At 51.7% G+C, this 136,921-nt stretch overlaps 9 protein-coding genes across 22 annotated transcripts in view; 5 read left to right on the top strand and 4 right to left on the bottom strand.

Moving 5' to 3' along the window:
* The first annotated feature begins 17,498 nt into the window (after positions 1-17,498).
* On the top strand, positions 17,499-79,006 carry DOT1L (DOT1 like histone lysine methyltransferase). Of its 8 annotated transcripts, none has more exons than XM_037137810.2 (29): positions 17,499-17,814; positions 31,802-31,845; positions 36,582-36,656; positions 40,290-40,353; positions 40,867-41,095; positions 42,855-42,949; positions 43,503-43,565; positions 50,453-50,508; positions 53,303-53,382; positions 55,515-55,583; positions 56,255-56,361; positions 56,849-56,890; positions 57,858-57,968; positions 58,211-58,445; positions 58,862-58,975; positions 59,837-59,928; positions 60,319-60,420; positions 60,786-60,923; positions 61,646-61,771; positions 63,769-64,253; positions 64,422-64,557; positions 65,100-65,246; positions 66,417-66,546; positions 69,107-69,690; positions 69,984-70,189; positions 71,787-71,851; positions 72,292-73,224; positions 73,986-74,606; positions 76,286-79,006. In XM_037137810.2, exons 1-28 carry the CDS (start codon positions 17,734-17,736, stop codon positions 74,570-74,572), a joined length of 5,196 nt encoding a protein of 1,731 aa, XP_036993705.2. In that variant the 5' UTR covers positions 17,499-17,733; the 3' UTR covers positions 74,573-74,606; positions 76,286-79,006. The 8 variants fall into 8 exon arrangements, with proteins under 8 accessions (XP_036993705.2, XP_036993714.2, XP_053514652.1 ...); XM_037137819.2 differs by having other exon boundaries at positions 69,110-69,690; XM_053658677.1 differs by having other exon boundaries at positions 58,211-58,364.
* Positions 79,007-79,569: 563 nt separating this feature from the next.
* PLEKHJ1 (pleckstrin homology domain containing J1) lies at positions 79,570-81,845 on the bottom strand. 2 transcript variants are annotated; one of them, XM_037137881.2, is made up of 6 exons: positions 81,613-81,845; positions 81,447-81,514; positions 81,292-81,358; positions 80,378-80,468; positions 80,205-80,268; positions 79,570-80,134 (listed from the first exon to the last, which is right to left on the bottom strand). In XM_037137881.2, exons 1-6 carry the CDS (start codon positions 81,704-81,706, stop codon positions 80,069-80,071), a joined length of 450 nt encoding a protein of 149 aa, XP_036993776.1. In that variant the 5' UTR covers positions 81,707-81,845; the 3' UTR covers positions 79,570-80,068. The 2 variants fall into 2 exon arrangements, with proteins under 2 accessions (XP_036993776.1, XP_036993781.1); XM_037137886.2 differs by lacking the exon at positions 80,205-80,268.
* Positions 81,846-81,854: 9 nt separating this feature from the next.
* On the top strand, positions 81,855-93,698 carry SF3A2 (splicing factor 3a subunit 2). 2 transcript variants are annotated; one of them, XM_037137862.2, is made up of 10 exons: positions 81,855-81,888; positions 82,133-82,321; positions 88,364-88,530; positions 89,853-89,924; positions 90,632-90,678; positions 91,203-91,312; positions 92,238-92,287; positions 92,367-92,507; positions 92,692-92,760; positions 92,866-93,698. In XM_037137862.2, the coding sequence occupies exons 3-10, from the start codon at positions 88,405-88,407 to the stop codon at positions 93,580-93,582; spliced, it is 1,332 nt and encodes a 443-aa protein (XP_036993757.1). In that variant the 5' UTR covers positions 81,855-81,888; positions 82,133-82,321; positions 88,364-88,404; the 3' UTR covers positions 93,583-93,698. The 2 variants fall into 2 exon arrangements, with proteins under 2 accessions (XP_036993757.1, XP_036993765.1); XM_037137870.2 differs by lacking the exon at positions 81,855-81,888 and having other exon boundaries at positions 82,228-82,321; positions 88,367-88,530.
* Positions 93,699-93,777: 79 nt separating this feature from the next.
* On the top strand, positions 93,778-97,216 carry AMH (anti-Mullerian hormone). The gene is made up of 5 exons (XM_037137900.2): positions 93,778-94,810; positions 95,503-95,642; positions 95,853-95,961; positions 96,043-96,202; positions 96,284-97,216. Exons 1-5 carry the CDS (start codon positions 94,282-94,284, stop codon positions 97,146-97,148), a joined length of 1,803 nt encoding a protein of 600 aa, XP_036993795.2. The 5' UTR covers positions 93,778-94,281; the 3' UTR covers positions 97,149-97,216.
* Positions 97,217-97,450: 234 nt separating this feature from the next.
* JSRP1 (junctional sarcoplasmic reticulum protein 1) lies at positions 97,451-104,837 on the bottom strand. Of its 2 annotated transcripts, none has more exons than XM_053658598.1 (7): positions 104,745-104,837; positions 100,176-100,265; positions 99,684-99,721; positions 99,421-99,550; positions 98,869-99,039; positions 98,093-98,184; positions 97,451-97,983 (listed from the first exon to the last, which is right to left on the bottom strand). In XM_053658598.1, the coding sequence occupies exons 1-7, from the start codon at positions 104,812-104,814 to the stop codon at positions 97,516-97,518; spliced, it is 1,059 nt and encodes a 352-aa protein (XP_053514573.1). In that variant the 5' UTR covers positions 104,815-104,837; the 3' UTR covers positions 97,451-97,515. The 2 variants fall into 2 exon arrangements, with proteins under 2 accessions (XP_053514573.1, XP_053514574.1); XM_053658599.1 differs by lacking the exon at positions 104,745-104,837 and adding an exon at positions 101,253-101,301.
* A 4,144-nt stretch (positions 104,838-108,981) lies between these two features.
* OAZ1 (ornithine decarboxylase antizyme 1) lies at positions 108,982-112,724 on the top strand. The gene is given in 6 exon segments (XM_037137780.2): positions 108,982-109,210; positions 110,718-110,775; positions 110,777-110,863; positions 111,308-111,480; positions 111,837-111,922; positions 112,164-112,724. Coding segments are annotated over 6 exon segments (684 nt in total). The 5' UTR covers positions 108,982-109,064; the 3' UTR covers positions 112,298-112,724.
* Positions 112,725-114,802: 2,078 nt separating this feature from the next.
* PEAK3 (PEAK family member 3) lies at positions 114,803-118,278 on the bottom strand. Its single transcript, XM_053658462.1, is given in 5 exon segments — positions 114,803-114,945; positions 114,948-115,028; positions 115,031-115,198; positions 117,456-117,933; positions 118,273-118,278. Coding segments are annotated over 5 exon segments (876 nt in total).
* A 125-nt stretch (positions 118,279-118,403) lies between these two features.
* Positions 118,404-120,468, top strand: LOC119043546 (anaphase-promoting complex subunit 13-like). The gene is made up of 3 exons (XM_053658463.1): positions 118,404-118,423; positions 120,076-120,234; positions 120,381-120,468. Exons 1-3 carry the CDS (start codon positions 118,404-118,406, stop codon positions 120,466-120,468), a joined length of 267 nt encoding a protein of 88 aa, XP_053514438.1.
* A 4,608-nt stretch (positions 120,469-125,076) lies between these two features.
* Positions 125,077-136,921, bottom strand: part of LINGO3 (leucine rich repeat and Ig domain containing 3) — an 11,882-nt gene continuing 37 nt past the window's right edge. Inside the window, exons 1-3 of one of the 4 annotated variants that reach the window (XM_037137757.2) lie at positions 136,751-136,921; positions 127,965-128,355; positions 125,077-127,499 (exon numbers count right to left, since the gene is read on the bottom strand). The exon at positions 136,751-136,921 is cut by the window's right edge and continues 37 nt beyond it. In XM_037137757.2, the coding sequence (XP_036993652.2) occupies positions 125,269-127,047 (1,779 nt within the window). In that variant the 5' untranslated portion in view covers positions 127,048-127,499; positions 127,965-128,355; positions 136,751-136,921 and the 3' untranslated portion in view covers positions 125,077-125,268. Of the gene's footprint in view, positions 127,500-127,964; positions 129,147-136,750 lie in introns of those variants that run through there. The other 3 variants (XM_053658729.1, XM_037137767.2, XM_037137747.2) reach the window with 3 other exon arrangements.

Here is a 136,921-nt window from a genome sequence, read left to right on the forward strand (position 1 = left end):
CTGGGGTCACAGGCAAGCCATTATGGGAGCCTCAGTGTTCTCATCTGTACTGGGGTCAAAATTAAACAAAAGTCTCCATTCATGGAGCAGCACTAGGATTCTTCCAGGATTTCTCAACTGTAGGTGATCTTGCTCCCAGGAGATACTGGGCTGTGTCTGGGGACATCTGTGGTTGCCACAACTGAGGGTGCTTCTGACACCTAGTGGATGGGCTATTGCTTAACCCCCCTCAGTGGCCAGGGTGTCCCCCCTCATAGGGAGTGCACGACCCAATGTTAGCAATGCTGTAGAAGGAGACTCTGCTCTAGAAAATGCAAACTATAGTGACAGAAAGCAGATCAGTGATTGCCTGGGGCAAAGGTTGGGAAAAGTCACAGCCTGGTACAAGGGAATTTTGAGGGTAATGGAGACCTTCCCTATCTTGATTATGCTGATAGTTTTAGAGGATATGTATATGTCCAACCTTAAATTCTATAATTTAAATGTGTACACTTTTATCATGTCAATTATACCTGAATAAAGATTTTTTAAAAGTGAGGCCCCCATAATACTCTGTTCCTTTCCCTGCTGAATATTTCTCTGTAAAATGTATCACCTTCTAGCAAGCCATATTTTTTACCTTGTCATTTTATTAACAGTCTCCACCACTTCCTTCACCCCAAACACAAATCATCTGATCTAGGGATCTCTGTCATTTTGTTTGCTATAGATGCTTAATAAATGTTAGGTTAAGGAAAACTAAAGTTTTGACAGGAGTGGATTTTTACAGTACTGAGAGCTACTGGGCTGCCTGCAACTTCCAGGACTGCCAGCAGAGGACAGTGCTTGCCAGGCTCAAAGAGGAGCTGATCTTTGAAAGGATCTTAGACTGGAGCCCTGAGGCTCCAACTTCTGTGATCAGTTCCAGCTCCACCCTGAATCTACACATGACCCATCCACCCATCCACTCATCCACCCATCCACTCATCCACCCATCCACTCATCCACCCATCCACTCATCCACCCATCCACTCATCCACCCATCCATCCACCCATATGTGTCCATCCATTCGTTCAATAACAAACTGAGTGTCCACTGTGTGCCAGCTTTGGCAATAAGCAGAGATGGAGGACCAAAATTTAGTTAAGAGAAGATTTGAGGGGAGTCATCCCAGCAGACATCAGGTGAAAGGCTAGAATAAACAGCATGGTGGAAGAACAGAGAGGAGGCTGGTGCGGTTGGAGTACTGTGGTACTGTGAGCAAGGAGGGGAGTGAACAGAGGCGAGACTGGTGAGTTCCACAGGGGGCAGATCAGGCATCACCATACAGGAGCATTCACTGAATGCTCATGATGTAGTCCACATGTAATATATTTTGACACTTGGGACAGTGGACAAGGATCATCTTTTTTTGCTCTTGACACTAGAGGCTCAGTGAAGTAAGGTCAATTTACCAAAACCCCACAGCTGGTAAGTTGCCATGGTGACACTCAGTTCTCAAGTTTTTCTCCTATTCAGGTACCTTTGGATACAACTCAGACACCATTAACAGGTTCTCTCACCTGCACTTGGGTTCACTTCTTTGAAGCTCTCTCAGTCCAATGAGGGGGCACCTAGTATTTTAGCCAGCAAGTGTTGTGGTAACGCTGTGTAACAAAGTATACCAAAGCTAGGGGCTTACACTATCATTATTTATTCTCAGCTGCAGGTCAGCTGGGCATCTGAAGATCTAACCTTGGCTCAGCTGCTATTGGTTCCAAGCTTTGGGCTGGCCCATGTGTGTTCCATGCAGTGTGCACTGGAAAATGGGAGGGGGACATTCATTTGTTATCTTGCCAATATGGTGTAAATATTCCCACTGTGGCTGATTTAAGCTACCACTGTGATATCACTGAATGCAGGGTTGGGAAGAGATGTGCAGTAGTGGATCATTATACACTGTTGCAGTGTGTTCAGGCTGCTATAACAAAAATACTAGTGATTCGGTGGCTTATAAACACAGGCATTGATTTCTCACCGTTCTAGAAGCTGGAGGTCCAAGTTCAAGGTGCTAGTAGGTTCAGTGTCTGGTGAGAGCCACTTCCTAGTTCATAGGAGGCACCTGCTCCCTGTGTCTTTACATGGTATAAAGGGAGGAGCTCTCTGGGGTCTCCTTTATAAGGGCACTAATACCATTCACGAGGGCTCTGCCATTATGACCTAATTAGGCTTCAAGATATGATTTTGGGGGGACATGTTCGGTCCATAGCATATACTATTTCCATCATATTGACAATACATATAAATAACATCAGAAGAATGGTACAATGGTAAAACAAATGGGAATAGTGAGTTTGAGTATTGATTATTTTTGCTTTAATTAAATTTATTTAATTGTATATTTGCATAATTTGATTTTTAATTCTGTGTTTAGAAACCAGGTCACAAAGTTCTTAAACATTTAATGATGAGTCAGTGTGAGCAGCTTCAGCACACCACTGGTCTCCAGTGTCTGTCTGTGCTCACTTTCCTGGGCCAGCCTGGTATCAGGTGCAACTTTTGAGCACCTGCCATCAATTGGTCAGAGCAAGTCAGGGCCACACACACACACACACATACACGCGTGCGCGCGCCCATGAGTCAGGAACAGACTCTTCCTAAGGCTGTAAGAATTCAACCTCACCTGAATGAAGTGTGCTGACACAGGGAGGGATAAAAAATCTGAAGGAATAAAACAAGGAATGGCATGTGCCATTGTGGCCTTCCCTTAAAAAAAAAAAAGCTACTGAGCTAGGAAAACTCACTTCTCCTCCATGTGTGTTTCCTTTACTCACACTACTGCCATGCTCACAATTCTTCTAAACCCAGATATGCGGTTTTTTCCCCCTACACAAAAGCAATTTTCTGTGACATCACCTGGGAGTCCTACAATTCAACTCACTTCTGACATCATCCATCTGGAGGTGGCACCGAACCCCAGGGCAATTTTTTGCCTCTTTTTAAAATGGGTTTTAAGGCCCTGGCTGGTGTAGCTCAGTGGATTGAGCATGGGCCTGCAAACCAGAGTATTGCGGTTCAATTCCCAGTCAGGGCACATGCCTGGGTTGCAGGCCAGTTTCCAGCAGGGGATGCACGAGAGGCAACCATACATTGATATTCTCTCCCCCTCTCCTTCCCTTCCCCTCTAAAGATAAATAAATAAATAAATCTTTTTTAAAATTTCAAATTAAAAAATTGAAAGAATTCTTTTCTCTTCCACTCCAAAATAAATAAATAAATAAATAATGAGTTTTATTATTAAGTTCTAAGAGTTCTTTACATATTCTTGACACATGAGTCTTATTGGATATCTGATATGTAAATATTTTCTCTGATTCTGTATGTTGTCTTCTCATTTTCTCAGTGGTGTTCTTTGAAGCACAAAAGGCTTTCATCTGATGATGTGTGATTTATTTACATTATGCATGTTCTTCTGAATATTTTTTGGTGAACAAGTGCTCTCATTTCTTGTGGTTAGGTATCCAGGACTGGAACCTCTGGGTTATGGATACGAGTATGTTGGTTTTAACAGTTGACACCAAACAGTCTTCCAAAGTGTTATAAGAATTCACAATCCCAGCAGCAGTGGGTGAGTATTCTGGTGTTATTTGTTTCTCAACACTTGGTTTTGTCAAAAATGTTTGTTGAGTGAATATATGCACATAAGGGGATCGTTAAGATGTCCAGCTGGCAGATTAATAATCTGGGTCTTAGAAAGTAAGGTGCTTTGCCCTGGTCACTGAGAAGGTCAGAGACAAGAGCAATTTGGCTCAAAGTCAGAAAACATTTTCTGCTTCTGCCTTTGAAGGGCAGAGTCCTTACGGCTGTGTGCAGTGATTGGGTAAGTGACTGCACCTCCTGCCCCAGAGACACCAATTAGGCTGTTGTAGGCCCCTGGTGGCTGGGGAAGGGGTCCCAGCAATTAACTTATCAGCTTGCATCACCTATAGTCCTCATAATCATAGACATTAGGTCTTCAGGGAGGACATGGATAGGACAGCAACTTTTGTCAAGACAGCAGTGCAAGTCAGGCCACCAGGGAGGTGACTAAGGGGCCTGGAGGGGTAAGGTCCAGGCCAGCACGCCACCAGGACCTTAACCTGACAGCACGTCCCGGGCAATGCTTTCCTCACCTGTCAAGTGGAGTTATGATATTCCTGTTGGCCTAATCTCATGGAAAAGGAAGGGCAAAGGTGCTCTCATTTCTTGTGGTTAGGTATCCAGGACTGGAACCTCTGGGTCATGGATACGAGTATGTTGGTTTTAACAGTTGACACCAAACAGTCTTCCAAAGTGTTATAAGAATTCACAATCCCAGCAGCAGTGGGTGAGTATTCTGGTGTTATTTGTTTCTCAACACTTGGTTTTGTCAAAAATGTTTGTTGAGTGAATATATGCACATAAGGGGATCGTTAACATTGTTATTAACATAATTATTAATAATGTTAACATAATTATGTTAACATTGATAATAATTAGCATATTTATCCATCATTTAAAGTAAGCTTTGTCGTCCTGGCTGGTGTGGTTCAGTGGATTGAGCGGTGGCCTGCAAGTTGAGAGGGCACTAGTTAGATTCCCAGTCAGGGCACATGTCTGGGCTGGGGCCAGGTCCCCAGCTGGGGCATATGAGAGGCAGCAGATTGATGTATCTCTTCCATGTCTCTCTCTTTCTCACTCCCTTCCCCTCTACCTAAAAGTAACTAAAATTTTAAAAATAAATGAAATGAAATAAAATAAGCTTTGTCTATGGTGCCTCACTTAATGCCCATATGCGGTTCACATAAAAATCTCAGGCTTAGGATATTTGTCTAAAACATAATCACCAAAAAGGCAGAGTGAGAATTTGAATCCACCTGTATTTCTACCTGGGAGTCTCACTTTTGATATTCACCCCCACCCTAGGTTCCCTCAGCAGGAGGCTCTAACTGGGCCTCAGCTGGCTAGAGCTGTGGGCCCCTGGTAGGTTGTTCCCCAACCTATGGCTGGCTGCTATGGGCGGGCAACCAAACCCTGTCAAGGAACTGTATGCACATGAAAGCATTACATTATAACAAATATGGCTACCCAGGCTCCAGGAAGTGCCTGGGGCCAATTTTCCAAAAGGCTGCTATGGGCTTGGGTAGGAATGTCACCTAAAATACAGTACTGCTCAGTTAAGTTTCAATTTCAGATAAATGATGAATTTTGTTTCCTATAAGCATGTTCCTTTTAGGACCTACTTACAATAAAAAAAAAATTGCCCTGGCTGGTGTGGCTCAATGAATTGAGCACTGGCCTGTGAAACCACCAGGTTACTGGTTCCATTTCCCATTAGGGCACATGCCTGGGTTGTGAGCCATGTCCCCAGTAGGGGGCCCTCAAGAGGCAACCACACATTGATGTTTCTCTCCCTCTCCCTTCTTTGCCCCCTCTAAAAATAAAATTTTTAAAAATTGTTCATTGTTTACCTGAAATTCAACTCTAACAGAATCTAACAGAATGTGTATTCACTTGCACTCTCCACTGCAGACACAAGGAGAAAGGGAAAAAAGAATAGAAGGAAGAAGTTAATGAGGAAATTTTTCCCTGCGTGGAAAATAAATCTGTTTTTGATCCTGGCCCCACCTGCTTCACTCATATCACTGCCCCAGCCTCTCCCAAGACCTTCTCTTCTTTCCTCCTATGAAGAGGACAGTTGAAACATGCCTTATTTCTCTCTCTTCTGATGCTCACAGCATCCACTGGGACATCATCAGAACAAATTTACTGACCCTGTTATACTAATGCAAGAGCTCTGGCTTGTCCAACATTACATAGAAAAGCTGAGTCTGAAGACCTGGGATTAACAGCAGGTAATTCCAGCTTCATTCTATGTGTTTCAGAAACAGTCCTTTTCCCACCACCGTCCCCCTTCACTGATGAAGTACATCTGACAAAGACCTACGGGGAGGCCCCACAATTATGATCCCAGAGAGTTAGATTTATGAACTTTCTGAAGCAAGAGAGACCACCTGTAGAAGTATAGGGTGCCTCATCAAAGAGAGAGAGAGAGATAGGATTTGGGGGGGGAGAATAGAATTTAGATAATATTTACCTGAAACATAGTTTGATAGGCTCAAAGCTAAGCAGAGCTTTGTGTAGAGGTTGGCACTAAGCTTAGGCTAAGAAGCCAATGCAGGGTCCTGTTTCCTTGGAAACTAATAAGTGGAGTGTTGTGTCTAAGACATCCTTTATTTTTGTTTTGTACCTGGGCTGGAAATTCAAGCTGCTTCTCTGGACCAAAGTGACCTATTGCGTTCAGACCCTCCAGGCAAGAGTAAGAAGTTGTCTGCTTATCATAGGGACTGAAAACAGCAAAAATTCTGACAATCTATGGCTTTGGAGAACAATGTATCTTTAATATGTTAATATCCTTAATGTGATTAACAAAAACCAATTGTAAAAACTCAAGTGACATATCCCTGACCCATCACATTGAAAGCTAAAAAGGCCACAACATCCAGAACCCGACCTTGGTTTCTAACCATTCTCTCCAGTAAGAGGAACCAGAGCTCCATGGAGAAAGGGCTGATTCTAGCCTGGGGCAGCTTCTAGTACCAAAAAGTAAGTGTTAAAAAGTCCACCACAATGATGGGGGTACGTCAAAGGGACATAGGGATCAATTAAAAGAGCTCCCAATACCCAAAGCTGAAACTGGTTTTTTGTGACAAGATAAAACAGTTGGATTATAACCCAAAATATAACATAATTGTCCATGACTCCATATTGATATAAACAAGTGGTTAATAAATGGGAGAACAGACATCTTCCAGGCAGGAGGATTCATAATCAATTACATGAATACTTAGCTTTCTAAGAAAAGTATAACTTCCACCCCACAAATGTGGGCTGTGCATAGTGACTATCTTCCAAAGAGTCCACGATGGAAAGGGGCGTGTAAATTTATAGTGGAGAACTGACAGACACACCTCAGCCAGGGAATCGAGGTCAACATTAATGGTGATGAGTCATGGTGACCCATGACCCTTAATGTGATGGGATGAGAAGAGCCCTCTGCCTCTGAGGCCTTCCTCTGAGAACCCATCACCCCAGTCTAACCATGAGAAAAACACCTGACAAACCCCAACTGAGGGACACTTTCTGCCCTTGAATTAGTGCTTAGACCATTTACATTTAATAAGTATCAATATGGCTGGGTTTAAATCTACCATATTGCTATTTTCCATTTGTCTTTCCTGTTCTTTATAATATTTTCCTTCTTCATTTGCCTCATTTTATTTTAGGGAGGGAGAGAGGGTGAGAAACATTAATGTGTGAGAGATACATTGATTGGTTGCCTCTTACATGCCCCCAACAGGAGACCAGGCTTGCAACCCAGGCATGTGCCCGGATTGGGGATCAAACCAGACACCTTTCAGTTTTCAGGTCAGCACTCAATCTACTGAGCCACATCAGCCGGGGCAATAAATCAATCTTTCAAAAAAAAAAGCCCTAAAATAGCCCTACCTATTTAATGAGAGAGCAGGTCCCCAGTTTTCTAACCCCTATAGTTAGCCTTCTATAGCCTTCTTCCTGTCCACAGAGACTCTTAGGGCTCTACCTGTTACAGCACTGGCTAACAGCTTGAGCTCTGGGGCTAGACCAACACAGCTCAACCACTGACAACCACTTGTGACTCAGGCAAGTCACTGAACCTCTCTGTGTTTTTCATCTGCCAAATGGGATATTTATAAATTATGGTTGGGAGACAAATGCCCCCCATTCCAAAGATGTCCACATCCTAATCCCTGGAACCTGTGAATTTGTTAGGCAATGTGGGAGAAGGGAAGTAAAGTTACAGATGGAATTAAAGTTGTGAATTAGCTGACCTTAAATTGAGTTTATCCTGAACTATCTGGGTAGATCCAAGGTAACCACAGGCTCCTTAAAAGTGGAAGGAGGTCAGAGAGATGGCATCCTGAGAAAGAGTTGGCCTGATGCTGCTGGCCTTAAAAATGAAGAAAGGAGCCACAATCCAAGGAGTGTAGGCAGACTCTAGTGGCTGGAACAGGCAAGGGAATGGATCCTACCTTAGGCCCTCCAGGAAAGAATACAGCCCTGCAGACACCTTGATTTTAGCAGTTAGGGTTCTCCAGGGAAACAATATTGCGATAGTACATTCGTGTTATATTAAGCCACTAAATTTGCAGTTCTTTTGTTACAGCAGCCATAGGAAATGGGTACAAAAACAACGTCCTTCAGGGGGTCCTTGTAGGATCAAGTGAGATTATATGCAAAGTGCATGGCCCAGCCCAGGCATACAATGACTGCTTAATAATTGGAAATTAGTTCATTGCCAAAGTCCCCCAATGCGGGGAACTTGGAAGCCCTGGACTTTGGAGAGATCAGTGGGCTGGGTCTCGGAGCAGGAGCAACTGGCAGCAATTCTTCTGTTCTGTGCAGTCACAATGTCACTTCTGAGACTTTACCATGGGCTGTGAAGAGCTATCAGCTCTGCCATTTCCCTTCTGAGGGAAATTTGGTGAAATCACTGAGACTTCCAAGAGGAGCTAGTGACAATATTGCATCCTCTGGAGGCCTGTCTTTCCTGCGAAAAAGCTTCGTGCTTGTGGTCCTGGGGGTTTTGGGATATCATAAAGGCCACAAGCATAGTAGAAATGGTCATAAGCTAAATTTCCACTGGAAGAAAATACTGAATGGTAGGGAGTTAAAGTGTCTGGGATTTTTGCTTGTGCTTTGAGCCCCACCAGTCAAGGACTCAACAAACCACAACACCCGGGTCAAGTCTAGCAGGAGAATGTTGGTGAGGTGTTCATGCTACATTTGGAGATATGCAAGAGGCGAGTGTTCTGCTGCCTTACACCAGGGGCTGGCACATTCTCTGCAAAGGATCTTGGAGTAAACACCTTTGGCTTTGCAGCCCAGGTGATCTCTGTCACAACAGTCAACTGTGCAGCTGTAGGGAAAAAAGGGCCAAGGATGATGTGTAAAGGAATGCGTATGGTTGTGTTCCAATAAAACTTTATGTAGGAAAACAAGGGGTAGGCTGGATTAGATCCTGTCTGAAACGAATCCTCCTTAGGGGAGAAGAAATAGGCTCTTAAAGCCTCCCAAAGGAGCCTCAAGATCTGGAAGCTTCCATCCTTATCCCCTTACAGCCATCAGAGCATCACGATATACAAAAGCCTGGCTCTCCTACTGTGGGATGAGACCAAAAACAGCAGGCATGAGCCCTCTGGGTCAGTTGGCCTGTAACTGACCCACTAAATGACGCCCACACACGGGAGTGGCAAGACCAGCAGAACTGCCTGGCTGGGCCCAGTCCAAACTGACAACATATAGAAGAATGAACTGAACCAGGGTTATTTTAATCCTAGTTAGGGCTCAGGGGTCAGGGACATATGCTCTGACACATCTCCCGGGAAGCCCCACAAACACACACAGCAAAGGGCATGGATGCACACAGTCCCCCTGCAGGGAGACTCACCCGGTCGGGAGCAGCAACTTCCTTCTCCCTTCCAGCGCTGACCGCTGCCATGTGTTTCTTACAAGAAGAGCCTGCTTACATGCAAGCACATTTTAAGTATGTGTACACATACATTTAAATACAAATATCAGCTCATTCAACACCGCGCTTTTTCACCTAACATATCATTATGTCATGTATGCCTTCCTCCACGTGGATATCTTTTGGACATCGTTGCAAAGTTACGTCTGCTCGATGAGCTTAAACTCGGCATACAGATTTACAATACTTCTTCCCTGCTGACACAGAGGCATCTGTGCCTCCAGTCCTGCCAAGAATGATCTCACTGACCCCAGGACAAAGCAAATGAGGCAGCGGGAATGCAGCACGGGGACTCCCACAGGGTTCTTCTAGATTTCTGTGGCACAAGCCTACCCTTGTCTGCAAAGTTGTTCAGGTCAGTGTGATTCTTTGTGCTACCTCTGTTGTTGTTTTCTTAAATGAAATTAGATAGGTTTCAGGTAGGGGTGCAATTCTGTAATATATCATCTGTATATTGTATTGTGTGTTTACCACCCCAAGTGTTTCTTTTTAAAATTGCAACAAAATGCAAGTAAAATTCACCATCTTAACCATTTTTCAGTGCACAGCTCAGGGGCATTCAGCACATTCACACTGTTGTGCAGCCATCCCCACCATCCATCTCCAGAACTTTCTCATCTTCCCAAGCTGACACTCTGTCCCTATTAAACACTGACTCCCTCCCAAGCCCCTGGCTCAGGCTATCCACTGTCTGTCTACAGATTTGACTCCTCCATGGACCTCTTGTGAGTAGAATCACACCGCATTTGTCCTTTGTGTCTGGCTATATCACTGAGCTTAACATCCTCAAGGTTCATTTCCTTCTTCCTTTTTATGGCTGAATAATATTCTAATGTGTGGATGGACCACATTTTGTTTATCCACTCATCTGTTGATGGAAATTTTGGGTGCTCCTGCCTTTTGAGTATTGTGAGTGATGCTGCCATGAAGATGCTTCCATGAACATTGGTTACAGTGTTTGAATCCCTGTCTTCAACTGTTGTGGATGTACGCCTCGGCACAGCATCAGTGGGCCACGCAGTTTAACTGTGTTGAACTGTCCCAGGTACTGCAGACTGTTTGCCACAGCAGCAGCACCATTTTACACTCCTGCCTACATAGACCTAGTTTTATGTTATTAGTTTTTTAAAAAATTATTTGAGCCCAGGCTGGTGTAGCTCAGTGGATTGAGCGTGGGCCTGCGAACCAGACAATCACGGTTCGAGTCCCAGTCAGGGCACATGCCTGGGTTGCAGGCCGGTTCCCTGAAGGCCGGTTCCCTGCAAGCCAGTTCCCAGCAGGGGATGCACGAAAGGCAACCATACATTAAGATTTCATAAAATCTTATGAAAAATATTTTTAAAAATTTATTTGAGGGGGGGACATACAAACAATACAAATGCACTGATGTTAAGTGAATACTTAATAAATTTTACCTCTTTTTCTCCAAGTAACCACCACACAGACCACAGTGTGGAACATATCCATCCCCAAGAAGTCCCAGGCCCCTTCCCAGCCAACACCCCTCAGCAATGACAACCTGTCTGACTTAACACCACCGATCATTTTTTCCTGTTTTTGAACCTCATATAAATGGAGTTATAAAGCAAGTCTTGTCTTTTTGTGTTTCACTACCTCTGCCCAACCACTGTGGTTGAGTTCCATCCAGTCTGGTGCATTTGTCAGTAGTTCTCTCCTTTTTAAATGCTGTGTGGTGTCCCTTTGTATGAAGATACAACTTACTCACCCATTCTGATCTGAAAGGACATGTAAATGGTTTCTGACTGCCGACTATTGTGAATAAAGCCATGGGAGAACATTCTCATGCACCTCTTTCAGTGGTAACTCAGACGCGCATCTCTGTTAGAGGTACCACCCCTGCCCTGAGGGGAACTGCTTAGACACAGAGTACATGTAATTAGCTCTGTGGGTCCAGCCAAAGAGTTGTCTAACATGGCTGCTCCATCTGCACTCCTGCCAGCAAAGTATGGGGGTTCTAGTGACTTTCCATCCTGACCAACACTAAACGCTGCTGACCTCTTTAATTTTGGCTCTTTGAGGGAGACGAATGTCCCCCACACTTTCGAAAGTAATAGTGGCGCCCTGGTTGGTGTGGTTCAGTGGATTGAGCGATTGCTGGTTCAATTTCCCAGTTGGGGGCATGGAAGAGGCAACCAATTGATATTTCTCTGGCATACTGATGTTTCTTTCTCTCTCCTTCTTCTCTCTCCCCTTCCCTCTCTCTAAAAATAAATGAAATCTTAACAAATATATAATGGTGGCCAGGGATCAGGGTTAACAGCAGCAGCCATAAGCCCTGTTGATGGTACACGCCCTTCATGAGGTCTGGTGAGAAGAGCATTTTGTCTGTTTGGGTCTTCCTTCTCGTGTCCCAGAACCCTAGTCTAACCATAAGAAAGATGCCAGAAAAAAAAAAAAACCACAAATAAATTGAGCGACAAAATACCTGACCAGTACTCCTCAAAACTCTCAAGGTATTAAAACCCAGGGAAGTCAGAGAAATTGTCATAGATCAGAGGAGATTGAGACAGAAAAGGATGTTAAGGGAAAACTAAGAAAATTCAAATAAAGTCTGGAATTCAGTTGATAATAATGTATTAAGATCGGTCCTCTAGTTTCCACAAATGTATCACACTGATGTGATATGTTACAAATGAGGGGAACTGGGTACAGGGGCTGTAGGCACAAGAACACCCTGTCCCATCTTTACTAATTTTTTAGTAAAGCATATTTAACAAAGATGATACTGTATTTCCTTGATTTGAACATGCCTGAGCTTCTTTTCATCTTTATATTTTTGATATCTGGATGTATCCATCTTACAAGCAATAGCAAAGGAATGTTCCTAGCCCCCAGGCAGGTGTGAGTTGTGAGCAGGGGGGTTGCTCTGGAGCTGGAGAACAAGATCATGGGGGAAGTGTGACGCCTCTGGAGGTATTTAGAGCCACAGGACACAATGAGCCAGGTCACTTAGGGACTGATTCTGACATGGCTGGTGCTCTGGCCCTTTCTGTTGAACGTGACTATTTTGAGAGTCCAACAGCCAGCATCTGTATGTTTTACCTGGGGACATGCCCAGGACTGTGCAGGCCAGAAGGGTCTGGGAATTCATACCTCCATTCAATTTCCCCCCTCCAAAATAGACAGGTTTGGGTGTAGAAGTACCCTAGTTCTCTTGCCTCTTGGGTGGGCTGCTTCCAAGGTATGTGTACCCAGTCTCTCTGATGATGAAGATCCAATTGCCCCCTGTGGCAGCTGGCATGAAAGAACCACTCTTTTTTGGTGCCTTCTCTTCCTTTGTGTCACCGCCTGCCGCACCGTGTTGTTGTCTGCATCTCTCAGATCAACAACCTGCACTCAAGCCCTCATTCTGAGTCGTGGGGAACTCAACCTGCGTGATGGGACAGTGACATGATGAAAGGAAATACTTGGGAAAAAGATGTCTAGGGGGCCACAGACACCATCACAGCTGGGGTCTAGTCCCACTACCCCAGCTCTCAGTGGTAGGTGGGATCTGCATGGTGTTTGTCATTTCATCCACTTGTCTGAACTCTGCCTGGCTGCCCCATTCCAGGTCACCTCAGGATGCAGAAGTGAATGGGATAGAGTCCCTGCCCTCACAGATTCTGCAGGAACCAACAGGTGAGAGTAATATTAGAGCAGGGTCTCCCTTGGCACTGCTGACACTGGGGCTGGGTCCTTCTCTGTGGGGGTGTCCTGGGCACTGTAGGGTGTTGAGCAGCATCCCTGAACCCCGATCACTAGATGCCAGGAGCACCCTCAGTCACGACAACTACAGGTGTTTCCAGTCATCGTATAGTGTCCTCCAGGGGGCAGAGTCACCCTGGTGAGAACAGCTGTGATGATGCTACCAGCATGGCCCTGGGCAATCCAGGCTCTTTAGGGTCAGTGCCTGCACTGAAAACTGTCCCTCCCTCCACTCCTTCCCCTGCTCTAACGCTCCCTGTAACATCTTCTCTGTATAATAAATTACATCTTGGCAGTTCACTGTTCACTGCCCTCTCTTAGAACAGGAACTCTTGTGAGGACAGGGATCCTTTCAACTGCTCTCTTGGCCATTACGCCCCCAGCACCAGGATGAGATTGTCTGCTATGTTGCAGGTGCTTAATAAACACCAGCTGAATAAAGAGTTAAACAAAAGTGTGAAAGGATTGCCCTGGCTGGTGTAGCTCAGTGGATTGAGTGTGGGCCTGTGAACCAGAGGATTGTGGTTCAATTCCCAGTCAGGGCACATGCCTGGGTTGCAGGCTAGTTCCCAGCAGGGGACACACAAGATGTAACCATACATTGATAATTTCTCTCCTTCCCTCCCCCTTTAAAGATAAATAAAATCTTTTTTTAAAAAAGCATGAGAGGATGAATGAATATGGAGTGATTGAGTGACTGACCATCCAGCTTGCCCAGGACCAAGGGGTTCCCTGGATTATAAGGATAGTTGTCACCCTACCTAATAGCAATAAGAACTGCAACAGCAAGAGTGACAGTAAATAACTTCTATTGACTAGGCACTGTTGTAGCACTTTCCATGTTAACTCACTCAACCATCTAAACATCCTGACATTGGGACTGTTAGCAGTGGCTGTTTGTTGGAGCTTAAGTGATTTGCCCAAGGACCCAGGCAAGGAAGGGTGAGCCAGGACTGGTATTCTGGTGGCACAGGGGAGTACAAGGCATATTCTGGAGGCTGGCCTTGTTGGGAGGAGGTACAGAAAGGTTCTAGAGAAAATTAGGGATGAGTGAGAGTGATATCAGAGGGAGGAATCTAAGGAAGAATGTTCTGTGCAGGGGACCAGTATATGTAGATGGCCCTAGGCCCAAGGTCCCATCAGGCCAAGGCTTGCTTTGATATCCCACAAATATGGGTGGGAGTGGACACAGGGAGGATTTGGACAGGAGCAGCTGCTATGAGCCACTCTCTGGTTGGCTGCCTGAACCAGGGTCTGAGAGGACCCTAGGGGTCTCTCTGCAGAAAGTGGAGGAAAGGAGACATAGAAGGGGAGGGAGGGATGGGGGAGAGATGAAGGAGGGAAGGGGAGAAAGAGATATGGATGGGGACAGACAGCTCCAGGAAAAGGGAGGAAGAAACTGGGGAGGGAGAGAGAAGGAGAGGGGGGAGAGGTAAAGGAAGAGGAGAGGGAGTTTCCTAAGCTGCTGGCTTCAGCTGCTACTGTGTCTTATGGGATGAGAGCTTAAAATAGCTCCTAGTGCAGGGAGCCTGGGAGTCCAGAAGCCCAAATGACTGATTCTCCTTCCTGGTAGGAGGAGGGGTGGCTCTGAGTTTTGGGTGTCTGAGACTGGAAAGGGGGTACTGAGAAGGGACAGAGCAGGAGACCCTCTCTCTAGGACCTCCCAGCCTGTCCTTGACCACTCCTGGCTGTGAACATCCCTGGGTACCCCCCCCCCCTTGGTAACCACCATCCAGACTTCTAACCTCTCAGTCAGCAGGCCTTGTTGTGGCTTCACAGAAATGGAAGAGACCACATGTCCTCTTTCAGCTCTGGTCCCTTTCCCTCAGTACTGCTTGTGAGAATCACCCACAGGAGTGTGTGTGCTACTGTCAGAACTCCACAGGGCTCCACAGCCACTGCACCTTAAGCTTGTGTGAACTTGGGTGTTTTGCTGAACACTTCTGGCCCTCAGGCACCCTCCCCTGGGAAGAACAGCATTACCTGCCCTCCTGGGCAATTGTGACGCTTAAGTGAGGTACTGAAAGGACAAGCAGTTGGCTCCCTGGCTGCACAGAGCCGACATACATATATAATATATATACAATACATTCACACACACGTACATGTATACATTGTATATATACACAGATATATAAACATACAGCTGGCACAGAGCTGCACTCAACTGTCAGTCAGGTGGCTGTGTTAGTGAAGATGTCCAAATAAAATTCATGGAATGTGTGTGTACACAAAAATGTACATATATATAATACACATATACACATATAAGAATGGGTATGTAATATATAGCCTGTATACACATATATAATAAACACACAATATATACACATACATATATACTATACACCTATATATTTATAAAAGTGTTTATGCATATATATATGGTATATATGCTTTATATATATTATAGTATATATACAGTACACATAAATAATGCTGTGGATGTGTATATATATTTACATGTATAACACACATCCCTATACATTATATATGCACACATATATAAACACATGTATAGGTGTGTATATACAGTATTTTTATTGGTTGGCCAAAAAGTCTGTTATATTTTTCCCATACAATGGCTCTAATATTGCTTAGTTGTCCATAACTTTATTCAAAATAATTTTGGTATATTGCATTGTGACAGCTATCATATCAGTGTGCATTAAAGAAAACTTATCAAGCCCTGGCTGATGTGGCTCCGTGGATTGAGTACCAGCCTGCAAACCAAAGGATCGCTGGTTAGATTCCCAATTGGAGCACATGCCTCGGTTGCAGGTCAGGTTCCCCAGTAGGGGGCGCTCCAGAGGCAACCACACATTGATGTTTCCCTATCTCCCTCCCTTCCACTCTCTAAAAATAAATAAATAAAAATAAAATAAACTTATCAAGATTGGTAAGTTTTTTGCAGCCATTTTAATAATGAAGATGGAAGAAAATATGCAACATTTTCAGAGTTTTATGCTTTATTATTTCAACAAAGGTAAAAATTCAACTGAAACACAAAAAAGTTTTGTGCAATGTATGGAGAAGGTGCTGTGACTGATCAACCAGGTGAAAAGTGGTTCGTGAAGTTTCTTGGTATATTGACATTTTGGCCAAATAATTCTTTGCTGTGGGGCTGTCATATACATTGGACATTGTTTAGCAGCATCTCTGGCCCCTACTTACTATAAACCAATAGCTGGAGATAGCTGCCATCCTCAAAATATCCAAATTAATAAAATTATTAGTGAAAATGAAAAATGTGTCTTTCATGGAAAAAACATAATGGACTTTTGGGCCAACCCAATAATATATAACATACATACATACTGTACACACACGTTTGCATATACACTATATATGCACACACATAGTTTTGTGTGCATATTCGCTATGTATACACGTGTATACTATTAAACGCATACATTTATAGAGTTTTACGTCAAGGGTTTGGCTCACCTGGCGGTGTTGCCATCAGGTCAGAAATCTCCTGCGCTGGGCGCAGCCGGAAACTCAGGGAAGAGCTGATGTTGCAGCTGGAGTCCTCAAGCCCTTAGAGGCAGAGTTCCCTCTTTTTACGAAACTTAATTTTCCTAACTTCCACCCACATTATAGTGGCACAATCTCCTTCACACAAAGTCGGCTGATTTCAGCATTAATCTCATCTGAAAAATACCTAGGGGTCACATCTGGGAAAAAGTTTTGAGAACTTGAAGCCTAGCCCAGCGAACATGAAGATTAACTATCCCTTGGCATTTGTGACATTTATTTTTCCTCATGACTAGTGTCAGTTAAACCGGCGGCCCTGGGCTAGGTGACTTCTTTGCCAGCATTGAGTGCCTGGGATCTGGGCCTAGCAGATGCTCAATAAGCGGGATTCCGGTTGAGCGAGTTCTGTACTTCGAGCTATAGAAAAGGCCTGGACTCCGGCCATCATGTGTAATAAGGGATTATGGCTTAATTTTTCGGGTGGACGGTCCCCTTCTTTCAAAAGCGGGGCTCGAACCCCCCCCACCTCAGACCCCACAGGGTCTCACCCGGTCCCCACTTCAGCTGGCTGGGGACGTTGAGGGCAGCCGAGGACGCGCGTGCGTGCGCTCGTGCAGGAGAGTCCATGGGGCGGGACGGTAGGGGAGGCGCGTGCGGCGCAGCGGGCGGGGCAACGGGCGCGCGCTACCGCATCGCCCCGGCCCCCCCCCGCACGCGTTTGTAGAGTGGTTCGGCCCGGTCCGGGGCTCATTGTGCTCGCCTCACGCCGGCCCAAGATGGCGGCGGCACTGGAGGCCCCGGTCCTGTGACTACAAAGAGGGAGCCGGGGCCCGGACGGGAGCGCTGCGGCAGCGGCGGCGGCGGCTGCGGCCGAGGCCCAGGCCAGGCCCCCTCCCCTCAGCCTCCCGCCCTCCTTCACTCCTGCCCCGCCCCCGCCGGCGGCGCCCCGCCCCTCCCCCAACCGCCCGACTAGCATGGTGCGACTGCCGCGCGCGCCGACATGGGGGAGAAGCTTGAGCTGAGGCTCAAGTCGCCCGTGGGGGCCGAGCCCGCCGTCTACCCGTGGCCGCTGCCGGTCTACGTGAGTACCGCCCTCTCCTCCCCTCCCTCCGCCCCTTTCCCTGGACCCCCGCCTTGCGCGGTGCGCATTAGGGGCCCACCGAGCAACGGAAAGACTCAGTTCCAGAAACACTCTTGGGAACCCCCCTTTCCTGCCTGGCGGAGGTCTCCGCCGCCGTTTCTAGCCCCAGCACATAGAATAGGCAGCGGGGACTCTGCGACTCTGAGGGGCACCCGAGCCATGCTGCCGTTGCCTGTGCGGAGCTGGGATCCTGGTTCCCCATCGCCCCCGACCCGGGTCAGGGCGGTCGGCGAACTTGCCTTCCCGTGTTTCACGTTCTGACCTTCAGGGTTTCTTTCTTTCTTTTGGTAGTTTATTCTTTGAGCTGTCAGTGAGCTTTATTTTTTATTTTTGAGGGCATCTTTTCTTTCTCTTCTTAGTTTTTTTTTTTTTTTTTTCTTCTAAGGCAGTTTGTCCCTAATCTTAAGGGGCAGGACTGGCCGTACCAAAATGAGGCATTCTATCCAGTAATCTTAAATGGGTGGCCTGACCCTTGCAAATGAGGCCTTCTGCCCCCCATTCCCCAGTGACCCTTGGAAAATGACAGGCCGAGCGGAAATTTACAAAGCCGGCCCCTGGGTGATTTTGGAAATGCAGGGCGCAGGATGCGCGCCTCGGTCTCTCACATTGGGTGCCGTGTGGTGTGTGTCAGTGTCCCTGCGTCCGTGCTCGGGCCGGGCAGTGTGCCGTTGGGACGGAAAGCACAGCAGGCGCCTTGGGCAGGCGTCTGTGGGGCGTCCTTTCGCGCGCTGGTCTTGCGGGCGGGGGCGGAGTCTCCAAGGGACCCGGTGGGGAAGCCCGCGAACCCTCTGAATGTGTCAGTTTTTGGAAACGACGCGCCCGGGGCGGGGTCGGGACGCAGGGACTGCCCAGGAGCTGGTGTCGTGGGAGGATTTCGTGGTTTCCAGCCTGCCTCGCTCTGGTGCTCTGGAGTGTTGCTCATCCCGCACTCAGAGGCGAGGTCGAGTCCGGCTCTGGCTTTTCCGGTTGGGCAGCTCTGGTCTCTCGTGTGAATCTCACAGGCGGCTTGAGCAGTGGGCAGGGCAGGGGGGGACAGCAAAGGCAACAGGAAACAAAGTGAGGAGAACTTTCAAAACTCAACCCTTCCCACCAGCCTCTGTGGCTGCCCAGTGAATTGTTTAAATTTTAATTTTTTTTTTTAATCTTTAGTGGCACAGATCACTTTTTTAAGGGTATATTCCTAGGGGTTTGACAGATCCATAGCAACTAGGCTGCAGAACAATCACCTCATTCCTCAGTGTCCCTTCTGCTGCCCTTTGCCACCAGCTGCCCTCTCACCTCTTGGCAGTCACTGACCTCCTCTCTATCCCTACAGTTTTGCCTTTTCCAGAAAGTTAGATTAGTGGACTCAATATTGATCAAAGCACGCAGTGTTTTGATTCTGGCTGCTTCCACTCAGTAAAACATACCCAGAGTCATCCATGTTGTAGCAGATAGAAAAAGCAACTCCTTTTTCTTGTCCTATCCCAATTTTCCATTGATCCATTAGGCTGCCAGTGGCAGGACACTTGGGATATTTCCAGTCTCAGGAGGATTACAAATAAAACCACTCTAACTATCTGTGCTTAGGTTTTTATGTGAACTTGAGTTTCACCTCTCTTGGGAAACACTCAGGAGCAGGACTGGTGGGGTATACTGTGCCAGGTGTATGTTAACCAAGATTTGTGCACCTTACAGATTGTTTTGTGTTTTGTTTTTTTTTGAGCATGGGAAAAGTTAGACCCACCATCCAGGAATTTCATACTAAGATGAAAATTTATCCAGAGACACTCATGTCATTACATCACCTGCTTTTATTCAGGGTGGAGCAAAGCCATGGGGATTTGTAACCCTTGTATATAAGGCCTCCTGGGTTGGGGCCTAGCTTTCTAGTGGCAGGGGATTCTGAACTATAGAGCATCTTTCCCTTCTGGCCCCAGCCTCACGTGGCTGGGGGCAGGGGTGTGCTGCCTTGGCCAGGTGTGCTGCCACCTGATGTCAATAGGCCCCTTCCTGCAGTGGCTGTCCCTCTGCCAGGGCATCCCAGTGAAATTCTCAGCCAGCTGCCAGGGCTCGAAACAACCCTTTTCAGTGATGTCTGTCAACCTTCCGTTTCCCCACTGAGGAATTTTGCTTTTCACAGGAAATGAGGGGGCAGTACTTATAGAGTACATGTTTTGTGATGACTTGATGATGAATACATGAAGAAAAAGGACTGCTTTAGAAGCTTCACTTTTTGAAAGGTCAGATTACTCATGTGACCACACATTTGAAATGACTGAGCTTACTTGTTCACTGATTCATTCCTTCTTAGCACCTCCTGAAAATTCGCAGCATTCCTGGGGGACACAGAGGACAGTAGACATTGTTCTTATTCTCAAGAAACCTATAGATAAAGCGTTAGCAGAGTTATAATGGTCAGCTGAGGTTCCAGAGTAAGGAGCTGCCAGTTTTGCCCTGGGGGTGACTTTTTCTGGGAGGGGCATCTGTAGGTGGAAGTGCAAATAGCTACAACGGGCCACACTTAGAAGTGTCCAACCTTGGAAACTGACTTTTGTCAGCAACTGACAAACATGAGTGGGAGGCCCAGTGCATTCTGTTCCTTCAGTGACTGAATTTCTGATTCACACTTGCAGTTCACAGAGGTGTTATTTCTAATGCAGGATGGCCCTTCTTGGGTGGGAAACCAGGTCCCAACTCAGAAGGGAGTAAATGGCATCTTGGGTTGCCAGGTGGCAGGGCAAGAATCTTCGAGAGTAAGGCATGCGAGAGTCCTTTCCCGGCGTGACTTAGTAAGGCTGTGGGCCAGGGGAGCAACCTAAGCATGACTGTTTCCACCCTTGGCTTCCTACTGGGAGCCCACAGTTCTCTGATGAGTGCCCTCTGAGCTGGCAGTGAGTACTAGCTGAGTGGGCAGGCCAAGTGAGCCAGCCATCCTGTGACTCAGAAGATATTTTCTGATCTGACCTCTGCCTGTGTGAGTCCGTCTAAACCGAGTTCAGGTTAAAGGCAGATTAACCCTCCCATGGTTTTGTGTGGGTGAAGTAGCTGGTTTCAAAGGGGAAGGGATGATCCAAAAGTTTGGTGTTCCACATGTGACTGTTAGTTTTTGTACTCTGGTCCTTAAGATACAAATACTTACTGTGCACTCTGGTCCTGATGGGTAAGTGCTAGAGGGAGGCAGAGGGGGCCCAGGAAATGTGAACATTCCCTAGGGAGGAGAAAATGGAGCTACAAGAGACCCTCCATGCCCCAGTCTCCCTTTGGGAGTTCCATCCTTTTTTTATTAAACTTTTTATTTGAGATAATCATAGATTATCATGCAGCCATAAGAAATAATAGATACCCCATGTTCTCTTTACCCAGTTTCCCCCAATGGTGACATCTCACAAAACTAGAGAAACCATTCATCCTGACCAGTAAGAGGGGGTAAGAGGGGTGGAGTCAGCAGCTGGCACAGTGGGGTCATGCAGGAAAAAGCGGCTGAAACAACCCAGGCACACAGATGGCAGTTGGCAGATCCCAGGTGCGAGGTGGCAACGGGCAGACCCAGTGAGGGCACAAGGCGGCAGGCTGACCACGGTCACACATTGACACTCAGATAAACCAGGTGAAGGAGTGAGCAGTGAGACGGACCACACAGGCTAGGGCCCCAGCGACGGGAATTAAAGCCTAAAAGCACTGATTGGAAAAACTTTCGGGCTCAAGGTGCCAGGAGAAGCTCCCAGGCTCATAGAGAGTTTGTTGGAGAGACCCACAGGGTCCTGGAGGGTGCACAGGCCCACACACCCGGGAGCCGGCCCCAGGGGGGCCAGATTTGCTTGTGGGAAGCAGCAGAGGGGACTGAAGTCCAAGAGAGAGTGTAACAAACGCCATTGCTCCTCTCTGGCCCCACCCCCATATACAGCATCACAACCCAGTGACTGGGTCCCCCAACCCTGGTGAACACCTAAGGCTCCGCCCCTCATACATAACAGGCAGGAACAGACCAAAACATTATGGCTCAAACAGAACAGCTTACAGCCCTAGAGCCAATACTTCTAAGTGACCAAAAGATAGCCAGCCTATCAGACGCACAGTTCAAAACATTGGTGATCAGGATGCTCATAGAACTGGTTGATTCTAGTCACAAATTAGAGGAACAAATGAAGGCTAAACTAATTGAAATGAAGGGAAATGCACAGGAAACCAATAGTGATGGAAAGAAAACTGGGACTCAAATCAATGGAGTGGACCAGAAGGAAGGAAAAAACAATCAAACAGAAAATGAAGAAACAGGAATTCAAAAAAATGAGGAGAGGGTTAGGAACCTCCAGGACATCTTTAAATGTTCCAACATCTGAATTATAGGGGTACCAGAAGGGGAAGAGGAACAGCCACGAGTGGAAAACTTATTTGAACAAATAATAAAGAAGAATTTCCCCAATCTGGCAAAGGAAATAGACTTCCAGGAAGCTCAGAGAGTCCCAAAGAAGTTGTACTCAAGAAGGAACACACCAAGGCACATCATCATTACATTAGCCAAGATTAAAATGAGAGAATACTAGCAGCAGCAAGAGAGAAGGGGACAGTCACCTACAGAGGAGTTCCCATCAGACTGTCAGCTGATTTCTCAAAAGAGACCTTACAGGCAAGAAGGGGCTGGAAAGAAGTATTCCAAGTCATGAAAGGAAAGGACCTACATTCAAGATTGCTCTATCCAGCAAAGCTTTCATTTAGAATGGAAGGGCAGATAAAGTGCTTCTCAGATAATGTAAAGTTCAAGGAGTTCATCATCACCAGGCCCTTATTATATGAAATGTTATAGGGACTTATCTAAGAAAAAGAAGATAAAAAATATAAACAGTGACCTGGCTGGTATAGCTCAGTGGATTGAGCGCGGGCTGTGAACCAAAGCGTCGCCAGTTCAATTCCCAGTCAAGGCACATGCTTGGGGTTGCAGGCCAGGTCTTCAGTGGGGGCTGCGTGAGAGGCAACCACACATTGATGTTTCTCTCCCTCTCTTTCTCCCTCCCTTGCCCTCTCTCTAAAAATAAATAAATAAAATCTTTAAAAAATATATGAACAGTGAAATGACAGCAAACTCACAGTTACTAACAACCACACCTAAAACAAAAGCAACTAAGCGGACAGCTAGATCAGGAGCGGAACCATAGAAATGGAGATCACATGGAGGGTTAGCAACAGGGGAGTAGAAGGAGGAGAAGGTGGGAGAAGGTACAGAGAATAAGTAGCAGAGATGGTAGGTAGAAAATAGACAGGGGGGAGAGCAAGATTAGTATAGTAAATATAGGATCTAAAGAACTTGTAACGCATGGACATAAACTAAAGGGGGGGAATGGTGGGGGAGGGGACGTGCAGGGTAGAGGGGAATGAAGGGGGGAAATGGGATAACTGTAATGGCATAATCAATAAAATATATTAAAAAGGAAAAAAGTGAAAAGAAGCATGTGAGAAAAGTTTTTAATAATTTTATTTAACTGAGTATGGCCAAAATCCTGTCATTTCATTATGTGATTAAAACATTGTGAACAGAGACTTCTGGCCAAGATGGAGGCATAGGTAGACACACTGCCTTCTTGCACAACCAAAATAAGAACAACAACAATTTAGAAACAAAATAACAACCAGAACTGACAGAAAATTGAACTGTATGGAAGTCGAACAACCAAGGAGATAAAATAGACAAATTCATCCAGATTGGTAAGTGGGGCGGAGTTAGGTGGCTGAGATGGGTCAAGGCACAAAAAGCGGTGGCACCAGGAGCAAACAGCACCTCCAGTGGTTTTCGCAGGTGCAGGCAGCGGCTGACAGCCCCTGGGCACAAGGTGGCAACTGGCAGACCCAGCCAGTGGCGATTGTGAAGTAAAGCACTGCACGCAAGGTGGCTGACCAGGCGGTGCCACATTCGTGCACAGATAAATGAGGTGATATTGGGTACCAAGACAGACCATGCAACCCAGGGTCCCAGGGCCAGGAAATAAAGCCTGAAAACACCAGTGGGGGTTGAGGCTTAGGGACAGACTCCCAGCCTCATAGGAGAGTTCGTTGGAGAGACCTACAGGGTCCTAGAATGTACACAAGCCCAGCCACATGGGAATCAGCACCAGAAGGGCCCAGTTTGCTTGGGGAAAGCGGCAGAGGGGACTGATACCCGATAGAGAGTGGAGCAAGTGCCATTATTCCCTCTCAGACCCCGCTCCCACATACAGAGTCACAACCCAGTAGTGACTGGGTTGCCCTGCCCTGGTGAACACCTAAGGCTCTGTCCCTAATACATAACAGGCGAGAGGAGACAAAAAAAAAAAAAAAGGCCCAAATGAAAGAACAGATCACAGTTCTAGAGCTAATACAAACTAAGTGACCAAGAGGTAGCCAACCTATCAGGTGCACAGTTCAAAGTCCTGGTGATCAGGATGCTCACAGAATTGGTTGATTTTGGTTGCAAATTAGATGAGAAGATGAAGGCTACACTAAGTGAAATGAAGGAAAATGCACAGGGAACCAATAGTGATGGGAAGAACACTGGGACTCAAATAAAAGGAGTGGACCAGAAGGAAGAAAGAAACAACCAAACAGAAAAGAATGAAGAAACGAGAATTCAGAAAAATGAGGAGAGGCTTAGGAACCTCCAGAACATCTTTAAATGTTCCAACATCCGAATTATAGGGATACCAGAAGGGGAAGAGGAAGAGCAATAAGTGGCAAAGTTATTTGAACAAATAATGAACTTCCCCAATCTGGCAAAGGAAATGGACTTCCAGGAAGTCCAGGAAGCTCAGAGAGTCCCAAAGAAGTTGGACCCAAGAAGGAATATACCAAGGCACATCATCATTACATTAGCCAAGATTAAAATGAAGGAGAGAATCCTAGAAGCAGCAAGAGATAAGGAGACAGTTACCTACAAAGGAGTTCCCATCAGACTGTCAGCTGATTTCTCAAAAGAGACCTTACAGGCAAGAAGGGGCTGGAAAGAAGTATTCCAAGTCATGAAATCCAAAGACCTACATCCAAGATTGCTCTATCCAGCAAAGCTTTCATTTAGAATGGAAAGGCAGATAAAGTGCTTCTCAGATAAGGTCTAGTTCAGGGAGTTCATCATCACCAAGCCCTTATTTTATGAAATGTCATAGGGACTTATCTAAGAAAAAGAATTAAAAAAAACATGTACAGTAAAATGATAGCAAACTCACAATTATTAACAACCACACCTAAAACAAAAACAGAAACAAACTAAGCAAACAACTAGAACAGGAACGGAACCACAGAAATGAAGATCACATGGAGGGTTAACAACAGGGGAGTGGGAGGAGGAGAGAGGGGGAGAAGGTACAGAGAATAAGTAGCATAGATGGTAGGTAGAAAATAGACAGGGGGAAAGGCAAGGATAATATGGGAAATGTAGAAGCTAAAGAACTTGTGACACATGGACATGAACTAAAGGGGGGAATGTGGGAGGGAGGGGGTATGCAGGGTAGAGGGGAATGAAAGGGGGAAATGGAACAACTGTAATAGCATAATCAATAAAATATATTAAAAATTTTTTGAACAACTTTTTTTGGTGTGTATTCTAAATCTTGAGATTACTGCATTTTGCACTTAGAGCACAGCTTGGTCCAGGCCACCTTATATCAGGTGCCTCATTGGTGGCCTGTGCTTGCCATGGAGATAGCATGCTTCTGGATCCTTCTTCCACATGGAGGCTTCTTCCTCCTGACCATAGAGCTTAGCACACAGGGCTGTGGGACTGTGTTTGCACAGTGGGTGTCACTGTCTGAGTGAGGTTCAGGGGCCAAGCTGCTTGCTTGCTCAGTAGGGAGTGGGGTAGTGAAAACTAGTGGTGCTGGGATGGCATTTGGTGAGGCTCCCTTGTCCCGTGGAGTTGGGGGTTGTGGGGCTGTTGATGTGGTGGGCAGGGTGTGTGTACATGCAGCTCTGTCCTCTGCACAGACCCTGACTTGTTTGTCACCTGGCTTGTATAGGCCAGAGCTGGCATGGAGCATCAATGACTGGGGAAGTGTGGCCCTGCAAGGAGACATGCCACAGGGGTGGCTGTAGGATATGAGCCCTCTGTCCCAGTGAGTCACTACTGGCTGTTGATTCAGTTCTGTCTTCTGTCTGAGCAGAAGACATTCCCTGACAGCAGGAGTAAGCATAGGTCAGGGCTGGATTAATGTGTGACAGCACCGACTCAGTATCCTCCTCCCCACAGAGCAGCATCAGCCTCCCCTTTTGTAATGTGACATTACTTAGGGTCCATATAAACATAGTTCTTAAAACTGTTGAGCTCAAAAGCAATTAGTGGGTAAACTTGACTTTTTCTGCAGCTCTGGGAAAATGTTCACTGCAATTGATTGAGACGTCTTAACTTGCTATTCCTTTTCTCCTTGTGTTGCCCCAGAGCAGCAGGCCAAGAGTCCTAGTATTCATTGCTCCATAGACATGGGTGCTGTGAACCTGGGAGATCATCTTCACAGGGTAGATCTCTCCCTGGGTAGGTACATGAAAGCAGAGGTCTGGCAGCAGGACCAGAACAAACAGGAGGCCTTTCCAGCATAGACATGTCCTCACAGGGTCTAGTGTACAGATGAGAGAGCTATGTGCAGAGGCTATGTGACCGGCTCAAGATGCCATTTCTAGGAGCAGCACTGTTGGATTCAAACTCTAGCCTGTCCTGCCTACAAACCTCCCTGCAGAAGGGCCTGACTTGGTTGATGCTCTGTGGTTTCCACTTGAACTTGCTAAACATTTTTGAATGAGGCACCCACATTTTCTTCTTGTCTTGCATCCCACACATCTGGTCACCCTTGGCCCATCTGACCCTCTATCTTTGCCCTGGTGCCACAGCAGCCAGGTTTCTCATCCCACAGATCTGATCTCTAACTACCCACCCTATGTCCCATTAGTACCTGCTCTCTGCCCACCCCTCCTCTGCCCTGGTGATTTGCCAGTTTTTTGCTCTTAATTTGGACATGTGGTCTCTCTTTTGGGGGTACTGCTTATTTTGAACTAGTTAAGGTGCTATCATAATCAATACTCAAATCAACCATATGAAGAATAAACCATAAGTCCTGGCTGGTGTGGCTCAGTGAATTTGAGTGTCAGCCTGCAAACCACAGGGTCACTGGTTCAATTCCCAGTCAGGGCATATGCTTGGGTTGTGGGCCAGGTCCCCAGTAGGGGGTGCACGGGAGGCAGCCACATATTGATGTTTATTTCCTTCTTTCTCCCTCTTTCCCCTCTAAGAATAAAATAAAGGAAATCTTTTAAAGAAAATAATAAACCATAAACTAATTACTGTTGCTCCCACCTCAATAGCAAAGGGCCTCCGGCCCAACTAAGGTGCTTAGCCTAATCCGTGAGCCTGCTACCCTGCTTGGGGTGGTACCCGAACACTCGGAAGCATGGAGTAGAGTAGTGAAGACAAAAGCCAGTATGAGACAGACACCTGCAGGTCCTGACTATTCCCCTCCTCTGCCTTGGGCACGCCCTCTGGTTTTCCTCTGAGACTGACTGAGAATTTTCAGGACGCCTGTTGACAGGGTGTGAATACACCACATCCCACCTCATTCCTCCTCTTCCAGCTGGATGTCTGCTCATCACAACCCTGCCATTAAAACATCTCTTCCCTTCATCCTTCATGTTTTAAAACTCTGTTCATACATCATATTTCCTGTGCACTGTGACCCCTGTGTCCATCCACAGCATCCATTTGCCCCTGTGTCCCCCCACCTGGTCCTTCTGTGTCCATGTAGTACCCATGGGGGGACCTCTTTCACAGCAGCTGCTCGTGGGCCAGCCAGCCATAGCCTGTCCTGAGTCCATATGGCCTGCACCAGAAACCATTTTGTTTGTCTTGCTTTGGCTTCAGGGACTGTTTGTGATGCAAGCAGCCTGGCACTGCTACCGTGGGGCTCCGGAGTTGTGTGGAGCCACCGGAAGAGAAGGCAGTATTCTGAGAGATCAGGAAGCAGGTGCCCTTGCTGCAGGACACTCCCTTCTGCCTGCAAGAGTAGTCTGCCCAGTTGTCTTGGCAGTATTTCCAATCAGTTGTTCTTCCCCAAGGAGAGAAGGGAGAGCACTTCCTACCCACCAGTGTAAGCCCTTGTTCCATCAGGGGGGTCCCTGGGAACTTGTTAGGAATGTAGGTTCTGGGCCCGCAGACCTACTGAATATGACAGTTGGCACTGTGGGTCACAGGCATCTCTCTCACGAGCCCTACACAGGTTTTTGATTCTGGTTACTATGTGAGAGCCCTGCTTCAGAGCACCATGGGGTGCTGCCCTCCCCTGTAAGTGATCTGTGGGGCTGAAGGTACTCCCCACATATCATTTTCATGTTGCTAATGGGAATGAGGAGAGTGGAGGTGGTGATGGATCCAGTGCAGCAGTGCATCTGTTGTGCCCACCGTGAGCCCCTAGTATACACCCTCCTTTGTTGATCTCTTGTCTCTGCCTCTTGCCTTGTATATTCTGGGCACACAGACTCTAGAAGTTGTGTAGACTTGGAACGAACAAGAGGTAAGTGCTTAGAATGATAGACTTGTGCCCTTGCAGGGGTATCTGAGAGACCCTTCTGGCCCACCTCCTCAGAGGGATATGGGGTAACAGCTGGTGACAGAGCTGGAGCCATGTCCCCACCTGCAGCTGGACCTTGAGTTCTTACTGTGGGTGCTGTTCTCAAATTTATCCTGGTGAAGGAAGAAGCTGGGCACCTGCCGAATGTGAGAGCTGGGTTCCCTACACTCACCTTCCATCCTTCTGTGTGCACCCCCTCCATACAGTCCCTGAGCACACAAGGGTTAGGGTCTGGGAGAATAAGCCACAGGCCTCACACGTGAGTTGGGGAGGTGAGTAGTACCATAAGGGACAGTTTGATGTCATGTCAGGGTGTGATGACTGCCTTTTCATGTAGTACACAGTTTAAGATGGGACAGTTGTACTTACTGTGAACCTTTCCACATGTTCCCCAAAGTGGGGACTTGGTGAACCCTGGGTACCCACCACTCAGCTTTCCCAGCTGTCAGTGCTCTGCCAGCCAGATTTTTATGGGCAGAACCTCTCTCAGCTTCTTTTCTTGGGTGCTCTGGTACAAGAATTGAGAAGAGCGTGGGTTGGTCAAATGGAACTTTCTGCCCTGGGCCATGCTGGGCTGGGGATGTGGGAGTGAAGGAGGCAGTTTGGGGGTGTCCCTGCATAATAAGGGTAGGGCTGGGGGGTCAAATCAGCGTTTGGGGCTTCTGAAATGCAGGGGGCAGTATGAGGAGGTGTCCTTGCATAATGGGACGATGGCTGAGACCAGCCAGGGTCCAGGGCTCCTGTGCTTCGGGAGAGAGTCTGGGGGAGGGGGGTGTCCCTGCATACCAAGATGAGAGCCGAGCTGTCCGTCCAAGGAGGTCCAGGGATTCCTTGGGGCTGTTGTCATTCTGACCTTTACTGGTGGGCATCTGATGTCTTTCCCCTCCCAAGGCCTATGGAGAAGTAAGAAGAGGCTGTGGCCAAGAGGTCATGAGAGTTTCTGAATCATTGATAGTGACCAGGGCTTCTAAAGTTACACCTCTCAGTACTGTGGGTGGAAACTGGCCTGGCCTTAAAAGGATCACTCTGAGACCTCAGAGGGTGCAGTTGTCAACTTTTCTCTCCCTTTGTTTTGTGGTTTTAAAGCTGAGAAGGCACCAGTTCATTCTATCACCGAGACCAAATTCCAGACCCTTGTGCCTTTGCAGGCTGGCATGTGTGTTTGGATCAAGATAGTTAATTCAGCGAGGGCTATGGCCTGGTGACGGCCGCCAGTTGTATTGCACTGTTGACAGTTGTGAAACATGCTTCTGTGTTGCACATGTGTGTGTTTCTCTATAGATATAGGTGGTATGTCCAGAAGGTATCTAGCCATGTAATATGAAAAACAGACATTTATTGAAGAAGATACAGGAAACATTGTATATAGGACAATGTTGCCTCAGTCCCCTTTAAAGTAGGCACCCTGACAGTTCTACCAGTTGCCATCAGCTGCCCTGTTGCATTTTCCTGAATCTCATTTACAATCTGAAATCTCTTCCTTTTCAAAGGTGATTTTAGTTTTGGGAAGAGGTAGAAGTCTCAGGACGCCAAATCTGGGCTGTAGAGGGACTAAGTCGCCTCAGCGATTTGATGTTTTGTCAGAAAACTCTGCACGAGACATGATGCATGAGTGGGCACATTGTTGCGATGCAGGAGCCAATCACCACTTGCCCATAGCTGCATCTTTATGAATTATCCAAATAGTTTCTGCAGAGGCATGTTCAAACTTAATGCAAAATTTGGTGCATATTTGTTGCTCTATTTGCTCAGTCATTTTGAATGTGACACCACACAGGGCACATGCTCACTCAACAGTATCTTTTGCCTCCACTGACTAGTGCCATTAAGTACGCATTCACACATGCATATCCCAGACCACTCTTCTTGGCTGCCAGGTTGCGTTGATGTTGTGCAAACCATTCTCATATTAACAATGGCTGGACTTTTTTCAGACCGATCTCATATTCTTATCTTGCCCCCACCTTCTCTAAATGATAGTGGTTAAGTAGTATTTGTTGCCTGATTCTTAGTAAGTGGGAGGACATTATTTTGAACACTAGAAGGTTGGTTTTTCCTTGACCTTTAAAAACAAGACATTGCACAAAAGGCCACATAGTATATGGTCCCATTTATGTGAAATGGAAAAGGCAAATCCATGGAGATGGGAAGTGGGTTAGTGGTTGTCAGGGGTTGAGAGGGGGCTGGAGAATGAATTATGATGGGGGTGGAGCTCCCTTTCAGGTTAATGGAATATTCTGGAATTAGTGCAGTGGTTGCACAACACTGAATGTACCAAGAGCCACTGAACTGTGTGCTTAAACAGGTCAGCTCTATTCTATCTAAATTATATCTCAGTGGAGCTATTATTTAAAAAATAATGCTTAGGACTCCCTGGTGTGTAAAAAGCTGTTTTGATTCTATTATCGAATGCTGAAACATGTGATGTACTCTATCTGTGGTCACTTTCCTCCTATTGTAAAGTGGTGAAGATGGTGGTCTGGGCTAAGAGACATCATGACTGTCAGCATATTGGCAGGCCTCTTTCTCCAAACCCCTTTTCTTGAGCCCATCCTCTTTGCTGACTCACTTGCACTCACCACTCTACTAACCCTCACCGTGATGTAGAAGGCATAGTGCTTATGTGAGAGAAGGACAGAGATGGGGCAGAGGAGGTGCGTCACTTGGTGCTTCCTGATCCTGGTTTCAGCGAGGTTTGGGGTTAACTTGCTGTCCACACCCAAGTGAAAGGCCTGGAGTGACCCCTGAGCTTCCTTTTGAGGAAGAAGCCATGAGGAACCCCCCACACAGTGGGCACAGTCCTGGCTGGCAGGGGAAGTACTGGGAGGTGTCTTCATCCAGGCGCAAGGATGGCCACGTGTGTGCTCTCATGCTGGCTGTTACTAGCATTCCCCATTTTACAGATGGGGAAATGGAGGCCTGGGAGGTTCATTAACTCGAAAACAGATCTGTGGCATCCAAGTCATAGGAGCACCCAGGAGAAGTGCCAGAGTGCACTGCTAGGTGGCAGAGTCTAGGTCCCTCCAGACTCTGTCTCCTCTCTCCTGTCTGCTGGGGAAAGAGCACTGTAGGAAAAGAGCACTGTAGAAAAGAGCCTGCTGGGGAAAGAGTCCCTCCCCTATGCCATTTATGCCTCAAGTGTGCAGGGGTCCCAGGACAGCACCTCAGTGCCATGGGAGGACTTTCTGGGCGGTCCTGTCTTCTTGGAGGGCTTGGGAGCTCTGGGGGTTTGGAAATGCAGAGGCAGGAAAGCTCAAGGGCTGCAGTGTCCCCCTTCTGTGGTCCCTGGGCCCTGAGATTACCAACCCACCATCTGTGGAGAGTAGAAGGACTTCTCAGTCAGCTCTTAACCCTGTCATTTTATCTTTCAGGACAAACACCATGATGCTGCTCATGAAATCATTGAGACCATCCGGTGAGTGTGGCACATGCAGGGGTGGGTCTGGCCTGGGTCCTGGGCCCATCCCTATTTTTCAAGTGTCCTCTCCCTTCCGCCAGCATAGTCTCTCTTGTGGTCCATGGCACATCTTGAGAAGTGGGTGTTAGAGCTTGGTCAAAAGAGTCCAGGTCATCTGGGTGTGGCTTGGGCAGGTCCTGGTGCCTCTGTGAGCTTCATCTTCCTGTGGAAGGTGATGGACAAGGAAAGTCCCCATCCCTCTTCCCCTTGTTTTACTCTCTCTTCTGTCTATCTCTGTCTGTTCCCTGTTGGATTTGGTGCTGATTCAGCCATGGCCCCTTGATAGGCTGATTTTCCCTCAGTATCCTTGGAAGCCCTCTATGAGCCCCATCCCTGAGAGTGCAGGGAAGAGCACAGGGTATGTCCCTGACAACCTGGACAGAACCAGGAGGATGGTGCCCTCCACTCTGTTTCTGATGGGCCTTTTCCCTGTGCTGCATTGAGGGTCTGGCACAAACTTGAGGGATGATGCTTCCTGCTTTGTATAAGTCGTGCTTTAGAAACCCCTGTTCTTCGTCAGTTCCCCTCAGTAAACTCACATCCACATGTGTGTTTCCTGGCACCTTGTTGTGTTGTTCCTTAACATCCTTAGCCATGTAGCCATCAGCTTGGCCACACGCCATGATGTCCACATGAGCCTACAGCAGTTCATGGTAGGGCCAGTGTGTGGTGTGTGTGGAAGAGTCAGTATGGGCGTCCTCATGCTGCTGCCCAGGAGCTGGTGACCTAATAGGCCCTGCAGCTTCCCCAGCTGATTTGATTTGCTCTTGGGGCTGAGTAGAGCCACCTTGCCAGGTCGTTTTGAGAACTGAGTGAAATGATTTATGTGAATCTAGTGCGGTGGGCCTGACCAGGTGCCATTGTTGAGATTTGGGATCTACTTTTTTCCTGGTATAATCCATGAACCACTCAGTTGATGTTACTGGTTGCTTAATTTTATTTATTTATTTTTAAAGAGGCTGCTGGTTAGGAGGTAGGAGTGTTATGGTTGAGAGAGGGAGGCTCTGAGCATGCAGCCTGCTTCTCATCCACTCCCTGAGGGCCTCTCCATTGGGCTTTTCTCTGCTAAGTAGGGTGCCTCCTCATCCTGCAGTGTGAAGTGTCAGGCCAGTTGGAAGCTATCGAGCCAGCCTTTTGTTTGGAATCTCCAGTTGGCCTGGTCCTCTCCCAGGCTGGCAGTGGCTACTGACCTCCAGTCCTGAGCCTCATGTCCTGGGTCTCAGAACAGCTTCTTCCCTCTTCGTCCCCACAGATGAGTTCTGTTCATTCACTGTGCTTGCCTCAATTTATTCTGTCTCTCTTTGCTTTTTACAGTGGAGAATTTCCAACATACACACTAGTCAAGGCTACTCTTTCCCATATCACTACTTTTAGAAATGTAGCTGAGACACAGCTGAGGTACAGAGACTATGCACACGTGAAGTGTGCGGTCTACATGGCGTGGCTGTACACATGTCCGTGCAGAACAGTCACAGCAGCAGACATCTCTGTCCTGCACATTTCATCGTGTCCCCTGCAACCCATCTCCTGCTTCACACCTGTCCCTGGCAACCCTGATCCACTTCTTGGCACTGTGGGTTACTTTTCATTTTCTAAAATTTTACCTACATGGAATCATACAGCGTAGACTGAGCACACAGTTTTGAGGTTCTCCATTGCATGTATAGTAGGTTTTCCTTTTTATTACTAAGGAGTGTGCCATTGTAGGAGGGACCACAGTTCCTTCATCTTATTCACCCATCCATTATCTGATGGATGCATTTGGGTTGTTTTCAACTTTGGCCACCCTCCAGGGGCTCTTCCAGTTTGTCCCATGCCCCTCCAACTTGCCCCAGTACATTCTGAGTGCAGCCTCACTTTCTGGAACCACAGGATCCTCCAGAGTCGTTCTGAGTTTCCCACATTGCACCCTTAGAATCAGCCACTTCTTCAGGGAGCTCTTCTCTCTTCCCTTGTAGAACAGGTTTTGTTGTTTCTTAAGAGTGAGCTGTTTGTCTCCCCCTGACTTAAGTTGTAAGAATTCTTGACATATTCTGGCAGTGAGTGCCTGGTTGCTGCATGGTGTGTAGTGCAGTTGACTGCGGTTTTAATGGCACCTCGTTGAGTGGGAGCTTTTAACTAAGTTCATTCTTTGATGGTTAGTTGTCTGGGTCGCATCCAGGAAATCTTTGCCTCCTGAGTCGCAAAGATACTGCCTTTCATTTTCTTCAAGAAGCTCTGTGGTTTTAGCTTTTACGTTCAGGCTTAAAATCAGTTGTGAATTAATTTTGGTTTATGTCAAATGGGGTTTATGATTACGGGGGTGAAGATTCATCCTTTTTTTCATCTGGTACTCAGTGGTTCCAGCCTCATTTGTTGAAAAAATTCTCTTTTCCCCATCAAGTTGCCTTGGTGCCTTTGTCAAAATCGTGTTATGCGTTTGTCTCTCTGGATCCTGCTTTTAGCGTCAGTGCTGTTTGTTTATCTCCAGCCGGTCCCACGCACTCCTGGTTACGGCACATTTGTAGTGAGTCCCAGAAGAAGGTGGTGTGAGTCTCACTGTAGCGAGTGCTGTTATTTTTAAAGATTATTTTGGCTGTTCCAGATTCTCTGCCTTTGTATGTCAATTTTAGAATCAGACATTAAACTTAATCACTTATAGCTTTCTCCAAAAAAGCCTGCTGGTCTTTTATAGGTATTACTTTGAGGTGGAGTTTAGTTTGAGGAGGTGGGTTAACAATTTTGAGCCTTGGATCCCATCCATGGACATTGTTTGTTTATGTTGTCTTTAACTTTCCTCAGCAGTGTTTATAGTTTTCAATAGTGTTCCTGCAAATCTTTCGATAAAATCCGTATTTATGTTTTAATGCTATTTTAAGTACATTTAAAGGTCTTTTAAAATTCTTTGACACTGCTATATATAAATATGGCTCATTTTTGCGTGTTGACCTTATGTCCAGCACCCTAGCTGAATTCATGTTTAGAATTCTAGAAGCTTCTTTGTAAGTTCCATAGGCTAGACTACATACTGAATCATGTGTCTGTGAATAAAGACACTTTTGTGTCTTTGTTTCCAGTAAAGACTGTCCGTTTGTTTCCCTTGCCATGTGGCACTTGCCCGGACCTCTGTCTGTCTAGTACAGCGTTGCAGGGAAGTGGGGCTCACAGGCATCCTCACCTGTCCCCACTCTCTGGGAGTCTGAGTGTTGCACTTAGTTTGGTGGTCACTGCAGGGCTCATGGTTTCCTACCCCAAAACCACGTGTGCTGCTGACCAAAGGATTCTTCAACAGGAGGTGCTTACTGGGAGAAAAGGGACTTGCTCTGTGTGCAAGGGAGGAGAGTGCGCTAGTGCAGCCCAGAGACAGTGACTTAGGGACCCTCAGGTATGGGGTCACTTGGGAGGTGACACGTGAACAGCCCAGCTGGCCCTGGTGACTGTGAGCTTGTAATGGGTCTCAAAGAGAGGGTACCCAGACCTCTGAGGTGAGAGTGTGGCCTGTGTGTGTGTTTTGGGGGACTGGAGTAGGGGTCATGATGAAGAAATCTAGTAGCTGGGTTCAGCAGCTGGTGGAAGTAATGCTTCATGCTGGGTGAGGAAGTCTTACTAGATGACAGAGGGACCCAGGGACAGAGAGCTGTTCCTTCTTTCTTCTCTGCTCTCCTTGTGCCCCTACTCTACTCCCGTCCCTAGCAGAGCCCAGAATGAAGCCAGCAGGCAAGGTGGCACCGAGGGTGGGCTTCTTGCCCAGAGACACCAGCCTCACACTTTACCCCATGCCCTTTATTGGGTTGAAGACGGCTTTCCCCATTTCTAGTTTCCTGAGACTTTCATCACGAGTAGGGATTCAGTTTTGTCATGTGCTCTTTCTGCATCTGTTGGGATGGCTGTACTATTTTTTCTCCTTTATTCTATTAATGAGATGAATTGCAGTGATTGATTTTAGTGTTTCTTTGCTCCTGGGATAAACCCTACTTCATCAAGGCGTGTTACTGAATTCACTTGACTAATATTTTTGAAGGATTATTGTGTTTGTTCACAGTTTTGGTAATTTGTCTTTCAAGGAATTTGTTCATCTAAATTGTTGAATTTATTGGTGTGCCATTTTTTGTCATGTACCTGATTTTCCTTTTATTCTCTGTGTAGGCTGTACTGATGACTCTGCTTTTATAATGTTTTTAAAGATTTGTGTTAGGATTCAATAAGGGTTATTATTTATGCCTTGGGATTGGCTGATATATTTTTCTCTCTTAATCTGTAGGTTTCCCCCTCACCCCCTTTTTTCTGGCAGTGTGTCTGTAGAGAAGCCCCGTCGTCATGGGATAGTTAATTCTTCAGTAATAGTTCTCTTTCATTTCTAGTTAATGCATTGCTTTTCAAGCTGTCTGGTTTGAGCTGATTGGTTTCCTCCATTCTGTAACATGTAACATGTAAATCCACATAGCACCCCACCATGTAACATGTAAATTCTCATAGCACCCCAGCAAACATTGCTTGAACTTGAAGCTACATAAAATTTGCATAATTTACAACCTCACTGTAAACTTGACAGCATTTATTTTGAAGCAGTGCCTCCCTTTTCTTTCACACTGTTGAGTTGAGTAATGAGGATGTTTTCTTTTTATAGTTGGGAGTAAACAGTATTAAGAAAGTCGAGAATGAAATGTCAAGCCTTAATAATCATCTTCATTGTTGTTTCGGCTTTTGGATTTCAGATGGGTCTGTGAGGAAATCCCAGACCTCAAGCTTGCTATGGAGAATTATGTCCTAATTGACTATGACACCAAAAGGTAAGCGGACTTCTGTGGGAGCTGCTTCTCTGCTGGCTGAGCACGTGGTGGGGACACAGCCTATAATTAGTTCTTCTTCGATGGTGCAAGCTGATCTGAAATTTCCTTTCAGAGCTGGCTGTAGTCTCTGTGGAGCTATTTTGGTAGGAAATTTTATCATATTGGCAGAGGCTCTCACATTGAGGACAGAATTGAGAGTGCCATATTATGGCAACAGGACTTGGGCTATGTGAAGTCAACCCTCAGTTAGGAGTCACTGTTTGTATAGCAGGTGACTCCAGCAGCCAGCCTTCCTACCGAGGGCCCCTGCTGAACTGGCCTGTGGGGCTCTGGGCCCTGAGTAGCCCCCATCCAACTCAGTAACTGTGTGCCCGACTTTTTGGCCTCATCTAGCAGTTTCCTGCAGGCACATCCTGATCTCAGAGGAGAGTCCTGTGGGTGGAGAAGGGTGAGGCCAGCTCTGGAATGCCCGCTTGGAATTTTTTTGTTTTCCTTTGAGAAAGAAAGATGACATTCCAGGCTCGTGGCTGTTTCAGATCTTGGCAGGCTCGAAATTGGCACCACCAAAGGGCAGTGCTCTCTCTGGGCTTAGGTATCTCACTCTTGATGAAGAACATGGCCCAGGAGGAACAAATGGGAAGGACACAGGGACGAGAACTAAGAGGGGTGGAAATGGGAGGGAGGTGGGGAGCACAGGGCGTGGGAGGCTGGGATGGGAGAAATAGACAAAAAACTGTACTTGAAAAATAACTAAATAAAATTTTAAAAAATATTAAAAAAAAAAAAACACAAAACGTGGCCCGGAGGAGACTGGGAGCCTCCATAGAAGACTCAGCACCCAGGCATTCCTGACTTAGTCTCACTTTTGTGTTTGGAGGCATTCTTGGTCCACGGGTCAGCATTTCCCACCTCTGTCAGTCCCGGATTCTGTTTTCTCACCTCTTACCCTCCTCCCAATCTCATAATTATTACCTAGTATTATAAAAAGAAGGGTATTGCACTCTCCTCACTCAGGGCACCAAGCTGAGGACCCTGTGACAAAGTCCTCTTTGACCCTGGGGTGAGGGTTTGTAGGGGCTCTGGCCCTTGCATGTCAATCGCATAGTCGGTAAAGAACACCTTTACAGAGAGGTTGACTGCTGTGTGCGGGGCCTATGGCAGCAAAGGTTTTAGAGATGCTTTTGCTACAAGACACTTGTGGTGTGTATTTGATGTTCTTCTCTTCATGTCCAGTCTGCTTAGAGAGCACTGGAAGGATGTTGGAGTCTGGTAGAAGGCAGTTGGGCCAGTCTGAAGGTGTCCCTCGAGGGACCAGTGTGACCTTGGGGTCAGGAGAACAGCATGACTTTTTTTCTAAGCAAGGAATGGCAGGGCCATCCCATGGGACTGAGCTCTGTCTGGCAGGGTGGGTTCCTGTCTGGGGCCAGGGTGCAGAGATAACCCAGGGGCTCTGAGCTCTTGCATCCGCTCATTCCTTTTTTTTAAAATTTTATTTATTTAATTTTAGAGAGAGAGGAAGGGAGGTAGGAGAGAAACATCAATGTGTGAGAGAGAAATATAAATCAGTTGCCTCTCACATGCCCCCAGCTGGGGACCTGGCCTGTAACCCAGGCACATGCCCTGACTGGAAATGGAACTGGCAGCTTTTTGGTTTGCAGGCCAGTGCTCAATCCACTGAGCCACACAATCAGGGCTGTCGGCACATTCCTGCAGGAGAATGTCTCCCCGGGGTGGTCGGAGGCTATATGAGTGGTCACTGCAGTTGGACTGAAGGGGTGATATGAAAGTTGGAGCACAGGAACTGAAGTGCAGAGTAGTTAATAACGGCGTGTCTTCTCTCTGTGGCCTCAAAGTGGGAGCCAGAGCCCTGGACCTGCTGCTGAGTCATCCTCCCGTCTGCAAGGAAGTCTTGGGGCCAGAGGGCTTGGAGGGCCTCTGTCCTGTATGAGCCTACTGCCCCCTTCATACTCCTCGTCATCTCCCCCGCCCTGTGTGTGCAGCTAGTCCTCTGCAATGTGCTGGAGCTCATCTCTCCTGGGTTACTGACTCATCAGATCAGCCCTTTCTGATGTTTCTAGTCATTGTCACTGCTCTTTATGAGAACTCTCCAGGTTTTTGTGGTTGCTGCTCTGTCCTGCCCTTGACTTCTCTGGCTTTTTCAATGGCAGCTGCCATCCAAGGAAGTTGGACACCTGTTCTGTGGGCTCTAGTCTTTGTTGAATCTATTACCTATTGGGAGGGAAAATGCCCCTTAAACTCAGTACCATACTTTGCTGTGTATAATGTGCACTTTTCTGCCCAAAATTTTTAAGGAAAAGTAAGAATGCACATTATATGTAGGTAGTACTAATTCCATATCTTTATAAGTGTTTTCAGTTATTTTATTTGTGCTTATTGTTAAGAAAGTATAACTCTAGAAAGCAATAACGATATCCATATGCAAAATAATACCCTAGAACACGATAATCAGTTTTGTTTCTAAATACAAATAAATAAATAATTGAATTAAAAATTAAAACAGAAAAAAAAACCACAAAAGAAAAAATTTAAATGAAAGATTTTTTTTCAGGAAGCTTGGGCCAAAAACGTGGGTGCACATTATACACGGGAGAGCATTATACATGGTAGAATCCAGTAAATCTAGGGCTGAGGATGAGGGATGGGTGGGTATCAAAGATGCGTGTAGGAAGCGGTGGCACTGTGTCCTTCCTGCGGAGGGGCTCATTACTCGGCTGATGTCACCAAGCATCCCAGACATAGAGAGAGCCTCCCTTCTGTATAGCACTGTGGACATCAGGGCTGGGTCACTCTGTGGGGCCATCCTGGGCACTGTGGGGTGCTGAGCAGCATTCTTGGCTTCCACCTACTCAATGCCAGGAGCACCCCCCAGACCTGTTACAACCACAGATGTCCCCAGACATTGCCCATTGTTTCCTGGGGGCATGACTACCCCAGGTGAGAACCTCTGGGTTAGGGGATTCCATTGCAAATTAACACCCGAAGTAAAATTGACTGTTTGGGAGAATTTATTTTCATTTAAAAACTCCCCAAACTCTCATTAGGTATCTAACACATGCTGCTTATATCTTTGAAAGTGTCGGAAACTTTTAAAAAGTTTTAGTAAATGGAAGTGCTGCTAGTGTAAAGGGGGGAGGTGCTGCCATTTTTTTTCAGAGAGAGGGGTGTTGGGCGTGGTTCAGCAGATCCAGTGGATGCTCTCAGGGCCCATCTGAGTCAGGGCTGAGGGTGGGAAACCCGTGAAGCCCAGCCAGGGAAGGAAAGACCCTGGGAGCCTGCCTGACTGGGTGAGGATTAAGGGTCTGGTCTGGGTTTCCCTCCCTGTGGGGCTATAGGAATGGCTTTGGCTTTGTGAACCCCTTTTCTGACCTAAGGCCTGGTGAGCACACTTGATGTCCAGTTTCACCTGTGAGCACAGGATACAGCCTCTTAACCTTGACTGCCTCAGCCTGAAACACTCGGCCCAGCCTGGTTGCCCATGGTGGGGTACTCCTGTGAGCTCTGTGTAGGAGCCAGGCTCTGCCTGACCCTGCATCACCTGTCCACATGCCATCCCCCCCTGGTAGCCTGTTCTGAGCTTGGCAGTGACCAGCACCTTCCTTTTGCCTTTTTCAGCTTTGAAAGCATGCAGAGGCTCTGTGACAAGTACAACCGGGCCATCGACAGCATCCACCAGTTGGTAGGTAGCCTTGTGCTCCCCTCAGGCCTTTCTCCTCATCTAGGCCCCAACTGTGGTTCTTGACCCCATTGCCCTTCACGTTACCTGATCCTAGGTTGGGGAGGCCAAGGCTGAGACCAAGGGGTGCCAGTTCTCTGCAGTTTGGGGCCCATTTCTTTTCCCAGGTGGATTTTTAGAAAGATGGACATTCTGAGGCCAGGGTTCCGAAGTTGACAGGCTGACAGCCCTGTCGTCTGATGAGGTGGCACAGCAGTACCAGGGCTCGGGCAGTGAGCATTTTGCACACTGTGGGCCTTGCTGCTCGCCAGTATTCAGCTACTGGCATGTACATACACACGTGCACACCTGTACACATACTCTTGTATATGCACAGGCTCATACACAAACACGTTCATGTGTACACACATTCGCATACACTTTTTTCAATAAAGAGCAGTAACCTGGTGAAGTGCAAAAGTTGTAGGGTGGATTGTCCCGTGTAATGTGTTCTGACACTTTCTTTGATGTCCGTAGTGGAAGGGAACCACACAGCCTATGAAGCTGAACACTCGGCCATCCAACGGGCTCCTGCGGCACATCCTGCAGCAGGTGTACAACCACTCAGTAACGGACCCTGAGAAGCTCAACAACTACGAGCCCTTCTCCCCAGAGGTGTATGGGGAGACCTCCTTCGACCTGGTCGCGCAGATGATTGACGAAATCAAGATGACAGAGGATGACCTGTTTGTGGACCTGGGAAGTGGTGAGTGTGGGGCAGGCGGCCCCAGGGCCATGCTCTCCAAGTTCCTGTACTTCATGAAAAGTCCAGAGTATGGGGTTGCTGAAGGGGACAGGTGTTCCCTCAGACCCACTGCCCCAGCTGACCTTCCTGTAGGGCCTCTGGCTGCCTCAGAGATGGAGGAAATGGCTCCAACAGGCTCCAGTCAAGCCCCTTTTCTCCTGCCTCTCAAGGCCTGGGGTGGTTCCAGCACTCTTCAGTCCCAACAGCCCCCTACATGTTTTTAGAAAGAGGGAAAGAGAGGGAGAGAAACATTGATGTGCAAGGGAAACATCAGTCAGTTGCCTCTCAGAAGCCCCGTACTGGGGACATGACCCACAACCCAGGCTTGTGCCCCAACTGGGAATTGAACTGGCAACCTCTTGGTCTGCAGGACAACACCCAACCCATTGAAAAACACCAGTCAGGGCCAGCCTCTTACTTCTTTGTTATGGAACATCCTTAGTACCAGTGGAGGCTCCTGGGAAAAGGGCCTATCTTAGCATGGGGGCCTGGTGGGTATGCACAGATGAGTTTTATAGAATGAATAAATATTAGGCTGTTGATTCATGGGTAGGTTGTCCTGATCAGGGTCACGGCTGATTTATGACTGTGTCAAACATCAGGCTGCTCTACTAGGAACCCCATGTACAGCCTTCCTCTGACATGTCTTTGCTGTGCCAATGTGACCTTGTTTCTACACAAGTTGCACTCAGAGACTTGAAAGTCCTGTCTCAAATAGGCACACATGTCCTTGGCAGTCTGGGACAAGGTAACTTATGTGGTAGTGTCATCCTTAGTTTAAGCCCTTTTCAAGCATACAATTCACGTTTTAATTTGCATGCATGTGTCTCAAAGACCAGTTATCTAGAAGGCTGTTTAAGTCATCTCATATGGAAAAGCTGATGATTTTTGGAAACCACCTGCCTTCTTGTGTATGGCTCTTACCACCTCCACTGAACTAGGGTCCCTCATGACCTCTACCTGTGGGCTTTCATTTACCCCTGTTTCAAAACAGTATGCCTATTTTTATTATTTGAATACATTCTATTCAAAATGGAAAATTGAGGGGCTCCTAACACATTATTTGAAATGCAAAGCTGGCCTCTTGTGGGAGGACAGGTTGCTGGCTAAGGCTCATGGTGCTGTTTACTGGTAGGCCCTGCCCCTGCCTATACTTGGGCAGCCAGTGTATCAGCTGCTTGACTTGCTTGTCAGGCTGCACAGCAATGCCACCAGTGACAGTGGTTTGGAGACCCCATTTGCATTCTGTGGGGGCTCTCCTGCTCCTCCAGTCTCTCTTTAAACCCAGTTGATGACAAACATCGATGGTGTTGACAAGGTGATGTCAGGTCTGGTGAGCCCTGCTGCACTGTGGTGGCAATGTGGTCTGGATGCAAGGTGGATGTGCCTCACTGAGGCATTGGTCTTACGGGGCTCTTGTCTCTGTTGGGAGAGTTCATGCCACATCTGTCTATAGACCAAGAACGATTCCATTGCAGGAACCAAAGTGCAACAGCCGTTCCCTACTGGGAGCTCAGCTCAGTCTGGGTCATTGAGTCTCCTTAGCACCGCAGGCAGAGCTTGTGCCTCCTTAGCACCGCAGGCAGAGCTTGTGCCTCCATAGGGAGTCTGGGGGCCCTGCTTATTACCCTTGTGGCTACCGCCCATCTGGCCTCTCACACCCTGCCCCCTCCCCATCATGGTGCTGCATCTGTGACGGCACCCTCTCCCCTCTCTGAAGGAGTGGGCCAGGTTGTGCTGCAGGTCGCAGCAGCCACCAACTGCAAACATCACTACGGAGTCGAGAAAGCTGACATCCCAGCCAAGTACGCGGAGGTGAGCTGTTCTGGGGACTCATGTTCGTGTCTCTTTTCCTCCACCCATGGGTGGGGGAGGTGTGTGCTGAGACATGGGAAGGGAGGGGCATCCGGGCAGGGACCCTGGGGGCCCTCTTGGTCTCCAACGTGAGTTTGGGCCCTATCAGTGTGTTTCAGTTCCTCTGGATGCTACAGTCTCCGTGTCCCATAGTGTGGGGTCAGCTGGTGACACTGTCCGGGCAGTGGATGGGTCCAAACATCATCTTGTCTCCCAGAAGCATTTGTGGTTTGGACTCTGGTGACCTCAGGTTCCCTGGAGGCCAGGACCTGCCACAGACCCCTCAGTCTACTATCCATGGGACTCCTAGACTCCTCCTGGGGCTGCTGCTCATGGGTTATCTGGGTGGAGAAGGTGCAGACTGGCAGTCTCAGCTTGATGTGTCAGAGGAGGAGGGGGACCAAGGGTGGACAGGCCTCTTGCAGAGCTACAGGTTGCCTGCCTGAGTGTGTGGAGGGGGCCTCCTGCCTCGCTGACTATCCTGGTTTTCCGATGGACTCTGATTTTCTTGCAGACCATGGACCGAGAGTTCAGGAAGTGGATGAAATGGTATGGAAAAAAGCATGCAGAATACACAGTGAGTGCCATCGCTCCATGCCCCTGTGGCTAATGAGTCCCGTGTGTTTCCTTCTCCTGCTGGACCCGCCGTTTGTCTCTTCCCATGGGATCCAGCTTATCCCCACTGGGGCTGCCCCTACTCATCCATTCTTGCACAGGCCTGGCCTGAGCCAGGCATGTAGTATCACTGGAAGAAGGCCCGCTTAGCTCCCTCGGAGCTAGGGAGCCCTTCAGATGGGGCAGCTGGCATTACCCAGAAGTTCTCCCTGTGTTCTCTTATCTCTTTCCCACCATTTCTTGGCTGTGCTTGCCGTCCTTCCTCAGGGTCCATTTTGGGGGAGCATTTCTAGCTCTCACTTCATGCTCTCAGAGAAGAAGTGGCACATTGCAGTATCTGTCTTTCTCAGCCCTCGACTGCACAGAGGTAATTGCCTGTCCTCTGCATGTCCCTAGGCACCTGAGGAGCTCTCAAGGAGCACGTGGCGCTCCTTCTGAGGGAGCGCCTCCTGTGTCATGCTGTGTGTGTGTGTGTGTGTGTGTGTGTGTGTGGTGGAGCTGTGCGAGATGGGCAATAGGGTGTGGCAGAAATGTCCTCTACCCCCATCCACTGGCCGACTGAGTGGTGTCTTTCTCTTGCTGCCTTCCTGGCAGCATGTGACCCAGCCTCCAAGCCCCTTTTCTTGGCAAGGCTGGGTTTATGGGCAGCACTCTCCATGGCTCTTTGGGCTGCACCTCAGTCTGCATCACTGAGCCCTGCCTTTCAACATCAAGGTTTCTTGGGCTCTGGCCTGGATCCTCTGGTCTCACTGCTCCTGCCCAGGGTGTCTGTGTTCACAGCTTGACATGAGTTTCCTCGTTCAAGCCTCCCTGTTCACCTTACTACTAGGGTGTCTTCTGCTGGAGCCTCCATTTATTTGGCGTAGGTCCAAAACCAGATCTTTAATAAGTCCTTCTCTTTCCATCTTAGTTCATTATCTCTCACATACCCAGTTGCTGATGCCAAAACCACTTAGGTTCCACTGATTGGTCCTGTGGCTGTTCTCTCCCTAAGAGCTCTCAGGACTCTTTAGTCTCATCCATCCCCATTGTCACCAGCCTAGAGCAGGATGGCCCATGGGCTATTGACTCTTGAACTGGATTTGATGTTCCCAATCACGTTAGGGAAATAGAATAAATCACATAGTTGTGTGGGGATCGTTGGGGATGCACGAGAGGGGGAAAGAGGAAGTTTCCTGTTTCTTAGAAACAATATAACAGTTTCTTTCACGGATCATGCTTTTGGTGTATGTAAGAGTCCTCGCCAAACCTAAGTCACTCAGGTTTACTCTCACAACATCTTATGTGAGTTTCATAGTGTTTTACATATAAGTCTATGATCTATTTATGTTAATTTTTGTGAAGGATGTAAGTAAGGTCTGTGTCTTGATTAATTTCTTTGTATGTGGAGGCCAAGTTGTTCCAGCACCATTCCTTGGCAGAAACTATCTTTGCTCCTTTGTCGAAGGTCAGCCAGCTGTGTTTGTGAGGGTCTGTTTCTGGGCTCCCTGTTCTGTCCCATTGGTGTGTGTCTGTTCTGTCATTGGTACATGCTGTCTGGATTACTGCAGCTTTAGACTAAGTTTTGAAGTTGGTAATGTCAGTCCTCCAACTTTGTTCTTCTCCTTTGATACTGTGTTGCTTATTCTGGACCTTTGGCCTCTGTACAAACATTAGAATCAGTATGTCCATATTCACATAATAACTTGCTGGGATTCCGATTGCAGTTGCATTGAATCTGTAGGTCAAGTTGGGAAGAACTGACATCTTAACAATATTGATTCTTCCCATCCATGAACATTGACTCTCTCTCCATTCATTTAGTTCTTTGTCTCCTTTCATCAGTTTTGTAGTTTTCCTCCTATAGGTCTTATACATATTTTTTAGATGTATACCTAAGTATTTCTCCCTTTTGCGATGCTGATAATAAATGATATTGTCACTTTAGTTTCAAATTCTACATGTTCACTGCTGGTTTATAGGAAAGCAACTGACCTTTGGATATTATATATTAATAATACCTTTATATTATAACCTTACTATACTTGTGTATTAGTTCAAGCTTTTTTGTTAATTTTTCTCAGGTTTTCTGCATAGATGATTTTGTCATCAGCAAACAGTTCTGTTCCTTCCTTCCTGACATGCACACCTTGCATTTACTTCTCTTGTCCCATTGCACTGGCTGGGACTTCAGCATAGTGTTGAGAAGCAGAGGTAAGGGGACATCCTGCCTGGCTCCTGATTTTAGTAGGAAAGCTTCAAGTTTCTTGCCATGGAGTAATGCTCACTGTAGGTATCTTGTGGATGTTCTTTCTCAAGTTGACAGAGTTCCCCTTTATTCTTACTTTGATGAGAATCATTATCGTGAGAGGGTGTTGGATTTTCTACACTTGCTGATATAACCAAATGGCTTTTCTCTTTGTGGCCTGTTGACATGCTGGAGGTTTGTTGAGCTGACCGTCTGCACCCAGGGTAAATGCCACTGGTTCATGGTGCATTTTTTCACACGTTGTTGGATTTTTGGGTTGTTCTGTCTTGTTGAGGATTTTTGCATCTGTGTCCTAGTCAGTGATTTCTGTTTCTTGTACTGTCTTTGGTTTTGGTGTTGGGTTATGCTGGCTTTGTACAGTAAGTTTGGAAGTGCTCCCTCCACTGCTATTCTGCTTTTTCTGGACTAGGATTTGCACAGCCGGGGCATGTGCTCAGCTCTCCTTCCCTTTTTCATGGTGGAGTGTCTTTTTAGAATTCTCTCTGCACAGTGAAAGGTGAAGAGTTGTATCCTTTGATCTCTCCTGTCCTTCCCACATCTAAAATTCTCTGGCATTTGTCCTTCAGGGTGACTGGGCAGTAAGTCCAGCTGCTTTCTGTTCCCAGGTTGGGAACTTCTTCCCATCTGGTTGCTATATCTACTACCTAAGAATTCCAGGTAGCTAACCATTTCCTAAGACTTAATGACTTCCTTAAAGCAACACAGCTTTTTAAGTTGAGAAAATACTTCCTGGTTCTGGCGAGTGAGCCCAACAGTTCTAAACACACAGTGGAAGAATTTTTATTCCAGTTCTCAGAACAGCCTTATTTGATCCACCTGTGGCCTTCAGCACTCTGTGGGGAGCATAGGTTGGAGGAGGCTGGGGGTGGAGGCCTGGTGCCCTGGGCACATCATTTCTCCTTCCTTCTTCTTCCTCTTGTCATCATCAAGTTGCAGTGCCCAGCTCTGTGGATGTTTGGGGGTCATTGACATGTCTGCACATTGTGCTGTGTCATCAGGCACACAGGAGAGGCTCCTTGAGTGTAAACTGTATCATTCTATGGGCCTTGTATGGCTTAGGGGTTCATTAGCCCCATGTGGCCCCTGCGATGTGGCAGGAGCAGAATTTGGCTAAAAGGACACTTAGTACCAGCCTTGGCAGGGTCTGGAACAAGCTGACCACAGGCTGCAGAACCATCTGTGCTTCTGGTGTACTGTTGCCTACATTCAGAGCTCGTCTTGTTGGGCTCAGTCCTGCGCCAAGAGGGTGTAGTGAGGCTGCCTGATTGCTGAACGCCTGGATTTGGCAGGAACACATATCCTGGGTCTTGAGAGACCTCCCAGCAGCTTTCTGTGGGTTTGACCAGGCGCTGTGTTGGCAAGTGCAGTCCTGCCTCCTGTTACTTAAGAACTGGAGAGGAAACAAAGCCAACAGGAGCCTAAAAATAGCCCAGTGTGCTTTTCTAAGTCCCAAAGCCTGCTTCTCTGGGCCAAGGATCCCCCATGGCCCGACACCTCCTCTTTTTCCCTCTCCATTCTCAGCCATACCACCCAGCCAAGCAAGGCCAGCCCTTGGCCCTGGCCTTGCCCCTCCCTCTCCCTGTCCTGCAGCCTACCAGTTCCCAGGTGGCCAGGCCCTTTCTTCCTTCTCACGTCCCTTCTTCCATTGGAGCTTATCCTTTCCTTCTACTTGGCTTCTGTCTGCTTATGTGTCATACCTCAGGGCACCCCTTCTTCCTGGGAGATGCTTCATCCAGCTCTCTGCCCAGGCTGATGTTGGAGCTCCCACAGCACCTCAGTTGTCTGCTCACAGCCTGACTATGTGCTCTTGGCTCACAGTGATGAGCCTGGCACACAGGTTTCACTCATCCATTGTGTGGCACCTTGGGCAGCTGTGGCCTCATGGAAGTGCTGCGTGGGAAAAGTGCCCAGTAGCTGTGGACCTGCCTATGCCCTTGGGGATAGGTGCCTCTTCAGGAAGTGTCTTGGGGCCTCCATCTGGGTAAGAGCTGCTCCCTTTTGGCTCGTCCACATTAGGACGGCCTAGTGCTGCTGATAGGCAGACCCAGGTGGTGCAGAGCTGCCGGGCACTGGAATGATGGCTGCTTTCTCTTTAGGAAAGCCAGCTGGAGCTGCATGTATTCTGGAGACGTCAGCGCACCTTTACTCTGGTCCTGCTCTGAGTTGAGTCCTTGGGAGTCGGATAGTTGAGCTGGTATTATCTGTAGATCTGTGACTACTCCTGGGCAGGTTGGCAGAATGACAAAATCTAGGGCCTTCCTATCAGTGACTTTTGCTCACCTGGCTTTGGGTGGGGCCTGCTTTGGTCTCCCTGTTGGAATGGATGCCTTATGCAGACCATGCTCTTTTTTTCTGGACTTTGAGAGCATGTGAATTCTGCTCAGGGTGGGTGGTGTCTGTGGTGAGGCAGAGATGGGTGGGACGGGTACAATTGCCCTGCCTGAGTCTGATCATGGACCTGCCAGCTGACCTGGACCACGAGCAAATCTGGTTTCCCTGTGGAAAGGACAGTGTGCATGTTGTGTGTGCTGGGGCCCCTCCTATCTCTCTTTCCCCTCAGGCATTTCTCCACAGATGAGAGAAATAGGAGATTTCAGTGATATTGGAGCTAGTCACAGGGACTTAGGCGGAGACTGTTCACATCTTTCTGGTCAAAGTCAACTCTGGCACGTTGGCCCCAGTGATATAGAGCCCACTCAGCCAGTCATCCTCGGGTGGTCACAGCCCAAGAACAGTGGGGCCCGGCAGACAGAGGCTAGGCTATGGCTGTTTTCTTGCCTTGAACAGGAGGCCAAAATGAACATTGGTGCTGTGGCTTGAAACGGTGTGGCTTAGGTAGGGGGGCCGCCAGGAGATAGAGGTCCCATCAGGAGCAGCCTAAAGTCATCTGTGTCAGGTCCCTCAGGACCACCCATAGATGCAGGAATTTACTGGGAAGACCCCAGGATTAAGATAGCCATCCTCACAGATGTGATTTACACAGAGACAGGACAGAAGATGTTAAGTGTGCTCTGGGAGCTTTGTCTCGCAAGGACCAGCAAGGACTTCGGATTCGAGTGAGTCATTTCCCCATGTCCTCACTGGGCTGTTCTTAGGGAGCAATGGCAGATTCAAAAGGTTCTTCAGGTTGGGAGAGGATTCAGAGATGGGATACAACCAGGATGTAGGTGGGCCCTCTTGTAGCACCTGAATGGTTTAGAACAAGCCACTTCCCCATGTTCTGTTACCACATCACATCATGTCATGTCACATCACGTCACAAGACGCCCTAGGTGTTTTTCCACTGTGCCCTGGAGGGTGTAAGATTCTCAGCTGCTCCTGCCCCAGGCACGTAGTCTCACTGCATTGTGGTGGCAGCACCCATAGGACACTGCTCAGGGTCTTCCTCTGTCCTCTCCTTAGAGAAATGCAGCGCCCATTGGGCTCCTGCTGTCTTCTTGAGGAAGGGAGGTTTCTGGTCACCTAACGGCACTTTGGAGGGGTGTGGGTACCTGTCAGTAGTCACCCCCCACCCCAGGTGACCACTAATCCACTTTCTGTCTCTGTGGATGTGCCTGTTCTGGACATTTCACATAAATGGAATCACATACTCTTTGGCATTTTGGGTCTGGCTTCTCTCACTGAGCATCATGTTTTCAAGGTTCATCCACACTGTAGCTAGTGTTGGTGCTTCACTTTTTTTCATGGCTCAGTGATATCCCAGTACGTGGATGGGCATGAGGGTTGTCCTACCCTTGGGCTGCTATGAATTTTGCTGTTTTGGACATCCATGTACAGGTTTTTATGTGGACTGTTTTCATTTGTCTTGAATAGACACCAGGGAGTGGTGGTGCTATTCTTATTGAAGAAGGATTATAAAATCAGTTTTCTTGGTTTGATAAATGTCGAAGCTCTTGACAGTTCAGTTATTAAGAACTGTGTCCTCTCGGATAGACTTTGTTCTCGAGGCAGAATAACATCAGCCTGCTAATAAAAATAGTGCTGAGAAGTTTTGAAGGTGCAGATGGCACTGTTCTCAAGTAAAGCAGACCAGAGAGCCACAGTACAGGTGCGTCCTGTGTCACAGAAGGAAGCCCAGCCCATGTGGACTCAGCATGCAGACCTCTTTCATGGTCAGTGGTGTGTGTTCCAGGCACTCACCTGAGGGCCTGAAACAGGTTTTTTATAGCCCTTGCCAACCGACCCTCTGTCCAGAACAGCCCAGCTGGTGGGGTAATGACCTTCCCCAGTTCTGCAGACTGTGTGTCGGGGGCTCCCCCTGCTGTCCCTGAGTGGACATGACATCATGACTCTCAGACATATTCTCTAAGTGTCTTCATTGCTCTGTGCCTTGGCCCCCTGGGGTGGGCACTGCAGCACTAGTCTAGGTAACCACTCTGGTGACTCATGGTGACCCACACTGAGACATGTGGTCTTGACTTATCCCCAACTGTCCTCTCCTCCCTGCAGAGCTGCCAGCAGCCACGCCTCAGTCTTACCTCGCGTCCTTCCCACTTTAATGACTTTGTGCTCATTTCATCTGTTCCTCGCCAGGTAGGGAGCTGGCTCAGGGGCCAAGCAAGACCTGTGATGAGCACTTGTTCCTGTTTTCTTCCTTTCAGCTGGAAAGAGGCGATTTTCTCTCGGAGGAGTGGAGAGAGCGGATCGCCAACACGAGGTATGGCGGTTTGGGGAGTTGCCACTCAATGGCACCTTGAGGACAGCAATGGGTCCTGGCTGGGCAGGGCACCCCTAGGGAGGGTCCCACTTTTACAAGTCCCCATGTGGTAGGCCTGGCTGCCAGGCCTGGCTGCCTTTCCCAAGGCAGAGCTGGATGGCAGAGGCAGTTGGAGCTTCCCTTCTCTTCCCTTCCCTTCCGGTTTGGGCAGCCAAGGTTTACCCTCAGGACTCTCAGCAGGGCAAGTGGCCAGTGACTAGTCTAAGGGCCCATATGGCTGGCCCCTTGCAGCCTATCAGGAAGGGCTCTTCTCTGCTTTTGCAGCCAGGGAAGGAAAACCACTCACAGATCTCGGCCCTGAGCTCAGCTCTCTCTGTGTCTGTATGTGGACATTGTGCCTTGTGCCTTCTGCCTAGTTTGGTGAGGGGAGGCTGTTTCTCTATGCTCCCTGTGGGGTGAATGTAGTACCGATTTGAGCAGCCTGCCCCAGCCAGAAACCCACACACATCCTAAGCTTGCTGGCATGTCTGCCTGCACAGTCCTTGGGCGAGAGGCCATCCAAAAGTTCCCCAGGCTCCAGTAGGCTCGCCAACCTAAGGGCTTGGGCTTGACGTGTGACCTCCATGTCTTGAAGCTGTGTCTGCAGTCTTTTCCTCTTGTCACTTTCCCTTTGTCTTTATGCTGAACTCAGCCCAGGGCTCAGGTATGCAAGGCTGGATCACTGTGCTCTGCTCCCAGTGTCTGGTATAGCTGCAGATTTGATGTACCTCTCTGGGTCAGTAGGAGGGAAGGTCAGGGTGCAAGGGTTCTGTGGATCAGCCGGAGGTAGCCAGGACATTGGTGACTCCGCAGTGCCACATTGCACACTCTGGAACACTCTTCCTGGGGAGCTGTGAGCTGGCCTTGCTGGGGCAGCTTACAGGCTCTCAGTCTGATCTGTCTTGTCCTTCCCTCCCTGTTCTTCTGGGCGCACTGACTGCAGGTTGCCCCCTATCCCTCATTGTGCAGTTCTCAAGGTATATAGGAACTAAGTATTGCTACTTCATAGAAGTGTCCCTCTTTCTTCTCTTGAGCCCATTGTTCCTCAGTGGCCAGATTCTTCGCATCTGCTGGAGAGAGTCAGGCCAACTCCATGGACATCTCCATCAAACAGGATGTGGGGCTATGCTGCTGTTGCGGTGAGCTGAGTAGGCTCAGAATACAGTGAGGGACCTCTTCCATGGGGAGAGCCCCACACTCACCCAGCACTGCCCAGCAGCCTCCAGGCTGCAGTGTCTTGTCTTCTGGGTGTCCTGGGGATCTGAGAGCATACTGTAGCCCCAGCCTCTTCTGCCCATCATCTGCCTGGCCTGGGATACTCCCGAGGGCTTTGCCCTTCAGCACAGGAGTTTGGCCTCTTCTTCCTATGAACAGACCCTGGTGGTTGGAGAGTGTGGCAAAGCCCACAACCAGGCTCTGCTCATGTCCCCTGGATGTCCCTCACATGTTCCCCAGGCACTCTGCTTCCTATCAAGTTGTCCCCTGCCAGCAGCACTTTTTGTTGTCGGGTGACCACTGCTTCAGTTAGCTTCCTGGCTTCTTCAGATCTGAATGCGAGAGGATGAGAAAGAGTTTTTGGAGCCTCCTTTCCCAATCAGCCATCCCCAGGGACCTTTCTGTTCTGCCCCTTCACTACCTTGGTCACCTGGAGACTCTGGCACTTCAGCCTTCCCAATCTCAGCCCCAGGTGGGGCCACGGCATGGCTCAGCTGGCCTACCCTCATCCTGCTCTGCCTATGGGCACCCAGGGTGCCCCATCCCAACCCTCATTGTCTTCTCTGTTCCTCTCTGCGTGATTAAGCAGGGAGAGAGCTCTGGCCTTTATGTATACCTACAGTGTCCTTCCCGCCACTCTACCCTTGCTGTCAGTGCCTGACCTTGCACCTGACTTTATAACCAGTGTGGGGATGACAGTCAGCTCACTCCATTTTCTGTCATAGTCAAAAGAGATGACCCCCATCTGCAGTTCTCTTCGTGGCCTAGTTTCTGCCATGGCACAGTTTTAATCTTTCACTTGAAGCAGAGAAGAGAGCCATGTGATTCTTGAGTATGGAAACTGTCTGTCTTACCTTTGGGTCTTCATGCGAAATCAGGTGTTTCTAGAGTTTAGGCATTCAGAGAATTCCTTTAAGTGGGCAGGGGTAGGTAAGGGAGCAGGCAGGGGAATACCTCCACCTTCCCTTTTCGGACAGCACCTCCTCAACCACCCCAGCAGGAGTCTACAGACCAAGGTGCCTCTGGTCATCTGGTGACAGAAAACATTAGAAAAAGTGAGGCTGAGCTACACCCTCCCTTGGAAGAGCTTTGCTTCTGGTCCCAAGGGCTCTTGGGGATCACATTCAGATGCAGCCTGACTCAGTCATGCTACCTTCTTTCCTGAGTATCATGTCCCTGTTCCCAGGTAGCAGTCGTGGTGCCTGCATTCCAGCCCAGAAATGTCAGGGAGCAAGCAGGAGCCACCAGCCATTTCATGCAGGTTGACTAGGGCCACCTCAGCCTGCACACGTCCATCTTGGCTTTACCAGAGAAGCCAGTGATGTGATCATCATAGAAATTTCTGAATTGTTGTACATTAGTACAAACTAATGGGCCGTGGAGCTTATTCCCTGGGCTGGGTGGAGGTTGTACGGGCCGAGCCTTGGGAGGCCTTACAACGGAGCTGGCGGTGGAGGCAGTAGGTGTCATATGCACTGGCACTCTATACATTTGTGAACGTGGAACTTCCATTTTACTCAACTGGAATATTATTTTGCAGTGTTATATTTGTGAATAACTTTGCCTTTGGTCCTGAGGTGGATCACCAGCTGAAGGAGCGATTTGCAAATATGAAGGAAGGTAACGTACTCTTCCCCCTTAACCCCATCCTGTGTGGCTGCTACATGCTCACCATGGTTCTTGAGCCGCCACCCACTTGTGCTGGCTAGATTTGACATGGATCGCAGGTGTGGGAATTCTTTTCCGTTTTCACATCCATTCATTTCAGGCCCATGCAAAGGGCTTCAGACAGCAAAGATGCCTTGACTGTGGTTCTCACTGTCACCTGAGGTGCTGGGCCAGGTGTCTTCCAGTTTGGTGTAGGAGTGGAAGAGACTTCACCTCCTCGCCACTGCCCAGCTGGCCTGAGGGACTTGGGATGGGTGACCAGATTAGCAAGTAAGGTACAGGCTGTTCATTTAAATGTGTATTTCCCATAGACAACAAATAGCTTCTTAGTATAAGGATGTTCCGGCTTTTACTAAAAAGGAGTATCATGTGTATCTGAAATTCAGGCTCTATTGGCATCCATTTGTCTGGCAGCCCTAACCTAGAGACACAGGGGCATCCAACCAGGGCCCTCCTGCATTTTCTGGGCCTTTCTTGTTTGGAATTGCCACCACCAGGCCAGAGCTATCCTACTGCTTCCCTCTGCCTCCCTTTCCTTCATCCCAGGTGAGATAGCAGCCCAATCCAGACTGTGGTGTGGGAGGGGAAGGTCATAGAGTGAGAGAGCTTTCATCTGTCTTCTACACCTCCAGCTTTGTGTGTGTGTTTGAGCATGTATCTGCCTGTGTCTTGTGTGCAGGTAAGCATGAGTGTGTGAATGTTCTGAATATGTGCATATTTGTAAGAGTGAGTGGCTACTGTCCACTGTGCCCTGTATACATCTCATCTCATGAGCCTTCAGGCTCTTCTCTCAGCACATGCATCTCCCAAGGAGACTAGGATTCCTGCGGCCTTCGGGTCCTGCCTCACCTTGAACTCTCCCTGTGGTCTGGAGAGCGTGCCTCTTGTTTAGTCCTCTCTCTCCAGCCAACAGTCTTGGGTCATTGCAGGGTTTTATTAGAAAATGGCCCCTCCATCTTTTTCAATGACACCCATGGGCTGTTTGGGTTCATTGTCCTTGTGGTGAGCTTGACCTTGCCCCTCTGAGCTCATTTTCTTAGGTCTCAGTGCCCGATTGTAACACATGGGCTACCTCAGGGCAGGACTGCTTGCCCGTACTTCTGCTCCCCAGTGATGTGTTGTCCTGCAGTGACTTGCCCTCAGAAGTCCCCTCATGCACCCATTATCTTGTGGGCATTGTGGGATGGCAGCTTCCTAATGAGAACAATCTGTGGACCCCTAGGTTTTATTTCACCATATCGCATACTCTTAAATGTTCCCATGACTTTAAATATTCTTCGTGGTCTCCAGCTCCTATTCATTCCCCAGCAGAACAAGATTCCCACCTGACTGCATCTGGCCGGCCCTAGGAGCTATCACACCCTCCTCTTAATGGGGACGGTGCTCAGGACAAGGCCGGGTACAGGGGCTGTGTTCGTGTGTATGAGTGTGCATGTGTGTGTGCCATCAGTGGATTCATCCTGACTCTTCCTATTTCAATGAAATGTTATTTTCTTTTGTATTTGGCTTTTTTTCTGACACTGCGAAGTTTAGCATTAGCATGTTTACTTTGGTGTTTTCTTCGGTCCACATGGAGTGTTTTCATAATCACAACATGAGCAGCACCGCTCACACAGGCTCACTGCAGCAGGTGTGACCGCCTGCTTCCTCTGTGGAACAACCAATCCTCTCACGTGGGGTATCAGCATAATAGCTATCTCTGTGCAATGGTTCTTGACCTCATACAGTTAGGCTATTTCTGTCTGTGCATTAGGGCTGTTGATGCCTTCTAGATTCTGTGTGGGACGTGGGATGTGTCTGTCTATGCAGGTAGGGTTCCTGGGTCAGGTCAGCACCTATGGGACTTCAGGGGGCCCTGGTCAAGTTGCTGTGGGAAAGCCATTAGCAGGTCGGGCCGAACCATACCTTATTTTGCTTTCACTTGTAGGAAATGGGTAGGACTCACGATCCCTGGCTGCTTGTGTGCCCAGTGTGCTCATCTCTTCCTTTGTAGCTTCCCCATCTCCTGCTCCAGCTTTCAGCATCCTTCCATTGGTGTCCCACTGCTTTCCCATGAACGGCAGTAATCAGCTTTTGTGTTTCAGGTGGCAGAATTGTGTCCTCGAAGCCCTTTGCTCCTCTGAACTTCAGAATAAACAGTAGAAACTTGAGTGGTAAGAAACTCTCATGTTGTTAAATTCTTAATATACATGACCTTAAGTATCTGACACGTGTTAGTGCAGGGTGCGTCCTCAGAACTGCTGACTTCAGGGTCAGATCATCTCTGTGGGGGCTCCTGGGAACCCACTTGTTGCCAGGAGCAACCTTATAGTGACCACCACATATGTCCCTAGACATTGTCCAGAGTCCCTTGGGGACAGAACCACCCAGGTTAAGACCCACATGTTTAGGTGGTTTATGAGCTGCTTTGCGTTCATATCTGGTTGGCCTAAGGGGCAAATGGCTGGTGTGTGCGATGGGCTCCGGGTGCAGACGCCTTCAGCAGGAGGAGCTGGACCTCTGGCCTGGGGAAGAGCCAAGTCACTCTGTGGCGCCCAGCTTCGGGGTCACGGTTTCTCGGGTGCTGGGCGTCTTAGTAGCTCTGTTTTTTCCAAATGGTCCTCAAGTGCTTTTCCATCCCACCCAGTCAGGCTCGTTGCCGTTTTCCTTGGACAAGCACCTGGGTTAGCGGGGACCATTGTGCACACCGTGCGCCTCCCTGACCTGCCCGCCTGGCGAGTGGGACGGCCCCACGTGATGAGGGCATGCGGTTCTACTCCCTTCCTGCCTCGCCTGAGTCATTCCCCCAGGTGCACAAGGCCCTAACCTGTGCCCGTCGTTGCAGACATCGGCACCATCATGCGCGTCGTGGAGCTCTCACCCCTGAAGGGCTCAGTGTCGTGGACGGGGAAGCCCGTCTCCTACTACCTGCACACCATTGACCGCACCATAGTGAGTGTTCCTGAGGGTGAGGCCCGGGTCCTCTGGAAAGCCTCCTCCCCCTTCCCACCTGTCCATGCCCACGGCGCTCAACCTGGAGGATCTGTAACACTGTTGTCCCACAGCATGAGTGGGAGCCAGGGGCTCTTTGTCTGTCTTCCCTCTTTGCTCCCAGTCCCTGTATAAGGCAGACATTGTCTCAAATGATGTGACCATAATGGACTTGGCCTCAGTGTCAAAGGCTGAGGCAGTGGGGAGCCCTGGAGCAGGCCAGCCTGGTTCTCACACAGCTCTCTTCATGTGAGATGGCCCAGCAGGTCTGCATGGCCCCTGAGAGGGGACACCTATGTTCAGGGTGGGGCTCTGGGCAGAGGCACGACCCCGTGACAGTTCCAAGGACATCTCACGTTGGCATGTCTTGGGTATTGCTCTCATCTTGATAGGGTTTGGGAATGACATCTAATTAAAATTGTTTCTTTTTTTTATTTTCTGTTTTTAGCTTGAAAACTACTTTTCTAGTCTGAAAAATCCAAAACTCAGGGTAAGTATGTGTTTCCCTCAGTGATGAGCTTGATGGAGCTCCAGGTGATAGATAGGGAGTGCTAGTTTGGAGAGGGAGGTCTGGGCGCCCTGGGACTGTTCTTCCTGACAAGTCTTTTGGGAATAAGGTTGAGTGAGTTCCAGCCTTTGAACAGTGTTATGGTAACCTGGCGAAGTACGCAGAATGCAGGATTGAGGAATCTCCTTGTGGAACTCAAGACATTTCTTCATGTCCAGTACTCGAGACATGCCTTCCGGTACACGGGCAGCTATTCCTAAGCAGTGTGCCATGCTAGCTCGAGGGGAGTGGCCTAGGTTCTGACAGGGTGGCTCTGTTATCGCCACCGCCCACTGCTGTGCCCAGTGTCCCTACAGTGCCCCATCCTCCAGACCGCCTCCTTCAGACCTCAAAGGATATCTGTCCAGATGTCTATGTTTCTGGAGACTCCGACAAGCGTCTGAGCGGGAAGAAGCCCTGCTGCCTGGAGTCCCATGTCATTCCTGCCATGCTTCACGTGCCCCACCCCACCTGTTAGCACAGAGAGCAAGCTGAGCCGGCCAGCACCACCCTTACCCCTCTTCCCTCAGCCTTTCCAGTAGTCCCTCACTTAGCACAGATACACCTCAGTGTAGGAGGCCTGTACTCTTGGAGAGGAGAGAGTTGGGCAGCTTCTTGTCCCGCACCCAGAGCCTTTTTACCCTTGATTTAATTTCCCCTCATGTGTCACACAGCTCAGAAAGCCACGGGTTTCTGACCAAGAAATCTGGAGATGTCTGAATGCACATGGCAGATACATACATGACCTAGGACTGGCCAAGGGGCCAGGTACAGCTCATAGGCTTCTCTGTGCCTCAGTTTCCTCCTCTGTACAGTGGGCAGAGGAGTTGACATGAGCAGAGCTGGGCCACGATGCCAACACTTTTGGGGACATGTTGGCACTTTGGCGGACACATCTGATGCTTTCCAGGAGGAACAAGAGGCAGCTCGGCGCCGGCAGCAGCGAGAAAACAAGAGTAATACGACCACCCCCACGAAGGTGCCTGAGAGCAAGGCAGCTGTGCCTGCAGACACCTCTGTGGTGAGCACCCCCCACCCTGGCTTGGGCTTCTGCACAGCTGTCCATGGGCACAGTCACTGGTCACCTGCCCTCATCGTAGAGGGAGGGACTCTTCTAGCCAGGGAGGCACTGATCCCTAGGCTGGAGGAGGGAGAGCGTTCCTGAGGTGCGGGCTGCCACTGTCCAGTCGCTCTCCTGGGACCTATGTTGTAGGCTCATAAGGAGGCATGCGGGTTGGTCTCTCAATGGCCCTTGTCCACTAGGATTCTGGTGCTGAGGAGGAGAAAGCAGCAACAACCGCTATCAAGAAGCCGTCCCCCTCCAAAGCGCGGAAGAAGAAACTGAACAAGAAGGGACGGAAGCTGGCCGGCCGGAAGCGTGGACGTCCGAAGAAGATGAGTACTGCGAACCCCGAGCGTAAGCCCAAGAAGAACCCTACTGCACTGGACCTGCTGCACGCCCAGACTGTGTCCCAGACGGCCGCACCCTCACCGCAGGGTGAGCAGGGCCTCGGAGCCCTCCCCAGGGCCCTCTCCTGTGCTGCTCAGGCTTGGGTCATGCTCTGGAGGATGCCTTGGGCTATCTTTGGGGTTGGCCCAGGCCTCGCTTTACCCCAGTAGTCTGCCAAGAGTGAGTCCTGGTGTGTTTTCCTGTTATATCCTGCCCGCCAGGGCTTTGATATCAGCAGCTGTGGCAAAAACAACAGTGCTCACAGAAATTTCTTAGATTACAAGAGCACTCACCTAGGCTTCTAGTACTGCCAACATGCAGTGTCTGGTCATGCCTTTGGGCTTGAGGAGCTATGTTGAGTCTTAATTTAAAAAAAGCTGGAAAAGTTCTCTAGAACAATCTGGAATTCCCTGGGGGAATGTGCTAGTCAGTCGTTGACATGTGAATGCTGCTGTCTCCCACAGATGCGTACAAGTCACCTCAAAGTCCGTTTTATCAGCTACCTCCCAGTGTGCAGCGGCAGCCCCCTGACCAACTGCTGCTGGCACCCACCCCACCTGCACTGCAGAAGCTGCTAGGTGAGCCAGCACCATGGGCACTGTGGGTTCATGTGTGGATTCCGACTTAACACCCCCTCTCTGAGGAGGGGGCAGGGTCCAAGGTTCTGCCTCTAATGAGCCTCCTGTGATAGCTGCAAGCAGGCTGAGCACACTGGTGTCCCGAGGACTTGGGGTCAGTCCTGTGAGGCTTTTAGGCCAGGAGGGCCTGCATAGTTGTCTTAGGCTGAGGTTCTCTCCCTCAGGGAACACTGGGCCATGTCTGGGACATCTCTGGTTGTCACACTGGGGTGCTCCTATATAGGATGTGGCAGGGACACTGCTCAGTCTCCCACAGCCACTGGGATAGCCCTACAGTGGGTGACACAGCCCCAGCATTCTTAGGGTAGGGAAAGGGCCTGTCTCAGATGAGCTGGGGCTATGAGAGAGCAAGCTCTGTCTGAGTTGAGTACCTGCTCACTTTGTGGGGCTCAACCCAGAGGTATCCTCTTCAGAAACTGAGTGAGGGAAACCCCTTGGAATTGTGTAAGCCATTGGTTTCCTCAGTCCACGTCAACAGCATGTGCCTACTGGGAAAACTGGCAGAATGGGTCACGGAGACCTATTCTTATGAAGAAAGAAAATGCAGGTGATGATGGTAGGAGCTGCAAAGGGCTCCAATAGGGGAACTAACCGTAGGTGCAGGTAGAGGGGTGGTGCCGGGAAAGTGTGGGGACCAAAGGTGCTGATGGTAGCAAGTGATTTTCAGCAGCATCTGACAACAAGGTTGGGGGAGCTCCCAGAGACATTCGAGCACCCCTACCCCCCTGGACCATCACCACCATAGCCTTCAGCCTCAGCCAGTTGGCTTCTGCATTGAGACCTTGTCCCCGGCTCTCCTAGAGTCCTTCAAGATCCAGTACCTGCAGTTCCTAGCGTACACGAAGACCCCTCAGTACAAGGCCAGCCTGCAGCAGCTGCTGGACCAGGAGAAGGTGAGAAGTGCCACTTCTGTGTTTCCAGTTCTCTATAGAGGGCAAGCCAGGTAAACTAGGCAAGCCCCCCACCTGGAGTCCTCTCATAGCCCCTATCCCACCCAGAATATGCCTTGCTTCCTCTCACCTCCCCTTGTCCCTGCTCAGTGGGCCTGGTGCAGCCTTCCAATAAATGCCTAGATGGAGAACTGGCCAGTATCCCCAGTGTGCAAGCATTGCCGCATGTGAGCGTAGTGGGGAGTGGCAGTCCTTGCCCTTCACGGAATGGCAGTGCTCTTCATCACTGAGATGGCCTGAGATGTGTTACATTGGCACTTCTCCTTTGAGTCTGTTTAAGGGAAGGAATGGTGGGGTCAGGGCTTATACTCACTGGCCCTCTGTCCCCTGCAGGAGAAGAATGCCCGGTTGCTGGGGGCTGCACAGCAGCTGTTTGGCCACTGCCAGGCCCAGAAAGAAGAAATAAAGAGACTCTTCCAGCAGAAACTGGATGAGGTAGAGCCGCCCAAGGCCAGATGACACACGGACAGCATTAGGGGGTAGATGGGGACTGGGCAGGGGTGCAGCCTGGGACAGCTGAGATCCGGAAGGACTCTTTCCTTTCTCGTACTCTTTCTGTTAATCTAGGACCTGGGCTCTGGTCCAAGGGCTGCTCCCAGTCCAGCTCTCATGGGGCATGCACAGGCTTGTGTCCTGGGACCCCCTTGGTCCCCTCTGTGAGGGAATATACCTCCTCTCTCTTGTATGTGACCAGCATGGTGCCACCTTAGTCTTGTCTGGGCATGAGTAAGCTATCCCCTCCCCTCCCCACCATGACTGCACCTCCCTGTAAGCCCAGCCTTACTGTCGTGTATCCACAGTTGGGAGTGAAGGCTCTGACCTACAGTGACCTGATCCAAGCACAGAAGGAGATCTCAGCTCACAACCAGCAGCTCCGAGAGCAGACAGAGCAGCTGGAGAAGGACAACAGGGAGCTAAGGAGCCAGAGCCTGCAGCTGGTGCGTGCCCAGGGAGGGCAGCAGTTCCAGCACATTCCAGAGGGAGCTGTAGCCTTAGACCCCAGACTAGGCACAAGGCCAGGTGTCCCTCAGTTGACAGACCTGGAGGCCAGTGTCCTGATGTGTGTCCTGAAACAGAAATGACCCAGGGGTGCCTGCAGAGCCCAGCAGGTTCTCTCAAGGATGGATTTTCTATCACCCCTTTAATCCACAGGGGGAAGACAGGTCCCTTCCCCATCTCTCCATACAAGTTCATTCTAGGAGTGCTGCAGCCACTTTCCTCGGCTCTCAGAGTACAGGAGTGCAAGCTGAGCCTGAGGCCAGAATGTAGCTCCTTAACTTCTCATTAGGGGTGTCTCAAGGCTTATGATGTGACTAAATGGGCCTTTTAAGGGGGCTCAGAGTTTCCTGTTCCTCACTCTTGGGACTACTGGACATACAGGGGGCCTCCCTTCTAATAGGCCTCCTGTTCCATTCTGTAGGACCTCTAACCATGTTCCTGGGGCATTTCCTATGGGGACCCTGGTCTCCTTGGGCTACCTCTGCAGCCTGGCCTTCCAGAATCAGGAGGGAGAGAGGAACTAGCCCCCAAGGAAACCTGCCTAGACACCTGTCCTGTCTCCCCTCAGCTCATTGTCAGGTTGGGAAGCAGGGTCGGGGGGCCATCTCACCTCCTCACAGCCGTGCATGTGCTCACAATCACTACTGCCCGGTCCCCACAGCTGAAGGCTCGGTGTGAGGAGCTGAAGCTGGACTGGTCCACACTGTCACTGGAGAACCTGCTGAAGGAGAAGCAGGCCCTGAAGAGCCAGATCTCTGAGAAACAGAGGCATTGTCTGGAGCTGCAGGTAGGGTCCAGCAACAGGGGCATCACCCTCTCTGGGCTTCAGCCATGGTGTTAGAAATATGGTCAGTGCTATTGGCAGACCCAACAAAGCCATCCTCCTCCTGAGGACAAGGCACTAGTTCTTGGTGTCACATTAAACCACCTTCTCTGGATGGTGTGGCTCAGTGGAATGGGTGCCAGACTGTGAGCACCAGTGGGTCACTCAACTGGTTTGGTTCCTGGACAGGGCACATGCCTGGGTTGCTGGCCAGGTCCCCAGTTTGGGGTGCTCAAAAGGTTACCACTCACTGATGTTTCACTCCCTCTTTCTCTCTTCCCTCCCCTCTGTCTAAAAATAAATTTAAAAAAAATATTTTTAAAAAATGCCTAATGTCCACAGTCAGCAAGGAGCAGGGCGAGTGGATACCCTGCTCTACGTCAGGGCATCTCGTCTGGTCCCAGACCTAAAGGGTGCCTGAGTGCTTCCTGGTGAAGCACACGGTCATTGAACAGGCTTGAGCCTGTGCATTAAAACAAAACAGGTTGTACTTTTCCTGGTGGTGTAACTTGTTCATCAAGGTCAGCCTGAAAACAGTGTGGGGAAGGAGAAAACGTAACAACAGAGACCCTGGCTGGAACTTTCATGTAACAGCAAGGAAAGTAAAGGGAGACGTGCGACGTGAGCATAGGTCGTTACAAAAGCTCCATGTGTACAGACTGCAGCCTCTACCGCATCTCAGCCTACCTTCGTAACATATAGCGCATTGCCAGCTGCCAAACCCCAGGGGCTCTTTCAAGTGGTTTATTGTAAAGTGAAACTACAATGAACTTCTCTGTAGCACGATTCATTTTAAGAATATTTCTTTAAAGACACTAATCTCCAAAGTAGATCTAAGAGCTGTTTAAGGTCCTGTGATTTATGGGCCCAGGCAATCCTCATCATAGAAAGAGGTTTGCTAATCACGGCCTTATTTACCTGGGTGTACCCACAGGGGAAGTTTCCTCAGGGAATATTGGGTTGGCCAAAAAGTCTGTTTAGATTTTTCTGTAAAGTAAAAGACACATTTTTCATTTTCACCAATAACTTTATTGATTTGGATATTTTGAGTATGTCAACTATCTCCCGCTCTTGGCTTCTAGTGGGTAGAGGCCAGGGGTGCTGCTAAACATCTTCCAATGCATAAGGCAGCCCCACAGTGAAGAACTATTTGGCCAAAATGTCAATATAACAAGAAACTTCACAAACCACTTTTGACAAGTTCCTTCTCCATATACTGCACAAATCTTTTCCATTTCAGTTGCATTTTTACCTTTCTTGAAATAATAAAGCATAATACAGTAAAAATATTGCGTATCTTCTTCCACCTTCAATATTAAAATGGCTGCACAACAATTCGCCAATTTTGGCAAGTTTTTAAAAAATGCATGCTCATATGACATCTGTCACAATACAGTCTAACAAGTATTTTGAATGACATTAAAGACAACTGAGCACTACTAGAGCCATTGTGCAGAAAAAAAAATTAATGAACTTTTTGGCCAACCCAGTATTTGGTTTCTGGCTCTTCTGTGTAATAAAGAAATGATACATGTTCTTACTGGTGGTGGGGAACAAAGCGTAAGAAAAAAATGCCTTGTGTCCTGGACCCTGGAAGAAAATGCTATTTCAGGTTTTCCCAACGTATACTCACCGAGCACTGTGCCCTCTGTTCCTTGCTTTCCTGGCAAAGTTCTTTCCTTGTCAGCAGATACACATCTGCAGAACCACCCTTGACACCCTTGCGCTATCTTGTTTATCCATCCAGAGCCCCCTGACCAGGTTTGGCTGGTTGGCTGCTCTGGCCCTGTCACACACAAAGCCAGTCCACCTCCTGTAGTGGGCATTCTTGCTGTCCTGGGTTGGTCCCCTCCAGTGGGCTGCTGAGAGGGGCTGGGCCAGCCTCTGTTCTGGGGCCTTTTGCAGCTGTTCAAGAGCCTTGCCCCAGGCAAGCTGCAGGTCTGACACCTTCGGTCTTCCAGATCAGCATCGTGGAGCTGGAAAAGAGCCAGCGGCAGCAGGAACTCCTGCAGCTCAAGTCCTGCGTGCCTCCGGACGACTCTGTGTCTTTGCACCTTCGAGGGAAAGGCGGCCTGGGCCGGGAACTGGAGGCGGAGCCTGGCCGGCTACACCTGGAGCTAGACTGCTCCAAGTTCTCACTGCCTCACTTCAATAGCATGAGCCCAGAGCTCTCCATGAATGGCCACGTGGCCGGCTATGAGCTCTGCAACACGCTGAGCCGGCCCTCATCCAAACAGAACACACCCCAGTACTTAGCCTCCCCACTGGACCAGGAGGTTGTGCCCTGTACCCCCAGCCATAGCAGCCGGCCCCGGCTTGAGAAGCTGTCTGGCTTGGCCTTGCCAGACTACACCAGGCTCTCCCCAGCCAAGCTGGTGCTGAGACGCCACCTGAGTCAGGACCACACAGCCAGTGTCAAGGCATCTGGTGGCGAGCTACATCCACGGTGAGTGTGGCTGGTGGGTCTGCCCCTGGTGTCCTTAGACTGTTGGGTCTTGAAAGGGTTGCTCGTAAGTTTGGAAGGGTTTGCTTGGCCCAGGCTGTCAGCTCTGAATGCAGAGCCACAGCCCCAGATTCTCCCCAGAGAATGACTGAGGAATGCATCTCGTTCCAGAGCTGAGCACACCAAGGAGAATGGCCTTCCGTACCAGAGCCCAGGCCTCACCAATGGCATCAAGCTGAGCCCTCAGGACCCACAGCCCTCATCCCCCATGGCCTTACAGATGACAGGAGAAAAGGGCAGTGAGAAGGTGCAGGCAGCCACCGGAAGGGGCCCTTGGGGCAGGGGCGTTGGGGTTGTCTCACCTGTACCTGAGCAAGCGCTTGAGAGCATCCTGAGCGGGTCTGTTAAGAGAGGGTGTCCAGATGAGGGCGATGGAGCCAGGAGAATGTGGGGTGGGGATGGAGGACTGGGGCTTTGTCAGTCAGGTCCCCACCCTCAGTTGCCTTACCACCCTCAGAAGAAGACTAAGAGAGTGGCCAAATAGTAGAGCCCCCATTGGGGAGACATTGCCTATGGGGATAGGAAGGATCCTGTCTCTGCAGCTATGTCTCTGTTCAGATGGCAAGTTTGTCTCTCCTCAGGTCAAAGTGTGAGGAGCTGGTGATGGGCAGCCATTGGGGTGATGTGTAGGGGCGTGGAATGTCAGGAGGGTGGGTGGTACTGGGATGAGGGACCCTTCCGTTACAGAGGTCCCTTGTCCGTGGCTGGAGAATTGCTGTGTTCTTTGGGTGGAATTCGTGCCCTGGGGTTCACTGGCCAGCAGCAGCAGGTGGTCTGCTGTGTCTGTAGGGTCTGAAGGAGCGCACCTACGCCAGCAGCGGTGAGGCCATCACCAGCCTACCTGTCAGCATCCCGCTCAGCACTGTGCAGCCCAGCAAGCTACCTGTCAGCATCCCCCTGGCCAGCGTGGTGTTGCCCAGCCGTGCTGAGAAGGTGGTGAGTGGACACTGCAGGGGTTGGGGCAGTCCAGTGCCATTGGCCATCATGCTGCTCCAAGAGTGTCAGCACAGTCTTAGGGGACTTTTGTCTAGTTTTTGCTGCACAAGACCTGGTTTCTTTTTGTCAAATTGCATGCTGTTGAATCTCGAGGAAAAAAGTACTCAAAATCTAGGTTTAATTACATTAACATCTTGCCATTTTTATTTGAGGTTCTTTTTTGTACACAGCGGTCTGTGTGGGTGGAGATTAAATAGAAATGCCTGATGTGGTAGAAGCTCGAAGCCCATTCCTTTCCTCAGTTTATATCTGCATTCTTCTGCCTCATGCTTGTGGACTCTCAAGTACAGAACCTTATATAATGCAGACATTTTGTTTGTTTTTATCGAGATGTAATCCACATCTAACTCAATATTTAAAGTGTATATTTCAGCGACACTTAGTATGTTCATAGGGTTGTGCAACCGTCACCTCTGTCTAGTTCCAGAGTGTTTCGTCATCCCAAAAGGAAGTCCCTTCCCCACCCACAGTCACCCTCATCCCCCCACCCTGCTACTGACAACGAGGAATCCACTTCCTGTCTCTGTGGATTTGCCTGTTCTGGACATTTCACATTAATGAAATCACACACTGTGTGGCCTTTTGTGTTGGTGCTTCTCACAGAACATCATGATTATAAGGTTCATCCACGTTGTAGAGTGTCAGAGCTTCGCTCCTCTTCATGGCTGAGTGATAGTCCAGTGTGCAGGGACACACTCATGCCTGATTTCATCTGTCAGTGGGCATTTTTTTGTTCCCCTTTTTGGCCACTGTGAACATGCATGTACAGATTTTGTATGGACAGTGTTTTCATCTTGTTTCACATAGGAGAGGAACTGCTGGGCAGATCATGACTGCAGCTGCAGCCCTTGCTGCTCCCTGTATCCTTCTTCCTCACCCCAAGTGAATTAGCCAGAGTGACCCTTTAGGGCCCACATCAGACATGTGTCCTACCAGGTCAGATCCTTCCAGTGACTGCCTGCTGTGCTCACATCCTGAGCAGGTCACTTCCTCTTCTGCAAGCTGCTTCTCACACACCTGCCACATTCCCTGATTCAGGCCCTTGACCCCCTCCCCAACATTCACATACTGGGCCCAGCTGAGCTGACAATGTGTATTCTCACTCCACAGAGAAGCACCCCTAGCCCTGTGCCTCAGACCCGAGAGTCCTCATCTACACTTGAAAAGCAGATGGGTGCTAATGGCCATGGTGCTGGGAGCAACACTGCTGGGAGCAAAGGCCCCACCCTGGCCCCCACAGGTGAGTACTCCTCCTGTCCCTGCCGTTTCTGGAGGTCAGCTTCTGCCTATGTCTGTGCCACCTCCCCAGGGGCAGGGCCCATGGTGTGAGTTGGAAACAGTGTCTCACAGTGCAGCTCCCAGAGATGCCAGGCTCAGAGCCCAGCTCCTCCTGGCCGTGCACTGAGCAGGGCTGTCGTCTCCTGTAGCAGGAGCAGCAGTGCAGCAAGTCCTAGAGGTCAGGGACTCCAGGCTGCATCCTCAGTGCATTGCCTGAACCTCTGGCAGGTACCCTGATGTGGTCGTGCTTGGCCTGGCTGTATCAGAGCCTCAGTGGTGTGGTGGCATTGTCTTTGTGAAACCACTGTGGGTGCTTGGGCCACACAGTTTCTGTTGAGTTGACCAAAAAGTTTGTTTCATTTTTTTTCCTATAAGATGCCACTAGAGACTAACACTTAGTTATCTTTAACGTCATTCAAAACGATTTTGTTAGACTGTATTGTGATAGCTCTCATATCAGCATGCATTTAAAAATACTTTTCAAAACTGGTGAATTTTTGTGTAGCCACTTTAATATTGAAGATAGAAGGAAATAAGCAAAATTTTTGAAATACTATGCTGTGTTATTTCAAGAAAAGTAAACATGCAAATCAAAATGGAAAAAAAGTGCAGCAAATGGAGAAGTTGCTGTGACTAATCGAGCATGTCAGAAGTGGTTTGTGAAATTTCATGCTGGAGATTTCTCACTGGATGATGCTCTGCAGTCAGGTAGACCAGCTGAAGTTGAGAGTGATCAGATCAAGACACTACTTGACAGCAGTCAGTGTTCCACCACGTGGGAGAGAGCCGACATACTCAAAACACCCAAGTCAAGTGGTGAAAATCGTGTGCACTAGCTTGGTTATGTTAATCACTTTAATGTTTGGGTTTCACGTAAGCCAAAGGAAAGGTCTCCTTCTTGACCTTACTTCCACATGCAATTTTCTACTTAAATGTAATGAAAACATTCCATTTTTAAAGCAAATTGTGATGGTCTATCGAGCATGATGACATGCTCGAAAAGAGGATACTTTACAATATATGTGGAATGGAAGAGATTGTGGGGCAAACAAAATGAACCACTACCAACCACACCAAAGGTGGTCTTCATCCAAAGAAGGCGCTGTTGTGCATGTGATGGGAACGGAAGGGAGTCCTCTATTATGAGCTCTTTTTGGAAAACCAATAGTTAATTCCCACAAATACTGCTGCTCCTAGTTAAGTGAACTGAAAGCAGCACCTGACAAAAAGCACCCAGAGTTAGTCAACAGAAAACTCAGTCTTCCATCAGGATAACAGAAACCTACATGCTTCTTTGATGACCAAGCAAAAACTGTTACAGGTTGGCTGGGAAGTTCTCATTCATCAGCCATATTCACCAGACCTTGCACCTTTGGGTTTCCATTTATTCTCTTAATGGAAAGAAATGTGATTTCCCAGAAGACTGCAAAAGACACCTGAAACAGTTCTTTGCTCAAAAAGATAAAATGTTTAGGGAAGGTGGAATTATAAATTTATCTGAAACATGACAGAAGATAGTGGAACAAAACAATGAATGCATTTTTCAATTAAGTTATTGGTGAAAATAAAAAATGTGTTTTTTATCTTTACTTAAAAACTGAACGAGCTTTTTGGTCAATCCAGTAGCTGGGTCTGGTCTCCTTCAGAGAACTCCAGTTCTTAACACATCTGTGTGTTGACTGGTGGTGAGGTGAACTTTGTCTCTGTAGCCTCGGCAGTGGTCCTCAACCTTTTTCACACCAAGAAGCAGTTTCATAGAAGACAGTTTTTTCCATGGACAGGGTGGGGAGCATTGGTTTCAGGATGGTTCAAGTGCATTACCATACACTCAGGCTCACCTCCTGCTGTGGGACCTGGTTCCTAACAGGCCCGGCCCGGTACCAATCCATCATCTGGTGGCTGGGGACCCCTGGCCAGAGGGACTCTGTCATAGCTGTTCATCCCTAGTATGACCATCCACAGACAGCCGGTGGGTGTATACCACTGAAACTGCTGTACCAATGACTGGCAGCAAAGCCACCGGATCTACAGGCTGGGCTGCAGTTTACAGACCTGTGTGAACACATGCCCTGTTTGGAAGTTATTTTTCCAGGCATAAAGAGTAAAATGCAGAGCCCCTTACTGACATCAATCCTTCCCTAGTCTTCATGCATCACACTACTCCAGTGCAGGAGGTACTGTGTGGCTGGCAGCATGACAAATTCTGTCTCAGCCAGATGGCACAAGGGTTCCTGAGCCTTTATGAGAGACCCCAAGAGAGGGCTCAGTGGGGAGTTGTACATGGGCTCCAAGGGCCTCCAATGATGCCACATCCAGGCATGAGGAGGAGCTCATCATGCCTGGGTGTTCTCACCTGCACTTGCACCAGCCTGAGGGTACTTGCTTGATTCCTTGGTGCCATCTCTGGGGGCAGCCACGACATGGAGAGTTCTTCTTGGGCTGAGTGTCCTCACCAGCTCTAACTAGGGTAATGCCGTCCTCTCCTAGGATGGGCTTCCCTGAGAAACTGTGTCCCTTCCCAGCAGGTTTCTCCTACACTGGCTCAGTGGCCATCAGTGGGGCCCTGGCAGGCAGCCCAGCCCCGCTCGCTTCTGGAGCCGAGCCTCCCACCTTCGATGAGTCCTCTAGTTCGGGGAGCCTCTTTACCACCATGAGCTCCCGCAGCTCCACCCCACAGCACCATCAACTGCTGGTGCAGCCCCGGAACTCCGGTCCAGCCTCACCGACTCACCAGCTCTGTGTTAGCCCCCGGCTCAGCGCTGCCCAGGGCCCACTCCCTGATTCCAGCAAAGGAGACCTTCCCCCTGAGGCTGGCTTCTCAGATCCAGAGAGTGAGGCCAAGAGGAGGATCATCTTCACCATCTCAGCTGGTGCTGGCAGCGCCAAGCAGTCGCCTTCCAACAAGCACAGCCCTCTACCGGGGGGCGCCCGCGGAGACAGCAGCCAGAGCCATGGACAGGACAGCCGAAAGCGGGGCAGGAGGAAACGGGCATCAGCAGGGACTCCCAGCCTGAGCTCGGGCGTATCCCCCAAGCGCCGGGCCTTGCCATCTGTCGCCGGTCTCTTCACTCAGTCTTCAGGGTCCCCTCTCAACCTGAACTCCATGGTGAGGCTAGGAATGAATGGCTGGGGCCAAGGAGGTAGGGGAGTCACCCAGCACAGGGAGGCAGGCAGGCATTACGTCTCTTGTTTCCAGAGCTGGCTGAGATGGACTGGGGCAGGGGCACAATCAGGAGCCCAGCCACATGCTGGAAGGGAGAGGCTAGCAGACTTCTTGATTCCCTAGCCCTGTATACCCTGGGGGAGCTTAGGCAGGAGGGATCAGAGCAGAGTCCTTGGGGTGGGTTCTGCAGGGAAGCCTACTGACAGCATTGTGCTGTGTCTGTGCTGGTCCCTCAGGTCAACAACATTAACCAGCCTTTGGAAATCACAGCCATCTCGTCCCCTGAGAGCTCCCTGAAGAGCTCCCCTGTCCCTTACCAGGACAATGACCAGCCACCCGTGCTCAAGAAAGAGAAGCCCCTGAGCCAAACCAATGGGGCCCACTACTCCCCACTGACCTCCGATGAGGAGCCGGGCTCTGAGGATGAGCAAGGCAGCACCAGGTGAGGTACAGGGCCACACTGGGCAGGCACTCCATCCTTGGGAGAGGGACGTCCACTGGCAGGGCTCTGAAGGACAAGCCCCCTGTGGTCATGTGTGACCTCCCAGGGTCAAGCAGCTTCCACCTGCCATTAGTTGGGGGCAGTGCAAGGGTTCTTAACAATCACTCCCCATCTGCTCCTCCTCCCCCAACCCCTGCCACCCACCACTCACTTTCCATCTCCATGACTCGGACTGCTCTCATGGCACTGAGCATGCTGTCCTCGAGGTTCATCCACATTGTAGCAGGTGTCAGAGTGTCCTTCCTCTTTCAGCCTGAATTATGTTCTAGTGTGGATGGACTACATTTTGTTAGTCCATTTATCTGGCTACGAGCAATGGGATTTCTTCCAGATTTTAGCTATTGTGAATGGTGCTACTTGAACAGTCATCGCATGTCTTTCATTTGTCGCAATTTACCTCATATGAAGTGGAATTGCTGGGGCACATGGTCATTCTGTGTTTAATTGTGTGAGGAGCCACCATCCTGTTTTCCACAGCGGCTGCTCCATTACCTGTTTCCACCAACCACTCCCTCAGGTTCCAATTTCCCCACGTGCTCACCAGCACTTGTTACTCTCTAATTTCATTCTTAATATAATAGTCATTCTTAAGGGTGTAAAGTCGTGTCTCATCCTGGTCCTTTCATCTCCTTGAGAACTAGTGATGTTGAGCATCTTTTCATGTGCTAGTTGGTTGTCTGTTCAAGGTTCATGACCCCGCCTTTAATTAGGTGTCCTTTGTTGAGTGATGGGAGTTCTTTATTTTGGATAGTGATCCCTTATCAGGTACCTGGTGTTACAGTGTCCTCTCTCTCCGTGGGTTGTCTCTTTACTTGCTTGCTGGTCCTTTGAAGCATGAAAGTGCTAAATTTTGACTAAGTCTCGTTTACCTGTTTTCTTTTGTTGCCTGTGCTCTTGGTGTCTCATCAAAGTTATTTCATTTTGCTCCTCTTCCATATACACACATTATGTTCTCAGAAGTTGCACTTGGGCGCTCTTCTTTGTCTCAGGCGCTTCCAACTTACTAGTTCCCAAATTCTTTCAGAAGTTCTGTGTCTCAGGAGGTCACACTGACCTTGGAGACAGACCATAATACAGTGACACACAGAATGCACACCGCTTATAATTTGGTGCTGCTGCAAATTCCACATTGCTGCAGCACATGATGTCCTGCATGTTCAATGCCGACACATTATACAGGTCACAGTATGCCACAGCAAGCACCGGGATTTTAAGTAGCTTTTGAGAGACAGTTCCATTTGGGACCTCTATGTGTCTCTGTACTTGGGGAAGCCAAGTTCCTGTTCCTCTGTAGCAGCTGAGCCCTCAGCTTTGTTCCCCACACCAGTACAGCATTGTGACAGCAGTGGGGCCACAGCACGGGTGTGAGGGGCACTAGGGTCTGCTCTGCCTGGCAGTCATGGGTTCTCCTTGAATGAGGTCTTCGGGCAGGCAGGCTGTGCGTCTACTGCTGTCCAACCCCCCTGGGCAACAGTGCACATACAGCTCTTAGCATGCACAGGGATTTCAAACGGTCATCTTTTTTTTTTCTTGATAGAATTGAGAGAAAAATTGCAACTATCTCCTTAGAAAGCAAATCTCCTCCGAAAACCTTAGAAAATGGTGAGTAACAGTGCTCCATTGCATGAATCCCCAGGGCTAGGTGACATGCCTGTTGGTTTTGCACAGGTGTTCCTGAGCACAATGTGCCAGGAAGGCCATCCCCACCACAGGCCAGTCTCAGTGCTGCCAAGTGCCACATCCTCGGTTGCATGGGTAGCGGACCTGTTTCCTTCCTGGTTAAGTGGCCAGAGTCTGGCCAGTTGACTCACCCACCCACCTGCCCTCCCTCTCACAGAAGCTCTCCTTTTGTCTTTACTTTCTCCTGTAGTCCCATCCTAACCACACACAAGGCCAACCTTTTCTGGGTGGAAGGGCATTATTCTGAGCTATGGTGGTCTGAGCCCATGCAGCTCCCTCCCAGACCCCCTCAGTGACTTTGCTCCTGTCCCACGTGGCCCCTCAGAAGCACCCAGGCCTCAGCCCCTGCCTCTCCTCGTCAGGTGGCAGTCTGATAGGAAGGAAGCCGATGCCCAGCGAGCCCATCAACAGCAGCAAGTGGAAGTCTACCTTCTCGCCCATCGCCGACCTCAGCCTGGCCAAGGCTGCCGACAGCCCACTACAGGCCAGCTCCGCTCTGAGCCAGAACTCCCTGTTCGCTTTCCGGCCCACCCTAGAGGAGCTTGGCTCGGTTGATGCCAAGCTGGCCGCCCACCCCAGGAAGAGCTTCCCGGGTACACTGTCAGGGGCTGGCGGGCTGAGTCCCGTCAGCAACCCTCCCAACGGCTTTGCCTTCAGCGGGGGCCTGGCTGCTGACCTCAGTTTACACAGCTTCAGTGATGGTGCTTCTCTCTCCCACAAGGCCCCTGAGGTGGCCAGCCTGGGTGCCCCCCTGAGCTTTTCCGCCCCTAGGGGCAAGGAGGGCGGCACGGAGCCCGGCCCCTTTGTGAACAAGAGGCAGCTGGATGTACTGGGTGGCCCAAAAGGCGAGGGGGTCAAGGGCAGGGAGGCAGAGGTGGGCCTGCCCATGTGCACGCCCTCAGACAAGGCCTCGTCGCATGGCAAAGTGGGCAAGGGCCGGGACCGTGAGCCTGACTTCAAGAATGGCCACAATCTCTTCATTTCCGCCGCTGCTGTGCCTACTGGGGGCCTCCTCAGCGGTCCAGGCCTCACCACTGCAGTGTCCTCAGCAGGTGGCACAGCCCCCTCCTCCCAGACACACCGGCCCTTCCTGGGCACTTTCACACCTGGCCCGCAGTTTGCCTTGGGCCCCATGTCCCTGCAGGCCAACCTAGGTTCGTCTGTGCTGCAGTCCTTGTTCAGCTCTGTGCCGGCTGCTGCTGGCCTAGTGCACGTCTCATCAGCTGCAACAAGACTGACCAACTCGCATGCCATGGGCAGCTTTTCCTCTGGTGTGGCAGGCGGTGCAGTTGGAGGTAGGCAGAAGCGCGTCTCTCCTGTCTGACTCTGGTCCCACGGGACCTGCTGTGGGGTCTGAGATGCCAAGCCATTGCCAAGGCGTCCTGGACCACTGGGTTTAATCACAACTGCTTTACAGGTTCCCTTCCAGAACCCTCTAAGGGGTGAGAGGCTGTTCTCGTGTGTCTCTTTGTGTCCACTTTGCACCCGCCACCTCGTTTCTTTTCATGAAACACAGATGTTACTGTCACATGGGCAGAGCACTCATGTGTGAGTTGGCCTGTCAGGCTCTCCAGTTGTGACAGTGTCTCATACCTTCAAGAGAGCTGGCGCCGTGACTAGGGTTTTTCTGCCTCCCCGTGGAGGTCACTGTCAGATCTGAAACAGCCTGTGGGCTTTGGGAAACTTTGGGGACTGGCATTGGGGAGAGAGTAGCCACAGCGCCTACTGCACTGTGACTGTGCAGGGTGGACTGGAGCCAGGGGTTGAGCCCACTGTGGTCCTAGACCTCCACTGGTGGCTTCTTGCTGGGCATAGGTGGGCGAGATGCTCACAGCAGGGAGCCCAGAAGGGCATGCTGAGGGGGGTGTGGCCTGGGGCCATCCTGCAGGTAAGTCTCACCTGGCCACCTGCACTTCTGCTGCCTGCTGCTTTGTCCCTGCACCTGCGTGCACTCAGAGCTGCGGCTGCTGTCTGCTTCCCCTTTTTTGCGTGTGTCTCTTCGCTTGCCTGGAGAATGCCCGCCTGTTGAAGCTGAGTTTTTCTCTCCTGTTTGCAGGTATCTTTAACCACGCGGTGCCTTCCTCCTCCACTCATCCGTTTGGAGCCAGTTTCGGCAGCGGGGCTGCTTGTCGCAGCACCACGCTGAGCTTAACCCCCATGCAGGCGGTGGCCAGTACCCCCGCCTCTTCCTTTCAGGCCCTGTCCTCTGTGGAGACGAGGCAGCCCCCACCCCAGCCTCCTCTGCCCATGAGTCGTCCCCCTGTGGGGCCACCAGCACTCCACGAGCCCCCCCTTCCTAACGTCGCCTTGCCTTCTACTCCCGTGATGCTCCCTGCTAACTCTGAGCCCGTGGTCCTACAGAAACTTGCACCCCTCCCATCTAACCAAGCTTTCTTACCTGCTTCCTCTGCTGCTTCTCTGCCTCCTGCTAACGCCTCTCTGTCCATCAAGCTCGCCTCCCTCCCTCACAAGGTCTCCCGCCCCTCTTTCATGGTGCACCACCAGTCCCTGCCAGGGCTGGCCCTGGCCCAGGCCTCGCCCGTGATCCCGCAGGCCAGCTCCACGGGGCCATCCGCCATGTGGGTTTCCCTTGGCATGCCGCCTCCTTATGCCGCGCGCCTTGCGGGGGTTAAGCCGCGATAAAGACCTTGGTTAGCTAGCCGTTCTGTTCTGTAAGGTAAGGCTAGAGCCCAACCAGGTGACCTGTACAAGAAACTCACCTGTCCTTTTTTCCACAGAGAGTGGATGAGCTCACAGGGCTCTGCAGAGGGGCCTGGGACTGTCAGTTCTGAGAGGCACCAAGGAAAAATAAGCACAGGGCGGGAAGGGAGACCATGGCAGCCATGCATATCAGCCTCTGAGTATAGCCTGAGTACCACCCAAACCTGGAGGGCATGACCTCCATGCACATTGGACCTTCCCACCAGGTCTCATGGTGCTCCAGCCCAAGGGGGCAACAGATCAGGGAGGCCCTACAGGCTGGACAGGCAGGGACTGCATTAAGTCCTATAGGGATGGGGCCATCGGCCTGGCCCATATAGCCCAACTCCCTCTTGCTGCCGCACTCCAGTTGTGTGTCTGTGCAGTCAGGAACAGGCAGCCTCACTGTGGGGCCGTGGGAGCAGCTCTGAATCTCAGCATTGCCGTTTGTCCACTCTTGGGCCTCTCTCCAGCTTGCTTCATTTAATGTACTTCATGGTTTTAGGAAAATTCCATGTGCTTGAGGCCCCTGGTATTTAGCAGGCTTTCAGAAGATGGTGGTTGTGCATTGAGCTACTTAACTAGAGGCCCCTACCTGCAGACCCCAACCCACATGTACTGGAGGCCAGTGGATAAAGGGATGAGCATGATGTGGCCACAGGAAGGGCTTCCTGGACAGGTGGTTGGTGCTCCACTGGCCTCCAAGGAATTGGCCCCATGCATTTTGGCTGGCATTGTGGCGGCAGAAGAAAGTTGTGTAGGAAGGACCAGACTTTTGGAATGGAGCAAGGAAGGTGGCTCTGAGGCCTTTAGGGAAGCCATCTGTTCTTCTGCTTGCTGTGAGGGCATTAGACAGCTGGGCCCCTAGAGCAGCTGACCCAGCTACTGCTGGTGGGGCAAAGTGCCCTCCTAGGCGAGTCTGCAGCAATGAGATAAGTACTCCAGGTAAAAGTTGGAGGCTAACTGGGCGCTGGGAACAAGATAGGGGATCTACCTGCTGTACTTGGCTGTCTACCTGTGTTTAAGTGGAAACAGACAAGGCCACAGAGAGTCTGACAGCCTTGCAATGGGGGCTCAGGTCTGGGGATGGACAATGCCTTGGTCCTGATGGAAGAGCCGGAAGGTAGGGTGGCTCCAGTTCCTAGTGGCCTCGTGCTGTCAGAGAGCGGGCACTGGGGCTGGTACTGGCTTGAAGAGGTCAGAATTGTGCACATGGAAGTATCTGGGTGTCAGCCTCCCTGTCCTGACCCACAGTAGACAGCTGCTTTCCATTCTGTCCTGGGCCCATCATAGATGGTCTCCCCAGACTGGACAGTGATGACCTCACTTCACTTCCAGGGCATGCAGGCCTGTCAGTGCAGCTGTCCACAGGTGCAGCACCCCCCTTTCCATGAGCTGGCATGTGGTGACCAGGAAGGGTCTCAGTTCCAAGGGTGCCAGGGAGGAGGGGAGGCTGGGACCCAGTGCCCCATGAAGGGCCTTGGGGTGGTGACCTCCTGCTTTTGACTGTACCAGGGGCGTGGCATAATGGTGTCTGCAATGACCAAGTTCCTTCCATCCGTCTGTAGGCTTTGGTTCCCAGCCTGGGGATGTGTGGGCTTCTCTGAGTGAGACACTAACGCTGTCCTGCCTTTCCTCCTGCATTGGTCTCTGCAGGTAACTAGGATTTCTACCTCAACCTCGAGACCTGTGCAAGGACAGGTGGGCCATGAGGCTGGTGGCCAACCAGATGGCTGGACAGACCGAGGACAAGGCTCTGCTGTGAGTCCACGCTGCACCGACCTGAGGGAGATGCTGGGCCTGTCTCCAGCTTACTGTCGATAGTTTTAGATAAAGTATTTATCGTTTTTTAAAAAGTATAAACAATTTTGACTTATTCCATGGAAGTCATAAAGGCAACCTATTAAGAAATGTAAATACTATATATGAGAGGATCTATATAAAGACATCGACCCAACGGACTGGCCCGCCAGTGGAGATGCCAATTGCCGGGCCCGGTGCTATCTTATCGCCAGGCCTCGCCGTCTCCATGTTTTCTTGGTGCTGACTCGAGGTTGACCAACGCCAAAACCAGTCCTTGACGCGCCTGCCCTGTCATCCCCACATTTTCCCATACCAAAGGCACGCCTGTCTCCTGGTCGAGGGTGGTTCCCTTGGTTTTTAATGTCCCTCGGAAAAGGCCCTCTCCCCCACCCCGTCACTGTGAATGCTCCAGCCAGATTGTCAGCCCTGGTCCCCGGGATGGCACCTTTGGCGTAGGAAGGGCCAGTGGGTGGCCTCTAGATGCTGCTCGAAGGAGGGCTGCTGTGAGTGGTGCTCGTGGGGCAGGTCTGGTACTTGACTCCAATGTGGGGCTCTGGGGAGCAAGTGCTTTATCTGTATGTCTGCACTGTCTTGGGCTTGCGCAGTCCGGGAGCGCTGGCTGGGTCGTGGGGCAGGTTAGCCGTGGGTGCCTGGTGTGTCTGTACAGAAAAGAGTCACGCTGACAAGTGACAGTATTTTATATAGATGTGATGAAAATTTATAAATTTCATAGACTTGACTTCATTTATTTTTAGATGGTATTAATGCACAGTAAACTTTAAAAAAGGAAGAAAAATGAGGGGGAAAACCTTTTTATTTATTCAAGTGTACACAAGTGGGGTTGGCCCAGGGCCAGAGCGCTCCACATCCTCCTGGTCAGTTCATGCTGCTGCTCCATGGCCCTTCAGTCCCATGACTGGGGTGACAGCTGCCCTCACACTGGAGCAGTCTCCATGGTGCTTGAGAAAGAATGCACCTCGGGTGATTGAGGGCAAAGGCTGGCTTTGCAGGAAGGCAGGAGAGCTGTTTGGAAGCTTCCAGAGGTTGCCAAAGGGTTCTTGGGTTCCTCTAGCGCTGCAGTCTCAACCAGTCCTGGGTTTCTCAATTGAGCAATGTTTGTGCATTGTCCCTGAAAGGGCGTTTCCAGAAGCCTTCAGTCCTCTTGAAGGGCAGTCAGCCAAAGGTCCTGGCTGGTGGGGGGGCCTGGACCTGGGGAGGGGGGTGCTCCAGCCTGGGTGAGTTCAGTCAGAGCCCTGGCTGCTCTGGTGCTTGTCCCATGAATGTGGCTCCGCCAAGGAACATGGGAACTCAAAGCCTCAAGCTCCTACTTTCCCCAGCCTGGCCAGTGCAGCCCATTCCTCCAGATGTGGTTGCCTGGGTTCTTCTGCCTGCCTGGGAGGGTTGCTAAGGCAGGCCTCACCTGGCCCCTCCCCCTCCTGATCCTTGGGGACGGGGCTGGAGCTGGCCTTTGTGCGGGGTGGGCAGTGATCTTGTAGAACACAGGCCCAAAAGGGTGCAGAGCAGGCTTGGCTATTGACCTCATTTCCTCAGGTGGGTCCTGGTAGAGCCCTGCCTCCTGCTTGCCCTGGGGTGGTGCCTGGCCCAGAACAATAGTTGAGGCTGAAGATGGTGCTTGGACAGGTTTTCATAACTGGCTGTCCTGTAACTGCTGCCCTGGCTCCCTTACCTCCAGGTCTGTGCTTTTGGCACACGAAGGTGCTGTGCTCACCCCGTGTCCCACAACCCCATCCCCAGCACAGGGCAGCACCCTTCTCCATGTTGGGAACACAGGAATCCCTAAAAAGCTGCAGGGCTAACAGTAGGAAAAGTCAGCAGGTGGCATGTCCCCAGTCTGGAACCAAACAGTCCTGTACTCAACACTGCATCACTTCATGGTGACTGTGCACCACTGTGTAGGACTTACTACTGATGTGCCATGTCTGTGCTCCCCACACAACCAAGTCTGCCCAACAGGCAGAGCTGGGTTCTGCTGGTCAACACTGTGGTCCCCTTTCTGGGCCCATCCCCCAGCCCTCCTGACTATGAGATCTAATGGCCACTGGTGGCAGCAAAGGCAGCTGCCGGAGGGAAGGCCAAATGAACGATACTGCTGCCACCACCGTGGGGAATGAATTCTAGTCTCTGGGCAGAGACTCAGTGCTGCTGCCCTGACTGCAGGCAACTTCAGAGAAGCCCAGGGATGTGAGGGCACTTTGCTCAGGAAAATCTAATTCAGAACACCCTCCCAGTCAGGAGGAGCCAGCCTTCCCTTCCATTTCTGACCTGTGATTATTTAAGACACACTTGCCCTTTTATTTATCCGCGCCGTCACAGGAGACTTCATTTCCCCACCACCCTGTCATTCCCATTTACATGGTCCATCCACGCCAGCTTGTGTGGCTTGTGTCTTGTGTGTCAATGACCTTGACTGTTATTCAGACTGGCCCTGCTTTGTCATTCTGGTAGACCATGTTTCAGTTGGGGTTGCTGGCTTGACCCTCGTTCCCTAAGGAAACCTCACTGCACTCTGATTTCCATCTCTAGACTGTAATAAAATGTTTGTTTTCACTTGAACCTGGTCTGCTGGCATTTGTCCCTGGTTAAAACATGCTGAGGCCTTAGGGACTTGAGGGCCACACGTGGGGAGGATGGTCACACACAGCAGAGGCCCAGCCTGCTCCTGAAGCAGCTGCTGTGACTGGCAGCCAGGGAGTGCCCACCTCTGGGAAGCCTAGCCCCTCTAAGGATTACATCTGACTAGGTGAGCACTCCCCTCCCCCCCTACATAAGGATAGTCCTTCTGATAAACTAAAATCAAACCCCTCCCCAAGTCCCCCACTGCGCTTAAGGGGCAGGCCTGTGACTCGAGGTGGGATCTGAGGATCCCTTCACCACCACCCTCATTCTCCCTCAAGGCCTGTGAGCAGGCCTCCCAGCACTTCCTGCCTTTCTAGGCTCCAGGCTGTGGGTCTCCTCCCCTCCATTTAGGCAGCCCAACCTCTTCTTCCTGGACACTTAAACCTCAGCCTGGAGAGGACCCCTGATCCCCAGGAGCCTCACTTCCCTCAGAAACCAGCTCTGCCAGCCTGTGGTGGGCATAGAGCCCTCTTTGCAGTCACTGCACCACTGACCCCACATGGAAAAGAGGTACCTTTATTTGAACAGAACAAGCATGCCAGCTCGAGAGCAGAAGCTTCCAGCTCTGTCCAAAGGTGTTGGCTGGGTCCTGGCACTCAGCAGAATTCACAGCAGTCCAGGAAGCGCGGCCCCCGCGCCCTTCACAGCTTTATCGAGCTTCATACATTCAGCCTGCACAGGGCAAGAGAGCTGCGCCGGCCTCCAGCACCCACCGGGCCCTAGATGGACGAGCCCCAGAAGCCAGGCACAGTTCCTGGGAGTAGACACTCGTCTCCTAGCAGCAGCATGTGGCACTGAGAGGTGCTGGACTAATCTGATGGGTCCCAAGGCACAGCCTCTGCCCACCCTCATGAGCCTTGAGTTACTGAAGTCTTTATGCCAAAACACCTCACTTTGAAAATCCAGGTTTGGCCAGGAAACCCAGAGCCTGGCAAGGATGGGGAGGGCTCTTTCAGGTCCCAGTGAGTCAAGGTGAGGAGCCCAAGCCCAACCCTAGACTCATGCCTTCAAGCCACTGAGCTGGAACCGGGCCTCCTCCGATATGCCGAACTGTTCCAGGGGGTCCTGTGTGGTGGATGGGTAGCATTAGCCCTGGCCCAGGAGCAACCCCCCATTTCCCATGCCCTGTGCACACCTTGCCAGTCATCTTCTGGATTTCATTCCTGTAGAAGATGACGCTCCTGCGCATGAACTCATAGCTGGGGAAGGAATTGGCCTGTGCTCATAGGGCCTGGCTCTGCCCCTGCCCCTGCCCCTGCCCCTGCCCCAGGCCCAGACCCCCAGGCTAGCCCACAGCCCACACCCCACCTGGCTCGACGCAGAGCCCCCATCCACTCCTGACACTGCTCCTCACTGCAGCACTCAAAGTGATACTTCCTCTCCGGATCCTCGATGAAGCCTGCAGAGGAAGGGGTCCCAGTTTCTCCCTGCTCACTCTCACCTCCACCCACACTAGCCAGAGGTGTTAGCTTCCTGTTGCCACTGTCCACAGCTGTCCCCTCCTCTAGCCTCAGCTTGGAGTTGTTGCTTCTCACTAGCTGTGGATTAACTTGTACGCCCCAAAAGGGTGTGTTCAAAACCTAGCTTCTGAAACTCAAGAGTATGGCCTATATGAACACAGGTAGTTACAGGTGTAAAGATAAGGTCACACTGGAGTGGGATGGATTCCTAACACAATAGAATTAGTGTACTTATAAAAAAAGAAAAACTTGGGCACAGACGAGCAGGAGAAAGGCCACAGGACTATGGAGGCAGAGAGGAAGGAGATGCTTCTACAAGCTGAGAAATGCTAAAGATTGCCAAAGATCTCCAGAAACTGGGACAGCATAGCACAGATTCTCCCTAAGAAGGAGTCAGTCCTGCTGACTCCCCAACCTAGAACTTCTGCCCTCCAGCACTAAGAGAAATAAATTTTTGCTGCTGAAGCCCCGCAGTGTGTGGCACTGAGTTAAAGACACTACAGAAAACTAGAAGCTCTGCCTTCCTCTGCAGACTCGACCCTCTCAAATGGAAGCACCCCAAGAGGACAGTGCTCGCCAACCTGGAGTGAAAATCCTGGTGGCCTTGGCGGTGGCAGTTAGGAAGTGACTGGGACGGGTGCGCACAGCCTGCCCCACAAAAAAGAAACCCAAGTCGGCCAAGGACGGCGGACTTTTGTTTCTGGGGAGGGGCAGAGCAGAGCTGAGGTCACCTCCTGCCTAGTCCCCGAATCCCGCACTCACTGATAGAGAAGCCGGTGGGTTCTTCATGGGTGACTCTGCAGTGCTCCAGCAGCAGGGCTCCGACGGGCTGGGAGGCAGATGGGCCGGATGGGCGGGCCTCCCCGCTACCCTAGCCCCCCGACCGAAGCCCGGGGCCCGCCTCCCTGCCGCCCTACCTCGGCCTCGTCAGTCCGGAAGTAGAAGAGGAAATTGACCACCAGTTTCACCAGCCTCCGCTTCACCGCTGTGGACACAAGGCGGGCTCGCTCACGCTCGGCGACCGCACACGCCCCTCGGGTCCGCAGCCCCACCCGCCCAGTCCCCAGCCCCTGCCCGGCTCACCGCTGCCCTTCTTGGGGCCCCGCATGCCAAGTTCGGCCGCTAAGTCGGCCGGCTGCCGGGACAACGCCTGCAGTTCCTTCTCGTTGTAGCGCATGGCGCCCCGAGCCCGAACGCGGAGGGTGCGCAGCGACCTCCCGGCCACCGTCCCCACTTACACCAAAAAAATTTCCATAGGGCTTTCCCGGAAGCGCTCCCTAAGCTATTGCGCCTGCGCAGTCCCCGACTCCTATCTAGTCCATCACCGGCTAGGGGCCACGGGGACAGAGTACAGCAAGGGTTCGTGGGGCGTACGGGATAGCGGGCGAGACCAATGACCATTATATGCAATAAGTTGGACCCGGGGTGGAAACAAAGCGTCCCTGCGGCTGACGACGCCCTTTACTGAAATAGGAACAGACGGAGGAGAGGAGTCGCAGCCTTCCCTCCCGCAGGCTCTGTCCAGTCTCTTGGCACGTTAAACTAAGAGATTGGAGAGCCTGGTGGACATGGGTACTTCATAGTCCTGCCTGCATTTTTTCAGACGCGCCCTCTCTCGCGCGCTTCTAGTGTCTGACTCCCGCCTCTGGGCAGGCCGAACATGCGCACCTGGAAGGTTTCGCCCAGTTCACCTCCGGAAGTGCTTCCTTAGCCCGCCGCACATGCGCGCTGGGGAGTAGTCGTAGTGGCGGTGGTGGCTGAAAAGGCGACGGAGTCGCGGCCTTGGTTACAGGTAAGGAGAGAAGCGAGAGCCGCGAACCCAGATCCGGGAAGAGAGCGAAGGTGGACGAGGGGCGTCTGCGGCGCGGGCTGAGGACGAATGGCTGCGTCGCCCACTATTGAGGAATGTCGGGCCTGTGTCCTCGGTGTCCACCCCAGCCTCGCTCGCTTGAAACTTTCCAATGACCCGCTGAGATCGAGTCGGGGTCGCAGCTCGCATGGCGTCTTCCGGTTAATCGAGGACCTCTGTCAGCACTAATTTGCGTCCGTTAGTTGACTGGCTCTTTGGTCCGGAAGTCATACGATTCCGCTGAGCCTCAGTTTCTGTATCTGGAATGGGAGCAACAGTAATTACCGGTTCCAGGCCAACTGAATAATTACGGTCCTGGGAACAGAGAGCCCAACTCCGTGCCAAAGGGCACCAGAGCCCGTTAGCTGACCATATTTCGCCAGCAAAGCCCAGAGGTTATTAAACGACTTGCTCGTATGCCTGGACCGCCCTTTCCTATACTTTTGGCAACACAGAACGAGCGAGAGAAGCTACCGATAACAATCTGTTAGCCAGTTTTAAGGCGATAAAAAAGATTAAAGTTTTTAAATTATTTCCCCCATAAAAAGCTGTCACTCATTCCTGCTCCCTCCTTGGTCCCAGAGGCCGCTTCTGCTCAATGATTAAAGCTGGTCCTTTCTAAATAGCGCTTCTTTTTGGATGTACCGCTTTTAGACGCGGCTCGCTGAGTTCCTGCTGTAATTGATCAGGTCTTAGTTCTCCCTCCCACCCACCCACTCCATCTTCATCCTCCGTACTGGATGTGCTTCTGTCCTGAGCATTAGTCAAATCATTAGCTGTTTTCTGAGACTGAAAATAAGATTCCCTGTTGAGGCAAGTAGCATGTTCATCTGTGCTGCTTTTCCTTTACTGTTCTTTCTTCTCCTCAAAGCTTATTTTCTTTGCTAGCTGTTAATTTTTTCCTCAAAGCTCCAGCACCTCACACAACACCTCACATAGTGATAGGTTGTATTTTCCCACAGGTTTAAACGAATCAATACTTTTTTTTTCTTTCCCTCATGGAAATATTTCTCCCAGACGCTGGCATTCACCTGTGCTTTGTACCGCTTGCTTACAGTGAAGCTTTTGTCCTAGAACTTTATGTTAGTGATCCCCTAAGTTGGCTTCTGTTTTGTTGTGTTTTTTTTTGTTTTGTTTTTAAGACTTTACTTATTTTTAGAGAGGGAAACATCAATGTGTGTTTGCTTCTTATGCACCCCCTACTGGGGACCTGGCTTGCAACCCTTTGGCAGGACAGTACCCAATCTACTGAGATACACCAGCCATGGCTGGCTTCTGTTTTCAATCTAATGACTTCCTCCTCTTCCTTCTATAAGCTCATATTCTGGTAGTTTTGAAATAAATTGATTGATTTAAGATTGTTTGATTGATTTTGAGTCCTTGGTTATTTGAAAATGGCTCTATTTACCCTCTCAGTTTGGGTATAAAATTAAAATTCTGGGTTGAAAGTCTACATTGAGATGTGAGTGTTGCTCCTCTTCCCGGTTCAGTGCTGTTCTGAAGAATCTGGCCCCATTCTGCTTTCTGACCTTTTCCTTTTTTTTTTTATGGTTTAGTAGAAACAAGGTTTTCCTCAGTGCTGTAGTTTCATGAGCCATTTATGGAAGGTCTTTTTGTTTCTGTAGGAAGATTTAGATCCTTTGAGTCCTGAGACATTTCCTATTCTTCAGTAATGTTTATCTCTGTTTTTTTCTGTTCTCACTCTGGAATTTCATCTAGTTTCTTGCTCTGCTTCTACTTGTTTATATTTTGTTCTCCTTCATGAGAGATTGCTTTGACTTTTGTTAATGTATTTTAAAGGTTTTTTTTAGGTTTATTTATTTTTAATTTTTTTAAAGATTTTATTTTTTTATCTTTAGAGAGAGGAGAAGGGAGGGAGAGAGGGAATCATCAGTGTGTGGTTGCCTCTCGCACACTCCTTACCGGGGACCCCACAACCCAGGCATGTGCACTGGGAATCAAACTGGCGACCCTTTGGTTTTCAAGCCAGCATTTAATCCACTGAGCCACACTAGCCAGGGCTCAATTTATTTATTTTTAGAGAGAGAGGAAGGGAGGGAGAGAGGTACATTGATTGGTTGCCTCTCAAACACCCCAACTGGGGACCTAGCCTGTAACCCAGACATTTGCCTTGACTGGGAATCAAACAAGCAACCTTAAGGTTCTTGGGCCAGCAATCAGTCCATTGAACCACATTAGCTAGGACTTTTTGAGTTACAGAAAAAAGGGGGGGCGGTTTATTGATGGCTTTTTTTAAAAGATTTTATTTATTTATTTATTTATTTTAATTTTTTATAGATTATGCTGTCACAGTTGTTCTATTCCCCCTTTCATTCCCCTCCACCCTACCCCCCATCCCCACCATTACCCCCCCTTTAGTTTATGACCATGTGTCTCAAGTCCTTTAGATTCTATATTTCCCATGCTATTCTTGCCCCCCTTCTATTTTCTATCTACTGTCTATGCTACTTATTTTCTGTCCCTTCTCCCTCCTTCTCCTCCTCCCACTCCCCTGTTGCTAACCCTCCTTGAGATCTTCATTTCTATGTTTCCACTCCTGATCTAGCTGTCCTTTTAGTTTGCTTTCGTTTTAGGTGTGGTTGTTGATAACTGTGAGTTTGTTGTCCTTTCACTGTTCATGTTTCTTTATCTTCTTTTTCTTAGATAAGTCCCTTTAACATTTCATATAATAAGGGTTTGGTGATGATGAACTCCTTGAATTTGATCTTATCTGAGAAGCACCTTATCTGTCCTTCCATTCTAAATGAAAGTTTTGCTGGATAGAGCAATCTTGGATGTAGGTCTTTGGATTTCATGACTTGGAATACCTCTTTCCAGCCCCTTCTTGCCTGTAAGGTCTCTTTTGAGAAATCCACTGACAGTCTGATGGGGACTCCTTTGTAGGTGACTGTCCCCTTAGCTCTTGCTGCTTCTAGGATTCTCTCCATTTTAATTTTGGCTAATGTAATTGTGATGTGCCTTGGTGTGTTCCTTCTTGGGTCCAACTTCTTTGGTACTCTCTGAGCTTGCTGGATTTCCTGGAAGTCTATTTCCTTTGCCAGATTGGGGAAATTCTCCTTTATTATTTGTTCTAATAAGTTTTCCACTGGTGGCTGTGCCTTTCCCCCTTCTGGTACCCCTATAATTCGGATGTTGGAGCGTTTCAAGATGTCCTGGAGGTTCCTAAGACTCTCCTCATTTCTTTGAATTCTTGCTTCTTCACTCTTTTCTGTTTGGCCATTATTTGCTTTCTTCTGGTCCACTCCATTGATTTGAGTCCCAGTTTCCTTTTCATTGCTATTGCTGTCCCATGCAATTCCATTCATTTCAATTAGTTTTGCCTTCATATATTTGTCTAATTTGTCGCTATAACCAACCAGTTCTGTGAGGATCTTGATGACCAGTGTTTTAAACTGTGCGTCTGAGAGTTTTGCTATTTCTTCATCGCTTAGATCTATGGGCTCTGGGGCTTTGAGATCTTCTTGCGACATTTTTGGTCTGTTCGTGCCCTTTAAGTGTGAGAAGCGACGCCTTGGACTCCCAGGTCGCTGGGTTGTGACGCTGTATGTGGGGGCGTGGTCAGAGCAGGGAAATGGTGACCCCCTCTGCTGTTTCTCACAGCTAGGTAAGGATCAGCGCCTTAGGTGGTTCACCTGGGCCGGGCCACTCAGAGTCGCTGGGTTATGACGCTGTATGTGGAGGTGGGGTCAGAGCAGGGAAATGGTGGCGCCCTCCACTGCCGCTCGCCGGGGCGGTCCAACCGCCCACTCCCTCACCTGTCCACCCGCGCACAAATGGGCGATTTTATTTATTTTTGGAGAGAAAGGAGGGGAGGGAGAAAGAGAAGGAGAGAAACACCAGTGTGTGGTTGCCTCTCACATACCCCCTACTGGAAACCTGGACAGCAACCCAGGCATGTGTCCTAACTGGGAGTCCATCCAGTGACCCTTTAGTTTGCAGGCTGGAATTCAATCCACTGAGCCATACCAGCCAGGACTCTTGACTGATTTTTAAAAAGTGTGAGAGCCTTGACTGGTATAATTCAGTGGGTTGGGTGTCATCCTGCAAACCAAAAGGTTGCCAGTTCCATTTCTGGTCAGGGCACGTGCCTGGGTTATGTACGGGCCAGGTCCCTGTTGAGGGTACATGAGAGGCAACCAATCGGTGTTTCTGTCCCTGTCTTTCTCCCTCCCTTCCCCTCTTTCTAAAACTAAATGAACAAATAAAATCTTTTTAAAGAGAGAGAAACATCACTTTATTGTTCCGCTTATTGATGCATTCATTGGTTGATTCTTGTATGTGCCCTGACCAATGGATGAACCCATGACCTTGGCATACGGGAACAGTGCTCTACCAGCTGAGTAGCTGGCCAAGTCAGTTTTCTTTGACTCTCACCTCTAAGCATTTGTATTCAGTTGTCTGGATCATCCTGTCTCTACTTTCCAAGTGTTCATTCACCAGGCTGCCCTTGGCATCCTGTTCTAGTTTCATTAAAAAAAAGATTTTATGTATTTCTTTTTAATATAATTAATTAGTTCATAAACGAGAAGGGACAGGAGGGAGAGAAACATCAAATCGGTTGCCTCTTACTTGCGCCTTGACTGGGGACTGAACCCACAACCCAGGCAGGTGTGCGGACAGTCGAGCCTGGGACGGTTTTTTGATTTGTGGAGCAACACCCAACCAACTGAGGCACACTGGTCAGGGTTCCTGTTCTAGTTTCATGGTACAGTACTTCTCTGGTAATTGAGGGGGATGCTATCATCTTCTATTGAGGTTTCCATTGGCTTTCTTTCTCCTTGGGTGCATTGGGACTTTTTTGTGTGTCTATTATATGAAGTTACCAGCTCTTTGTGTGAGAGGCATCCTTCTTACCTTGTAGGTCTCGGTGGGCCTGGCAAGGAGCTGGTATTTTCTTCGGGGTGTGGAGGATCCTTCAACTCTTAATGTCTGAGAATACTTTTTCCTGGCACTCTTTCCCCAGAAATGTCTCCTGAAGTCCCCTTAGGCTGGGGGCCTCCTGGCTGGGTCAGTAGGCAAGTTTCAGTGGACTCTCCCCTCTCTCCAGCCTGGCCCTCACCTGCAGCCTGTCTTGTGCCTGCCTCTCTCACCTGAGAGGCCCTTCATTCTAGTTCTTCTGAATATAAAACTGATTTCCCAGGGGAGCTGAGGTTACCAGGGCAGGGACCTCACTTGCAGGGTGTTCTTTGGAGTGGGGTTCCACCAGGGGAGGGATGACGTAAGCTATGAGTAACCAGCAGCTTGGTTTCTGATAGTTACCTATTTTCACTCTTAATTTGGTGAGCAATTAAGTACTGTATTTTGCTGTTTATAATGCACACGCATGTTTTTTGCCGTAACTTTCAGGCGGGAAAATCTTTCATTTTAATGTTTTACCTCAATTTTTTATTTACTTATATTCAGGAACAACACCAGTTATCACATTCCAGGGTATTATTTTGCATATGGCTATTATTATTGCTTTCTAAAGTTATACTTTTAATGCATAAGTATAAATTAAAAGAATTTAAAACGTTTACATAGATATGAGATTAGTACTACCCACATATAATGTGCCTCCTTATTTTTCCTTCAAAAATCTGGGCAAAACAGTGCACATTGTACACAGCAAAATAAGGGTATTTGCTTGCGTTTGGATTTTCCTGAGCCATTCAGGTTTCTCACAGCAGGTACTTTTCCCAGCACCAGCTGGCCACTAGCAATTTAGGAGCTTACTCTGACCATTTCAGAAGGAACTGGGCTTGTTCCAGTCCCAGGAAAAATGAAGATTGGTCTCTTGGGGGTTTGTAGACGAGGCTTGGGAATGGGCGGGGGGGTGGCAAGTGCGAGGGATGAGAAAGGAGGGAGAGCGTGTGGTCTTCTCCATTGCCTACTCCTTCTCCCAGGCTTGAATACCCCAGGCCCAGGGAGGTCCCAGTGACAGCTGCCACTTTCTCAGCTCACCGCCTCTTCCTTGGCTGCCAGCAGGTTTCTCTGCAGTCTGATAGACCCCCAAGGCCCTCACCATGGACTTCCAGCATCGTCCAGGGGGCAAGACTGGGAGCGGGGGTGTGGCCTCCTCTTCAGAGAGCAACCGTGACCGCAGGGAGCGCCTCCGGCAGTTGGCCCTTGAGACCATCGACATCAACAAGGTGAGTGGGGCCAGGAGGGGTTGCCCACAACCTAACTCTCACCCTGGAGCTACATTCCATACGCTTGCACCTGTGCCCTGGAGCGCTTGCTTGCCTGGCTCTCTGGGCCTCAGGCTTCTCTGTAAACAGGGAGCCTGACCTAGAGCAGCAGGTTTTCACTGCTCACCCAGGACTGTCTGCTGTTAGTGACCCTACCTTTGAAGGTTTTTGTTTTTGTACCATGTAAGACATTTTGGTTTTGTTTGTTCGATCTACTAGCGGCGTGGGAAATCTCCAGTGGGGAGGGCTGTGGTGGTATCACATGAATTGATATCATTCCAGCCATAGGCAGTGAAGGCCCAAGTTTCATTTCAGCCACAGCCACACAGGGCTATTAGTAGACCAGTTCTCCCCTTGGGCACTGCCGACATTGGTGAGCAACAGTCTGTGGGGGCCATTCTGGGCTCTGTGGATTGTCAAGCAGCATCCCTGTCCCCCAGTACCAGGAGTACCCCCAATTATAATGACCACCGATGTCCCCAGATTTCTCCCAGTGGCCCCTGGGGCAGAATGGCCCAGGTGAGAGCCAAGCAGTCAATGTGTAGTTCACAATAGACTCTGAAACCCCCTGAAGTGTATGGGGCCCTTGCATGTGCCAGGCACCCCCAAAACTTTTCAGAGTCCGTACTTGTGATACCGGTTACTGTCCCCATTATCCAGATGAAGAAACAGTTGGTGGCAGGGGGTCATTGTCAAAGATGACACAGTCCCTAGGCAGTCAGTTTAGGATTTGAACACTGCGAGGCTGCTCTGTGCCTGCAGTCAGCAGCACTGCCTTGATGCCCCAGTTTGTGCAAAGTCACCTGTCCAGTGTACAGGACTTGTGGAGACGTGGGTCTTCATGGCCTTTCCCTTAACCCACTTTCTGGTGCTCTGCCTTGTGCTGTGACACCTGGAAGGCCGGTGGGGTTTGTGGCCAGATCCCTGCCTGGCTCAGGAGATCGGTGACCAGCAGTGCTTGTTAGGCCCTGCATCTTTCCAGATCCAAAACTGCTACCAATGTAGAGCCAGGGACTCCCCAGAGACCCTGCTGCTCAGAGTGTGGTCCAGGGACCGGCAGTGTCAGCTCCTACCTCTGCCTAGTGGACTCAGCACTACCCTAACAGGCTCCTGCCGAGCCAGCCCCAGGCTGCTTCTAATCCTCGGTCCCAGAACACCTGCCCCAGAGGACAGCAGCCACCCCTCTACAGCCAGCGGGCAGCCCTGCTTCTCAAGCACTGTTCCTATCAGGCAGGGCCGAGTGGTTCCGTCTTCCTTGCTCTAATGGACTGCCTCTTTCCCAGGACCCTTATTTCATGAAGAACCATCTGGGCTCATACGAATGCAAGCTGTGCCTGACACTTCACAACAATGAGGTGAGTTCTCAGTGTCTGCTCTTTGCACGTATCCTCCCTGTCCCTGCAGACAACCTCTCTAGCAAAATGCACTGCTCCCACCCATCCTCCAGGATCTTGTGTTGTGAATCTGACATGTCATTCAGAATGTGGCCACGGGCAAAGGTGCTCTGATAGGGGCCTGCCACTCACTTCTGAACTTCTTCACTGAGCACGACTTCAAGTGCATCTTTGTAGGAGGTCACTCCAAATGAAGGCCGAGCCCCCTCTGTCCCCAGCCTTCATCCTGCATGCTCAGCCCCCCTGGAGGCCACCAGTGCTGTGGATTTGCTGCTTGTCTGTTTTTCTTTAATACCACTGTTGTACGGATACGCATCTGAGCATGGGGCACACCCCAGAGCATTCAACGTTGGGTTTTGAGGCCCAATGGTATGGCTCCATTTCCTTTAATGACCATGTGATTGTCCGTACAAAAGTCTGACAGGTGCTCACATCAGGCTCACTGTGTAGCACTGAACAGGCCCTGTTCATCCTTTCCTCGTGGTGTCGCACACACAGCCACAGACAGTGTACCCTTGAACAGTCCGCATGTCAGGGTCTCTCCCTTCTGTACTCTGGACAGCGGGTCCTGCTCCCAGCAGGAAGAAAGGAGAGCAGGCCTGGTCGAGGGGCATCCAGTCCCCATCCCTCCTCTATTTGTCTTAAAATTGTGTCCCTTCCTACTCTAGGGGAGCTACCTCGCACACACCCAGGGGAAAAAGCACCAGACCAACTTGTGAGTATGTCACCCCCACACTCAGTTCAAAGCCTCAGGTCCCGGGTCGGGAGCTGGCACTTGTCTGACATCTCTGTGAGCCGTGCCAGATGATGATGTAGGGGTGGTCTGGGGCCAGCCTGGCCTGGGGTCAGAGTATTGAGCCCTGCCCAGTGCGGTGGGCAGGTGTGGCTGTCCGGGTGTGAGGGGAGGAGCAAGACATGCTCCTTACCTGGCAAGAGTGAGGGTTCTGTGAGTGGAGAAGGGTGGGGTTCTCAGAGGGCTCCCTAGTAAGAGGGCAGGGGGATATAACAAAAAGAGAAAGGTGCCCATGCCTGTCCCGTCCATTTTCATTCAACCCCGGGCCCCTCATCTGACCCTCACTCCCCAACTCCCTCATTTAGCAGAGGCTCTCCAAGGTCAATGTGGGGGCAGGATGGCTCCTAGCACCTGGGCTATGGCCTTGGCTGTGTGTGTGAGTACGCGCACACACGCGCACATGAGTGAATGAAGGGGCTGCAGTGCTGTGTTTGTCCTGCCTGCAGGGCCCGGCGAGCAGCCAAGGAGGCCAAGGAGGCCCCTGCCCAGCCGGCGCCAGAGAAGGTCAAGGTGGAAGTAAAGAAGTTTGTGAAGATTGGTCGCCCAGGCTACAAAGGTAAGTCTGTCTGGAGGTACGCTGGCCCACAACTGGCACAGGCAGGAGTGAACCTTTTGGCCAGGACCCCAGACCCATCCCTGAGCCATATGTACACTGCTGATACCTCTCACTGCTCTCAGGGACTGCTTACCCCACCTGGCTCCCACCTTCCCAATATGAACTTTCTCAGACATGACCATGTGGACACGGTGTGACATGTGGGAAGGCAGCAAGCCTGGTATGCCCCTCTCCTGGGAGCTTGGAACTGGGTCCTGGCTCCTCTGAACCCGAAGAGAAAGTGGGGTGGGAAGATACAGGAGTGTGTTAGCAAGGAAGAGGGCTCTGCGTTCCCTGACTCAGAAAGTCAGGTACATGACCCAGTTGGAACATAGGGGACTGTGTTCTAACAAAACGTGGCAGTGTCCTATGTGTGCCTGGCGTTGCAGATAGTACATAGTGTGCAGAGGCCCTTGGGCAGGCCTGCTTATGAACCAGGACTACAATGGCATGTGGGCCACCAAAGGCCTTTTGGCTGTGATCAGACGTCCATCTCTGTCATGAGTGTAGAGGGAGAAATTGGAAAGCTTATAGAGGAGTTTGGTGTGCCTGGGAGCTGGGCAGAGAACAGCGAGCGTGAAGCCACAAGGCTCTAATGCAGAGGGCGTCCTGTCCTGGAGGCAGGGTGTAGGCCTTGCTTGGCCTCTACACCTGTTGCCTCCTCTTCTCAGTTCCTGTTCAGTGCTATCCCAGGCCCCAGGTCAGGGTAACACAGAGCCATTCTTCTGTACGGAGGGACCACCAGCTGTATGGTCTCAGGCAGGTGGTACCTACAGCACAGAGCCCTCCTAGGCCTTGGTGCCCTACAGCCAGGTGGCCTCCCTGGGGTCCTGAGGTTTGGGAGGGTGACAAACTGGCCTGGACCTGAGACCCTCCTGTGTTGCAGTGACCAAGCAGAGGGACACAGAGATGGGCCAGCAGAGCCTCCTCTTCCAGGTGAGATGAGGCCCAGGGCCCAGTCATGATGGGAGGGGCTCCTAGAAAGCAGTGCTGCCACTTATCTGTGTCCCCCCAGATTGACTATCCTGAGATTGCTGATGGCATCATGCCACGCCACCGCTTCATGTCTGCCTATGAGCAGAGGATTGAACCCCCAGACCGCCGCTGGCAGTACCTGCTAATGGCCGCCGAGCCCTATGAGACCATTGCCTTCAAGGTAGCTTGCACAGCCCATCCTAGGAGTGCCGTAAGCCATGTCTGGTACCCCCAAACCAAGCCCTATTCCCTCCGAAGTCCTCCCCCGCTGGGCCTGCTCTTACACTGAGGGGCACCCCCTGCCTGAACCCTGGCCCTGAGGGGCTCTAAGGCCCATCTTTGTTCCCGCCCTCTCCCCTTCACAGGTGCCGAGCAGGGAGATTGACAAAGCCGAGGGCAAGTTTTGGACTCACTGGAACCGGGAAACCAAGCAGGTAAGTCACTCTAGGTCTGGGCAATTCCAGGACCTTTTGTCGGCTGTCATGTCTCTCCACCCAAAGCCCCAAGGGGTTCCACTCAGATTTTCTTTTTCTTTCCAGTTCTTCCTTCAGTTCCACTTTAAGATGGAAAAGCCTCCTGCCCCGCCAAGCCTGCCCGCTGGGCCTCCTGGAGTGAAAAGACCACCCCCCCCACTGATGAACGGTTTGCCTCCACGACCACCGCTGCCTGAGTCTTTGCCTCCACCTCCACCAGGAGGCCTGCCTCTGCCCCCCATGCCGCCCAGTGGGCCTGCACCCTCAGGGCCCCCAGGCCCTCCCCAGCTGCCCCCACCAGCTCCTGGTGTCCACCCGCCAGCACCAGTGGTCCACCCTCCAACATCTGGGGTCCACCCTCCAGCTCCCGGGGTCCACCCCCCAGCACCGGTGGTCCACCCACCATCATCTGGGGTCCATCCTCCTGCTCCTGGGGTTCACCCTCCAGCTCCAGGAGTCCATCCTGCAGCCCCAGGTGTCCACCCTCCTCCATCTGCTGGAGTCCACCCCCAGGCCCCAGGGGTGCACCCACCAGCTGCTTCGGTCCACCCCCAGGCTCCAGGGGTGCACCCCCCTGCCCCTGGGATTCACCCCCAGCCTCCTGGGGTCCATCCCCCTCCTCCTGGAGTTCATCCCCCAGCTCCTGGGGTCCATCCCCAGCCTCCTGGGGTTCACCCCTCCAATCCTGGGGTCCACCCCCCGGCTCCCATGCCCCCAATGCTGAGGCCCCCGCTGCCTTCGGAGGGCCCTGGGAACATTCCACCCCCTCCCCCAGCCAACTGAAAAGCTGCCTCTGTCCCTGCAAGTTTACTCCCATGCTTCCCTGTCTTTTCCCTGTCAGAGTTTTTGTATGGGACTGTGCCGTGTCCCCAGAGCTCATTAAACAGCTGCCCCAGACACTTGGTTGCACTGCTGTGTCCATGGGTGGGCAGGGCACTTTAGCAGCCCCTCTACCCTTTATGAGTGGTTCGGGTCAGGCTTGAAGACACTGTGGCCCACCAGAACTGCGGTAGGTGACCCCATGTCTCAGCTCTGCCCTGGAGCCATGGGCTTGGGGTTCATCTTGTGGGAGGAGAGCAAAGCAGAGGATGCGCTCTGGCCTTGGTGTCTCCAGGCCAAGACACCTGTGCTCCTGTGGCCCCTCGGCTTCCCAGGGGCAGAGTGAGTGAGCAGAAGACTCAGGGAGCCCTATCTGCGTCTAGAGACCACCCACCTGGTGCCATTCAGATCCCAGGCCTCCTCAGGGAGGGGCTCTACCCCTCTGCCCTCCTCCAGGCCCAGCTCCACAGCTGTGGATGTTTGGCCCATCTGCGCTGGTCACTCCCATCTCCAGAGGGAAAAACTCAAGGACAGTTGGACACATTGGTCACAGGCCATACTTTCTATCACTAGTGGGAAGGAGATAGGCAGCCAGGCTGGAACAGAAGGGGCTTTGAGAAGGCCCAGGATTGCAGTGGGGCTCAGGCACAGGCCCCCAAGGTCATGTCCTGGGAGGCGATAGGGGCTGTCTTCCAGCACAAACACCCTGGGCTTACCCATATAAGCAGGGTGGCCCAGCCCCTCACAGTTCCCAGGATGTGGGCTGCACCTCTCTCTCGGCTGGTCCTCCTGCTTTGGGGCACCCTGCTGAGGGCTGGGACCCCCAGAGAAGAGGCTTTACCTGGGGATCCCCCTGCAGGCACCAGAGGTCTCATCTTCCACCAAGACCGGGACTGGCCAGGCCCTCAGGTCTGGCCTGCAAGCAGCCAGCAAGACTCCCTGTGCCTGGTGACGCTGGGTGGACATGGCAACGGCAGCAGTGCCCCGCTTCGGGTGGTGGGAGCCCTAAGGGGCTATGAGCAGGCCTTCCTGGAGGCCCTGCATCAGAGCCACTGGGGGCCCCGTGACCTGGCCACCTTTGGGGTCTGCACCCCCAGCCATGAGCACACTGCCTTGCCCCTTCTTCAGTTGCTTCAAGTGTGGCTGGGGGAGCCACATGGGCAGCAGCTGGTGGTCCTGCACCTGGAGGAAGGTATGTGGGGGCCCATGGCTGAAAGTGGGCAGGGCCCCCTGCTGTGGTCCCCAGTCATTGTTCTCCTTACATGAAGACTGTGCTCCCAAGTAAGATCCCAGGCCGCTCCCTGGCCTCCTAGGGAGGTTGAGGCCTATGGCCCTGTTCCCTTAGGCTGGGCACCCTGCAGCCTGGGAGGTGTGTGCCCTTGTCTTTGCCGTGTCTGGGGCTAGAAGTCCCCAGTAAATGCCCCACTCCCAGACCCCCCCCCTGCGGTGCCTGGGAAGGTTCCCACTCCAGGAAGGAGCCGGTGGGGGGTGGGGCCAGCAATCCCAAATGTCCAGGGAAGAAACACCCCTCCCACATAGCACGAAAGCCTGAAGTAGGAGAAGCCTGTGCCCAGGGGCCACTGACTTCAGATACACTGTGGGGCTGCCCAGGTGACACGTGAACCTCCAGCCAGGAGATCCCCAAAACCAGAGACCTCAAGATTTCAGGGATGATGGGCAGCAGCTCCACCCACACACCCACCTTGTCAGTCCTCCCACCTCTGCCCTGGCAAGGTCCTGCACCTGGTGTTCAGGGTGTCAAACCACCCCTACCAGTGGCCTGTGGCTCCCAGGTGGCATAGAGCCTCCCTGCAGAACAGGCTTGGGCAAGGGGTTTAGGCCTCAGGGCTCAGCTGTCCCCCTTTCCCTTTGTCTTGGTGACAGTGATGTGGGAGCCAACACCCTCGCTGAGGTTCCAGGAGCCTCCACCTGGAGAAAGCCCCCCAGAGCTGGCGCTGCTGGTGCTGTACCCCGGGCCTGGCCCAGAAGTCACTGTAACAGGGGCAGGGCTGCTGGGCACCCAGGTACTAGGATTGGGTGGGGCACTCCCTGAGCCCCAGGAGCGCTCACCCATTGCAGGAGAGGGAGGAGGGGGTTTTAACAGTCTGGCTCCAGGGAAAGGCTCCAGGTGTCCCTGCTAAAACCTGGAGAGGGTGGTAAGGGCAGTGGGCAGGGCAGGGGTGGCGTCGCATCCTACACCCCTGCCCAGCCAAGCTGAGCCCCTATTCCCTCAGAGTCTCTGCCTATCCCGGGACACCAGTTACCTGGCGCTGGCCGTGAACCATCCCGCGGGGGCTTGGCAGGGCAGGGGACTCATCCTAACCCTGCGTCACCGTGGAAACGGTAGGCCGGACCCAGAGGGAGTGGGCAGGGCCAGGTGCCCTGGGCCTCAGCCCCCGACTCAGCTCCGGCCCTTCCCTTCAGGTACCTTCCTGAGCACCACCCAGCTGCAGGCGCTGCTGTTCCGCACCGACCCCCGCTGCTTCACGAGGATGACCCCGGCCCTGCTCCTGTTGCCTCGGTCCGGACCTACGCCCATGCCCGTGCAGGGTCGTCAGGATACTGTGCCCTTCCCCTCACCCAGGTGCGTGCTGGCCCAGCCAAGGACGCGGGGTGGTGGGAACGGCTTAACCTCGAGCCCACACCCGGACCCCTCGCCTTTCAGTCCAACCCTGCAGCTTGAGGAGCCACCACCCAGCGCCGACCCCTTCCTGGAGACGCTCACACGCCTGGTACGCGCGCTGCGGGGTCCCCCAGCCCGGGCCTCGCTGCGGAGCCTGGCCCTAGACCCTGCGGCCCTGGCTGGCTTCCCGCAGGGCCTGGTCAACCTGTCGGACCCCGTGGCACTGGAGCGCCTGCTTGACGGCGAGGAGCCCCTGTTGCTGCTATCACCTGCCTCTGCCACCGCTGGCGTCCCCACATCGCTGCAGGGCCCTGTGTCCTCGCCCTGGGCAGCGGACCTCGCGCGCCGCGTGGCCTCGGAACTGCAGGCAGCTGCTGCTGAGCTGCGCGGCCTCCCAGGGCTGCCTTCCGCCGCCCCACCGCTGTTGGCGCGCCTGCTCGAGCTGTGCCCTGGGGACCCGGGGGACTCAGGCGGTCCCGGCGGCCCGCTGCGTGCGCTGCTACTGCTAAAGGCGCTGCAGGGCCTGCGCACAGAGTGGCGTGGGCGGGAGTGGAGCGGGCCAGCACGAGCACAGCGCAGCGCTGGGGCCCGGGCCGCAGACGGGACGTGCGCACTTCGAGAGCTGAGTGTGGACCTTCGTGCGGAGCGGTCCGTACTCATCCCGGAGACGTACCAGGCCAACAACTGCCAGGGCTCGTGCGGGTGGCCACAGTCCGACCGCAACCCGCACTACGGTAACCATGTGGTCCTGCTGCTCAAGATGCAGGCCCGTGGGGCTACCCTGGCACGCCCGCCCTGCTGCGTGCCCACAGCCTACACGGGCAAGCTGCTCATCACCCTATCGGAGGAGCGCATTAGCGCGCACCACGTGCCCAACATGGTGGCAACCGAGTGCGGCTGCCGATAACCCCGCGCCGCCGCGTCCCGAGTGGCGCCTCTATCCATATTTATTCGGACCCCAAGCATCACCCCAATAAAGACCACAAGCACATAGCTAGGGTGTCTGTGCGTGTTTGGTGGCAGGCGGAGACCTCCTTCCACCAGCCAATTCTCTGGCGCACAAGACTGGGTCGGCCCAGTTGCCACTGCCTGCCCCCTTCACTACCCCACCCCCATCTGAAGCTCCCACCCCCATCATTCAGGCCCCGGGGCGGTTCGTGGTGGAGGTGCAAAGAAGCAGGTGACATGGGGCTCGCAGCACTCACTTTATTTTGCTAGAACCAAGGGCTTCAGAGAAGAGGTCCCAGGATTCTGCTGCAGGACCCAGGCCCGGCTCAGTCCCGCCCCTTACCGGCGCGGTGCTTCTGGCGGCCCAGAGGCCAGTCCTCAGCGTCCGGGCGCCGCGGGGAGGTCCAGGCCCGACTTTTTCGGTGCTCAGGGTCTTCGGAGTCCCACACCCAGCGTCGATGGCCCCCTTCGTGTGTCTTCCAGCTTCGGGGCAGGGCTTCCCGGGCCTCCCTTGAGGCGCGTGACTTCTCTGGCTTTCGAGGTCTCTCCTTCCGCGGCCTCTCCTCCCTCTGAGGCCTCGCCTTCCGCGGCCTCTCCTTTCGTGGTCTTTCTTTCCACAGCCTCTCCTTGGGACCTCCGTGGGCGAGGTGTGCGCGCTCCTCCCCAGTGGCCTCCCCGGAGTCCCCTTCTCCCTTTCCTGCAGCTTCCATTCTCCTGGGAACCTCGGTCCTTTCTTCTGCCTCCACATGGGGTGCAGAGGGTCCCGATGAGGGGGCCGAGGCCACAGGCTTCAGCTGCAATGGGCAGAGTGAGGGGTGAGAGGATCAGCGCAGACCCACAGGCCCAGGCTCCTTTCTCTGGATGAGTGTTCAGCCGCCCACAGTCGTTGAAGGAAACGCTTACCGGGGGCGATGCTGGCTTCTTTGGTGGCAAGCTTGGCGGGACCCATGGCTCGGGGACAGGTGCAGGGGCGTCCGTCTCCCCAACCACGACGTCTTGGAGGGGACAGGAGGGGTGCGAATCAGCCTGGACGAGAGGCCGACCACGCAGTCCGCCCCAGCCCTCACTGCCAAAACTCCCTCTCCCCGGGGAAAGACAAAGGGAGTCAGCAATTCCGTCGGGTACTTGGAGGCTGGACTGGACCGCTCTGAACTCTTGGAAAGAGTTTGGGCTCCCCGCTGTTGCGGGTGCCCCTTCCCTCAAAATCATCTTCATTCCGCTTGTAAAAAGGACAGGTCATGTTTCTCCGCGGGCTGCAGGAGCGCCCTGGTGCACGAGGAAGACTCACCACAGAATGGCTGGGGGAGGGGGGCGGGGGGGGGCGGGGGGCCTGGGCAGGGACCGGGAGCCTGCAGCCTATCCTGGACCTGTAAGGGTGTAAGGAGCAGTGCACAGCAGGGGGAAGGGTATCTTCACTGGGGAGGCAGGGGCACCAAGGTCCATGGTGAGAGGACGGAAAGGGGGCACTAAAAGGCCATTCTGGAGAGAGGGGCGCAGGCCGGACCTTGGAGGTGCACGGTGGTACCTAAACAGGAGGTGCACAAGGCAGGGAGGAAGAGGAGGACGCCACACAAGATCCATGCTAGGGGTAAAGGAGTGTGCAAGGCGGGAGTGGGGAGTGACGTGGGCCTGTCCACGAGGGGGCGTGCAAGACCCCTGCCCTGGGGAGGTAGGCTCACCGCGACACAGCTGGAAGGCTGAGCCGAGCAGCGCCACCAGCGAGGCGAGCACCAGGCACTTGTTGAGCGTCAGGTCTCCCCATGGCAGCTCCTCACTTAGAGCCGGAGGAGGTGGCGGCGGCTTTGGGGACGCCGCAGCCTGCGCCTTCTTTCGCACTGGGCTCCTCGGGGCTTTGGGAGCAAGTGTGGGGGTGGGTGCAGCTCCAAGGAGTGGAGCTGCACCCTTAACTCTGCTCAGCCCCGCCTGGCTGTGCGGTCCTGGGCAGGGGAACTAAGTTTGGCAGCTTCACTGGGATACTGAGGATATTCTAGATAATTAGCTGAAACTTAGTAGCAGTAGCACCTTAGGTGGTGTTATGAATTAGCAGAGGCTCCCGGACCTTTTAGTTGTGCCTCTGACACCTGGACACCACTCAGCCAGAAGCCCACAGCACAACACCCTGTCTCTCCCTCCCACCCCCCACCCCCAGATCCAAGGACCCAGCCCAGGACCCACTCCCTGTGTCACTCCATGCCCACCCCCCACTTCACCCCTGCCTCCTGCAAACCGACTTGATCCTGCTTTCGGTCTCTCCTTGCTGAGTCCCGGGGCCACTTTGGCCACAGGCTCCTTTTCTGTCTTCTTGGGCCGGATATCCATTCCGCCTGCGGGGCTCCCCTCAGCCTCTGGCTCCTGAGAATTCTGTGGGGAGTCACCAGTCTTTCCTTCCTGTCTTTCCTCTGAGGGAGCCTGAGCCCTTCCCACCCTTCTTGGCCAGTGTACCCCTGACTCCAGGGAGGTCTTGGGCTGAAACTCAAGGGCCCCGGCTACTCACATGGGGCCAGCTGCTGGAGTCAGCCAGCCTGGGCGGCACTGTTAAATGGGAACAGAGGAAGACTCAGGTCATGGGGATCCCCAGGCTAATCCCACCCTCCTCTGGGCTCTGCTAGGCAAGGGGCAGGTGGTGGCTCCCACTTCACAGACTGGAAAGCAGACAGGCTCAGAAGCAGCCTCACCCAAAGGCACACTGGCACTTCCCCGGGAGGCTGGGATTGGAACCCGGACCTGTGTGGGTCAGCCCCTTTTGGGGGATGCTCCCTACAGACACCTGAGGAACCAATGGGCCAGAGGTGGGAAACAGGAGCACTGTTTAAGCCAGTGTCAGAGTCCAAGTCCTGGTCTCCGCAGGTGAGCTCCCTGGGTCACTCGGAGAATGGGGGCTTGGGCTTCGTCCTGCCAGCACGACCCCCAGGGTGTCTCGGGTATCTCAGCCTGTTCCCCCAGGGCCTGCCTGGGCAGGGATCAGCCGGTGCAGGGAGGTCCTCACCCGCCTGGCCACTGCCCAGGCCTCCATCTGGCTCCTCCAAGGCCACGGTTGTCATGGAGATGTCTGAGAAGCAGCAGGTCCAGACTGGAGCTGTGGGGGCAGGGAGAGTGGGGAAGAAACATCTTGTGCTTACTGAGCCCCCGCTGTGGGCCTGGGCCTGACCTGGGGGGCAGGGCTCCGGAGTACAAGTGTTATCCAGCCTCTGCCTGCCCCCAGCCCTTGAGCCCCCTTCACATGGAGAATTCAGATTCACTCAGGGCACGTCCTAGGCACCCTCCCTGAGCCCCCCAGGCCTGCCTTGGACCCCTCCCCATCACCCGGCATCCCTGAGCACACAGCAGAGGCTGTTGTGGCCCAGAAAGGGCTGGGACTCACCCAAAGTCACAAAGAGATGACCAGGCACCCACACCAGAACCCTGGGCCCCAGGGTTGGCTTGTGTTCTCTGAGACCAGGGCCTATTTTTATCCATTGCCCAAGGCCCATGGGACAGACCAGTATGAGGCCCATCACCTTTTCAGACCTTCGTGCCGATGAGTTCCCCCTCTAGACCACCCTCACCTGCCGTACCTGCCACCCAGTTCCCCCTTGGCCCCCTAAATCTAGGACCTCAAGTTCCAGCAGCCAGGACCAGCCTCACTTTGGTCACAACAGGCAGGGAAAGGGTGAGGAGGCCCTGGGGGCCTGCCTCTCCACCCCAACACTGGAGTCCCTGTCTCTTCTCACTGCCTCTGCTCCCACAGGACAGGGAGAAACTGAGGCTGGGGACAGAGGTATTGGCCAGAGGGGGTGCAGAGCTCGAGGTCCAACCCAAGTCTGCTGGCTTCCTGAAGCCCTGGTTTTGGGGGTCCCCTGTGCCTCTACCTGCCTGTGTTAATGTGTCCCACCCCTGGGCAGAAAAGTGACCCTTCTCAGAGGCTGGAGCAAGGCAGTTGGGGAGCCCAGTGGGCTGGGGTGTGCACCTCTAGGTGTATAGGGGACAGCCACAAAAGTTGGGGACCCCCGTGGACTTCAGAGACACCCTCCCCAGGCCCCTGGAAACCCTCATCTCTGAATAGGCCTCCCCCTTCCCCACTTACTCCACAGCCGCCACGCTGGGCCTGGTGGACTGCATGTAGGGCAGCCCCAGGAAAGACAGCAACAGGTGGCCAGAGGCGTGGGATGGGCCAATCAGCTGTGTGGCCAGAGCAGGAGGGGTGGGAAGGCAGGGCACAGTTGGGCCTTTCCCCACCTCCTTGCAGGAGGGCGAGGCATTGGCCGGAGAGTGACCCACCCCACTTTTGCGTACAGTCACTGTCAGGTTGGCCATGTTGACTCTGGGAATGTAGCTTCTTATCTCTGAGCATCAGGAAAAGGGGTTCTAGGGGAGAGAGCGCCACGAAGGGGTTCCCCTCACCTTCTCTCCTGGATTCTGTCAGCAAGCCTTTATGAAGTACCAACAGTGCGCCACCCCATAGGTGGCGTAACCTGCAGAGCCCAGGGACATCAGGGAGGGCTTCTTGGAGGCTGGCTCTGCCGCCGGCTGGCCTGGGCAAGGCAGCAGCTCAGAAGCCTGTTCCCTCATGTGGAAAGTGGGGCTGCTTACTCCAGGGGGGCAGTGAGGGCAAATGGATGACTCCATATTAAATAACCACTGGACAACTGTAGGCTGCACCGTGCCACCCAGTTGCCGGTGCACAAACCTTAGCTTCATCCATCATCACACGTGCTGCACCCCGCCTAGCCCAGCCATGTGGGAAGTTGTTTCGCCATTTTTTTAAAAGTAACAGCTTTATTGAGATAGAATTCACATACTATACAGTTTACTCTTTGAAAGTGTATAATTCAATGGTGTTCAGTACATCTGTACAGCTCTGCCGCCATCACCTCTATTTACAATAATTCCAGAACATCCATCACCCCAGAAAGAAACCCTGTCCCCATAAGCAGTAGCTCTACAAAGCCCCATCTCCCCCAGTCCTGGCAACCACTAATCCACTTCCTGCCACTTCCTGTGCCTGTTCTGGACATTTCGCATGCGTGGAACCACACACCATGTGGCCTTTTGTGTCTGGCTATACACACATATAAAGTATAAGCACAGATATTAAAAATATATACAGAATTAAGGAAATAGTAAAGAGATTATTGGCCAGCACTAGCTTGGAGGAAATGACAATGAGGCATATTTTCAAAAAGGTATTTGAAAATTATCCTGCATATGATTTGACTGAAAGTAAAGGTTTCATAAAGCAACTATTACAGTGCTAATTTCATGGAAGTGTCACAGATGACTTGTTCCATGAGTTTAAAGATCTAATTCATGGCCCCGAATGGCATGGCTCAGGTGGTTGAGTGTCATCCCACAGAGCAAAAGGTCAGTGGTTCAATTCCCAGACAGGGCACATGCCTGGGTCGTGGGCTGGTGTCCAGTTTGTGCGTATGCAAGAGGGGACTGATGGATGTTTCTCTCACACATTGATGTTTCTCCCTCCCTTCCTCTCTCTCTAAAAATAAATAAATAAATAAAATCTTTAAAAAAAACCAAAGATCTGATTTATATCATTATACCAGCAGAGAATGTATTTCCTTTTCTAAATCCTTACAAACATTGTGCTGGTAGAATTTACTGCTGACTTTTTCATCTTGAGTGTTACCTAAATTTAGGTTTGCCATTTTACTTTTTAATCCTCACAGGAGGACACGCTTAGAGAAGAAGGGAGGGAGAGAGAGAAACATCGATATGAGAGAGAAACACCAAACCCACAACTTAGGCATGTGCCCCGACTGGGAATCGAACCCGAGACCTTTCGGTTTACAAGATGATGCTCCAACCAACTGAGCCACATTGGCCAGGGCTTGAGTTTGTGATTTTAAATTCCATTTCTATGTAGTTTTCCATTACAAATTTTGCACCGTGGTAATTGTTCCTTGCTTTTATGGTTGTACTTTGTGCATTCTTCATTTTCCTAATGATCATAGATTCTTGAACTGTTGTAGTTTTTAGTGCAGTTAAAATTAGCTTAAGACCTACTTTTAATCAAGTAGAACAGAAACTATTGTAGCTGGCATTTATACATGAAGAGACTAATGCCGTATGTAGTATATGAAATATTTGGAATACACATCCATTGGGTTAAACACTCAGGGGCAGTGTGTTCATATTAAGAATATACAAGCTGCTCGGGCTGGTATGGCTCAGTGGATTGAGCACCGACCTACAAATCAATAGGTCACTGGTTTGATTCCCAGTCAGGCCACATGACAGTGTTGCAGGCCTGGTCCCTGGTTAGGGGCATGGGAGAAGCAACTGGTTGGTGCCTCTCCCTCTCTTTCTCCCTCCCTTCCCAGCTCTCTAAAAATAAATAAAATAAAGTATATACCAGCAGTTGGCTCTGGCTGGGTAGCTCAGTTGGTTAGAGCATCATCCAACACACCATGTATGCAGCGTATACACAGGAAGCAACCAATCAATGTTTCTCTCCCTCTCTTTCTTCCTCCCGTCCCCTCTCTCTAAAAGCAAATAAATAAAATCTTAAAAACACAAAGACTCTATAGAAATGGCCCTGTCCAGGTAGCTCCATTTGTTAGAGCATCACCTGATACATAGAGGTTGCGGGCTCCATCCCTGGTCAGGGCACATACGAGAAGCAAGGAATGAATGCATGAGTACAAGGAACACCCAGTGGATGTTTCTCGCTCTCCCCTAAGTGAAAAAAGAAATTAAAACTCTACAGAAACAAAGATAGGTGAGAAGGAAGGCACGGGCCCGTGGGGCACAAAACAGGTGGCAGCAGAGCACCTACGTCAGCCTCAGCCTACGGGTCTTCGCTTTTCTCTATAATGAAACTTCTGTAAGAGCATTTGAAATATAGCAATGAGAAGTGTTGGAAAATGTATCGAGGATCATAAAAAATAGCACTTGAATTGAGGGGAGGAAAAACAGCCACCGGTTTGAAATAGGCCCTGCTAATTCTGGCGCCTGTCCTCTAGCCTGCGGCGTGTGACTGTTTGCATGCGCCAAGCTGTGGCAATGACACGGACACCTTATCACCTGCTGCAGATGTGTATGTGGATTGGTGGCCAAATCCTGGCAGTTTGAAGCCTCCCTTGGCTCCGCTTCTCTCCAGTCTGTCTGATGAACATTAAAACTAGTCAGTTCTGGCCCTGACTAGTGTGGCTCGATTGGTTGGGCGTCATCCCACCAAGTGAAAGGGCACATGCGTGGCTGGTGGGCTCGTCCTGGGTCCGGGGCACGCAGGAGAGGCAACCAATCGATGTTTCCCTCTCACATCGATGTTTCTCTTCCTCTTCTTCTACCTCCCTTCCCCTCTCTCTAAAAATAAATAAATAAGCAAAAACTTGAAACTAGTCATATCTGTTTACTTCCCCTTTTTCCTTACTGTTTACTCAAGAGTATTTGTTCCTGAGAATAAGGTCAGGAGAGGAGGCAAAGCTTGAAAATAACAATAAATATGGTAAAAGTTGATCTAATTAATCCATTTTTATTTTAACTTTTTAGCATTTTATTATGAAATTTTCACGCATACAGAAAGATGGAGGGAGTTTATGGACAAGGCTCGCATACCCACCACTCAGCTGCTGCAGGCGATGCTCTGCTTCATTCTCTCTGCGCTGTCCCCCGTCTGCCCATGGCCTCATCGGCCCATCTCACTGTTAAAGTTACCCGTCGAAGTCAGTTGCAGGCATGGAAACACTTCGGCATGCACATCGTGTGCTGGATATCAGTCAGAACATGTGTGTGGCTTTTGTGTTTATGTGAAATTTATTTTTCGTGTGAAGTTTACATTGAACGAAGGATAAAGTCTTACTTAGCTGCACTGTCGGGTGGGTTTTGTCAAATGCACACACCAAATGTCACCCATCCAGGGACACACTTCTATCACCCCATGTATGAATGTCCTGTGGCTGCTGTAAGAAATCACCATGAATTTAGTGGCTTATAACAGCCATTTATCATTTTGAAGTCCCGGGGCCACAAATTCCACACGGGGGCCTTGTGGGCTAATCCACTTGTGGGCAGGGCTGGTCCTCTCAGAGGCTCCAAGGGAGAATGAGAACCATTTCCTATTTTTTTCCAGCTTCTCTCGACACCACATCCCTGGCTCGTGGCCCCTCCCTTCATCTTCACAACCAACAGCACTGCCTCCTCCGTCTCTGACTCAGAAGCCCCTGCCACTCTCTTATGAGGACCTTTGATGACACAGGGCCCCTGGTAATCCAGGGTCATCCCCATCTCAGGAGCCATGACTTAATCCCACCTGCAATGTCCCTCTGCCACATGAGGTGACACATCCACAGGTCCCACAAATTAGGGGTAGATATCTTTGGGGGCTATTATTCCGTTTACTACAGTCTGGGAACCATTTTCTAAAGTCACGGTGAGATCCCTGGCCTCCTCTACCCACCCACAAATCCAGAGGCCTAACTTTGCCACACTGATATCAGCTGGACCCCAGGCATGGACCCTCCATCCTTGACATGCCCTTCTCAGGCCCTCTGCTGTCACTTCCTAACAGCTCAGTTCTCACCACCTCCAAGAAGCCATCCCTGATTACAGACTTTCCTCTCCTAGCAGAGAACATCCCCCACGGGTAGTCTGATTTTTCTCAGTAGCCAGCAAGGTTAGCCAGGGCCAGGCACCTGTGCTGACCTTGACCCTTTATTCACCCTCATCGGCTGAGCGTGGTTCCCCCTCTCACAGACAGAAGAAAGAGAAAGTGACATTTGGGTGGGGACACTGGGTCATGTCTGAGGACATTTGTGACTGTCACAAGGGGGTGGGCTGCTGCCATTGAGTGGGTGGGGCCAGGGATGCCCAGGATGTCTTCACAGAGAGTGATTTGGACCCGCTGCGGATAGTGGGAATTCATTTCTGCCTCAACAACTAAGTGCTGCGTGTTCAATGACCAAGATCCAACAGCAGGCAAGTCTTTCAGAGCTGAACAAAAATCTGGAAGGAGAGTCCGGTCTGGCTTCAGTGTTTACCATCTTAGGGGTGACAGGTACCTCAGTCTCCTCACCACTGCCACACAGGGAACAAAGCAGACAACCTAGCTCACCCTTCACCCTGGTCAGTCCCTCCTCCCTGACAGCAGGCAGAGGGAGCTGTCCCAGAACCAGAGCCCACTGTCCCCACAAGGGTGACATGACACTGCTCCTCGCCTCTCTGCCCAGGCTGGGAGCCCTCAGTCACCCCGAACCCCTGCAGTGACTTTCCCCAACCTGCCCTCCCCTGACCCCACGCAAGCCCCCTTTCCCTTCCACCTTTGCTTTTTGGTAACCTGCTTTTTTTTTTTTTTTTTTTAACCAAGAGGCTACATTTTCCTCCTCTCCACCCAAAATGATTGCAAATTAAAGCTTACTTTGGCCAGAAACAGCACGTGGCCTGCTAATGAAAAAACCACCCTCCCCACTCCAACTCTTGAGTCTTGGGTTCTGAGGTTTCTGCTGGTTCCCAGAGAACTGAAGAGGCCTTGGTTTTGCCTACATTTCATCCCCCCAGGTTCTGGCCTGGAAGATGAAGCAATCTGGGAGACACCCCACGGACCAGTCCTAGGGGGGCTCTAAGGATGCAGTCTCAAGCCCACTGTGCTGGGGGTCAGCTGTGATCTCTGTCACTTTCTGGCCTCAGTCATGGGGTGTAAACACAGTGTGACCCAGTGACCGCTGCCCAGCCATTGGCAGGTCCGCATTCTGGACTCTTGGCCCAGAATCGCCTGTCTGCGTAAGACATTAGAGAATTACAAGAGGAAGAAGAAAACAGATTTCAAAACCCTGAGGCTCTTCCAGCTTCAACAAAACAAGGCCTAAATAATAACAATGATATTAACCCTACAAATAAGTGCAACCCTGGCTGGTGCGGCTCAGTGGGCTGAGCACTAGCCTGTGAACTGGAGAGGTCACCGGCTTAACCCTTCAGTCAGGGCACATGCCTGGGTTGTGGGCCAGGTACCCTGCTGGGGTTGTGGGAGAGGAAACCAACTGAAGTTTCTCTTGCACATCAGTGTCTTTCTCCTTTTCTTTCTCTCTATAAAAATAAATAAAATCTAAAAAAAAAACAACAAGGATACTTAAGAAGTGCTCTAGGGTGTTGGGAGTGAGCCCTTCCAATAAAAATGTGTGCCTCCGTAGAAAAGTTGAAAACAGTTATAAAGTTAACTGAAAATCATTTGCTGTATGCTTTCCCTATAAGCTCTGATCCTAGGCAATGTCGCCAGTGAAATGTTCTTTCCTTGGGAAAATTCTTTGGTTGGCCCAACCTTTATAATTGTTACAGTTTTTTAATAATGTATATTACTGTAAATAAGACACTTATTACTTATAATATCGAAAAGTAATATATACTGCATCCCATATAGGAATTCAGAGATCCACAGGGACTAGACACATACTTTGCAGAGCAAATTTCTTTAAAAAGAAAGATTTTATTTATTTCTAGAGAGAGGGGAAGGGAGGGAGAAAGAGAGGGAAAAAGAGGGAGAGAAACATCAGTGTATGGTTGCCTCTCATGCAACCCCCACTGGGGACCCAGCCTGCAACCCAGGCACTGGGAATCAAACTGGCAACCCTCAGGTTCACAGGCTGACAATCTACTGAGCCACACCAGCCAAGTCTTTTGCAGAATAAATTTCTATCAGCTTTGGCCCTGGCCAGGTAACTGAGCTGTTTAGAGCGTTGACCCAAGTGCACCAAGATTGCAAGTTCCAGCCCTCAGGGCACGTGTAAGAAGCAACCAATGAAACCATAGGCAGGTGGAACAAATCGATGTTTTTTTCCCCTCTCTCCCCCCTCCCCTTTCTCTTTCAAAATCAATAAGAAAAATAAATAAAAGATTTCTATCCGTTTTGTAATCGTTCAAGGTTCCTCTGGGGAGAGTTTGTTTCTAACCCAAATAGACACAGAAGAGTGGGAATAAAAAAGATTAAAATGACTGGCAGAGATCGTTTCTTAAAAAGAAAAGAAACAAAGTGGAGTTGCTTCAATCCCATGTAACTTTTTGAGTTTCTATTTGTGCCTACAACATAAAACCATGAAACACAAGACTTACAAGGAATGGTATTTTTGCGTGGTAAATGCAAAGTTTAGTTATGTGAAATGTGTTTCTGAATTTAACCACAGGAGTAGTATCTTTGCTTGAGGAAAATTTTAGTTCACACAGGAAATATTTAAGTTTATCTGCAAAGACTAATATTTTTAAGTCCAAATTTTAGACACTATTTTACGGAATTTGAATATTATTAGCATTGAAAATTCTCTAATGGTAAGTTGTTTTAAAACGTGAAAAGGCTGAATCCAGAAAGCCATCATTATGACCCATTATTAGATTATTACTAAAAATAATTTTGTCCTGTTGGGGGTAGCGGCATTGGGAACACTTCCCCCAAAACCCAGAGACTTTGTCGCTCTCAAATGTCGGGGAGGGGATGCCGCTAGGGAAAGGAACACTAGCGACGGCGATGGCGACCACAGCGGGGGCTGGGCCACCCCGGAAACCCCAACAAACAGACCCCCGCCCCCGCCACGAAGCGACTCGCACAGCCCCGCCCCCAGCGGGGCGGTGTGCGAGCGTGCGCGTGCCGCGTTCTAGGCGCCGAGGCGGCCCCGCTTCTTCCGCGCTTCCGCAGAGGGACGCCAGAGTGAGGGGGCGGTACCCTAAGCCTTTAGCCCAATCCTTCGCCAATCAGACGCCGAGAGGGGCGTGCGTGTCCAGTTCCTCGGTGGCCCCGCCCCTCTCACGGCCGCGTTCCGGCGGCGTAGGGGGCGTGGCGCGCTTGCGGTGCCTATAAAAGCCGGTGGCGACGAAGACGCCATTTTGCGAACGGCGAGCAGCGGCGGCGGCCCGGTGAGGCGCAGCGGAGGTTTTCCTGGTTTCGGACCCCAGCGGCCGGATGGTGAAATCCTCCCTGCAGCGGATCCTCAACAGCCACTGCTTCGCCAGAGAGAAGGAGGGAAATAAACCTAGCGCCACCATCCACGCTACACGCACCATGCCGCTCCTCAGCCTGCACAGCCGCGGTGGACGCAGCAGTGAGAGGTGAGCGGGGCCCCGCCCCTACCCGAAGCTTCCAGAAGCACCGCGGCGCAGCGCCACGGAAGTCCTGGGAGCGCGAGATCCGCCCCTTTGTCGAGGCCACAATCGCGCGGGGGGCGGGTTCTCTGTGGGGTGGGGGCGGAGTGGGCAGCGGGACCAGTCTGGGGTTTCGGGTCTGGCAGGATATCGGGGGACGCAGGGCACCTGGTTGGATTTGGGAGACAGCGGGGATTTGGGTTAGGGTTCGGAGGAGGGCCGAGTGATCGCGGGGAAGATTTGGGAGGTGGGTTGGCCGGAGGCCGAGTTGGGCCTGGGAGACCCATGATTCTGCACTTTGCGGGTGCGGCCCATTAACGTTGATCGCTAGGACCGTAGCGCCCACTGTAGGAAAGTTCAGTCAAGCGGGGTTCTCCTCTCAGCCCCCCGTTGCGGCCTCCCTCGTGACCCCCCATTTTTGGCCCCAGAGTGCGTCAGTCTGGGTATGCCAGGCCCCCGAGGACCGAAGGAGCGTGGCTGCGCCACGTATACAGCTTCAAGGGCTTTTTTCTGTGTGGCTGCTGATCTGTGCCTCGCGTGTCTATGACACCTTCTCTTCTTGCTGCTCTCTCCTCTTAAGGAAGTTTTGGTTAAACGTGGTCGTGTCCGCTTCCGGGGCGTGGGGGTCCGATATGGAGCGTGCTAGTTGTAGTTGGCGAGATCTTAGATGCCCCCCCCTGCGCGTACACACACACACACCCCACCCCCATCCTTCGGGTTTTCCTTAGCCTCATGGGAAGGGATCCTTAGCCGCAGTGCATATGAGCTGGGCCTTGGGGGTGCCCCATATGAGAGCCCTGCAAAATGGAGGCGACTTTGGGACTTGTTTACACTGCGCAGCAAATGGCTGCTGGCGCCCCGGCTGCGCGATTGTGAAAATTTCCCCCGGGGCGCAGGGCAGCTTTGCTGAGATGACGCAATCAGAGTCCTGCGGGCGGGAGGGGCGCCTTTCAGGGCCTCGCCCCACAGCGCACCCTGCCCAGTGGGGGCCGACAACAGAAGGTTGCTGGCTTCTTAACGCAGTATAATTTCCGATCTTTGCTACAGACTGCAAAATGGAAAGGGGGAAGCTGAAGTGGTCTGAGTTAGAAGTGGGAAATAAAACTTGACAGGAGGTAGGATTAAGTTGGTGAGACTTCGTTTGGTTTAAGGTAGATAAAGGGCAAAAGACTAAGTGGAATATTGGGCTGGTTAATGAAGTGCTGCCCACAAAGGCCCATCTAAGTAATCCCTTGTTTCTGATTGTCTGGGGTGGGGGTGGTTAGAGCTGTTAAGCAGCTCTAGCAGTCAGTTCTTGATTTTGACCCCTTGACCAGTGTAAGCATCAGATTCAGGGTGGGGAGAGCAGGGTTCCAGATGGGTACCACTCTCTCGCTTGGACTTATGGGATGCCTTGTCCTTCATGTTGGTGTGGCTGGAGCTTGGGGCCCTGTCAGTAAAAACCAGTGCCCCTAACCAACTTGTTTTCTTCCAGTTCCAGGGTCTCTCTCAACTGCTGTAGTAACCTGGGTCCAGGGCCTCAGTGGTGCTCCTGATGTCCCTCACCCACCCCTGAAGATCCCAGGTGGGCGAGGGAATAGTCAGAGGGATCACAATCTTTCAGCTAATTTATTTTACTCTGTAAGTATCTGGGTTATAAGGCTCCCTGGACTGGGTAAGGAGGGGGGTGGGGGTCAGGGGCTGTCCTGACCTGCTGGCTAGAACTGTAGCATCTGCTTCTCAGCAGTGGAGATTTCTTATACCCTGCTGTGTACCAGAAATTTTATCTGTGATTTTACTGAATTTTCATAATTCGAGGGTCGGGGAACATGTAAATACAAGCTGTAGCCAAAGCTCTTACTGTACCATGAGCCACAAGTAGTTCTTGGCAAACTCCCATTTTCTTCCCAGCCTAGGGCAGCTTCCCCTCAGAGGCCCTGCATGCAGATGACATCACTGCAGGGGGCCTGGTGACTGGCTCATTGGTGCTTTCCTGGGTTTTCCAAATTGTGGTGTGGAGGAGGAATATCACCAGCCTATGAGAGTTGGTTTCTAAGGTGCGGACTTGGCACTCTTCTTGCACAGGATAATAGGCTGAATGTAACAGAGGAACTAACGTCTAATAACAAGACGAAAATTCTCAACGTCCAGACCAGGCTCACAGATGCCAAACACATTAACTGGAGAGCAGTGTTGAGCAGCAGCTGCCTCTACATTGAGATCCCAGGCGGTGCTCTGCCAGAGGGGAGCAAAGACAGGTGAGGGCTGGCCATCATTTGGGGGGTGAGGGTTCCCCTTTTGGGCAGTGGACTAGCAGTTCTCAGGAAATTCCTCCCCAGGGTACACTGGGCCATGTCTGGGGACATCTGTGGTTGTCACACGAGGGTACTTCTGGCATTGAGGGAATGGGGTCAGGGATGCTGCTCAAACTCTCCCAGTGCTCAGGATGACCCCCTGGCTCCCAGAGAATGACCCAGCCCCAGTGTCCCTAGGTCTAGAACTGGAAGAGTGGTGGACCCATAAATCAGGCTCCTGAGAAAAGTGAGAAGCCTGGGCTGGGCCTTCAGAAGAAGTGCAAGAGGGTGGGCAGATCTGATGGTTGGATATACTTCAGCTTTGCAGTTGTTCTTGAGTTTGCTGAGGAGCAGCTGCATGTTGACCATGTCTTCATTTGCTTCCACAAGAACCGTGATGACAGAGGTGGGTGACCCATTGTCAGCTGCTTGTGCAGGGATGTGGGGTGAGAGTACCCACTCCTCTGGCCCTAGGGTGAAGCTCTGTGGCCCAAGGTCCTGTTGTCAAATCTTGGTGTCTGGACATCCTGTTAATAGGACCCCGCCACACCCTCCCTGCTGGTCATCCTCAGTCTTTCCTGCCCCCCCCCCCCATTACTGCTGCAGCCTCTTGCAGGCCAGCAGGCTCAGATGCCTTTCCCCCACAGCCGCTCTGCTCCGAACCTTCAGCTTTATGGGCTTTGAGATTGTGAGACCGGGGCATCCCCTTGTCCCCAAGAGACCCGACGCTTGCTTCATGGCATATACGTTTGAGAGAGAGTCTTCTGATGAGGATGAGTAGCAGCTGTGCCGCCTGCACCCTTCACCGCCACTGACATCATCACAGACCATGGCTCCCTTTTTGTGTCTCGCTTTGTGCGAGTGGTGTGACCAACTGCTGTGCCTGGTGCAAATGCCAGGCTTATTCCTTCCTCTGGGTTTGTCCGCATGTTGTAATTGTGCAAATAAACGCTCACTCTAAATTAGCAGTATACTTCTTGAAGTTTAATATTGTGTTTGTGATACTGAAGTATTTGCTTTAATTCTAAATAAAAATTTATATTTTACTTTTTTATCGCTGGGTTAAGGTGATACAGATTATCCTTGTACTTCGAGCAGGAGTTTCTTATTTGAAGTTTTGGAAACAGTTTTAGGTCTTAACTTGGAGAGATAGGTATTAATCCACCCTTCTATTGCTTTCAAAAATCGAATAAAAGTGATTACATCTATTCCTGTGTGAGCTCAGTGGTGTTAACTTGGCTTGGAGGCTGGCAGCTGGCTGTACCTTGGGGCTGAAGTGGGCTGGGCTGGTTTGCAGGTAAGTGGGCTGGGCTGTGCTGCGTGACCTCTCACAGGAAAAACATTCCTGGAATGAGACTGGACTTCGTCTCTTCCGGCCATAGCCAGGTTCTGTGGGGTATGCTCCGTGGCTCAGACCCATGGCTGTGAGGGTTCAGAATCCTGGGGCTCTACCCTGCTACCTCTCGGTCATCTTAACTGCTGTTGGCACAGATCAGAGGCAGCTCTGGGTGGCAGCCTGCCTTACCTCACCCACACCTTGGATTTCTGGACCCCCTTCCCTGGATGGCCAAGGCTGGAGGCTGGCTGGCTTCCCCACCCTGAATGGCCTCACCCTTGCTGGAAACAGGCCCAGTGGAAAAGTGCAGACCCTGTGCACCTCAGTTCTTTGGGTTCAGGTCTCGCAATGCTGAGATAATGAGCGCTTGTGGGGGAGACTGGTCTTGCAGTTGGGGGCAGGGGTGAACCGGGAGGCTGGCCACAAGATGGTCCTGACTGCAGCGCCACCTGCTGGCTGCTTCTGGGAGCACCCTCCCCAAGATTGACATCCTGGACTTGGCTGGGAAATAGGATGCAAAGGGGGCATCTTTTACAGTAAAGATGCCAGGGGTTACTTGAGTATATTTAAGAGTAATAGGATATTCCTCTAATAAGAGGAATAGGATATTATGTGACGATGGTCCAGTTTTCAAAGGCTTGGGACAGCTAGATGCACTCCCTAGTCTAGGGGTAGGACAAGGGTACAGAGGGTATTGGGTTTAGGGGGGGTTGTGGGGGTTGGCCAGAGCTTGCAGAGCTTTTGTAGGGGGATCCACCGTATTCTGAGTATATGGGGAGTCATAGGAGGTCAAATGTGAGCTGGAGGCAGATCTGGTCACATTTGGGGGTTAGAAAGATTCCCTTCAGAGTCACCATGGTAGGGCACAAAGGGTGAGGAGGCGTGGCTGGAGACCACAGGCAAGGGCAGGGGGACCCCTCTGGGTTCCTGTGTGTTTTTCAGAGGTATAAACATACCCAGTTCACTCCTTCAGGTCCCTGATGAATCTTGCATACCAGTTTATCATCCTGTGCTATTAGTAAGCACCTATTGTATGTTAAACTTCGCCCTTTTCCTCAGGGAACTCACAGCCTGGTGGAGGAGGTAGACAAATGATACGTAACAGATGAAATACTTCCAGGTGGTGATCAGTGCTCTGGGGGCGGAGGGAGGGGAGTGCGGGCAGAGGGAGAGAAGAGCTACAGAGGGCCCTGGATGGGGCAACTTTAATTAGAAGAGGTAAGATGAGGACAGCCCATACAAAGCCTGGGTGGCTGGACAGAATTTAATGTCACAGGAACAGCAAGGAGGCTACAGTGGATGGAGAGAGTTTGGGCAAGGTGGTAGGGCATGGGCACCTTTGGGAGGTGAGTTCAGACTCCCCTGCAGTGAGCAGTGCTGGGTGGGCCTCCCATACCCTTGGAGACCCCAAGTAGCTCTTGACAAGGATGTTCACACTGGAAGGATCACTGGCTCTGCTCAGCACCAGGGGCTGCTCCAGGCCAGGAGCGCCTCCCCTGCTGGCCCCAGAAGAGGTGTTCACGCTCTCTGCTCTTGTGAGGACAGTAACCATCAGACGCCAACACCAGAAGGGTGCCTTGGCTTCTACTGGAAGGTGGGGTGAAGGGTTCCACACACATTAATAGGTGTCCTCTGGAAGAGGTGTGGGTGGCCCTGGCCTCAGAAAACCTCAGCTAACTCTGGCAATTAACCCCCAGCCCTGGAAGGGAGCCACCTGCCTCTTTGGGGAGGCCTTGGGCCTAAGTCCCCAACACAGGATGGGAACAGGCATTGGAGGAAGGATGTTCACACCTCTGCACTCCACTAGCCATCTGGCCAGAAAAGGGGGAAGGGGGTGTCTACCTGTTGTGGAGGCATGGCCAGCAGTCCTCGCCATGGAAGGAGTGCCTGCCTCTTGTAGAGATCCTGGAACAGACACGTCTCTCCAGTAGGGTCAGTCCTACAGCAGCATCAGGGCGTGGCCCAGCGAGGTCCAGGTCCCCAGAGCAGTGCCTGCAGCATGCAGCAAGTCAGGCCCACAGAGGGTTGCACACAGGCCAGCTGGGCAGCCAGGAGTCAAGGCGTGGCCAAGGGCACAGGACTAAGCTGTGCAAGCAGCCTAGCTGCGGTTCATGGGTACTCAGGGGTTCCTGTGGCCATGAGCACATGAGGCCAAAGTTCAGAGGCAGCAGGCGCAAGGCCCTGGAGGCTGAATAGTCCATGACTCCGCCAGCAGCAGGTTCTTTGGGCACAGCTCCACCAGGAATGATCCCTGGGCCTCCAGGTGCTCCAGGGCCAAGTTTGGCCGCACCCTCCAGTCCAGACCACACAGCCCCTGCAGGCTGAAGTGCTCCTCAGCAGCGAGGCCTGAAGTTCCAGAGCCTGAGCTAGGGCTTCTGGGTTCTAGGCTTGATCACCTGCAGGGCAGGTGATCTGAGGAGCCCCCTCAAACCAGCCCAGCTCTTGACCTTGAAGCCTTCCTGCCTACCCCAACCTGCTCCTACTCTGGCTTTGTGAGTGGGAAGAGGAGGGAGGCAAACTACATGCTTCCAGAAGCAGGGGTTAAATGTTAATTTGGTCGTTAGTCACCAAGATGATTTTAAGAAAAACTACACCAGAGAGGATGGCATGTCGAGACTAAACTCTCCAGTCTACCAAAGGCGCAGGTTCTTACCATTGGGCAAAAGTGTCAGGGCTGGGCTGTCTAGTGGAGATATGTCACAGGCCGTAGTGTCATTTAAAATTTCTTAGTAAGCCCTGGCTGGTGTAGCTCAGTGTATTGAGCGCGGGCTTGCGAACCAGACAATCACGGTTCGATTCCCAGTCAGGGCACATACCGGAGTTGCAGACCGGTTCCCTGCAGGCCACTTCCCAGCAGGGGACGCATGAAAGGCAACCATACATTGATACTTCTCTCCCTCTCTCCTTCCCTTCCCCTCTAAAGATAAATAAATAAAATATTAAAAAAAATTTTCTTAGTAGCCACATTTTTTAAAACGTGAAAAGAAGCAGGTGAAAGTAATTTCTGTAACATACTTTAACCCCACACATCCAAAATGGTATCATGCAAGAGAGCACCGATAAAAAATACTGAAATGTCTTACATGATCATTTTTTGACACTAAGTCTTTGAGATCAGGTGCATATGTGACATCAGCGCATATCTCAGGAGGTACCAACCCCACTGCACATGCACAGAAGTTAGGCGTGGCCAGCAGCTGCAGAACTGGACAAGAAAGCTCTTTCTAGAAGGTCAAGAGAGCGTCAGATCTGGGGACTACATTAGAATCATCTGGGGGGGGTGTTTAAAAATTACAGGTGTTGCGGTGTGCTCTGGGGAGGGTCTATATTAAAAAAATAAAGTCCCCAGAGGTCTCTGAGATGGAGCCAGCATCAGGCTGTCCACTAAAGAACTAAAAGTCAGCAACAACTTACTCCCTCCGCACTTCAGTCTGCAAAATGGGCCCATGCAACACATTCCGCTGGTCAACAAGATTCGTCTAACATGGTGATGTGCCTGATGCTTGGTGATAATGACTTATTAACAGAACCTCTTTAAAAAAAGATTTTTATCTATTTATTTTTAGAGAGAGGGGAGGGAGGGAGAAAGAGAGGGAGACATTCATGAGCTACCTCTCACACAGTCCCAGCTAGGGACCTGGACCCCAATCCAGGCATGTGCTCTGACCGGCAATCAAACCGGCAACCTTTCACTTTGCAGTCTGGCACTTAATTCACTGAGCCATGCCAGTCAGGGCTAACTGGAATCTTTTTAAAAAAATTATTTACTGATTTCAGGGAGAGAGACATTGATTCGTTGTTCCACCTATTTATGCATTTATTGGTTGCTTTAAAAAAAAAGACTTTGCCCTGGCTAGTGTAGCTCAGTGGATTGAGCATGGCCTGGAAGCCAAAGGATCGCCAGTTCGGTTCCCAGTCAGGGTACATGCCTGGGTTGCCGGCCAGGTCCCCATTGGGGGCCACATGGAGGCAACAGATTGATGTTTCTCTCCCTCTCTTTCTCTCTGAAAATAAATAAATAAAATAAAATGAAAAGATTTCACTTATTTACCTTTGGGAGAGGGGAAGGGAGGGAGAGAGGGAGACAAACATCAATGTGTGAGAGATACATCGATCTGTTGCCCCTTGCACACCACACACACACACACACACACACACACACCCTGCTGGAGACCTGTCCTGTAACCCAGCCATGTGTTCTGACTGGGAATCGAACTGGAGACATTTCAGTTTGCAGGCCAGCACTCAATCCACTGAGCCACACCAGCCAGGGCTATTGTTATTATTTGAAGCGGTGTTTATCAGTTGGTTGTGGCTGGTGAACTCAGTGGCTTTCAAGCCAGAACATACAGGGCAGTGAGTTAAAATGCAGGTTCCTGGGCCCTGAGGGCCTTGGGAAGGAAGTTTTAACAAGACTCCCAGGTGATGGAGAAACGCTGTTCCAGGGCCTGACTGTGCTAATTCACATCACTTGCAAAATAAGCAATTAAGCCCAAAGTGCAGGTAGGGGTTGTGCCTACAGACGGAAGGTTGGTAAGCCCTTCCAGGAGGAGGGACAGTGGTGGGGCTCACCTTGGTGACCAGGACATGCCAGGCCACCCACACCATGTGGCAGAGGAGGGTATATCCCTGCTCTGCACGCAGGCTGAACTGTCTAAAAGGTGGAAGCTTCGGCCTGGTGGCAGGGGCCCAGTGGCCCTCCAGGAGCTGGGCTTAGAGCCAGCCTGCACACTGCAGAGGCCCTCCAGCTGCCAGGCCTCCGGTGCAGCATGCACGACCAAGTGTTGCAGGTCGCGGAAGGACAGGCCCAGCTCAGTGTCCAAGGAGCAGAAGGGCAGCTCTGCAGGGGGACTGGCTGGCCCAATCTCGTCATTGCCTGCCTGACTCTCACCCACGCTGCGGAACCCCAGAAGAGGCCTTCAAGCCTGTCCTGCTGGAGTAGGGCTGGGGCTGGCAGCCCTGTGGGTTGGCAAGGACTGTGCCCCGGTCAGGATCTTCTTGGGCAGGGCTGGAGGCAGGGGCTGTGGGTCAGTTGAGGAGAAAGGACTCAGGTGACGGAGAGCAGCAGGCACAGACCTCTCCTGGAGTGGGGGGGAGGAAGAGAGGGTGAGGACATGGAGTACGGAGCCATGAACATGCGGCTCTGCCCCTCAGCCCCATGTCCCCAAGTCCGAAACTGAAATAATACTGACACCCAACTGCTCTGCACCCTGTGAGGAAACAGGTTGGGAGTGACAGTGGTGGCAGAGAAACACCCAGCCCAGCACTAGGTGACCCCACACCCTCGCTTTCCTGTGTGGCTCTGGGCAACTCACTGTACCTCTCTGAATTCCAATTTTCTCTTTTTTTTTTTACCAGCTGGTGAACCTAGCACTATTTTTTTAAGAGGTATTAAAAAAGCTAATATAATAGGGTTAAACCGTCATTAGGCAGAGAATTTCTTGAATGGTGAGAGAGACTCCATTCTTTTGCTCTGGCCACCTCAGAGGGGTCTGGCAACCTGCTGCCCTCCCCCCACCGGCTGGGCCCCCCTCCGTGGCTCCGTTGCTGTATGTGGGTTGAGTCAGCCAGGTGAGGCCTGGAGTCCAGGGCTTGGAGGGGGGTCTTGGTGGGTAGCTTGGGGCTGCTCATGCTGCTGAGTGGGGGGGGCAAATGTGAGTGGGCACACTCGGGGTGTCTGCATGAGCAGGTGATAGGGTGGGGTGAGTGTGCACAGACCAGGCCAAAGCAGAGCAGTCAGGCACCAGGCCCTCTTGGACCGGATTCTGCTATGCAGCCCTGGGGGTGATTCTTGCCCTTTCTGGGCTCCTTTCTTCATCTGCAAGACAGGGATGTTGCCCATCAACATTCCAGGGTGGTGGGAAGGACCCTGTAATTTTGTGGCTTGAATAGACTATCCAGCCCTGAGGGCAAGCCATCTGGGTGAAAGCTGGGGGCCAGGCACGAGGTGCAAGGGCCCGCACCTGGACCTCGCCCCCAGGGCTCCTCCTCCGCAAGCCAACAGCAGCCCTGCTCCAGCCCTGCCCCGCACAGATCCAAGTCGCCCTGACCTAGAAAAGTTGCCGCTTCTGCTCTCCCCTGCCCCAGCACCCCTCCAGGAGCCTCCTACCGTCAGGACAGGAGTGACCGCAGGGCAGGGAGCCTTGGGGACAAACTCCTGATAGCTGACCTGCCACTGGCAGCAAACCAGAACTGCCCATACTCCCTCAAAGGCAGGAACAGCACTGCAGGCAGAAGAAACAGCCTTCACAGAGACTAGGAGGTAGGGCCCGGAAGCGCACAGACAGTTCCAGGGCTGAGAGCGGGGTAGGGGCAGGTGGAAAAGACAGATTAGGTCCCAAAGGTCACTCCAGGTGAGTAGTGGGTAGTCTGAGGAGATTGGAGGGAGCGAGGCGTTTCATGTCCCCCACACTTGGGGAGGGCAGGGGACCCCAGCAAAGACTGTTTAGGGAGAAATCCAACCAAGGCTCTTCCCTCTGCAGCTTTCATTTCCTGCTCTGCAGCTTTCACTTCCCTTTTTTTTTTTTAAACATTTTATTTATTTATCTTTAGAGGGGAAGGAAAGGAGAGAGGGAGAGAAACATCAATGTATGGTTGCCTTTTGTGCGTCCCCTGCTGGGAACTGGCCTGCAGGGAACCAATCTGCAACCCAGGCATGTGCCCTGACTGGGAATCGAACCACAATCGTGTGGTTTGCAGGCCCACACTCAATCCACTGAGCTACACCAGCCAGGGCTCACTTCCCTTTTTAAAAAAATATTTTATTTATTTATCTTTAGATAGGAAGGGAAGAAGAAAAGGAGAGAAATATCAATGTATGGTTGCCTCTCGTGAGTCCCCTGCTGGGAACTGGCCTGCAACCTAGGCGTGTGCCCTGACTGGGAATTGAACCGCGATCATGTGGTTCACAGGACTGTGCTCAGTCCACTGAGCTACACCAGCCAGGGCAACACTTCCCTTTCTGCAGGACCATCTGAGAAGCCCCCAGTGTGGGGGGTTGGGGATCCTCCCATCCCATTCAAGCCAGCTCTGTACTGACTTGCTGTGTGACCTTTGGCAAATCTGCACCCCTCTGTTCAGTAAAGAAAAGTGTCTTCCACTCTCCTAACAGCCACACAAGCTAGATTTTTCTTTAAACAATTGATTCATCTGGGCTCTCGCAGTAGCAGGTACAGCGCTGGGTTGGGTGCCAATTTGACAAGATCAAAGCTTTAGGAGACTAGTGAGGTACGGAGAGATGGAAGGGTCTTGGATTTGATTAATGATACTTGTCAAGAGGACAAGCTGCCTTATGAGGAGGTTGCAATAAGGCTGAATGAGCTTCCCAAACCTGAACAGGGCAACGGTGGCACCACAGGGTCTGTTGAAGAACGAGAAACACCGTATTTTGCCGTGTATGATGTGCACTTTTTCCCCAAGTTTTTGAGGGAAAAAATAAGGATGCACATTATACATGGGTATAATAACCCCGTGTATAATGCACGCAAAATCGTGGGTGTGCATTATACACGGCAAAAGTATGGTAAAGGTGGACCAGTTTGGCCTTACGGTGCCTCCATGAAAACATTCCCCTCCCAGGAAACAGACAATTGGCTCCTTCTTCATGGATGGATTAAAAAATAGAAAAAGAGCCCAATCCGGCATGGCTTGGTAGGTTGAGCGTTGTCCTGCAAAGCAAAGGGTCGCAGGTTCAATTCCAGATCGGAGCACATTGCCCAGGTTGCAGGCCTGGCCCCTAGAGGAGGTGCATTCAAGAGGCAGCTGATCGATGCCTCTCTCTCCAATCGATGACCTTTCTCTCCCTCTCTGTCTCCCTCCCTTCCACTCTCTCTAGAATCAATAAAAGAAAAATAAATAAAACATGGATACGAAATGCTTTCTTCCAGTCTCCTAATTCATATCTTTTAGTGATAGATTAACAGTCAAAAATGTACACCCACTTAGGCTGCGGCAGCAAAGTGCAGTGTGGAAATACTTGCCAGGATGACAGACGGACTGAGTTTCCTCAGCAACGCAGAATATTTGGCTCTTTGAAAGTGAAGTTCTTCGTTCACAAGCTTATGTTTAAACAGGTTTACTTAGACATCTGCCTTTAACTCTAATTTCGTTTTAGCGTCAGATTTTCATGCTTCGCAACTACTTATATTTGTCCTTTGACAGAGGTGACTGAAGATGTGAAAAAGCTGAGGCAGAGGGAGCCGGCACAGAAGGCCCGGACTTCCTGCGCACCCCACTCAGAGGGGTGGTCTGAGCGGGTGCGTGTGAAGCCTGCGGATGTGATGGGTGTTTAGAAGTCCATTCACTGACCACTGGGATTTCTTTCCCTCTTAAAAAAAAAAAAAGATTTCATTTATCTTTAGAGAGAGGGGAAGGGGGGGGAGAGAAGTGTCACTGGTTGCCTCCTGCACACCCCCAGCCAGGGGCCTGGCCCACAACTCTGGCGTGTGCCCCATCCAGGGATCGAACCAGCGACCTTTTGTTTTGTAGGCCGGTGTTCAGTCCACTGAGCCACACCAGTCAGGGCTGATGGCTGGGATTTCTACGATTGCCCACAGTGTTTTCAAACTTTGGGTGCATTTATAAATGAAAGTGTATCTGATATGTCCCTCTGCTCTCCCTACCACTTCTTTTGATGCCCCCGCAAAGGGTCTTTGGCCACATGGACCACTGGTTGGTAACTAGTGATGGGACTTATTTCACACCTGGACGCCCCAAAGCCCTTTGGGGTATAACTGAAACACCATGGAGTCAATATTTAGGTATACATGTGAATGAGAACTTGTTTTTGCAAAAACATATATTTATCTCCTGTAATTATTTGCCTTCGTTAAGTGGTGTCTGTCTTGTTCTCTATTCACATTGTAAATGTCTAGGAGAAGAGGCTCTGGCTTGTACTTCTATATCCATCATTTAAAAATGGAAAACACTGAATAATTGAAATCTCTCTTCTAAAAAAAAAAAAAAAAGGAATCATTTGACTTCGCTTTCCTCCCACCCCAAGAATAAGACAGGACTGGGGAAATCCTGGATCTTGCACCGGTTTGAACTAGGGACTCGGCAAACCCTGTGGGTGGGGAAACGGAGGCACGCCAGGCAATCATTTTGCCTGCATTTGCTGCAGGAGGAATAGGGAAAATGAGGCCCCAAGCACTGCAGGGCGGGGAGCCACTGTCTCCGGAGGCACAGTAGGGAGGAGTGGGCCGTGCCTCATTTCTCCTTTCGTCCCACTGTGGGCCCCGCCTGTGGCCTGCACCCCCACTTCCTGACTTCTTTGAACTCAGGCACGGAGCATTCACCCCACGGCCTTCGACATGTCCTTATTCTGCTTCTTTCTCCTGCAGGGCAGAAAAAAACCCTTTTGCTCATTCTTAAATGGGGAAACTTGAGGCCCGGAGAGCAACACTGGGGTGCCCTTGACCACGGCTTCTGCTGACTGCTCTGAAATGGTCCACCTCCTTCCAAAAAGAGCACAGGCTTCCTGGCACCGGGCTCTGTGCCTCGGCTTCCCAATCGATCAGGTGGAGGTCCGAGTGAGAATGAAGTACTTATTAGTTTTACATCAAGCGCTCAGGGCGGCCTGCCTTTTCCCAGAGCCCCAGAGACAGGAAAGGTGATGGGCCCCCTCAGAAGAGATAACCACCACCAAGCCCTGGGGGAGGAAGCCACCCGCTGGAGAGGCACAGTGCGGAGGAGGTGGGCTGCGGGGGGGGGGGGGGCTGCACCTCCCTTCTCCTTTCTTCCCCATTGCTGGCTCCGCCCCCAGAGGAAACTTGGGGTAGGTGGTTCTCTGACAACCAGGTTCTGCTAACCCTCTTAGCACCTGCCTCTTTCTCACTGGAGACTCTGGGCAAATGCCCTCCAGCCTCTGACCCTCCCGTTGGCCATCTGTAAAATGGGATCATAGCAGGATCCTGCTCACAGAGTCCTCAGCGTGAAAGGAGTCAATACAGGGGAGCAGCACTGGAAACAGCATGGGTGCTCCGGAAGTGCACCCTGTAACTCTCCACCTGTCACTCCCTCTCTGTAAACACCCGGGACTCAGTCAGCCTTGGGGCTGGATTCAGGCAGCTCCCCTGGGGGACCCCAGCAGCCCCTTTTCTCTCATCCCTACTTTCTGCCCCCACTCCTCCCATAATTTTTTTTTAAATCAGAGGTTTGTTATTGAATTGGCTTCATTTTTATTTGATTCCATCCAAATACAGCAAGGAGACTGGTGAGGGGGTGGGTAATGGTTCCTGTTGGGACAGGGGGCAGGCAGAGGGGACTGGGAGATTCCACTGTGTGTGATGGTCTGTAAATTCTAACACGGCTGAGAACAGACCCCTCTCCCTTCTTGATGATACTAAAGGCACTTGGATGTTGTTCTGAGAGGCCCTCAGGGTTGTCATGGCAACCAAGGTCAGGCAAGTGCTAAGAGAAAAAACTAGTTGGTTCTGCCCAACTCCTGTGGGTTGTGAAGTTGCCTGGCACCCCTTTGATTCTCTCTCACAAGAGGGTTGGGATGGAGCCCCCACCCTTGCCGGCCATGGCCAGTGGCCTGCCACTCCCCCATGTGAGCCACTTGCACCCCATGGGGCAGGGTTGGGGCCTCTGCCCTTCCCAGCCGCAGCCCAGAGACAACAGCCAAGGCCCCCTTTGGAGTGCTGTCTGAATCCTTGCTCAGAACCTCCAGGGCTGACTTGGCTTCTCTCTAGCTCATCTCAGATGGTCTTGAGGGATCCAGGATTCAATTCCACCACCAAGCCTGTCCACTGGCCCAGCCTCTACAGTCGTAGCAATGGGTTTTCCAGGCCCACTTCCCAGAGTTCGGGTGGTCCTCAGTCACCAGCGTGATGGGAACACAGCTGGCTTTCAGCCTTCCTCCAAGGTCATAGAGAATACTGTCCTAACCTGGCTGTAGGCCAAGCCCCTTCTGGCTGAAGTTGGGCCTCACAGGTCTCCTGTGCCCCTTCCCCACCCCGCCCCGACTGCTGTCAGCTGTGGGAGAGAGTGCGGGCATGAGCCAGGCTGGGGAGGCAGGCCCATGGGCGGGCCCTGTCTGGTGTCTGAATACTTCTGCAGTACCTCAGCTCCTGCTTGCTTATCTCCAATGACGGGGAACTCACTCTCTGAAGAGCAATAGAGCAGTGACCTTGGGGAAACACTTTCTTAACCTGAGCTACAGTCTGCCTATGACTCTTCCCTTCGGACCTAGAGTTGCAGAGACCAAGGTGCCTCTGTCACCTTCTCAACAAACCAGGTCCAGGCCTCCTGTAGCCTGAACCCCTGTCTTGGCCCGTTCTCCACTGCTGCTCTGCGGTGCACATGACACCTCAGCGCACAGGCAGTGCACCTGGCAGCCGCCCACACTCTGGTCTCGTTCCCCAGGTGAGCAGTGGGACACGGGGCTGGCTCAGGGGCAGTGTAGACTCAGGACTGAAGGTCGCTACAGCTGGCTTGCTGGAGGACACCCCAGAAGTTATGCTCCTGAGCCAGGGGCCAGGGAAGCTGCCCCTCTGGCATGGTGTGGGCTCGATAACCAAGTAGCATCTCTGAGGGTGCTGGAAGAACCTGGGGAAATGGCTTCTCCTAGTGGCTAGTGGAGACTCCTCCCTGGTGGGAGGGAGTCTGGGAGTGAGGGTGGGGCCAGCATGTCAGGGACCATCTAGTATGCTGCACACCCTCAGGGTGAGCCTGACTAGCTTAACAAGATCTTAGCCCAGCCCCCAAGATACCCCCAGAGCTGGCCAGCTGAGCGGGAGTACAGTGTGTCCCAGGTGTGAGCTACGTATGACTCGGGTGTGAGCTGGGTGTGTTCCAAATGTGGGCTGCTTATCCCAGGTGTGAGTTGTGCTCTCACACGAGCCCCATGTGCTCAAGGTTAGCTTTGGAATCTGGGACACCTGTTTAGTGTCAGCTGGGCGCCAGGCGTGTGTGTTCCACTTTAGAACTGTGCATCTGTGTCCTGGGTGTGCATACACGTGTGCTGGGTGTGAGTTGTGGGGTGTACGGGTGTGAGCCGTATACAGTCAGTGGGCCCTTCAAGTGTTCCGGGGGCATCTCCCCCAGTGTGAGCTGTCAGGGGCTCTGGGGGCAGCAGCTGTGTGCCTCCAGGTGCGAACTGTTGAGTGTGAGGACCCTAGGGTCTCTCAATGACCACTCAGGACCAGAAAGACATGGGGGAAACCTTGAGAAAACGCTTGAGAAATTGCAAAAGACACATACTGATGAAAAAAGTCCTGTAATTGGGTCTCTACAAAAAAAAGGGGGGAGGGGGGAGTTCTGCCAGGAGTCAGCTTACAGCCACTCCTCTGGAGAATGCATAGGTGTCCTCGGACAGGCCAGAGAGGGGCTGGTGGGGACAGAGACAGAATCTCCTGGCTTGGCCAGGAGCTCGCAGCCCCGTCAGGGCACTTAGAAGTCGTCCCCGAGACCCCTCAAATCATCTTCATGTTGAACTTGCGGGCGCTTCCCTGGCCGGCGCCAGCGGCCGGACCGTCCACCTTGCGGAAGGAATACTCCACGGAGAAGTTGTTCTTGTGCTGCCCGCGGCCCCGGCTCCACACGAAGAGCAGCAGGAAGCAGAAGAGGACGACGCCCAGGAAGGTGATGCAGCCCATGGCCGTGGACACCAGGATGGTGGTGAGGTCCAGTGGGAAGCGCGCCGCCGCCAGCGTCTCGTTGCGGCCCTCACCCAGGGTCCGGTTGGTCGCCGGCTCGGGCTGCACGATCAGCGTGGCGAAGTAGGTGTCGTTGCCGCCCGCGTTGCTGGCCACACACGTGTAGGTGCCGCTGTCCTGCGGCCGGGAGTCCCGAATCTCCAATGTGCCCCCGGGCAGTACGCGTGCCCTGCCCGCGCTGGCGACGGTCACCGCGCGGTGCTGGGGCGTCACCCAAGCCACAGTGGGCGCTGGCTCGCCCTCCGCGCGGCACTGGAATAGCACGTCCTCACCTGCGGTGGCCGTGACCTGCTGCAGCCGCCGCTCGCGAATCTTGGGCTTGCGGCACACGAAGTACTCGAAGAGCGCAGAGTCGGGGAGGTTGCGCAGCGCGTCTCCGCGAACCTCCGCAGGGGTGGCGCAGGCTGGCAGCCGCCCGTCGAAGTTAAGGGTCTTGCGGCGCTGCACGATCCACAGCAGGCGACAATCGCAGGCCAGGGGGTTCCCATCCACGCGCAGGGTCTCCAGAGTGTTGACCGAATGGAAGGTGCTCTCCTCCAGCGTAGACAGCAGGTTGTTGGAAAGGTTGAGCAGACGGATCTGACGCAGCCCCAGGAAGGCCTGTGGCTCCACCACGGCCAGCAAGGCCCCGGCCAGGTGCAGCTCACGCAGGCGGATCAGGTCGCGGAAGGACCCGCGGGGCACGGTGCTGATGGGGTTATGCGACAGGTTGAGGCAGGTGAGGTGGGCCTGGTGGCGCAGCGCGGCAGCTGGCACGGCCGTGATGTTGGTATAGGTGACCGACAGCGAGGTGAGGTTGAGGCCGTGCAGGCTGCCCGGGGCCACCTCCTCCAGCAGCGGCCAGTTGTCAATCTCCAGGTGCAGCAGACCAGGGAGCCTACGGAAGTTCTGGTCCTCTAGGGCGGCGATGGCCAGGTGTCGAAGCCGCAGGGCGCCCAGGCCGCTCAGGTGGCCCAGAGACTCGCCCGACAGCGCGGTAAGGTTGCAACGCTCCAGGGTCAGCTCCTCAAGCGCCAGTAGCCCCGCGAAGGCCCGGCGCGAGATGAACACCAGGTCGTTGTCGCCCACCTCCAGCCGGCGGAGGCTGCGCAGGTCTTGGAAGGTGTAGTCCAGGAGGATAACCAGCTTGTTCTCACTTAGGTCCAGCAGCGTGAGGTTGTCCAGGCGTGTGAAGACCCCCGGTGGGATGAGCTTGAGTAAGTTGCCGCGCAGGCGCAGGACGCGCAGGCGCGGCAGGTTGGCGAAGGCGCCGGGCTCCACGTGCGCGATCACGTTCTCGCTCAGGTCCAGCTCCTCCAGCAGCGGCAGAGAGGCCAGGTCGCCTGGGTTCAGGCAGCGGATGCGGTTGCGGCTGAGCTCCAGCAGGCGCGTGTCGGCCGGGATGCCGTCGGGCACAGCAGTCAGCCGGCGCCGGGGACAGGCCACTGCGCGAGTCTGCGCGGTGCACTCGCAGCGAGCTGGGCAGCCCCCCGCCGGGGGCGGAGCCGCAGGCAGGAGCAGCAGCTGCAGGCTCAGGACGCACAGCCAGCAGGTCATGGTGCGGAGCCTACGGAACCTGGGCCTAGGGCCCCACCAACATCCTCATGGGCACCTGGGGGCGGGGGCATTTTTAGCACCTGGGTTCTGCCTCCTTGGCCCTCCCTAGTAGTGCTCACGTGAACCGTTACCCACCGTGGTACCTGCAGTCCCACACCTGGGTTTCTACCCAAGAGGACCGAGCACACACAGCCTCACAAAAATCTGTACACCCATGTCTACGGCAGCAGCATTCTATTAGGCAAAAAGTGGCAAAAACCTGCGTGTTCATATACAGATGAAAGGACAAACTCAAGGTGGTCCATCCACACAGGGAATATCACTCGGCCATGACAAGGAGTGAAGCTCTGACACTCGATACAACACGTGGAAAGTCCTTGAACACACGATGTTCAGGAAGAGGAGCCAGACACAAAGGCCACAGAGTGTGTGAGTCCACAGATGTGAAATTTCTAGAACAGGCACATCCAGAGACAGAAAGTGGATTCGTGTTGTCAGAGGCTGGGAAGGGGATGGGGAGTGTCTTTGGGGGTGATGGAATGTTCTGGAATATGATCATGGTGATGCTTCTACAATCTTGTAAATATACTGAACCCACTGAATTGTGTACCTTAAATGGGTGAATTTTATGTGTTGTGAATTGTTCTCAATTAAAAAAAATGACGAAAGAAAGCATTTATCAAACTGGAGAAAAATCATGCAAGTAGAATGTAAAAAATGTTGGTGCCCCAAACCTCCCATTTATTGAGTACCTGGTGTGTATCTATAGCAGGCTCTGAGTCCGCAGCAGGACAGGGGCGTAAGTCCTGCCCTCTGGGGACTCGCATTGGTCAGGCGAGGATACGGGTGGTCCGCATGCCCCCTCTCCCCCAGAGTTCTCACCAGGTCCCCCACCCACCTTGTGCCCCCTCTGTTACCTGTCTGTGCGAGGCAGAGCATCACATGACATCGAGGCACATCTGGAAACCTTTTCTGCTGTTTCTCTTCCCACCGGGCTGCACACTATCTAGGGAGCCTTATTCAGAGCCAAAACCCAGCCTGAGACACGGCACCTGCTTGATGGACATCAGTGCGTTCCAGACACTCGGTACTTGTTCATGGAAACAACTTGACCAAAACTCCACCACAGAATTTTAAGACCCATTCAAACAGAGTTTAATGAGAAAACCTCACAGGTAATGAGACTGGAGGCTGTGAGGGGAAGCAGCAGGATGGATGATCACAGCAACCAGGGCTGATGAAGAGGTGACTTCAGACCAGGAAAGCTGACATGCTAGCTGGACTTCGTAGTGGAGAAAACTGGGTCCCCTAAAAAGACACGTTCAAGTCCTCACCCTGGTACCTATGAATGCGGCCTCATTTGGAAGTAGGGTCTTTGTGGATGTGGTTAGTTGAGATGTGGTTATACTGGAGTATGGTGGCCCTAATGGAATGACTGGTGTCCTTATAACAAGGGGGGAATCTGGACACATGCACAGGTACACACAGAGGGAATAGAGGCACGTGAAGACGGAGGCAGAGACTGGAGTGAGAGGGCGGGAAGAGAGCCTGCGTAGCTGAGAATGTGGTCACCCCATGAGGAACCCAGTGTGGGTACGTAGTAGGGGCGCTGAGGATCAAGAGCTGGCTGCTTGTGCCCTCTCACTGCAACTGTCTTAACCCTAACCTGGGCATTGCAAGAAACATAATCCTTCTCCGAGGCTGTTTTCCAAGGTCATTCTCTGCCATGTTGCTGCCCCGGACAGTGTGTGGCAAGGCTGTGTTCCAGGCAGGAGGGAGAAGACAGCAAGAACGGATGGTTCCCTGTTCAGCAGCCCATTTCATACCTACCTTAAACCTGCCCTCGGCTTTGCGGTCACTCCCAGTTCCCTGGTGTTCTGCTCCCTATGGTCAAGGGAAACTGTCCCCTCGCCCAGGAATGGGGGACAGGACCTCAGCAGCCTGTTCTGAAGGAGTTGGACCTCCCTGGCTCTGTCTCCAGGAGGAAATAGCTGATATTTTTCAGCCTCCCAAATACATACTCCCTGTGGGACAGAACTGCCTGGCTTGTTCTTTCTGCAGGAGAGAAACACCCCTGGAGTAACATTCCAAGCCTTCCCAGGGCCCGCAGGCCCTGCACAACCTGCCCCCACCCCCTCCCTGTCATCACAGCCCCTCCCTCTCTTCCCTTCACTGACTCTGCTCCAACCACACAGGCCTCCTCACTGTTCCTCCAGCATGCCAGGTACAGTCCTGCCTTAGGACATTTGCACGTGCTATGCCAGAAACCTGGAACACCTTCCCTGCGTGGTTCTCTCCATGATTTTATTTGGGTTTCACCCCAATGTCACTGGTTAATCTCTGTACTAATGTCCCCACCTTAGTCTTCCTGAAATGCCATTTAAACCCTCAGTTAATGCATCATCATCATCACCACCACCATGGTGAATACTTCCACAGTTCCTGCTCTGTGCCAACCTGGGGCTAAGGGCTCCACCTGCACTAGCTCCTTTAATTCCAACAATGACCTCATGGGGTGCTGCTGTCACCCCCACTTTACTGATTGTGACACTGAAGCTCAAAGCACCTCAAGTCACCAGCTCAGGTTCACACAGCATATCAGAGGTGGCAGGGGAGGTCTCAAGGAAAAGTGGGAAGTAACACTCAGTAATTTTTTTTTACAGAGCCAGAACAGGGTCCTGGTAGCACAGCTGGGGACCCTGTGCTCTCCACAGCTGTGGAGAGCACAGCAGGGGCAATACGGTGAGGGTGGCCGTGCAGTTCAGGCACAGAGGCTGAGAGGGGGATGCTGTGGTCTGAGAGATGAAAAGGAACTTTTCAAACATTTTAAGTTGGAAATAATTGAAAAAAAACAGTTGCCAGAGAATGTAGATAAGGACAAAATCAGAAAGTACTCAAGTGATGAAAGGTCGGAGGAGCTGGGGTGCAGCTACTGGGATACAGTCACAGACAGGCTGGCGGGAGGCCTCAGTTCTAATGGGCTGCTGTGTGACCCATAATGAAAATCACACCCTTTCTGGACCTAGCCTGTCAAAAGAAGAGAGAACCCCTGGGGCTTTGGACTTCCAGCTCTATAATTACTCCCAGGTTGAGAGGACAGCTGGTCCGTGGGGCAGGCGGGAGGCCACTCAAGCTGTGACCCAGTTTGTTGAGTCTAACCTCTCCCGCAGGCAAGGCCCTGCCGTCTCCTCTGTGGGGCTTGGGGAGCACGGGAAAGGGAGCTGCAGCTGGGCTGGCGCTTCGGACACGTCCTCTTAAGGTTCTGGTTCCCCCACCTTGGGAGAACACCTGGTTCTTGGAGAGGGAACCGTGGGGACTCGTTCTGCCCACAGGACCCCCATTCCCTCACTTTCCCGGACACTGGCCAGGCCCAAAAGTGGGAGGGCATGTGGTCTCAGGTGGAGCACTTCGAGGGGACCACAGCCAAGATGCCTGAGTGCCCCTCAGGCTCTGCCACTCTCAGATGATAAAGGGCTGGCCCCCCAGGCAAGCGAGGAACCCCCCCCCCCCACCTGGATCCTCCCCATGGGGGGCCGAGTCTTACGGCCGAGTTAGAAAGCCAGGGCTCCTGGGTCCCAATGAGGATGGGGGTCTGCATTCCAGTCCTGCTTCTGCAGGGTTAAGTTTTTAGGGCCCTCTAGAACCCCTCCGTCCCCAGAGACCTGCCACCCTCTCCCGCTGTCCTCCTAGGACTAAATGCCACTGTTCACTGATGACTCTTGATTTTGTGACTCAGTCATCATGTCTCCTCTGAGCTCCCGGCGCAGGACCCAGTCACACCCCTGACCTCTCCCAGGAGGCCCCCAGCACCCCAACCTCACCCCTGGCAGCAGGCAGGAGAGGTCCCTGCTCCCCGTCTCACACGGGTTGAAATCAGTAAAAGTCCTCTTTCACCCAACCAGCCAACCTGTCACCAGGTCTCCAGGTGCCTTGAGCTCCACCTCCGATACATCCCTGATCCACCGTCTGCCTCTCCTGCCTCCACCAGACTGGCCCACCCGCCCGCACAGCCTCCAGCTCACACCGCAGCCCTCAGCAGGCATTCTGCCTTCTCTGCCTCAGCACTCCCCTCTGCAGAGTGGGCCTGGGGGGTGTGAAGTTCTCTCCCCTAGCACACTGCTGACACAGAGACCGGGTCACTCTCTGTGGACGGCCGGGTTGGGCACTGTGGGGTGCTGGGCAGCAGCTCTGGCACCACCCACTCAGTGCCAGGAGCATCCTCAGTGTGACAACCACATATGTTCCCAAACATGGCCCAGTGACCTTGGAGGCAGGATTGCCCCAGGTGAGACCCCTGCTGAAGAGGGGACCAGGCAGAGAGCAGGCATCCCCAGCAAGAAATAGCCTGACTGTCAGCCTGTGTTACAGACAGGGAAGCAAGAGGCCCAGAGAGGGGAAGTGACCTGCCTGGGCCACACAGCTGGTGAGAAGCAGATTGAAGACTCAAACCCAGAACTCTGCACCTTATACTCCCGGGTTCTCCCAGGGGGGCGAAGCCCTGTCCTCCGTGGGACGCTGACTTCTGCTGGCTCTGAAGACCCCGAAGCCTGCCCTGTGCCAGTTGGTCAGAACTGTGAGGCCTCAGAGCTGCCCTTGGCAGAGAAGTCTCCCTTCTCCCAGGCTGCAGAAAGCTTTTGGGTCAGCGAGCTTACGGTGACATGGACGAGGGCACTGGAGCCTCGGGGACTGGCCTGGGCCTGGGTTTCCTCCATCCCGCCCACAGGGAAGGACTGGGTAGACAGACAGCACGCGTTTCAAGGGCAGAGCCTGGCCGCCACGCATGATGAGCCACAGCGGAGGCCGTGGAGACCTTTGGCAGGGCGGCTGTGGTCCCCATGGGCAGGAGGCAGGGGCCTGTCTGGAGCAGGTGGGGGACTGGTCCACACACAGACACCCTGCTCTCCAGTCGCACGCCGGGTCTCTCTTTCTCTTTCCATGCGGGGCCCTAAGCACAGTCGCATCCCAGCCTCCGTGGGGTGAATTTTTCCCCATTTCAAGTGTTCAAGTCAATGTTTTTCACACAGTGATAGATATGTGCAACCATCACCGCTATCTAGTCCCAGAACATCCCATCACCTCTCAAAAGGACCCCACCCCCATTAATGATCACTCTCCATCCTCCTCCCCCAGCCCCCCGACAGCCACTATCCCACTTCCTGTCTTTGTGGATGTGTCTGTTCTGGACATTGCACATAAGTGGATCACACGTCCAGTGGCTTTTTGTACCTGGCTTCTTTTGGTGAACAATGTGTCGAGTGGAAGAGCAGGCAAGAGTCACGGAAACAAATACACAAAGTAGCTGGTCTAGGGAGAGCGGAGGCCTGCTGTGGTCTGATGTCCGGCCCAGCAGGTCGGGGGTGCCAGTCTGAGCTGAGAGCTGAATGGGGGACAGGAATCGAACGGGCCAAAGCCTAAAACACGGTGTTCCAGGTGGGGACAGCCACCAGGGCGAGGGCCCCAAGATGGGAATAAGCTTGGCGCTCGGAGGAGCAGAGAGGCTGTAGCCAGGGCTTGTCTGAGTCCGGGGATGGGAGCTGGGATCGGCAAGGGTGAAACCACACAGGGTGTTACAGCCCACAGCGAAGTGCTCAGACTCAGTTGTGAGAGCAGGGCGAGGGCGTGGGGGCACAGGGGTTTGAGCAAGAGCGTGGTATTTCTGAGTTGCGGCTTGAAGTTGCAGTCTGACCCTATCCCGCTGTGTCGCCTGAGCCTGGAAAGCCTTGTCTCCTCCCAGGACAGCGATGTTACCAGGAGGACTGCATTACTTCTCTTTCTGTCTCCACTATGCACAGAGATGGGTCTCTAGGGCCTGGTAATACCCACTGCATGGAGCAGAGGGTCAGCGAGAGTTAGAGTCAGACTCCTGGGTCCCCCCCCACCAGAGCCCGCCCTGCTGCCTTGGGCAGAGACTTTCAATGTCCTGAGCCTCTGTTTCCTCCTCTGCCAAAGGGACTCAGTAGCCACCATGATTAGTAACCACCTTCCCAGGTGATGGGCGTTGTTGGGGGAATGAGAAATCAGCTGAGCAGTTACTTTGTAAACCAGAAGCCTTCTGGAAAACTCTTCTTTGGGTGCCGGATGGGGTCAGGAGCCGAGTCCGGGGCCCTGTTATGCTCTTGGTTAAGTTGTCTCACGTTGGTTAAGTACCAGACATTCATCTGTTCATTCATTCATTCATTCATTCATTCATTCACTCACTCACTCACTCACTCCACAAGCATTGAATGGGTGCCCATTGTGTGCCAGGTGCTGTTCTAGTTCTAGCAGGAAACGGCTTTGAACAAAACAGACAAAACCCCCACCACTCTGTCGATGGGTGAGAAACAAGGAAGAGTTAAACAGAGGCCCCAGGTGGGCACTGTTACAGAGAAAACCAACAGGGAAGGTGGGGTCTGTGGTCAGTGGAACAAGTCCCGCCAAAGACACCCATGTCCTAATTCCTAGAACCTCTGAATGTTTCCTAATGCAGCAAGGGGATTAAGTGTGCTGATGAAATTAAGGATACTAATGAGTTGACCTCCAGATGGAGATGGCCCTGGATTATCCTGGGGACCCAGAGTCATCACCGGGTCCTCACAAGAGGGAGGTGGGAAGGTCAGAGTCGGAGATGGAAGAGGCCACGCTGTGACGATGGAGGAAGGGGCCACGAGTCAGGGATGTGGCTCCTCTAGAAGCTGGAAACGGCCAAAACCATCCTTACCTCGGGCCTCCAGAAGGACCGGCCCTGCCCACACCTGGCTTTAGGACTTCTGACCTTCAAAACTGTGAGATGATAAATTTGTGCTGTTTTAAGCCAAATGGGTTTGTGCTGATTTGTTATAGCAGCCACAGGAGACAGACAGGGTCTCTGCAATGTTGGAGAGGAAGCGGCCGTGTGCCAGCCTCCGGGGCTGGGAAGGCGGAAGAGGCCGAGCTCCCCTGCAGGGCCTGCTGTCAGCATCAGCTGAAGTGAGGGGCCTACCTAAGGAGGGGCCCCAAACCCCGGCCATCATGGCAGGACCTGGGAAATAGAGCCTTCCTCTCCTCCACCCCAAGCTGTCCTAATTCGCCACGAAGCTCTCAACACAAGGGGGAGACAGAGTGTGGCTGAGGGTACCTGAGCCCCATCCTTGGTTCCTTGGACCCCAGCTGCTTCACCCACCTTCTCTGTTCTGAGTGAGCTTTCTCCCTCACAGGCCACATGGGACAAACCCTCCTGGCCCCTCCCAGTCAGGGGGTGCCAAAGACTCCTTGGGGCAACACCAAAACCAGTCTGGGCTGGAGGTGGCAAGTGAACCCACAGGGAGGGCGGGGAATAGATGACGGAGCTTGACAGCAGTGTCCCCAGGCCGCTCCTTCCTCTGCCCCACTCTCTCACCCTAACCCTCCCCTGCCACAACTGGGGCCCGAGGGAGCAAGAAGAGCCTGGCTTGGCAGGCCCTGGTAGTGTCCCCATTCAAGCTTCAGACTTGGGAGGTGGGGGCCCTGAAAGGCTTGCTTTTGGGGATACACTGCCAACAACCCCAGGCCTGTTCATCCTGCGTCCTAGATCTGGGCGCTCCTGGGGATCTCATCCATGACAATTTATTAAGCCCTAATTAGCCTCCCTCTGCTGTGAGTCCCTGTTACCCCTTAGGGGACCAGGGGCCTCCAGACCCATTTTCCTTGCCAGCCTGTGGGGGGTAGGGGAGGCCTCTAGATCTGGAACTACTTTTTGGATGCCCGTGATATACTGTGGCTGCTCTCCTACCAGTCCGGCTCTGAGAGTGGAATAATGGAGGCCATTTGGAGAAAAGGAGACTGAGGGTCAGAAAGGTGCCCAGCTCACCAGGCATCACAGCTTGACAGTCAACATTTGAACTTGGGGCTGGTGCCAGCTCCTTCCCACTAAATCCCAGATCCTTACTGGAGAGTGGAGGGCAGAGGGCTCTCTTCTGAGGCTCAGGATTGACATGTGCTGGTGGGTGGCTTTCTTGGGCTAACCTGGGACAACCTTTGTTTGGAGGGTTCTCTACCTGGTGACTAGGCGGTGACTCAGGGGTGCCCGGGAATGACAGAATTGTGGGATGAGGAATCAACCTGCTGCCTCAGATCTGCTTTTTATTCCCACTCTGCAAGGCACCTTCAGATCCCAGGCTTAGCCTGGGGGCGGCTAGGAGCAACCACCCCCATTCTACAGATGAGCACACTGAGGCTGAGTGGGTGCAAGGCCATGCTGCTGCAATAGTGGTAATGGTAGTACCGGTGCCATATTAACTGAGCATCTAGTTTATGGCAGCACCAGGCCTGGGCGTGATGTGCAGCCATTTGTCTGTTTGTGCCAGGTAAGTCTGGTGTCCATGTCTGTCTCAAAACTGGAGCTCAGAGAGTGGCTGTCCCTTGCCATGTCACCAGCTAGGTCAGGAAATGGAATGACAGGAGAAAGGCTGGGTTTAGCCTTTCCAAGCCCTGTGTCACGCACGGCTGGGTGGCCCCTTCCCGCCAACCCACGTAATCCAGACAGAGCAAGAGCACTACCTCAGTGGGTAGGCTTGCAGGCTCTTCCAGCTCAGACCCTGCCACATGCGGCTGCTGCTTGCAGGCAATGGACCCACAGTCCAGCGGGGCCCAGACTCCAGACAAAGACCACCCTCTTCCCCACTCACACATGTGGTTTCCAGGCCTTCACCCACCCTGGGGCCCTGTGTTCACCTCTGGGCACTCACACACCACAACCTTCCCACCCTCCACACCTCCTCCACAGAGCCCACCTAGGTTGCTCCATGTCTCAGCCTTGCTGGCCCCGAAGGTCTCCCATCAAGTCCCAGATGGTCCCCTTGCCTGCTGTCATGTGACACCAGATGCCCCCTTCCTACCTTGCCCTCCCAGAAGCAAGGGGCTCTCAACCATCTCTGTGCACACATGAATTCACCAGCGGCCGCTTGTTAAAAATGCAAGTTCTGGAGCCCAAGCCCCCATAGTTCTGACTCCTTAGAAATGGAGGGCTGTCTTTGGTGTCAGGGCACACGTGGAAAAAGAGGTTTTATGGTGCTCTCCAAAGGCAGGGCTGGGTCTGCTCTTGTGCCCGGACAGAGGTCCTAGGTGCTTTCCCCTAACCCCAACTTGTTGAATGGGGCTCAGGGGCCCCCATGCCAAAACCCAGGGCCCAGCTTCTGGGGATAGAGAGAAGCTCCCCATAATCCTTGGTGCTGTTTGGACACTAGTCCACAGTGCAGGGGGCTCAGCCTTGCAGTCTCAAATTCCTCCCACCAGGCTGAGCTGTCCCCAGGCCCAGGGATGGAGCAGGTCCTGGTGTGGACCTCAAAAGCTCCCTTTGCCTTCCGGGTAGCCTGGCACCACCCTCTCACCCCCACCGCCCTCTGGACCAGACCCCGGTGGGGGATGGACAGGAAGGAGAGTGGCTGAAGCCTCCATTCCGACTGCCTCGGTCCCTCCACCCCAGCCAGTGCCCCCTCCTTCCTACCATAGAGAGGGGCACATCCCCCAAGGCATTCTCACTACCCCAAAGAGACGCCCGCCCGACTCCTCGTTGCTCGGTGTCCCAGTGGAGGGGCGAGGGACCCCAGCGTGGGAAGTGGCCCCCAAAGTTTCCAGGGGGAGCGCGGGGGCCTGGTGAGTGGCGATGTGCCCGAGAAGGAAGCGCGGGGCGAGTAGCCACTGGGCGAGGATGGGGGCTGCGGGGCGCAAGCGGAGCGGGATTGCCCGGACCCGCGCGGCCACTCACCTGGGCGGCTCTGCCGCGGACACGGCGCGGGCTGCGGCTTGGGGGCCGTCGGAACCGACAGGAGTCACCGCCGCCGCCACCGCCTCCCGAGCCCGCCGTGCGCACTCCCGCCAGCGCGTGCCCGCCACCAACCTCCCAGCGCGCGGGGCGGGGGCAGCGGGGCTGTGCTCG

Source organism: Artibeus jamaicensis, unplaced genomic scaffold, assembly GCF_021234435.1.
Source record: "Artibeus jamaicensis isolate MK-2021 breed Jamaican fruit bat unplaced genomic scaffold, CSHL_Jam_final scaffold_537, whole genome shotgun sequence".
NCBI lineage: Eukaryota > Metazoa > Chordata > Mammalia > Chiroptera > Phyllostomidae > Artibeus > Artibeus jamaicensis.

Coding starts and splice junctions, on each gene's coding strand:
- DOT1L (XM_037137810.2), top strand. CDS start 17,734: ATGGGGGAGAAGCTTGAGCTGAGGCTCAAGTCGCCCGTGGGGGCCGAG. Junction 41,096..42,854: donor GTTTGTGGACCTGGGAAGTG/GTGAGTGTGGGG, acceptor CCCTCTCTGAAG/GAGTGGGCCAGGTTGTGCTG. Junction 53,383..55,514: donor ATTTGCAAATATGAAGGAAG/GTAACGTACTCT, acceptor TTTGTGTTTCAG/GTGGCAGAATTGTGTCCTCG.
- PLEKHJ1 (XM_037137881.2), bottom strand. CDS start 81,706: ATGCGCTACAACGAGAAGGAACTGCAGGCGTTGTCCCGGCAGCCGGCC. Junction 81,515..81,612: donor GGGCCCCAAGAAGGGCAGCG/GTGAGCCGGGCA, acceptor TTGTGTCCACAG/CGGTGAAGCGGAGGCTGGTG. Junction 80,469..81,291: donor ACCCACCGGCTTCTCTATCA/GTGAGTGCGGGA, acceptor CTTCCTCTGCAG/GCTTCATCGAGGATCCGGAG.
- SF3A2 (XM_037137862.2), top strand. CDS start 88,405: ATGGACTTCCAGCATCGTCCAGGGGGCAAGACTGGGAGCGGGGGTGTG. Junction 90,679..91,202: donor AAAAAGCACCAGACCAACTT/GTGAGTATGTCA, acceptor TCCTGCCTGCAG/GGCCCGGCGAGCAGCCAAGG. Junction 92,761..92,865: donor GGAACCGGGAAACCAAGCAG/GTAAGTCACTCT, acceptor TTTTCTTTCCAG/TTCTTCCTTCAGTTCCACTT.
- AMH (XM_037137900.2), top strand. CDS start 94,282: ATGTCCTGGGAGGCGATAGGGGCTGTCTTCCAGCACAAACACCCTGGG. Junction 94,811..95,502: donor GGTCCTGCACCTGGAGGAAG/GTATGTGGGGGC, acceptor TCTTGGTGACAG/TGATGTGGGAGCCAACACCC. Junction 95,643..95,852: donor CAGGGCTGCTGGGCACCCAG/GTACTAGGATTG, acceptor CTATTCCCTCAG/AGTCTCTGCCTATCCCGGGA.
- JSRP1 (XM_053658598.1), bottom strand. CDS start 104,814: ATGAGGCCATGGGCAGACGGGGGACAGCGCAGAGAGAATGAAGCAGAG. Junction 98,185..98,868: donor AGCCTTCCAGCTGTGTCGCG/GTGAGCCTACCT, acceptor GTCCCCTCCAAG/ACGTCGTGGTTGGGGAGACG. Junction 97,984..98,092: donor AGAAGCCAGCATCGCCCCCG/GTAAGCGTTTCC, acceptor TGCCCATTGCAG/CTGAAGCCTGTGGCCTCGGC.
- LOC119043546 (XM_053658463.1), top strand. CDS start 118,404: ATGTGGGTTGAGTCAGCCAG. Junction 118,424..120,075: donor ATGTGGGTTGAGTCAGCCAG/GTGAGGCCTGGA, acceptor TTAGGAGACTAG/TGAGGTACGGAGAGATGGAA. Junction 120,235..120,380: donor GTTGAAGAACGAGAAACACC/GTATTTTGCCGT, acceptor AGTATGGTAAAG/GTGGACCAGTTTGGCCTTAC.